Source organism: Pagrus pagrus (genome assembly GCF_965226575.1).
Source record: "Pagrus pagrus genome assembly, chromosome: 17".
NCBI classification, from domain to species: Eukaryota; Metazoa; Chordata; class Actinopteri; order Spariformes; family Sparidae; genus Pagrus; species Pagrus pagrus.
Genome location: NC_140201.1, coordinates 11,411,295 through 11,555,473, shown reverse-complemented (window position 1 = coordinate 11,555,473; position 144,179 = coordinate 11,411,295). Strand labels below are relative to the sequence as shown.

Below are 144,179 nucleotides of genomic sequence, written 5' to 3'. Positions count from 1 at the left end.
ACAAGTAATTTATTACAATCAACATAAGAAACTAATCAATACACTGCAAAATGAGGTGTGTGTGGAGAGAGCAAAATAATAGTTAATCAAAACCAAAAATGTGCAGGCGCTGGTGAGGCCGATGAGAGAAAAGCAAGAGAGCCAGCCCAGTTAGAGGCCGGACTTTTATATCCTCCAGGGCTCAGGGCCCAGGTGCTCCAGATCAGGCTGTTACTGCAATCAGCTTCCTTTTTGGTGACCTCAGAGAGAGACAGGTAGAGGGTGTCAATAACCAGCCTGCACAAACACTCAACCAGCAGCAGGGGCCGTCACACTTCCAATACCAAACCCTAACATAAAGATGTTCACCTGAAAGTTGGGACAAAAACAGTCAGAGTTAGTAAAGTTTCTACTTCTTCAAGAGCAAAGACAAAGGACAGAAGTAAAGCGTGGATCGATGCTAACGATGTCCACGTTTCCACACACGCTTCCTCTCTACCTTCTTCACTCTGTCTTCCCCTCAAACACACGTATAGACCCTCGTGCCATACCATAACTCTTTCTCCATTTCATGTAGAAAGCAGCAACAGGAATTCAATTTAGTATCCTGATTGGCAAGACAGAGAGAGAGAGAGAGAAGGAAAGAAACAGAATTGAGGAAAAGAGAGCGAGAGAGAGGGAGAGAGACAATAAAGTCAGCATGGCGTGAAAGAATGAAGGAGGAATCTGGACTGGGAAGAGTTGGGGAAGAGAGGGAAAATAAGGAGGGTAGAGAGGAGACGAGGGATGAGGGGATGAAGGAAAGGTGCAAGGGAGAGAGAGAAGAAATGATGCAGAGAAGGAGTGACGGGCCGAGGGAGCGAGGGATGGAGGGATTGAGGGAATACACGGAGAGTGAAAGGAAGGAGGAGAGAGAGACAGAGAGGCATTGTACTGTGTGGCAGCCCCCAGTCGCAAGAGAGAGGGCTGATAAGTTAACCAGATGGTTAGAGACTGAGAGAAGGAGCAGTGTGTGTGTGTGTGTGTGTGTGTGGCCATGCAGAGCTCTTTCAGTGTCATCTTGGCCCTGTTTGAATCCCTGGTGATGATGGGTGACGGCTGTTTGAACTGCTTATTAGTGTTTTAATTTCTTCACATTGTTCCAGCAAAGCCAGAGAACAGGTGAGAGACTCTTCAACTTTTCTTTGTGATTCATCTTTTCTTTTTCTTTTTTTTTCCGCTGTTTTTTTCTTCCTCCGCATCACCTTTTCGAAGTCCTTTTCCCATTGCTTATTTATGTGAGATGTGTGGCCAGTGCCAAGGCGTGTGTGTGTGTGTGTGTGTTCCAGCGAGTGCAGGTCGTTGTCAAGGCCAACTAGAAAGAGAATTTTATCAGTTTAATTTAAAAGTGAGGGAAAGTGCGTCAGTGCCTGCGTGTGTGTGTGTGTGTGTGTGTGTGTGTGTGTGTGTGTGTGTGTGTGTGTGTGTGTGTGTGTGCGCGCGTGTGTGTGCGTGCGTGCGTGTGTGTGTGTGTGTGTGTGTGTGTGTGTGTGAAGGAGGACCAAGAGAGATGAAAGAAGAAACTTTTTTTTTTCCTTTTATGAAGATTAATTTTTACAACTGAAGGCCTAAAGCAGAGGGAGAGGAAAGGAGGAGGAGGAGAGAGGCAGGGCGAAGGGGAGGAATGAAGGAGGTGAGGGAGGAAAAAGGAGGGAAGGCAAATGAGGAAAGGTGAAAAAAAAAACAGGATACGGTTTCAAAACTGGTTTGTGGCTTTATCTCAACAAAATAAAAACACAGTTGTATATTTTTACCTTTGACAAGTGAGAATCTGGTTCATGCCGCTGCCATCTTTGCAGTTTCTTGACTCCACCTATCACCCAGCTGATCCAAGGCAGAGAGGTGGAGCATCGCTGGAGCGTCTCCTGTATTTGAGCATTTTAACCCGGGGTCGTATGGTGACAGGGCTTACTGAAGGACACTTGGCACTTGTACTTGGGCTTTATCTGTCAGCTGATTGGTTTGGTCACAGGTTTTAACAAGCGTAATAGTTCATGGGTGGGAAGTCAGACAGGGATCACGTCCTGCAGCCGCAGCTCCTCCTGGTTGGTTGAGGCACCCTTTCACCTGCCTCGTGGTGCATTTCCACAGGGGTTGTTGGACACAAGGGCATGTAAAGCTTGCCAGCATTGGACGCATGACCAAAACAGGAAACTTTCTCTTATAATATAAAAAAAAGCTCAGCAAAATGTGTTTCTGAAGACATTTTAGGTGAAAATAAGCTAGCCAGTTGCTGGAGCTAGCGAGACAACCAGTTGCAGAGCATGGTGCTTCTGGAGGAATAAACACCCTGACTTGATGAGTTTGTTTTTTAAAACTCAACAAGGTATTCTGTCGGTTTGGGGCAAATAAACATGCAATCAGATTCAAGGGAGTAACTTGAAAAAACACAAACAATCCTGCGATCATACTCACGTGAATATTCATGAGAAAATCGCTTCTCTTTCACAGATAGCTTGTTAGCCTTAGCTAGCTTGGTAGCTCCCAGTTAGGTGGACTTATTTAACTAACTAGGCTCACTTCAGCTCCACCCACGCTTCACCTCTTTGACCATTTTTGATTAGCCGGGGCTAATAAAAGGCCATTACCAGCCACTTCCACTTCCAGCCACAGTCACGGCTCTGTCCTCTATTTTTACAGTCCTTGGTTAAAACATGAACGCACTATAGAGAAATTTCAGGTCTGAAGGTTCAGGTTCTTTACCCTTGTTGTGCGTTGAGTGACGTTCAACACTCGACACTCCCAAAGGTCACAAGCTATCACAAACCTTCCCGTGCATGCATATGCATCATTACATAGATGTGACGCACACAGACAGACACACAGTCATACTTTCCCCAAAGGTGGTTAGGCAGTATGAATATGTATTATGAGTTTGAAAGATGAATAAATAAAGAAAATAAATAGGAAAAACAGGTCACCAGTGCTTCCATTTATCTGGTGTACGTGTATGTGCGAGCGTGTTTCTAATTCTGTCCGTCTCCGGTCTTTGAGGTGTGCCACCCCGATGCCAGTCTGGCTGGCAGTGCCACGGACACACACACGGACACACACGTGCACCAGACACAGAAGTTACTTAACAGCAGTTGCTTTTTACGCCAGTGATCAAACACACGCAGATAAACATACATGAAGGATTGCAGAAATATGAGTATTTGTATAAAGAGACACACGTTCACACACACACACTCTGAGGTGTGCTGGTGTTTTGCCAGCAGACATTCGGTGAAAGACAACTTTGTCTGCAGCGAGGAGGAAGGGAGGATGGGAGAAAAGAGAGGAGCTGGATGATAAGTAGGGCTAAAAGTGGACGTAGAAGTGAGGTTGATCAAATATGGAGATTACAAGCACTTAAGGAGAGAGAAATCAAAACAAATTGTGAATGTGGCTCCTTCAAGCAAGAAAGCAAGAAAGACAGAAGAAGAGATGTAGGAATATGACGACTTCTGGCAAAAAGATAGCTGGCAGATACGTGTAAATAAAGAAAGAGAGAAGTAAAATGAGTGGAGAGATAAAGGGGGGAGAGAAAACGGGGGAGCTGCAGAGAAACAGAGAGTGTGTTGACAGTATGGCAGCAGTAGCAGTAACATTCCTGGCTGAACAGATCAGCTGGCCTGAGGAGAAAGACAAACACAGGAGAGGAAACCACGTCTAGACTGCTGCAAGACACACGCACACACATTAGAGAGACACACACTCGCGCAATCCCGTGCACGCGCGCACACACCGAGCGGAGACGCAGAAAATACACACCGAACAGACACACATCAACCTGCTAGTTAGACAAGGTGGGCGACTGCCAAGCACTGCCAAGAACCTGGTGGGGGGCGGGGGGACGGAGGAGGAGGAGGAGGAGGAGGAGGAGGTGGAAAAAAGGGTGGAATAGAGATAGGAGGAAAAGAAGGAGCCAGGAAGAGATGGAGGGAGAGGTGGGAGAAATGGGCAGAGGGTGTTAGAGTGAGACACCAGTTTAGCCTCAAGTTTTTAGAAGCTTTGCTTTTTGGAAATCCGAGTTTCTGCAGGACAAAAAACTTGGAATACGTGGAAAAGTACTGAGGGAGGATAAAGAGGAGAAGAAAGGAGGCAGCTGAAAAACAAATGTGCTGAGCATCATCGTTTCATCATCGGCTCTCTTTCTCCTGATGTCATTCTTGAATTATTGCTGCGGTTGTTTGTTACTTCAGTGCACTAAAAATTTTAACAATCCAATCACTCCTGCATTATAAATACTCTGTTAGTAGTCACGCTTTGAAGATGCTCCATGACTGTTTAAACTTCAATACACGATGACTGGGAGACATTGAGCTGATCATAATGACACAAAGAAAGATGGCACGTAGGGATACTTTTCTTCAGCAACCAGGCTATATGAAGACAGTGAGATGAGACCTTTCAGCTTATATTATCCCGTATTGCCCCTAAAGGTCAAGAATAAAAATCCATGCACAGACATCCAAATCAGCCTGATGCTCTCAGATTTTTATAGATATGTGAGCAGGTGGAGCCCAGTGGAAAATCTGTAAAAACTTTATTAGCATTACAATTTTAGTCTGGATTCTCAGGATGAATTTCAACATACTGTCCAATATATTTTGTGTTCAAATGGTTCTGCTGGTTGGCATTTGTAAAGGATGGAAAATACAATATTTCATTGGGGAGTTTGCTGGAAAGTACGCAATCTTCTACGAAATTACTTATTAACATGAATAATAGAGAATTTAGGTTAACATGCCAATTTACAGCTACGTTCCGGTCCAGTAGGTGGCGGTAACGTACCTATAAGTTGGTAAAACTCAAGGAAGACAACTTGATGTGCTATTACTATAAACTTCAGCTCGATGTTTAACGCTTCATGTGCTCTGTCCTGCTGAGTGTTTAGCTCTGTTAGCTGTTAGCGCCGTTTGCCAAACACACAGCAGGACCGTCATGCTGCCGGTGCTCTCCTCCTGCTGACTTTCAACACGGGTTTGTTGTTTACAATGTCAAATTATAGGTTGCTTCCCCCATGGTAAGAGTTTACTGCATCTTTTCAGATTTTATCACGCCATATTTTTCACTCTCGCGCTGTGTAGCCAGCCAGCAGATGTAAGTAGTGCAGACACAGCACTGGGGAGAGAGTGATAGCTGTAGCTACAGCATGAGAAGGCGTCCTCCGTTGTAGTCAGCACCTCGGTAGAGTTTGTCATTTGTTAAGTGATAGTCATACCTTACCGTACACATACACAAACCTCTCTCATCCCAGAGACATGTCCCTTGTCCCTGGGTTGACGGGATGGCGTCAGTCTCAAGCTCTGGCACACCCTATTTGTGATTAAGAGCTCATAAATAGCCAAATATGATGCTCGAATGCAGAGACTGTGATTATTAATGCATTGGGTCACACCTGAACTAGCTGTGCCTTCTCTGCCACCACCACAAACTCACTTTGCCCTCATTCTCCGCAAAATGTGACAACCGAAGAGTGAATGAGGCGGTTTTCGCTGTGTAATAAGAAGCCAAGACAAGCAGTTTGACATTTGAGCAAAGAGTCGGCTTTACTGATAAGACTCTGGGGCAGTGGGAGGAAAGAGGAGTAACTGAAATGAAATGTTTCATGGCCTAGGGTATTCCTCAGTCAACTGAAGACTCAAAAGATATCAAATCTTTACAAAAATATAGAAAGAGCAAAGAAAAGGCTGAGCCAGAGCCTTATCAGGTCAGGTGTTAGCGGGGAGCTTTCTCCGGAGGTGAGAGGGTCGTGGAAGGATGCGTGCTCGCTGTCATTAAAAGCAACCGACCTATGAACTAACAGTGTAGGACAGATTGTGTGTCCAGTCCATCTTTCCAGAGCTCGTCCAGGCCTCGGGGGAGAGTGGCAGGTCAAACAGGCTGTGCACTGATTGTTAATTGGTCACAGGTAACTCCAAAGTCCAATCAGCTGCAGCACCTGGAGTGGAAAATAGACTTCCTGTGACACTTCAACAAGTTTCACCGAGCGGTGTCCTTGGAGCTGACCTTCCTGATACTGGTGTTTAGTGTTTGTTGCCTCCTGGGATGGTGTGTTATCACTCTCAGTCCAGTCATTCTTTGGACAGATGACAATAGTGAGCATGAAAATGAATGTACGTCTTGAAATATATGAAAAGGGGACTGTAAAATGTATTTTGCTTCGAACAAGCTGATATTGATGTGCATCGGGGTGGTTGATATGATAATATATCATTATTATACCAGTATTAATTTGTCCTTGGACAGAGATTTTCTCCATGTATACCATGCTAGCTGTGCAATACTGTGAATCAATGATTTTATGACAATGATGATTTTTGCATTAATGTGATAGAGTACTTTAATTTGTCAGGCATTTGATTTGCTGGATTAGCCAGAAAACAAACAACCGTGTCAAACTATCTTATCCATTAACAGTCTCTCTATCGATTTTTTAGAAAACAATAAAAACAGTGTCAATATTGTACTGTAAAATGAATATAACAAGAAAACAAGTCTTAAAGGAGTCTTATAACGCTTGTTTACCTGTACAGTGTATGTGCATGTAAAAGATCTTGAAAGTTAAAACGGGTCGACGGACGCTCCTCTTGTCTGCTTTCTGGGTACCAAACTTTTGGTGTTGGTGCAAAGGAGACACATGAAAGAAGTAAAGTCTGAGTTGACACTGAATGTAATTAAATTTTCACTGATGCAATATCATAACCAGGTTGTAATAAGAAAAACCAGGCACAAACGTTATCTGATGCATATATTTTACTGCCATCAGGACAGACATCAGGTATTCAGCTATTCATCTGTCATTCTAATATTAACATATGACATCTATTGTGTACAAGTCACTGTTATATACAGTAAATGATCCAAAGTCTCATTATAAAACGTCCGAAATACTCGAAATATACAAGCCTCGTGATTATTGTCTTTGCCGAGTGTTGTTGCTAAATGACGGAGTGACACATGCAGCTTATTCATCGCCCACAGCAGCTCAGAGAGACTTTGTCTCTAGAGACGAGCTGTTGCAGATGGATAGCTTATTGATAAATGTAGCCCTTCCCATATTTTGATGTGCTCGGTTTATGGAAATCCATTTAAATGTCACTACAGCATACCAGACAATCTATAAAGACATGGCTGAAGACTCCTCTCACCGACCCAACAGGAGGAGAGCAGTTGGTTCAGAGTGTTGGGTTCATATCAGCCCGGCTGCTCTTCATCTATCTGACCTCTGCCTGTCACCTTTGATGAGTTACAGGTTGTTTACAGGTAATTTATTCTAACTTATCCTTGACGCTGCCGTGTATGAAAGTTGTTTTCTGCAAAGTTTCTAACTTGTAGGTTAGTTTGTAGTTTGTTGTTTTATATCATGTTCACATTGCATGTTTATGTCCACACTTTCCTTACGAGAGGTGGAGGGGATGGTGGTGGAGTTACAGGAAAGAAGGCTGCCAAGCCAGAGACTGCAGTTCAAGGTGTGACACGACTGGATATGTTTAGAGATATCTGCCGTGTTTGTGGCAACAAAAGAGGTATTTTAAGCCAAATAATGATGTTTTGCAAGTGCTAAACCTTACAGAACATAAGCAGAGCGTTGTCATAACATGAAATAAAACAATTGAGCCAAAAGAAACGTAAAGTTGCCAACATTTATTCCTGTTAGACAGTGTTCTTTCCATAGCTGATGTGTGTTTGTCTTGTGCATTCACTTTGCATTTTGTGGTGTTGCCTATACCCTTTTTTATCTTTAGTGCATGTGAAAGATGAAATGCTTATATTTAATGTAAAATGTGTGTACATCTTCCACAATTAGTACTTTCCACACCCAACTCAAGCAACATTTCAAGCTTTGGGTTTTCTCAGAAATCAGCTTGGCACACCTGAGTTCGGGGCATTTCCTTTGTTCCCTTTGCATATTTGCTTAGACGCCTTTCTATCTGATGGGGACCACCTGAACAATTATCTTCAAGTTATTCCACTTGGCTGGGCCACTCAAGGACTTTTTATAATTTTGGTCTGAACTCACTCCAGATTTAATTTTGTGCTATGCTTGGGATCACTGGAAAATCTTGGAAAAAACATCATCGCCACGATCCAAGATGTTTGGCAATCTTAGGCAGGCTCCTTTGAAGGATATCCCTGCTATTTGGCTCCACTCATTGTTTTATCTTTGCCTTTCAAGTCTTCCAATAACTGACGGAGAAAAGCCCCCGAAGTGTGAATCTACCACAAGTGTGTTCAAGGTAAAGATGTTACATGGGTGATAACCTTTGTCTGGTACCTGCCAGATTAAACACCCTTCAGGAGAGCATAAGTTCAGTTGCAGCTTTATAAAAGCACTCAAGATTTAGCCTGCTTTTTGGCAAAGTCAAGGCTACTTTCATGTGTCTTTATTTTTTCAGGAGTTGGACACTTTGGGCTGGCAGCTCAGGTGGGATCCCAACCCAAACCATCAGTATTTGACATCCTGGGGATGTGACTCAATAATTAACTCTCTCTCCCCTCTCTACAGGAAGTTACATTGTGTTGCTTTGACTATTCAAACCATCTCCTCTCCTTTAACCTAATCTGTCTCTGCTCTGCTGTAGGTGAAGTAAAGTGACACATCTGTGATTTGAACATCTTCCTTGTCTCATAAAACACTTATGCGGTTCATGTTAACACTGCATTTTTTTTCTCCTGCATTTAGTATTGCTCTCAGGTCTACCCATTTTTTGTTTTCCTTGTTCATTTCCTTCGAAAGGATTGCCACAAATTATGCATGTCATCTGAATCCATTGTCACAATTAACACCAATAAACGAGCGACGACAAAATAAAGGAATCATCAGCATCTGTGTTTGTGAAACCTGCCGAGGCCGTGTTGACACAGCCTTTGAGTCAATCACACAATTATTTTTCAATTAACGCCGATCTGCGCCAAACATGACATTATCATAGATGATGTTATATGAAAGTGATCTGATGCATGATTAGCAACATAAAATTAACAATGATAAGCATAAAAATGCAGTGAGTGTGTATTGATAAGTCACGGCTCTCCATAATCTTGTTTTCTCAATCATTAATCATCAATAAATAACTTTCTTCAGTCCATCCCACGCGTGACAAATAGATTGTCTCTCTGAAGGGCAGGATTGTGCAGAAGTTGTACTGTATCTGACTCTATAACTCACTCCATCTGGGAGATATCAGAGAGTTTGAATCAAATTATCAGCGCAGGCAGTTTATGGGTTTCTCCACCAATTCTGCAGTTTGCATTCAAGTCACTGCACTCATATAAGTTATATGGCCTTAACAGCTTTTTTCCTCCTTGATCAAATAATTTTTATCGGCCACAGAAATTACTTTTTTATTACTTTGTCTATTGATTGAAACACTTTTGTAGCAAGAGGGGTTTATTTCACAAGAGGGCCACTTCAGAATTTAAGACAATTATGCTTATGGACTGTTCCACCAAAAAAATATATGCTGCTAGATTTACAGTGTTTTTAATGCAAATTGAGCATATTAACTATGTGGGGAAGGTTTGACTAATGTATTGAATTGTATTTAAGTATGGGCCACATCCGGGGAGTTTTACGAACAGTTTGTCGAACATTTTCGGCTTCATGTGCCACTGAGGAGCTTAAGAAATGAACGGAGATCGGCCTCCGATTCTGTATCAGATTTCTCTGATTATATCCGTGGTAGAATAAGGATTTTGAAAATGCTGAAAAAGTCGCCCAACGGCAGCCGTCTACATCCAGTGAGCTTGTTAGCAGTAAGCACAAAGTACAGCTAAGACCGTTGGAACTATCGTCAATGTATTGAACAACTTAAAGCTAGATTAACAACTTTCAGGACATTTCACTCCAAAAGCGAGAGGTCAACATCATGGTGGAAGATCATCAAAGTCATTGGCCTTTGTTCGTGAGTGTCTGCACATTGCAATTCATCCAATAGTTGGTGTCCAAGCCGTGGACCAACTGATTGACCGACAGTCGAGCACTGCCATCCCTAGCTTTGCCACTGACATGGCTAAGACATTATAAGACATAGTACAGCCTCTCTTTTTGCTATAGTTATAAAACTACACAATACCGCCTCACTTAACTAGAAAGCACATATTGTACACAACTGCAGTGTGTGTTACCTCCGCGTTCAGCACTACCAAGGCTAGTTTTCTGACTGCTAAACTTTTGTGTGGTCTCTCCAGACAGATCCTGCCGCCCACTCCCCTGACACCTGGGTGAGATATGAAGAGAGACAGAGTGCTGCGGAGGAAATATCTGAGTGTTGAAACGCTGAAACACACACTGTCTTCTCCCTTTTCCCTTTTCCTTTCCCCCGCACAGTCTCAGTCTGTCTCTCTACCATCTGCTCCCCCACCCCTTTGCTATACCTCTCTCTGAGGGAGAGACCTTTTACCATGTGAAAATAGATAGTATTTCATCTTTATCTGAATGTATATGTGCAGCAGGTAAGTGCATATTATGAGAACTGAAGTAGTTTTAGCCTAGCAGGACTTCAGCAATATTAGGCAACCCAGAAATCCTTTGAATCTTCTGAAATATAGTAGCTGAGTGTTTACATAGATATTCTCAGTGCGATTAAATGTTAAATTCTGGCAATCAGCCTGGTTTGAATCGACTAGAAGAACTTGTATTTCGCACTTTGCTGATGATTCAAGGTCATTTAATCTCCGAGTAAACTGTGTGATCTCTGTGCAGGAGTTGACATTGAAACCCTCCGTACAGTGAGCATGACGAATGTTCTGTTTTGAGGCCTTGGCTGTATAATAAGTAAGGCTTTGCACTGGGCTCAGGTACAAGGTGTGGGGAGGAGAGTAGTCTGGCTCCTGAAGAGGTGGAGGAGAGACTATTGATTTGGTTCTCAGCTTGAAACGCTGAAGTAAAACCCTGACTTGCAGTATTGCAGATGGCCAAACAGCAGGTTCTGTGACTGTTATTGTTGACATATTGAAAACTGAAGAAGAAAGTTTTTCAGGGTCTTGAGAGGTTTCAGACCTTTATAAACATAAAGCCCATCCATAATTTATGCAGTTTATGGTTATAATTAGAGCATGACAGATACTGGACTCGTGGCAGCCTAGTCCCCAGGACCTAATATTAGCGGTTAATGTTTCTGGAAACCACAGATACATCCGAGGTTGACATTGGTCTCTAAATGTGGCGTATCACCTTCATGTTATATGCTTATTAGCAACCTTTTACATCAGAAGGTGGAGAGGATGGTGGTGGTGTTATTGCAGCCAAAAAGGCAGCCAAACGGACGACCGCAGTTCGAGAAACACCACAGGATATTTTTAAGGACAGAGTAGAATATAAAGAAGCTTATAACTGAACTACCCATATAAGTCGAGTACTAAAGTAAATGTACTTCTGTCTTTCTTCTACCTGTTGTGTACTCAGTACTGAACAGATACAACTTGAACCCAGTCATATCTGTCAGAACATTTTGTTTGGTGCCGGCTGGTTTTAATACCTGTCCTTTAAACAGGATTTTACAGGATGTGTGACAGTTAGGAGCACTTCCTGAGGGAGCGCTGTCAGCAGCAGCAGTATTGGCTACTGTCGGTGTGAGGAGACAACCTGCAACTTCTGTTAAATCGGATGTGATGGCTGAACTGCCGTTTTTGTGTCCTGCAAAACGAGCAGTCAGTCGGACTGTCTTCGCCTCCTGCTTCACTCATGCGGAGCAAACTGTTTCCTGCTCGATTAGAAAGTTTGAGCGCGCTCATGAGTTTGTGATGTACTCGTTTGCTGTTATTGACCCGTTGCGATATAACGTTTCTTGGCAAGCGTCTTAGTGTTTTAACTGTCGGCTCCGCAGGAAAGCAGATTTGTTTTGCTGTTGCGTTTCAGGGGTGTGAGCCTGGCACTCCTCACCGGCTCACTGACGATGATGAGCAGAGGTCAAACTTGAGATTTAGGTGATGAATCACGACCTGTCTGCAAATCATGATTAAAAGTTTTACTTAACTTATAACTGACTGTCATTGGGGTGTCCTCTCCAGTTATGTAGACTCAGTTGCCAGTTAAGTACCTTGCTAAATCTTAATGAAAGCCTCAATGTTCTTATATAGTGGCATTTATCAACTTCATGACCATTTTGAAGGCTATAGTTTGCACAAGGGCCGCAATTATGATTGATGATGATAATTAATTACCTGAACGAAATACCTCACTAGTTCGTCGTAACATACATCTCGCTGTGGGGTGAAATGAAATCGCAGCAGCGACAATAATTTTATTATGAATTACTTTAGCTGAGTTAAACAAGTCTAATTAGTGAAACATCTCCTGATTTCTCGTTTTATCCAACCAGAAGTCCAAAACGCAAGAAGAATTGCATTTACTGTGACGTAAAGGAGCAAAACGGGAATGAATCCTCATATTTTAGAAGCTAGAACCAGCAGCTGGCAGGCATTTTTTGCTCGATATATGACTCATTAATTAATGAATGATCAAAATGTTTGTGGGAAGGTGTGGCTGAACACACAATGGAGTAGACGCATTGTTAGATTGCTGCACGGATAACCGATTTAAAACTCAATTAAAACACTTAACTCCCAAACCTATAACCGAGAAAACCTAGAAAACCATGTGGAAGATACATCAATCTTGTGTTTGAACGAAGAAAAGCTTGGTGAGCTTGCTAAAACCCGTGAGGTGAACCCATTCATTTTTCTGCATGTTCTCTGAAAGCTTGCAGATATGGACCAACGACGCGGTACCTCTGGTAGTCATGGGAGGCCGTGTGGCAGGTAGCAACTAGTTCAAGTGAGAAACGACCTCAGGACAAGAGGAAGAAGTTTAAAAAGTGGCGCAACTTTTTGAGGAGAGGTTATGTTTTAAACATCTGTATGATGTTACGTAAAGTAAAGTAAAGTAAAGTAAGTAAAGTAAAACGTAAAACAAAGGATATATGTCACTTTGCAGCCTTCATATCTAACCTATATGATGTGTTCCTGATATTGCTCAACACATCTTGGCGGTTGGAAGAAGAGAGGATGCCTACCGCAGTCTTTGGTGTCAAAATCTGACACTTAACGTCCTCAGAACAACAAACCCACCATTTCTCTGAGAGGTTCTGGGAATCTACAACAACATGATACCCCTTTCTTTGCTCCTGAGAGGGGACGGTCATTAGCGGGCCGGTCCCCTAGAGGTGACTTGACAGTAAACACAGGTCACTTTAAGTGTTTGAACAACAGCCATTGCTGTTACTTTTCTGGTGAGTACAGTGTGTGTGTCCGTGTGTGTGTGTGTGTGTGTGTGTGTTTTGATAACGGAGTCGAGATGATCATTGGATGAAGTGCATTCCGTGACACAGCGAAGATTTCGAAGAGTTCGCAATTGATTTCGGCTCTTTTCTGGGCGGCGGGATCCTCTAAAGAAGAGGTTTTGGTGACCAGGCAGACAACACTTTAAACCCCCGCAGTCAGAATAAACTTCGGAAGAATGACTGAGGGATAATCCACTCTCCTGAAGTGCTCTTCAGCAAAGCACTTCAGGAAAAATAAAAACTATTCCACTGCAGTAACATGCAGCCTGTAGGTGTGAGTGAATCTGACTGATGCAAGCGTACGAATGTGCGGCAGCCTGTCTGTCTCCACTGCAGCAGCTCATGATTACATGCTACAACGTTTTTGTAATTTGATGAATCACACAATACTGCATGCCTACTGTAAATCTTTTTGATTTTCCAACGCTCGGCTGCTGTAACAATGGGTTTTAGTATTATGGGGTGCCTGTTTTAGTAATAACGATACATTACCCTGGATGAATAGACAGAGTAATGCAAGTGTGTGTGTGTGTGTGTGTGTGTGTGTGTGTGTGTAAACGGGGAAAGAGAGAGGGTATGTATGAGTGTCAGATAGAGAGAGAGACAGACAGAAAGCGTCTCTCCATCTCTTGAGCCTTAGGTAGCGTTGTGTTTGCCAATCTGTGCTTGTTTGTGTGTGTGCGTGTGTGTCCGTGTGCATGAAGTGAGATATGGCAACAGTGCCACCTAGTGCACGTTCTTATTTGGGGGGGGATCACTTCATAGTTGGGTGCACTGTGTTGAGACAAACAGACGGGATCACATGTGATAAACATCGTGAGCCACATACATACTCCTGGACTTCCTGAGTACAGTTTGTCGGCTTCATTTTACAGATTGTGTCTCTCTTCGACGAGCCAAAAAGAGCTCCAAGACGTCCATTACTGTGTGCTATGCAGATGAATCTGTAGATACTGGAAACTTAAGATGGGTAATCCATCACAGCGACATTTAATCAGCCTTATTTTTTATCAAAGTTACATTATCATTGCATGGCACTGCAGCTGTGAGCAGAGACTGTTTATCAACTGCCCTTCTTGGTGCGTTCAAGGATGCTCAGACACGTGACGCTTCACAGCCAGCTGTCTTGACTGCAACACTTATTAGCACCAGACTGATGAATCTCAACATCGATGATGCGCTTTGATGATATCCATCACATACAGTATGTAAGCACTGAATTAACATACTTTATTTACCTTTAATTTGTTCTCTGTGTACGGCCCTCTTATGTGCCATCGCTCATCGGAAGACTCGAGGGATCTGACTGTCAGGCAATGTGTCAACCAAGCCTGTCTGGAAACGCAGATGTTACTCGAGGAAGGCAGGTGTGAAGGAAACGGTATGCAAAGAGAGAGGAAGTAAATGAGAGGAAGAATAAGACGGTGAATACGGGGTTGCAACTGTCAGTGTCAATTCATTTACTGATTACTTCCTGATACATGGACTGATGGTTTGCTCTATGACATATCGGTCGATAGTGCCGAATGATTATTATTTTGACAAAGATTGCGATTGCAATTCGAGTCACAATTTTAGTGGGAATGTCAAATTTTTTTGCATTTCACAATAAAATAGAAACGATGATGTGATTTTTGCTGCGACCTGTACCAAACAGGCCCGTTCCCTTATGTCTGGTGGAACATGATTTGTAGGACATCTCTGCAGCGCCACAATGCTTCATTTTTAATGGTCTGTTGTGACATGTTGTGACAGGTATCTGACACATTTTACTGTATAATTGCGGCTCCAGTGATTTGGATTTTCCACTTTCACTATATTGCAATTCCAAAAATATTTGTGATTAATGCACAACAGTGAAAAAAGCCTATTACAATGCCCATAATGGGGCAGTTTTTCGCATTGCTTACAGTCCAAAACACAGTTTGGGATGCATCAATGCAACCTTTTCTCTCCTCATACAATTCCTGTCACCTCAGCTCAGGGTGTATTCATATACAGATGAAATACCACTGTTCCCTTTTCCCCAATTTCTAAATCTATAAACCTTACTGTAAAGACCTCATTTGGATCATTTCTAAGTAAGATAACATAGAGATGACTGTGGCACTGAAACCTCTGCAGCCCGGCGTGACTGAATGTATTTAACTGATAGCGGGAGCACTGCATATAATGATTTAATTTTAAAATGACATTGAAAAAAAGAAATTGTATTAATGTGGAACGGTCGCGTCATGGCCACTAACAGATTAGTTTCATGAGCACAGTGTCTCTGTTCATCACTACTGTGTAGTAAGCGAAATAAACAGCAGATATTTACATCTGAGCAAGCTGAAAAGGAAACATCTGAGTGCGTTTTACTTGAGAAATTACAAAAACAATCCTCTTCAACTAATCCTCAACACTTCACTATAAAAAGGAGTTTTTCTTACACTTTAAGGGCCTACAACTTTCATTTGTGTTGTAGAATTACAAATATATGAAACTTGAACCTTAAAGTAATTTAAAAGGCTGCATAGAAATCCCGCTTTCATCACTGACTGTATTCATGTTTGCAGAGAAGGAGTATGAACACTTAACTAGACTAATTAAAGCCTGCACTGTATCTATACAATATATGAACAGTCTATATGCTCACTTACTGAAAACATTATTTTTCTCAGTGAGTGAGCCGTGTCAGAGGTTTACTGTGACTCTGCGCTTGGAGCTACCCAGTGTAATCATGCTCTTTTAGCTGCTGAGCAACTGGAGCACTTGAAGGTCAAGTGCCTGGCTCAGAGGCACTTCAGCAGGAGTTGGGAGGGCAAAGAGTGTCGCTCGCTCGCTCGCATTCTCCGCTAAATTCACATTCAAGTCCAAAAGTTTTTCGTCGATGTGGATTTCCCCTGCCCGTCAGGCTACTGAAGCCAAACTAACAAGTCAAACGCGGGGGTCACACTTTATTGGAATGGGCTGATTGTAACACAGCTAAAAGGAAACTATAGTCAGAGAGGAAATCAGTTGAAGAATTTTGAATAGAAAAGTCTGTAAGAGATGGTGGTTGTATAACACATATCCCGCCCCTTCCCAGCAAATACCAATCGAAACATTTCAGCCAGTCCTGTTGATCCACTGATGGCAGGCAGAGTTGAAATTGAAAAATTGAAGTCGAACGGTTTCAACCGATTTGGCGCGGCTGCAGACGGACTCCAAAAAGGCATGGAAGAGGAGGATATCACACTATCGCACAGGATCAATAGGCAAGGTGAGGTATTTCAAACATCAGACATTAAACTCTTAAACACTTGCTCAAGTACTGGGGATGACCTGGATTGAGCCGTAAAGTAGTTGGTGTCGTGGATCCATGCGCATGTGTAGTAGAGGTTAAAGAGTGACCTCTGGGGTGGAGAAAACTTGATAAAGAGCCCTCAAAGGTTAGATGTATCACAACTTTCTGTACGTTGGTGCCCCACCACATACAGCTGGTGCCCTTTTTATTTTTTTCACCCCTGCCCCTCAAACATCTTTAATCCACCACTGGGGCCTGGTCTTCTTGTTTATCTGAAATAACTGCCTTTCTGACTGAAGGCTGAAGTCTGCAGTAAATTGCCTGATAACAGTGGAGTATGTGGATAAAGTGTTATACTGATTTCTTACAGTCTTGTCATAGGACAAACCTTTATATATCTGCCACAGAGTTACAAAACAAGATGTATGGATTTGGTTTGCTGACAGTCTGAAAATGTGGCTTAGACAGGAATCTGGGAGCAGCGTGTATCTAAGTGTGTATCCTGTTGTTGTGTGTGGCCTCATCCTCCTCATAGAGATCTATTTCACTGCCTTCACTGACAAAAAAAGCAATGTTTTGCGCTACGGTTATTGCTGCTTTTGAAATATCAACTTATAAATATGCTGATAGCTTTTCCTCTTCAAAATGGATTTAAATCATCTGCTGCGTGTGTGTCTGTGTGTGTATGTGATGAGGAGAGGGTCATCAGCAGTGCTTATGTTTGCCATCCTCCTCCCTAAAGACACACACAGATAGACTGGCTTACACACACACACACACACACACACACACACACATAAACACACTTTGTCTGCGTGGCCTTTTCCCTTCACAACACTGGTTGCCAGCAGCAACATGCCCCGAGCTGATAAACTTTATCAACCGACACACACCTGTGCTTGTGCACAACCACACACACACACACACACACACACACATAGGCACACTTCTTGCTTTGCTCTCTCGACAAGGTAGACACCTGCAACTGCATGTGTGTGTGTGTGTGTTTGTGTGTGTGTGTGCACATGTGTGGAAACCGTATAAATGATGTTCGAGGGACTGAGGAGACAACAATACACTCCTGGCCTGAGTACACGATACACATCGTTGCACATTCACAAACCCACAACCACAAACACACAAAAACATGAACACACATACAGGCACACACACATAAAATGGCAAACTCACATAACATTTACACGGCTGTCATTATCGCTGCATTTCCACCGTGCATAAATGAATTTCTGTGTCTGTGTCGCTCTGTGCGTGTGTGTGTGTGTGTGTGTGTGTGTGTGTGTGTGTGTGTGTGTGTGTGTGTGTGTGTGTGTGTGTGTGTGTGTGTGTGTGTCTGCATATGCTGGTCAGAGCTGACTGTTGAACCTCAATACTTCTGAGTGCTTGCCTGGGCAGCCTTAAACATCACCTGATCTAAATCAAGAACTTCTTTCTACAAACATTTCATGCAGGCAAACTTTTTTATGTAACACGTTGATGCATTGAGCACTTGTCTTTATCGCTGAATGGAAAAAGGTTTAAAACAGGTTTATCACCTTAAAATAAGGTATCAATTAAAGGTATTTCTTTGTAATTACAGTCATTGTATTAGAGCTGATCTTGATTTGATTTTCAGGCTGTATAAGTAACAATTGTACCCTCAGTACAGAGTTACAAGTGTTAGCGGTTGAAGTCTCCCCCAATGAATTGGGACCACCCTTCAAGTCCCGCATACGTCATCCGTTGTCGTTGATAGCAGCCAGACAGCTATGGTGATTTCTCTTGTGTTACTGTGGTAATCCTGGTACCACCACAATGCCCTTTGCCATTTATGTGATGGAGATAAAAAAAACATTGGTCGATCGCAATTCATTGACAACTTCATGCTATCAGTCAAGCCACCAAATAAAAAAAAAGACTTATTACTCATTACCCTAACGTTAGCAACCCGTGCTCCTACCCTGCCAGTCTGCACTATGCTTGTTGCAAAGAAAAGGACTATAATACATTGAAACGACAGAGAGTTTGAAGTGCGCCTCCAAAAAAGGGGGGCCATGCAGCTCTAACGCTTTGCCCCTCCCCTCTATCCCAATGACTAACTGCTCATAAGCATGTGAATCATTAATATAATACATGCTTGGGCGTTTTTCTTTCACACTTTTACATTTTTGCATGAACTGAAGCAAAAAATAAAAATAAAAATGCGTCATCAGTGCATTCACGAAACAGTGAACACCTACTACTGTTTAAAGTATCTACAAATTAAACTCTCCCATATAAAAACTACAATAAAAGGAACATTTCATTAATCCCCTCTCTGAAATCGCAGTGAAATGCTTCATGTTATTTATAAACAACATGTTGTCCGTATCTGCATACCCAAAGGTGCCCAACTCTGCTGTGATCACAGTGTGTGCGGACGATCCATCTGTCAGTCTACCACTGTGTGATGAACACAGGGGGAAGCAGATGCTGGTTAGAAAATAGCTCATCGTTTGTTTGTTTAAAAAAAAAAGAATAGTTTTGTTTAATTTGGGAGCGAGGCATTCTGTTAATGCGCCACAGTACTGAGGGAGAGAAAGAGGAAAGTGTAGTGCGTGTGTTCGTATTCACAAATCAGCCGTAACTGTATGTATGTGAAAACAAACTCGTGTTTTGCTTATTGTTAACAGGCTCGGTACATAATCCAATACTTAAAAATGAATCTACTGCACATGAAAAGATATTTGTTCCTTTGCTGCTGCTCGTTTTGTTAATGTGCTTAAAGTTTAATTCAGTTTGTAGTTTTTAGTTCAGGCAACGTGGAGACAAGGTCAGGAGGGTAACTTTCTAATGTTGCTTAATTTACAAGGTTTTTATTCACCATCAACACACTTGGGAGCATACACACTGCAGTTCAAACGTTGAAAAATAACAAAACAAATCATGTCTCTTCTCTTAATTTGTTTAGGTGGGGGCAGTTAACAAAAACCTCATCACCCCCTGATTCCCAGCAAGGTTTTGTATCAGTCAGAAACGCTGCGATGATGAACGCCAGTCACTCTGCTTTTGTCACTCTGTCAACCTTTCTGTCAGTCACTCTGTCAATGTCAACCAACTAGCCAGCTCTGCACGGAGGGAAAACCGGCATCAATCAGGCTCTGTCAGCAGCGGGGCCCATTACTTTAGAGGGATTATGATATCGGAGATCGTAGGCCTGTGGACCGGGAGACGAATAAATGTTGAACTTTTGAAAAGTGCCTCCATTAACGCCTCATCCAGCTCATCTAACCGTGCAAATATTTGCAGTCATAAAGCCTGTTGTTTCTGCATCTAAAGTACTTGCACGCATCGAGAACATCGGGGACCTTGATGGTTTTTATCTACACACAAACACACACGCGGGCAGGCAGACGGAGGTGTGGCCTTCAGGAAGGCATTAAGGCGGTGTGAGAGTGTATTATGAATTCAAACATAATTGAATTTGAATGTATAAAGGAAGAGGATACCGGCAGAATGCTATTAATTCACGGTGGATGGTGTTAATTTCAAATTATATTTGTTCCATCCTGACGCTAGTTTGCCGTCTAGCAGCGTCATGGAAACTTACACACATATACACACAAACACACACACATGTTAATAGCCTTCCACACACACACCCCTCTTCCAACCAAGTCATTCACTCCCCCCCTTCTTTGCTCTTTTCGTCACAGTGCCACAGTGACCCTGACTGGTAGAAAAGTGGTACTGCAGCGCCAAGATGTGTGACTGGCACAGTGTGGGTGTGTGTGTGTGCACGCACTTGCATGCATGTGTGTGTACTGTAATTACAAGAGAAGATAAATCTTGTTAATGAAACAGACGGAAAGAAGAGGACTCTAGAGAGCGAAAGGAGGAGCGAGGAGAAGAGAGATGAGGGGAGGAAGAGGGAGGAGGAGGGGGAGACAGACAACAGAGAAGGCAAATGGAGAAGGAGAGGACGAGAAAGAGGTAGAGAATTAAAGAATGTGAAAAAGAGGGAAGAAACGGAGTGGGGAGAGACGGGTCTGACGGGAATAGAGTAAGGGGGAAAAAGTTGACTGTCACATTTTGTTTCATTGCATCATATATCAGTATAGAGAGAGTGACGCAGAGGAACAGAGGAGGAAGACGAGGATGGCAGGGTAAGAAAAAGATGGAGGAAGACAGACAGACGAGCAGGTGCAGACACAGACAGAAGTGGAGGAGACGGATGAGGAAAGAAAGCCCGAGAAGCTGCACTGCCTTAAGAAAATGTGCGTGAGCGTGCTCGGTGGAGTACAACCGGCCGTGCATATTAACACAAAAACAATGTGTTAGATGTCTGTTGGAAGGACACTGAATAAGTGTATGAAGCCTGCAACACACACAAGGTATAACAACCTTTGAGGAGCAGACACGTGGATGTGGAAGTGTTTTTTTGAATTTGGAGGATGAAAGGAGCATGAAGCAGGCAGCAGAGGAAGACCGTGAGAAAGGAGAAGAAGGCATCATCATCTCACAGTGCAAACTTTGCAACTTGGGGACAGACCAGGAGATAAAAACAGACCCAGAGCTGCCCAAATACTTCCTGTCCCTGGTACTCTGATCGACCTAACAATATATATATATATTTAATGTCAGTTAAAAACAAGCAGTAGTGAGAAACAGGTTCATAACATTTTATTCTATCAGTGAAATAACGAGTCACACATATTAGGCACACTAAATCTAAATCTGAATCTGATCTGAAATACTGACACGTGGGGCGGCAACCATCACGACTTACCATCCCAGTGTCAGTATTTGACGAGTTGGGAATAAGACTCAAAAATCTACTTTTCTTACAATTAGGATCTTTAAGCATGCGACTCTTGCTACATAACAGAATGCATTACTCGTTCTCCGGATGAAAAGCCGAGTTTATGACCACCTCGAAGAAGTGATGCTACAGGGGTAACTACAGCGTTAAATCTGGAAGCATAGGGCCACTGATAAGGCGGCGCTGGGAGTGAGACCAGGCTATATCAGCAGGGGTGGGGTGTGAGGAAATACTGTGAGGAAACCAAGTGAGAAAGCTCCTGAAATAAAACACATTTAGTCCACATTTCAATGTAAGTTGTACTCTCACAGTGCTCACTGACGATTTATGAAGGTCCAAGTGCTCCCCTCTCACTAACATTTTGTGAAAAACACTGAGAATAAAGTCTAACATTTTTATGAATTTGTTTCTTACCTGTTAACTGTTTTTAAAGCCTTCTACTTTTATTCTGTTGATGTTCAACGGCATGTCTGAAATAAACCTGAAATATTCAGCAAAAAACTTTGTCTCAAAAGCCTGAAGTTATTTAGTCATATTTTTCGAGTCTTGCATAGCAAATGTTTCTGTTGTACTCAATGATGATCTGAAGATATGATTATGAAACACACTTGAGCGTTTTAAATCTGTGTGCTCCAGTCTAGTCGGGGCTTATATGAATTCAGGGTGTCTTGTACTGTACTTTGCAGCTGTTGGGCGCCACACTGATGACAGATTTATCTTCTAATCAAAATGAAACAACGAACAAACCTCTGTACATGGCCTTTCCCCACATTTTAAACCATCTTCTTGACATAAAAACTTCTTGACACTGCATTATGAAGCTTCTCACGTACTCAGATACGAGTACAGACCAGTGGTGGAATAGAACCACACAACACACAGTAACAGATTATATTTACAAGGTGCACATCAAAACATCAACTAACAGACTTCTGCACAGGCTGCAAAACAACACCGATCGCACACTAGAACGCCTCGCAGGCTCTGTCCATGGTGCTGAGTGTCTCTGTGGACCTCACCGAGTGATCGAAGGCCATATAACCACCTCAACGTTGTGTAGTAGCGTTGTATATGTTCACACAGACAGCCACGGTGGCTCATTTTAGCACCAGGAAAGCGAGAAGAGAATTGGAGTGTGATTGTATCAGCTGACTTGCACCCTTCACAGGATGTTTGAGGGGCAGGGGCAAAGAAAAAGAAGAAAAAGCTTGATAACCTACTTCTGATTCTGTTTACAGCTGAAATTATTAGTTTACAAATCCACAGAAAATTGTTCTGCAACCACTCTGATAAGCTATTATTCATTTTAGTCTGTTTTCAAGCAAAAATGTCAACTGTTCGCTGGTTCCAGCATCTCATAACAATTGTTGCTTTTCTCAATGTCAGTTTAATATATTTTAGTTGTAGTTTAGTAAAAGGAAGGTCACTGGCTCGATTTCCTGGATTCCTTCTGCTGCATGTCGAAGTATCCTTGAGCAAGATACTCAACCCCAAATTGCTCCTGATGAGCAGGTTGGCGCCATGTAGCCTCTGCCATCAGTGTATGGATGTGAATAGGTGACTGTGACAAGTGTTATAAAGTGCTATGAGCGGTCAGTAGACTGGAAAAAGTCCATTTACCAAAATGAGCAGTGACCTGGGCTCTGGGATATTGCCATTTTTCACACCTTTCTGACATTTTGTATACAAAGTGATTAATCTAATACTGTAATTGAGAAAGTAATTGACAGATTAATGATGAAAATAATTGATAGTTGCAGCCCTAATTCAGTTAGATTCCCAGTGGGGTCCTGTGAATGTCATGTGCTATATTATTTTGGTCCAAGACTGGATAAAGTGATCGATCACATGATTCATGGCAACGTCAGGCCATGGAAAGTTAGAACTGCTTCCACTGAAACTTTCTTATATATTGTGTTTTGTTGGTTACCTGAGAGCTGCTCTTCATAAAGAGTCTTCTTTTATAAAGTGTCTTTTATTGCATGAGCAGCTCCACTGGTTGAAGTATCTTCAGCGGGGACTGAGGACGGGAATTAAGGCAAAGTTCGTGGCTGTATTGTAAAGCTGGTTTTGTTCATAAAATCTGGAAAGTTTGAAAGTCAAATCTGCCTTTCTAAGAATAATCATACGAGGGCAATTTGAAATTTGACTTATCCAACTTGTTCAAGCGGAAGTACGCCATCTAGACACATAAAGGCTCACTTACAGCATGTACACGCTTTGAAAAGTACGAAGAAGAGTGTGTGTGTGTGTGTGTGTGTGTGTGTGTGTGTGTGTGTGTGTGTGTCCTGGTAAAATTGAACTGTCATGGCCAGAATGGGCACTTTGATCATTTTGTGTTCACAGGAGAGGAGTGGAAAAGAGTGTAGAACACTTGAGGAGAGAAAAGGGAAAGCAGAGGAGAAAAGAGATAAGGAAACAAACGAAAGGACAGATGAGGACACAGGACGGGGAAAGAAAAAGAAAGAAGGTGAGACAGTTACCAATATAATGATAAGAGGGAAGTCTAAGAGAGAGGAGGGGTGAAAAGAAGGGAGCAAAAGAAAAGAAAGGAGAGAGGAAAATGTAGAGGAAATGAAAAAAATGGAGAGGAAGGAGTTTAGGGGCGAAACGGAAATGAAATGAAGAGAAAGAAGAGGAGAGTAAAGAGGAAAAAAGGAAAGGAAAATAAAAGAAAGATTAAAAAGAAAGAAAGAAAGAAAGAAAGAAAGAAAATGGAAAAAGGGAAAGAGATGAGAGAAAAAAAGACAGAAGATGGAATGAAAAGAAAAAATTAAATTGGAAGGGAGACAAGAGAAGGAAATGGGACATGAAAAGGGAATAGGAAGGGAAATAGAAGGGTAGAGAAAAAGGTATTGAGTTGAAATGAAAAAAGAAGAAGCAGAAATGTAAGGAAATGAAAGAAAAGTGTGAGGAAGGAAGAGTTTAACAGATAAGATGAAAGGAAATGAAAGGGGGAAAGGAGGAGTGGTTGAGAAAAGAAAAGACAGAAGATGGGAAGTAATGAAAAGAGAAGATAGGAGAAAAGAGGAAAGGAATTAGGGAGGAGGAAGAACGAGAGGGGGAAGGCAAAGAGAGAAAGAAATGAAAGAAGCAGAAGGGAAAGGAAGGGAGAAGAAGGGGTGAGGAAACATATTGAGAAGTTGAGTGGAAAGCAAAGCAAAATAGAGATGAGACACAGTTAAAGGAAAGAGGAAAGGAAAAGAGGAGAGGAGAGGAGAGGAGTGGAGAGGAGAAAAACTTAGAACAGTTCAGTTGAAAGGAGAGCAAAGGGAGCGAGACGAGAGGAGGGGAAACTGAATAAAAGGGAGAGAAGGAAATAGGTATGAAAATGAGGTGAAGAAATGAGCAGGGGAAAGAAAAGACAAGAAAAAAATGCAACAATAGAAGAAAGAAGAAAGTGAAGATGAGGGAGAGAAGAAAGAAACGAGGGCGAGGGCGAGGAGAGGAGACAGAAAGAGGGGATATTGATAGAAGGAACGGATAAGGGATGAAAGCCTTCTTTCACTGAGTGATGAGGATGTACTCACATCACACGCCACTTACCCAGGATTCATAGCGTGAGATGAGTTCCCAGCATCCCTTTCATCTCCACAACACCCAGTAGTGGTCTATCAGAAAAAAGCCTGGGGAGACACTCAGCCGCAGACAGTCACACATGTGGACACACGCGAAACACAAACACACACAGAGACACACACTAACAGACAACGGGAAAAAGACACACACAGGCACGGGTCATTGTTCTTGTGCTTCCTACACACTCACGCAGGGGAAAAAAAACAATCATTCTCACCTGTAATATTTCCTTCTGATTTCTGTTCTTGGTGATCACACACAAACACACACACACAGAAACGCACACTGAAAAAAAATATGCAAACGGCCACTACAAAGTGGTCAGCTGTCCCACCGTATCCACAGTGATCACAGAGGCCACTTGGTGCCACGGCGTTTGATTTCTCGGTTGGCAGGGTTGCCTCAGCAGTGTGTCACAGTCTTACACGAACAGAATACAAGTGTGTGTGTGTGTGTGTGTGTATATATATATATATAAAAAGAATCAACACTTGGGGAAATACGCTCATTCCCTCTCTGGTGGAGAGGTAGATGAGACGATCGATACCAGTCTAGTCTGTATGCTAAGTATGAGGCTACAGCCAGCAGCTTACCTAGCTCTGTCCAACGGTGACATCATTCACCTGAGACCACCTCTAAAGCTCAATCATAACGAGGCGTATCTCATTTATTTAATCTGCACAGTTGCCAGGCAACCAACAGAGTCTCCAGGAAGTTACCAATCACCATGCGGATGAAGTGCAACCAGGGTCCAAAATTAGCACCCGCCACTAAAATAAATGACATAATTAAGGTCAGCTGTCATTGGCTGGTTTGCTGAAATTGGCCTCCTTCAATACAAACTCTCTATTTGTTTCACATCGACTTATTCTTTGATTGACCCGTCATCACTCTGGTTATATGTACTTTATCTAACTAGCTATTGAAAAAGCCTGCTATCCTTAAAACAAAAGCCGTTTTCCCAGAGGGCCCCGTTGTTTTTTTGGCCTTAATAACTGTGTCTCAATCCGAGTGCTGCATTTGAAGACCAAACAACAAGGCTCCTTCAAATGCGTCCAAGAAATGAAGGCCATCGTTTCCTGTGTCCTGGAGGATACAACGCTTGCATCCTTCGTGGCCCACTCTATCCCAAGACTCAAATGCGTGCTGGTGACTGTTGGATTTGTTTTTGTAAAAGACAAATATGTTGGACACACAGCAAAGTAGCAGCTGAATACACTTTTAAATATAAATATGGGGTTTTAAAGTCACTCAAATAGCTAATGATACAATTATTTAAAAAAACAACAACAAGGTTGCTAAGTTCCAAGACGCGGCACTTCGTGATGCAAGGGTAAAGTTGGGGGAGCCGGTGACGTATCCACGGGCCGGGCCGTCTTTTAACAACACTCAGTTCAGCCCTCGTGGTCTGGGAAGACTGTGCGCTTCGAAGGATGCAGTTAGCTATGGTATAAGTTTGTGTGTATATGATTAACAGGCTATATGACAAAAAGGCTTTTTATACAGTGTTTTTTTTTTTTAACAATTGGGGTTACGGATTAATGGGCTTTTGGAACAACGGCAAAGCATCACAAGTGGTGCCACTGAGGAGAATTCTGGGCCAACTGCAAAGAGAGTCATGGGTCAAGTTTGGTTGCGGCTGTACGTTGCTGGAGAAGATCAAGTGAAGAGGACGGTGGGAATATGGTTTAAAGAGAAGTGGCACTTTACAGATACGTTTTTAAATATATCTCATCTTCTTCAATCGCTGTTTTGTGGCCACTTGAAATATATTTTTGCCAGTACATTTTTTTAAATGGGGAATTGTCATTTGTACAATTCAGACAACTGGATCATTTCAACATCAGGACAAATACGTGGGTTTATTTTATCATTATTAAGTCTATACTGTAATAGAAAGGGATCGCCAGTTAACTTTCCTTTTCCCAGGTGACTGGAACCAATGTAACGCTGATGGTTTCATCATTCTACGGTTATACGTTGAAGCAGAAAACTAGCCAACAAGACATAACATGTTAATTAGTGAGCTTTAGAGGTGCTCTGTGGTTGGATTTTGTTACCTTTGGATGAGCCTGACTAGCCGTTCCCCCCTAAGCTAACCATCTGTTCCTTTAGCTTCATATTTAATGAACAGGTATGAAAGTCATATCAAAGTTCTCACTTAACTCTCCGTTTTCCTTTTTAAGCCTTAAAGTTTGTTTACTTTTTCTGTCTTGCTCACTCTTGTTGTAGCTAAATAAATTACACATACCATTTATATATCATTTATCAGGAGATATACTGTCACATTTGCACAGAAAGCAGAAACCAATTTCCTGTTGTGTTAATTTTCTCTGTTTGAGAGGGCACAGATTTCCCCTGTGTTCATTTCCCAACTGTGCGTGTGTGTGTGTGTATGTGTGTGTGTGGGTGTGTTTACAGATTGTAACTACACTCATGGCTGCCCCAGCGAGAGAACATCAGATGTCTCTCCATCTCTCCGCCGCTATCTCTCGCTTGGTGCATCTGTCCCTTCGGCCCTCCATCGCGCCTTCCCTCCATGAGCCACCCGTCTCTGCACCGCCACGGCGACAAGAGCCACTCCATCCAAATTGACACACATGTCGAGGATGAAGAGATTGGGAACCGAGGGAGAGGGGAGACAGGGCAAGAGACGAAAGGGGAAAAAAGAAGAGGAGGGAGAAGAAGTAGGGTGGGTTGTGGAAACAAGGTGGCAGAGGAGAGGCACGGCTGAGGGTGAGAGAGGAGAAGGGGAGATCGAGAGTCCAACGGTCTGTGAAAGTGTCAAAGTCACATCTGAGTGAAGCCTCAGTGGAGCGAAGGAGCAGAGGCTTCGAAAACAAAGGGAAAGATAGAAAGAGGGTAAAGGAGAGTGCAAATGAGTCTCCATCTGCCTGTTGGTTTTTTTAATGCACATTTTGAATGTGCACCCACACCTACGCTTGAAAAAAAATACCTTGAGTTTGCAAAAAAGGTTTTGTGAAGGAGACCACGTTTCATTTCTTCCTCTTTTATTTCTGACAGTGAATGTGCGGCGTTGATGTTTGGCTGCCACCTGCTGTTACGTGCCTTCACTCTGCTTTAAGCCGGAGAAAAATGCACCTTTTCATTTCTAATAAAGGTAGAAAAAGTCAGACATTTTCTCATGAGGAGGAGAAACTAACAGTTTGATAGTGTTTACGTACATCTTGGGCTCATTTATTTAACGATAGCTAACGTGTGCTAACGTTAGCTATTGTCTAAAGGTGGCTATAAGAGACAGAGAGAGGAAGAAACTTTAGGAAGTTTTAAGGGTATTTTGAAAATTATTACATGTTTTTGTTATAGTATATAGATTAACCTACATTATCAGGAAGTGATAACATTAAAACTCACAGCACGCTTCACCCACTTATCGCATATTAAACCACCGACTTAACCTGCGAGTGCGTGTGGACAAAATAGATGGAGAAGGAGAGCAAAAGGAAAGTGAGTTGACTGGTGCTTTGAAGAGTTCCTGCTGTTGTGCCTGGAGGTGACATTGCCTTGTGCATGTGTGTGTGTGTGTGTGTGTGTGTGTGTGTGTGTGTGTGTGTGTGTGTGTGTTGGGGGGGAGTGTTTGGTCTCTCAGATCACTACTGGAATAGATGGCTGACAAGTCAAATGAGGCTATGTCCATCCTCTGATCTTCTCTCCTTTTCTACTTTCCTTTTTCTCTCTGTCTCACTCTCTCTCTGTCTCTGTCTCTGTCTCTCTCTGTATCTCTCTCGCTCCCTCTCAGCTCGCCCTCTCAACTGTGCGACAGATAATTGACATATTATCAGCCAATGACCTTGTGTCGCAGGCGAATCCCCACCAATTAAAAATTGGGCCATTTCCTTGTCAACCCTGCATAATGGAAATTCATACGGTCCACAATCTAAATGAGCCAGCCACACATACTCACACTCATGCACGCACACACACACATATTCATGCAAACATGCAAACTCACACCTGCACACTCACACACTTAAAGGTAATTGTGTGGTAATAAATGTCCCCCATACATTAAGCCGAGCATGTCAAATACCAGCACGAGTGGAAAGACCCATAAGAGCCAATGAAATGATGCACACAGAGAGGTCAGTGTGTGTGCCTGCATGTGTGTGTCTGTGGTTAACCTTGGAGGACAGTAGAAGGGTATCCAACTAACTTCTCAACTCACTCAATCACAAAGAGACAGAGCGAGGGTGGCTGCGGAGCGACACACAGAAAGAGAAAGATGGAGCGAGACAGACGGAGAGTGACAGAGAGAGAGACACTGTGACAGAGACGGAGGATGACGCAGGAAGACAGATTGAAAGAGGTTAAAGATTCAGATAGACGGTGAGAGAGCGGGGCAAAGAGGGAGAGATGGGACAAATTAAAAGGGTGAGTGTGGGAGAGTGACAGCGTCAGAATCAAGAGAGTAGGCGAGAAAGGAGAAAGGACGGGAGAGGGCAGTCAAGCACGAAGGAAGGAAGGGTTTGTACAGGGATCTTTGGGCAGAAAAGAAGGGAGGAAGGGGAGATGAAAGGAAGGCAGGCAGGTAAGAAGGAAGGAGGGGAAGGAAACATGACCAACTATTCATGTTTACTCAACCTAACCAGGTAGTTTAGTTCCCTAAACCTAAATAAGTATTCCAGTTCCCTAAACCTAACCTCATATATTTAATCTTTAAACCTAACCAAATACTTTGGTTCTTAAACCTAACCAAGTATTTTGGTTCCCTTCCCCTAACCACGTATTTTGGTTCCCTACACCTAACCAAGTATTTTAGTTCCCTTGACCTAACTAAGTATTTTAGTTCCCTAAACCTAACCAAGTATTTTGGTTCCCTAAACCTAACCAAGAATATGTGTTCTTTATACCTAACCAAATATATTAGTTCCCTAAACCTAACCAACTATTTTTGTTGCCTACACCTAACCAAACGCAGAAAATTGAGAAGAAAAGGAAAGAAATAAGTGAACTTTGTGTAAAAATAATGAGTGAACAGTAAAATTATGTTCCATAAATGATATGAATGCTGGTCTGCTGAGTGAGAGTCCTGTACACAACATACTCAGCCACAGCAGTTGTAGCCCAGACAGGATTTTCAACTACCTGGGGACGAGACTCAACAATCAACTATCTTTCTCCAGGAAGTTACATTTTGTTGCTTTAAAATTGTGGTTTGGAATCAGAATATAGCTGTTACACCTTTCATCCATGCTGTTTTCCAATAGTCTTGCACCGTCATGTGATGTGTGTATATAATAATGCTCCTTGTCAATTGCAAAGAAGCTATTTCTCCCCGACATCATGGTTGAAAAAAAACATGTGGACTGCCAGAATACAGCCTGCCTATAGAAGCCACGGGTTACTGTCACCACTGACAGAGAGGGTGTGATTGAAAAAAGAAGCTTCAGTAATGATTTTCAGTCATGGCAGTAGTGCGGACCACTGCTTCCTGTGTATTTATGCAGCACTGCTGGGACACAAAAGATGCATGAAGAAATAAAAGATTTTTATGGGGAAACGTGGTCGGGAATCTGTCTTTGTTTCTGATCTATGAGCCCTCACACAATATATTCCATATTCTGCCAACCTGTTGCCTTTGTACTGAATCTTCAGCTGAAGACAAATTAGCATTTAAATGAGGCAAGTTATTTTCCTTTTTTTTTCAAAGCCCGCTCTAAATTACTAACGCAATAGCTTTGATTGAGATGAGAGGAGGGAGACTGGTGGCTTTTTTAGTGTTATTGACCCAGAAAAGGTTGAGTGAACACGCTCAGATTCGGCAACAGCCCTGCATCAAACTCACAGTTACACTCGCTCACAGCTGAGAGCTGCTGCTCAGTAGCCTAAAACCAGAACCTCCGAAGTTCAGCACCGAACAGCTTGACTGATGCAAGCTGTCTTGCCTAAAGGATGACTCCAATGATTTTCAGCCTTATCTCTAAGGTGTGCGTGTCACAGAGAGATTCTTTAATGCACCTGTACACTTGGCAGGACTTCTACCTCCCCAAATACTACACAGGATGATGCAGTCCTGGGCTAATAAGCAGCAAGAAAGCAGCCCATTCCTCAAAGTTTAAATGTTCAGAATGTGAAACCAAGAATGTGAAACCAAGTACTTTTAAAAATTATATTTAAGAACACTCCAAGTTCAGGTTGGATTGTATTTCTGCTTGAATTATTTGGAGCCTGTGAGAGACCAGAAACACTGTTCTGCCTTGATATAAGAGCATCATGATTATTCTAAATCCTAATGATATGACATTTGTGAGGGTCTCTACTAAACACACGTTTTTAACACGTTTAGACATTTGTAAACCATTACATCTCTGCAGCACTACAGTACTTCATTATAATGCTGTTTCGTCACACATTTACCTTTATCAAAAGATTGCAGCTGCTGACATTTGGATAATGCACCTGGCAATACTGTGATTTTGATCATATCTGGAGAAATTGTGCAGCCCTTCAACACTTACTGTTCTCCAGCTGTGAACGAAGCCAGAAATGTTACATAGCACATTATTGAAAAATATATATATAAGACAGACAAGTGACTCATTAAGTCATTACTTGTCACAGTCAAACAATGTCAAATCAGTCTGGTCACCTAACTCATGAAAAACACATGCAAAGTGTTTTTCTATCATGAATGTTCGACACACAATATATGATGTTGGTGCTTAGTCTTGTGCAGCACATCAAACAGTAAGCTTTTCATTACTGCACCTGTGATACAGGTCGACTTATCAGCTGTCATGCTAGAGAAAACTCCACAGGGTCCGCAGGTTCGGTGCTCCCCTGCTAGTGTGACTAACCTCTGCTCCGCCTCCACCTCAGCTTTAATCAAAGTGCTGGAGCAGTCAGGCACATATGGGGTCTTTGTAGTTGAGTGCCACATACATGTACAGACTTATAACCTCCCAGCAGCTGTGTGGAGCACTGCTGATTCTCAACCTGTCTTTAGTCGTGTCTGTGGGACCTTTAATTCCTTTGTTATGTAATCTTTTGGTGGGAAATTACATTAACTCGTCTCATAAATTCATATCTAAATAGTTTTTTTGTTTTGTTATTTCATTTGTTGCATATTGCAGCTTTAATTCTAAGCAGATGGAGGGAATTATTTCATTCTAAGCACAATAACACCTGCCTCCTTACATGTTCGTGCACCTATTGATGTCCGTGTATCTGGGTGAAATAACTAAACATTGCTCAGTATCTGGCTCTGAAAGAATGATGATACGTCTCTGGAGCTATACATTTGTGAAAAGGCAATTTATTTAAATAAAGTGAGCATTTCAGCAGGGTGCTCCCGTCCGGAGAGGAGAGCAAAAGGTGTCTTGTTAAAACCCCAAGACTGGCAATTGAAAATGTGTGGACGGGGACGCATTCTTTCTATCTGGGAGGTCATTTGGAAATAGAGTGCTGAGTAGCCTTCTCTGTGCCCCTGACTAGAAGGCTGTCTTTTTTCTCTCTCTCGATTTCTCTCCTCGGCGCCCCTGACTGCGAAACTCCATAAAGAGTGATGGATGTTGATGGAGACACACAGAGTGGTGATTATGGATCATCGCAGAGTATTGAGGAAGGACAGGGACAGACAGACGGAAACCAAGAAAGAGAGACGATTGCAGGCTCAGAATGGTTAATGACAGAATCCATCAGGTTTTTTGTAGATGGAGCTGTTGCGCCACTGAGTGGTGAAATGTTTAACTACCGCCACCAAATATGTGAAACTGTTCAAACTATATCTACCAAAACCAAAATGAGTAAGACATGAAAGACATTGCTACACTCGACTGAGATCAATTCATATTAGATTTTTTTGGTGTCTCTAATTATTGTGGCAATCTGAAGTCAAATATTTTGTCATACGCCATACTGTGAGTGATGTCACAATACAATAAGATACAACATAACACCCACCTTTAAATAAAACAACAAAAAAAAGCAGCTCAGGCAAAGTAATATATAAGGCATTACATAAACATTACAAAATATGCTATTAAAGCAGTGGTGGGAAAAGTACTCGAGTAGAAGTACAAAATATATCAGTTAAACTAGAACAGTCCCTGTCAGAGTTATGTTATAATACAACATAACAATCTATTATGGGATAATTATTACTAATGTATGTAAGAAGTTTTTATGCTTTAATGCTCAAAAGCACATCCGTTTTCTCATACTGTCCAGTTTTGCAGCACAGTATTTACTTTCTGTCTGACCCACTCTGTTTTAGCTCCTGTTTCTTTAAGACCCTCTTCCTGAATACCCAGTCTGCTCTGATTGGTCAGCTCACACATGCCTGAGCCAGCAACAGAGCAGCTGTGCTAAATCAGATCATATGAGCAGAACTAGCCACCAGGTATAAACTATTCCAAAGTGTGACATGGTGACGTAGTGTGATGTCAATTAAAGGCGAGACTACTGATGAGGCGTTTTAGGAGCAGTGTTTTCTGCGGGAGAGAGGAGCTTCTGTTGGTGCGGACTTTGACCTTCTTAACTTTCAAGATCTTTTACATGCACAAGAACCTACATCACTGAAGGAAAGGATAAAAACAAAAAAGTTTAATAGGTTTCCTTTAAACGCACAACACGCACATATGTTACGTCCCCTGGGAGGTCTCGGGACTGTGGGGATTAACACATTACAAAATAAAACAACTCCCAAATCAAGCTTAAGGTTTTATTACCACGAAAAAAGATTTGCTCTACAAGCACACCGAAATGATAACACAAACTGAAAGCTAACTTCCCTTTTAAAAAACTGGGAAGCTGATTGCAACACACAGCAAGTTTCTACTAACAGAAAAACACAGGAAAAGATTCAGTCTGCTCTCGACGCTTCATAACACACACAGCATGGACACCAATGGATGACCCACTGGTACCAGCCACAACTCCAGCCCCAGTGTATATCTTGCCCTGATTAGTGGAGACAGCCATGCACAATCACCTGCTCCAGTGGGGGAAGGCAGCACCTGGAGGACACAGAAGCACAGAAGAGAGCAGCCACACCCACACACAACCACTGACGGCTCTCAGGCCGTAACACACAGATTGTGATTTGTGCATCCAGGCTGACAGTCGTGTGACCTGTGATCATATAATGTAAGCTGATCACGTGTTTTGTATGTAAAATCTTAATTTGAAAAGTTTCTACAGCTGTCAAACAAATCAAGATGATTAAAAAGTACAATATTTGCCTCTGAAGTGTAGTATAAGAAAGCAGAAAATGGTAATACTCCACCATTCTATTAAAGAAATACATTAACACTAGCAATAAAGCAAAAAAGAGGCCTTAACAGATTAGCTTTTTATGAATAAAGTAAGAGGGGAAGTGATTTAATAGACAGTGAAGCTGCTGGCGTAACATTCCCTGACTGGGTGTTTGAGACTCGAGAGGCAAAAAGTCCGGTCACCTTTAGTCTCAAACTGAGTCTGAGGAGCAGTTAGAGAAAGCTGCCTGAGGATCTCCGGCTCACAGGGGACCAAAAATTTCTGCAATTTAGCTAATGTATGTGACTCAGATTTCCTGAGGGAAGGGAACAAGTTCATCACTGGTATGGGATGGGCTGAAGCCTTTTAATCACATCTGACAAGTAAATGGGCGTGGAATGCATCAGGGGAAAGTTCTGCCCTTCTCTTGGTCGTATATTTAAAACGCTGCCATTTTTTCTTTGCATTTCTGCTCTTGACATACTGTTCTGCCCAAAGGCTCAGAAACACATGACTACTTCTCTTTGGGAAGTTTTATCTTAATGCAGATCCTCATGTAGGCCAACTCTTTTTTGTTAAATACAATAATGGATTATATCTTCAAAATAAAAGCTAAAAACTTGTCGAATACCAAATATTAGACTGCATGACACACCTGTATGTTACATAGGATCACGTTGATAATATCCGGTGGTGGTAGAGTATTTAGATCCTTTACATAAGTAATAGCGTCAATACAGACAACAATGAAATAATACTCAGAAGTGAAAATCCTGCATTCAAAAGTCCACCAGTATTATCAAAAGACTTAAACTTTCATGCTGACACTCAGTGAGAGAAGCAACCGTTAATGTCAAATTATCAATGGCAGCTCCTAAAGAGGTTATCATACTATCATCATGCTATAGCATCAGTTACATCAAAACTGGAGAGGCTTTCTATCTATTGAAAAGATGTTTTCGCTTGTCTCCTGACTGGCCTCGGCAAGAGTGGCTCCACTGGTGGTAGCACTATCCTGTTGTTGATCTGAGTGGTTGAAGTATGCCTGTGATAGACTGTGACAGAGAGATGGGTCGTCCAATCACCTGCCAAGTATTTTTTTGAAAGTGCCTGCCCTTGTCCAAGCAGTTTTCTCGAGGATGACTTTCCAGATAGTTAGATAGATAGCGACATACCATCTGGCTACGGAAGCCCATTTCTGCCAGTAGGAAAAAAAAAATGGATAAAAATTAAAAATGAGATAAATTGAGATGACATTCAAAACTATGAGATAAAAATGTAAATTATGATAGAAAAGGTCATAATATTGAGATCTTATTTGAAAAGTCAAAATGATCATAGAGAAAGTAAAAGTTATGGGTCATAACTATGAGATAAAAAGTAATAATATTGAGATTAAACATCGAAAATTATCAAAAGAAAGTCCAATAATGTGATAAAAAGTCATAATTATGAAATAGAAAGTCAAAAAAGTCAAAATTAGGAGATAATAATTCATAATATTGAGATAAAAAAAAGTCATAATTGTGAGATACAAGTCTTATGATATTTTTTGTATCTCATTTTTATGACTTTTTAACTGTTAATTATGTTTTACCATGGGAATAGTTTTCACTTCTTCTACTTTTCTTTTTTTTCTTCTCTTTAATTGGCAGAAATGTGCTTCCACTGCAGATCACGGCATAAGACGGTCCTTTTCATCTGGATCATCAGGCCCAAAAGGGTCGGCGGCTATCTGACGGACAGGAAGTAAGAGGTGCAGTCATCGGCGCACAGGGAGTAGTGTAGGGGATGGAGCAACACATCTCTCTCAGTGATACAGCAAAGACAGGTGGGGTCACTGTAAAGGTAGTCTAATAATATCCAGCAGCAGATTTATGAAGTGATGTTCAGCTGGGAAATTTGCCCACAGAGCACTCCCAGGATGATGGCGCTGAATGTACAGCTACTGTATATTCCAAACGCAATATCCTGAGAGCACTGTCGTTCTTGGACAAATTATAAGACCGTGTCGACGCGGCAGAGAAACATCACCCTCTTGGTTCGGCTGCAGGGGGTCAAGTAGTGAGGCTGTAATACATGCAAGATAAGAAAACACTGAGAGATGAGGACTTCATTAAGACTGAGGTCAGTGCCACGAGCCAGAACTCAGATGAAGGTGAACTTGACCTTCTTTAGCACACAGATGATTAAAGTAGATGTCATTTAAGGACAAACACCGGCTGGTTAAATGTCACTGATTAAATGTCACACTGACTGTTTAAAATTTGAAAGATACAGGTGAGTGGATGAATATTTCACAGGTAGAGAACAGGCATAAAAAAAATCAGTGATGTACTCTTATGTTTTCCTGCCCCGAGGTTATGCAGGAGAAATTGGTATGAGCTGTTAAATCATTGCGCCCGGGGGCAACTAGCCGGTATTGACGAGATTATTGTTGTGGTTCAATGTCTGTCCTATATAACAGTGTTTAATATTAATATAACTCAGAAACAGATTCACGACACCGCTCGGAGGGAAATATGTTATTTCTGCAAGATAATAAGCCCAAAGTCCCATAATAAACAGGACGCAGCTCTGTTTCTGTCTGGATGATTGGGCTGGTTGGGTAAATGTGGGCTGAAGTGAGGGTTGGTGTTACCTGAGGAACAACAACAGTGTGGGAAGCTGGAAAAAAAATCAGCTTATCTCCTTGTTTGGGTGTAGGAGCAGTCGAGATAGAAAGGTCTTATGCAACCAAAGCTGGATGAGATTAAAAGTATAATACTGTGAATGAGTCATATACACTTTTATACAGATGCTTTCAACAGCACTCAGTTTTTCATAACTTAAAACATCAAACACTGAAACAAATATCACTCGCTCTTAGCAGACGCTAGGATTTTAGGACATTGCGTAACACACTAATTATCCAAATGTAGGTTTGAAGGGGCAACATGTACTTCTGGTGAAGAAATTCAAACTCAGAATGTTAATCTTTACAATATTAATGAGGTTATAATACAAATTTATAATTATAATACAATTTTTTGTTCTCAGAGGAAAATAAGGTTCCCAGAACACTGCTTGAAGCTAGAAAGGTGGCAGGGTCCGCCAAATATAAACAAAGTAAAACAGTATGAAATTGTACAACAAAATCAGTCTTTCTGTTCTGATAAAAAATGTATTCCCCAAAACTACAACGTGCACCTTTAATTGACCAGTAGACAGAAAAGTTTATCAAATTATTTATAGTAAGTAAAGTTAGTAGACTATTAAATATCCAACACAATAAAACTCAAAGGTAAAAATAAAACTCAAAATAACCACTTATTGTCAGGTTGCTTGCTTAAGTCTGTCTATAAAACCATCTGTCGCTTATTGTCTATGATTCATTGTTATTGCTGATGATCCGGGGAACTGCTGAAAAACTAAATAAATGCTACAAATGTATATTTTATTGTTTAATGACTTGATTTACTGAAATGAGTATCAATAGGAATTATAGCTAGACATTGTAGCTCGTCAGCGCTGAGGACTTGGTTTTGTCTGTTTGTGCTGTCTTTTGCTTAAAGAAAGTTAGTCAGACTGATAAACAGCCTCCAGGCTACTTTTTATACTCTAATTTTTGGGCTTTTAGCTTTGTACCAAGTTTCTTGATTAATTTGCATCATAGAGCAGCTTCCCAGCCGTGATCGTATAGTGGTTAGTACTCTGCGTTGTGGCCGCAGCAACCCCGGTTCGAATCCGGGTCACGGCAGTCAGTTTTGACAGGGAGGAACAACCAGAAAGAAATCCTCTGCAAAAGAGGAAGATGATAAGAAGTGTGACACCTTGGTGACACATACAGACAATCCGCTTTATCGATGGTACAGCTTCATAAGGAAAAGTAAGCAGCTCCTTCTGTGACCTTGTCACCTCTATAGATCCCTTTCACAATGAAGTAGTGAACAGAAATTAGGAATTCTTTATTATAATAAACTTTATTTATATTGCATCTTTAAAAACAGAGTTTACAAAGTGCTTTGACTATCTAGCAAAAGCAGGAAACTCAGGAAGACAATATTACAGAATAAACACTGCAGTCAAGACAAACACAAGAAAGCCTCGTCTGTGGTGAAGGGGAGACCAGAAGGTAGAACAGAATGTAAAAAACACAAAAAGTCAATATGATTAACTGCAAGTAAAAGGAATAAAAGCCATAAAACAGGCAAAATCACAGAAAAAGAAAGAGACGGGGGAGGGAAAGTAATGCAAGAACAGGAATAAATAAAATACAATAATAGACAATAAATAGATTATTCCCATCTTTATATGTATTTGTCATTGCAGACGTTCAGTATTACAAGATTCAAGTATCAAAGGTGACATTTCTGATTACACAAAAAAGTTAAACATATATGTGCAAATATAAGAATAAGAATTTATCAAGAAAAAACAGGACAGCAAACTCAGTGATAAAGGTAAGACAGTAAAAATCACCCGTAAGATAGTAGCCTATTTGAGTAAAAGTCTTCAGGTATATGATATTAAATATAAAAATATAAGCCTAAATACAAATAACATCTAAAGTATTTCTAATTTATAGGAAATACAACAGAGTGAGGTAATATTTCTGCTGGCAAGTTGATGATTTTTGACATTAGAACAAATGTTTAACTAACAACGGAAATAGTGGGTGACAACATGTACCCTGTCTGCTGTGTGACGTCTCCACGACAGATGGCCAGCCGTGATCGTATAGTGGTTAGTACTCTGCGTTGTGGCCGCAGCAACCCCGGTTCGAATCCGGGTCACGGCAGTCAGTTTTGGGGGTTACACACAACCTTCCAGCCTATATGTGGTTCATATTGTCGTTTAACAGAGTAGAATTAGAAACACTCGGTCTGATAAGTGGATGTTGGTGTTTGCCTAGCAATTAAACAAGCAAGTGAAACCTAATATAGTATCTTAAAAATGTACCTTTGCTGAAAAGTCGTAATATCTAATAAATCTCAATACTTGTGTATATTTGAGCTAAATAAATGCATGTTTCTTTTTTTGCTTTTATTAAACAAGATAGGTACAAATAACAAGGCACTTCAATAATGGTTAATAATTATAAATAATAATAATTAATGTGTATGTATAATGCACATTTCAGCAGTTTTTCATTTCATATACTTCAGGGACTTACAATACAGTCTACATTAATTGTAAAAAGCATTGAAAATGAGTGGGGTTCTTTCATAATGTAATATTTTGCCATTATAAGAGTTGTATTAATAAGCAGATTTTCACTTTTCCCTGTCATTACCAGTCCATATATTACATCCACATGTGATTTTGACTCAACAGATACATTCAAAATACTTTCAAAATTAAATTTTAATCTAAAAAAAAAAATCGGATTAAATAAATTAAAATAAATTGATCATTAATTGATTTTAAAATGAATTTCTTTAGCTTTGGGCTAAATAACTTTGTTCTTCTTCTGTGTCTCGCTGACGTGAAGTCTCGCGTTATCACTTCCCAAATCTCGTCCAGGAAACCAACCAGGAAGCGAACGGCGGAAATCTAAGTCCACCTCACGCTTTCAGTTTGCAATTTCTGTCCGGACGTGTTATTGCCTGAATGGAGAGGACAGCCGAGTAGAAAGCAGATGTCTTCGGCTGAAAACGGCGGTGGACGGTTTTAAAGAAACGATGTCGTCGCGTCTAACCACCCGGCGGGCTCGGTAAAAGTGGACGTACGGATAGCCAGCCAATGATCCAGCTGAGAGTGTCCTGTCACTGACAGCCTGCCACATTAAACATCGGTACGTTCATCGTTTCACCTCTGAATTCCACTTGTATTGTATGATATAAAACATGAGCGGAAAAACACATATAAAACCTTCAGCTATGGCAACACCGAGGCTCTGATAGACGAGTCAAAGACAGCAGCTTTCAAGAAACATTAGAAAACAAATCGTGACGAGCAAAAAACCAGGGAGAAGCAGCCATATGGACAAGTTGGCAGCAAGTGTCGGTGAGTTTAAGTCAGTTAAAGGGCTTTAGAGTGCCTCTAGCCTAGCTACAGTCATTTATATGACGGAAAACAGGTGGGTTTTTACTGTAACCTCATGCAAATAATACATCTGTGTCAGTAACTGGCCAGAGTGGTCACAATAACTCTTATCATCTAACGTTAGAGATGTGACTCCCTGATTTCATTTCATCTTTTGTTGCAGTTGAGTGGTACAAAACTGGACGAGCACGCTCTGGCACATGTCTTTAACCAGCCTGTGTCCTATGCTTGTTGAAAGACTTGTTTCATGCATGAAATCACGTTCCTGCACATCTTATCACAAACACAGCGTGGCTATAGGTGTGTGGACAACCTCTGTCCACTGAAATCAACATTTGGGGGGAATCTCGTATATCCGACAGTCAGCACAGATTTAAGCCTGTATTATTGTAACTATTACCACCGTACTACACACTAACCCTCCATCTACGATCTCTCCATCTGCAGACATATGGCCCTGCTCCTCAGCTAGCCGAAGGAGACGACGCAACGACACAACGTGAGCAGCAGCATCATGTTCCTGAAAACATCGTTCACCACCCTGGTCGTGGGTGTCTTTGTGGTGTACGTGCTCCACACCTGCTGGGTGATGTACGGGATAGTGTACACTAAACCCTGCGACAGCCCTAAAGGTGAAAACTGTATCACACCCTTCCTGGCAGGGAACCCGAAACTACAGGTCAGTACCTTAGGGAGGGAGTGTTTTCTGTTCAACGGTCTCTGTGTGTGGTTATGCCAGCAGTATTGTGTTTTCATGTAATAATATGTGTAAAATCTGTCTGTGTGTATCCAGTTAAGTATCTACACTGCAGTGCGGCGCAACGCAGAGGGAGGACATACCCTGATCCACAGAGAGGACGAATTTGACGTCAACAGCAAGTTTGAGAGGTTTGTGGTACTCTCACTATGTGACATAAGATAGAGTTATAATAAGCCTGAGACATGAAGTGTCTCTGTCCTCAGATCTGATCTTTTTAAAGTATTTTCCAAAGAAACCAGTGTTACACATCTATAACCATTCATAACCCATATCATACAGTAATTAAAACAAATCTATCATCCTTCCTTTCATAAACTTCCCTCCTTCTCTCTTTTCCCTCCAGAATAGTAAACGTCTCCCTCCCTAAGAAGACACGTAACAATGGAACCTTATATGCGCTCGTATTTGTCCATCAAGCCGGTGTCACCCCGTGGGAGGATCCTCGACAGGTCCACCTGGTGGCTCAGCTCACCACGTACATGATCCCTAAACCGCCTGAGATCTCCCTGATATCCGGGGAGGATCAAACACAGGTACTGAGTCGTGTCAAAGTTTTCTGAAAAAACGCTTGTCCATTATATTTATCATTTCTTTTATTTCAAATACTCTGAGAATTTGTTTTGTTTGATGTTATTTTGAGTAATAGCAGGTATTTTCTTTTGTAATGTTGGTATTAATATATGTAACATCTCTCTGTCCTGTAGCTGACCACTTACATTTTTGTAACAACAAGTTAGCTTAACTGCAGATCATTTATAATCTGTGTCTTATCAATATACTGTAGATCCAGAAGAGTTTGGCCATTTGATTTAAGAGGAAAATCTTTGTCTATGTGATCAACACAGAGTCAGAAAGAAGAAGCCCAGCAAAAGAAACGGCGCAATGGTAACCCCGCAGCAGGGGGTCCCACTTCCACGTCGGATCACCCCTCTTCCCACTGGCGCTCCCGCCTGACGCTCAACATTGTCGGCGACCACTTCCTGTTCGACAGGGAATACCTCCCCGGTGATGTCCACAGATACCTCCGAGTGTAAGATAACACACCCAGGCTGTGCAATTCTCAGCAAAACTTTAAATTAGGATCCAGAAGCATCAGAGGATGTTTTGCTTTTCTGTGTTTCAGATTCCAAAATGGTAAGAAGATGGTTTATCTACCTCTGCTGTTTGTTGATGAGCTCAGCAACCGGGTCAAGGACCTTGTGGTAAGCCTTTTGTTTGAAATAAGTATTACATAATACGCTGTGATTAACCAAACCCATCAGATTTTCAAATGCACTGTTTGTTCTGTTATCCATTGCCTTACTGAACTTGTTTAGAGGTAAAATTAAACATTTACCCTATTACCCAATGATTTAAGCTCCTTGTTGGTGTGTTTTCATTGACCCCAGACATAAACTACAGTCTGACTCAGAATAAAGTTTGTCTCAACTAAATGTCACAGAGACAAAAAAGTATTTATAACAATAGTTTACAGCCGTTTTGAGCCATTACTCATCTAAAAAAGTATGTTGATCTGTCGTTTCACAACCAAACTTTAAAGAGAATGAGAGCAGATCATCGATCTTGAATGTAGTAGCTGAATTTTGAAAATAATGTGTGTGTATCTGTAGGAGATCAACAGTACCTCAATGGAGCTCCCTCTGACCATCTCCTACGACTCCATCTCTCTGGGGAGGCTACGATTCTGGATCCACATGCAAGACGCTGTTTACTCTCTGCAGCAGTTTGGTACGTTAATCACTCTCTCTCTTTCTCACAGACACACACACACACACACACACACACACACACACACACACACAGAGTCTACAAGGCTTACACTTTAATGCGCTATACATTTCTCCCTCTGCTGTCTCCCTGCTGTGCGTGTTGCAGGTTTCACAGAAAAGGATGCAGATGAGATTAAAGGAATCTTTGTGGATACCAACCTGTACTTCCTGGCTCTGACCTTCTTTGTGGCTGCCTTCCATGTAAGCACTGAGATGTACTGATTATAAACAGTTCACGCAAAACTGTGGTTTAACAGATTTAAGTGTTTCATATGTTTTATTTGCTTCTTTTTTTTAGCTCCTTTTTGACTTCCTGGCTTTCAAGAATGACATCAGCTTCTGGAAGCAGAAGAAAAGCATGGTGGGAATGTCCAGCAAAGCAGGTAGGTAACTTTGTTCTCATGAAAAACACAGAAAGGGAAAAAAGCAAAACAGATGACAAAGTTGTAAAGGTCTGCAGATTCAGCTGCACACTTTACATCTGTTTTTGACTGGTTCAACAGAGCATGTACAGCAGAGTATGTAACTGTCAGTCCTTTCAGAAAAATGTGTAAAACAAGTGAATCCACAACAAACCAGGCATCAGCGATGTGTTGTTGTGTAATCTGACTCAGTGAGTCAGGACTGCTGGGTGGCCAGATGTTGTGTTCTGCTTCCTTCTGCTCTGTAACAGAAGAAGAGATGCTCTTACATGCTTTCTGGCTGGTAATGGTAAGATCTAACCATCTGCAGAATGCTGCTGAGCAATATTTAGCCCGGAGCTGTGTAAGAAACAGGCCTACACTGCTACAGCTTAATGATTCTGAATAGTTTTCTAATTGTTCAGCCAGCTTTAGCACAGTGAGACGACATGACTCATGGATTTTTAGAGCAGATGGTGCAATAACATCTGTGTGGACAGAATATGATATGATGCTTCGAAACTGCGGAAAAGTCTATCATGTGCTGGATTACAGGATTAAAACCTTGACCGACAGTAACCGAGGCAAAGCCGTCGCAGCACGACATTTAACGTTTGCATGTTTTGTTTTGTTTCCCAGTGCTCTGGCGATGTTTCAGCACCATAGTGATTTTCCTCTATCTGTTTGACGAGCAGACCAGCCTGCTTGTCCTCATACCTGCTGGCATCGGCTCCATGATTGAAGTGAGTACACAAAGATGAAGAGCACAGACACACCTAATATGAGGGCTTGCACTTTGCAGCTCCATTCACATTGTTTTATTTTCTTTGCAGGTGTGGAAAGTGAAGAAGGCCTTCAAGATTCAGGTGTTCTGGAGAGGAGGCAAACCAGAATTCCAGGTGTGTGTGTGTGTGTGTGTGTGTGTGTGTGTGTGTTACTGGTTGATCATTTTTCTGTCATCTCTCATTTATTTTTACAGCTCATTATAAAGCAACTCTTTCCTATGTAGGTTGCTCTACACTGTTTTACTGCTTGTTGACAGTAAATCCATCAGCGCCGTTTCCTCTAACTCCTGTGCACAGATAATTCATTTCATTTTCCCTCCCCGCTCTGCTGCTGTATTAAAGCTCTCTGCTAAATTACTGTGGGCTGAAAGAGAAAGCACAGAGCAGGTGCTGGAGTGCCACATTTTACAGCCATGATAAAGAAAAATGTTTTTATGCAGTAGTGTCGGCAGGATTACACATCTGTAATAGATAAAATGATTGGCCTTGTTGGCTTGATTGCAGCATTTTCCAATATTTCAGAGCCACTAACATCTTCTGTGTGTGTGTGTGTGTGTGTGTGTGTGTGTGTGTGTGTGTGTGTGTGTGTGTGTGTGTGTGTGTGTGTGTGTGTGTGTGTGTGTGTGTGTGTGTGTGTGTGTGTGTGTGTGTGTGTTCTTTTCTGTGGAACAGTTCGGGAAATTGGATGAATCAGAGAGGAGGACAGAAGAGTACGACACACTGGTAAGACCCGATAGACTCACACAGTCATACGTGCATAGACGATACGATACAAAATAAAAACCATACGTGTTGAGACAGGAAGTCATCATTAAAGCATTTTAAAGTAAATTCTTTGAAGGGTCAGTTCAACCAAATCACAAAAGATATCATTTATCTACAGCCTTAGAGGTATCGGCATTGTCATCGTGAATCATTTTGTTACTAGACAGTATATATTATGTTGTAACTGGACTTCTCGTGTGTGTTGTGTTTCTCTGTAGGCCATGAAGTATCTCTCATACCTCCTCTACCCCTTGTGTATCGGAGGGGCTGTGTACGCTCTAATATTCCTCCGATATAAGAGGTGAGAGTCTTTACATTCATATACTGTGATGACTACTCAAGTGGTACTGATGTCACAAGATTTCCTTCATCTGTTCCTCTGTGTCTCTTTTAGTTGGTACTCGTGGTTGATCAACAGTTTGGTTAATGGTAAGATTTTATAAAAATCACCCTTTGGATCAGAACAACTTTTTAAAAACAAATAAACCAGTCGTAGAATTACAAGTTGATTACCTGCTGTGCCGTTGATTTCCATTATTTGACGGTTCACCATGTTCTCCACCATTCCAGGTGTATACGCCTTTGGCTTCCTCTTCATGCTTCCTCAACTGTTTGTCAACTATAAGGTCAGTTCATGATTGTAAACGTGAGTGTGGGCACGGTCTTACTTTTAAGAAAAATGCACAATGTGGTAACAGACGAAACGGTTTGTACGGTCAATATATCCCCTAAATTCGACAAACTGCACCTTTAACTGCTCCAGATCTTCTAGGAAAGTTAGCCTGCTAAAACATGAAATTGTTCCGATATTGCCTCGCATTTTATTTGATTTGATTTGATTGACTGTTTCTGTCTTTCAAGCATCCCACTGATTTATTGTGCTTAATCCAACAGCTGAAATCTGTGGCCCACCTCCCCTGGAAAGCCTTCATGTACAAGGTGAGAACACAACTGTGATTTTCAAAAATGTGAAATGAAGTCGCCTTCGCTGAATATCCTTTCTAGTGATTGGTGCATTTTCAAAAATGTATAATTATTATTATTGATATCTCTTGTTTGTTGTCAGGCGTTCAATACCTTTATCGACGATGTGTTTGCCTTCATCATCACCATGCCAACGTCCCACAGACTGGCCTGTTTCAGAGACGATGTGGTGTTTCTCATTTACCTCTACCAGAGATGGTACACACACACACACACACACACACACACACACACACACACACACACACACACACACACACACACAGATTCTTAGGTAACCAACAAAATATACAGTTTCCAAACCTTAAAGTCTCTCTCTTCCTCCACAGGCTCTACCCAGTGGACAAAACAAGAGTGAATGAATATGGAGTTTCTTATGATGAAAAACCCAAAGGAAAGACTCACAAGGACTAGAGAGGAGAGACGGGTTATTGGCTTCCATGGTCTGGTGTCTGCGAGTTTTGTCTTCGCTCCAGTGGTATGAGCTGAGCTGGTTTAACAGTCCAGAGACACCTGGACAAAGATTTTTCTGTTTATGGTCAGTTAGGTGTATCGACATCCTCGTGGTGTTTGTCTTCTTCACCTCGCCCCGTAGTGCAACATGTGAAGAGGTTTACATCTGCTTATCACTCTTTTGCCGTCTGGAGGGGTAATTTTTTTTGTTTTGCAGTGTGCGACGGGAGAGAATCTCTGGCCCATTTCAAACTAACGCAACAACCTGGGAAAAAATGTGTTTTGATTGGTGCGAGTGGCTGACAACCTGCCATAGGTCAGACAGGTAGATATTGGTGGCAGCTCCCAGCCCTCTCAGCCATAAATTCAGCTCTTCCTTTTTTTCCCCAAACATCATGTCAAGGCATTCCTTGTCTATTAAAACATCCTTCCATCCAGTTTTTTTGTGGGGGGGGGGGGGGGGGGGGATTGTACTTTGGTTTTTCCAATTAGGTTGTGCTCAACAGCAAGAGAAAAATCAGATTTATTACACTGGGTTGGTTCCCATTTTAAGCCGAAGTTTCCTCTTGAGAACCAATGTAGATATTTTATTTTCAGAAATGTTATTGCATTGTCAAAAAGGATCATCATTTCTAAACATGTTGATGTTTACAAAATTCCAGTTAACTGAAAGAGTTAATTTTGAGGAGACAGCTTCAAGGAACAAACATCTAAATTTATTACTTTTCCATATTTTTATTCAATGCAATTCCATGAGTGCAAAGCCTGATACGACAGAGTTTTCCCCGTGTCCCCATCGTAATCGTAGCTTGGATGCTGGAAACTGGTTGTCACGGTAACTGTGATGATATTGAGCTGCATTAAGTAAAGGTCGACAGTGCTGACATGTGGGCAACAACTGGATAAATCGTTAACTCAGTTACTGTAAATATTGCTAATGCAGAATGTGAGTGCTTTAATTATATAAAAATTAATGCTGATTTTAAAGCATCAATATGTAAATATTCCAACATTTCTATCCTGAATTCTCATGCAGACAAAGCTAACATACTCGTTGACAAATTCCGGATATGTCAGACAAGTGAGAACACATACAGAATATAGGCTTAAAAACGAGAAGAAGACAAGAGTGAAAGAAAAAGGCAATTGTCAGCATTTCAAATACATACATTTTAACTTTAAGATGTTACTAACGTACCCTCCACATGTGCTCATATGATGGCCGCAATGGAAGCAACGTAGAAGATTCCAATTTGTTGCCATGGTGAATTGGATCAATTGCCGGAACATTCCAGAATCTCGAGCTGCAGTAGAAACAGATAGACTATTATTATTTGTTGCCACGGGAGACCGGGATGAACATTCTGGAATGTAACGCTTGAGCGTTACGGAGCCTGTTGAGGTGAACCGTCTGCTCTGTCCGCTTGTTAAATGATGCTGACTTTTATTACACTGTAACACAGGAGGGTGCCACTGAACGCCACACTGTCCTCTCCACCCAATCTAGTTTTTGTAGTTTTACCTGCTCGAGTATTTTTTACATATCAGGGCCAAGAAAATACGTCAGTGCCAAATGTGAGAATGATTCTCGTGGGCTTTGTATGTTCACTGTATATGGTCCATCTGATGTTTTTAAACTGATGCTGACATTGTGGGGGGAAACAGTGAATGGTAAGACTTGAGAAAAGTATTACTACATCTGGACTTTTTATTTTTATTTTTTGCCATACTTCTATTTTTTTGTTTATTTTTTTAAATAGAAAGACTACTCTGAATGAGCTGAGTCCATTTTCACATATCAGGATAAATTAGGTTTATGTGCAAAGATCCAGCGCAAGTTTTCTGTTCCTGTGTACAAACAGCCTGGAGAGATTTGTCTTGAAAGGGTTTTACTTATTGTAATGTTGTTGTTTTTGATTGAGATGAAATAAAATTGACTGACTGAACACATCATTTGCATTGGATTTAAAACATCTGGATATATTACTTCTGTATGTATTTCACAATTTGGTTTAAAGTGATAAGCGCGATAGGAACTGAACAAAGCATGCATATTGACTTGCACAGTGCCAAATTTCTAAACATCATTTAACCTCCACCCGGAGGTTTGATACAGTGCACTCTATGTACATATTCAGATCTTAATAGTGCGTAATACTAACAAGTATTCAACTTAAAACTCATCTGTTTAGATTAATTTAAAGTTACATGTGAAAAATATGAATATAAAGACGAAGCAATGTATTTATTTATATATTTATATATTTCTTTAAGCAAATATATTTTAAAAAAGATTTTATTTTGTGAAACACAGACAATCATTCATATTAAAAGAGAAAACAGTTTGAATTTGAAAGTTTGGGGGAAAAAAGGTCGACTTTAACGTAGACTACGTCTGTCGTCACTTTATCTGCGTCTTGACGTCAGAGCACGCAGGCTTGACGCACCGTATATGTGCCAAGCTCCCGCCCTCCCTCTTTCCTTTTCCGCTCTACGACGTTAACGTGCCTAAGGTGCTCGGTTCTTCACCCGAAGCTAAGGCCCTCAATCCGGCGACTAGCACCGTCAAATTTAGGCATCCGACGTGAGAAATATAAAATCCAACATCTATAATGGCCTCCGTGTCCGAGCTCGCCTGCATTTACTCTGCTCTGATCCTCCACGACGATGAAGTCGCCGTCACCGTAAGTGTACCGGCAAATCCCTGACAGCTCAGCCGATACCTCTTTACTGGAGCCTCGGTAGTGCTGTGAAAGCCTTCAGTAATAAAGCCGAGAGAGTAGGGACTCTACTAACAAACGGGGATAGTGATATGTCTGTTAAAATATGTTTAAGGACTTTTGTGTACAAACTGTCACATATTCCGGTTAAAAATGGCGGCATGCTTTTAGCTAGCTAGCTAACGGCAGGCCACGTTTCTGTTACAGGACGACCCCTGGATTGATTGCGACATTCATGAGTAATATTTACAACCAGTGAGTGTAGTTGTTGTTTCCTGCAACATGTCGTAAACTTTTGTAAACACTGGAGTCCTTAAAAAGTCATTCCCCCAGTGACAGGTGCTAACTAACGCTAAGCTAGTGAATCTCCACAGCAGCACACTATGCTTTACTCTCAGAAGGTCTATCACCTATTAAAACTGTGGTTATTATCCACTATGAGTTATCATTTTCTAGTGTGTGGCTGCCTTGTTTCATTCATGATTCTGTAGTTGGTTGGTCAGTGTTATCATCACAGGTTTGACACACGTGGATGCTGCACAGCATCAGTGTGATGCAAACTTTGGCCATAGATCAGATCCTAGCATGGTAGCATTAAACTGTGCATAATCTGTGGTAGGGTTGCAATGAATATATGCAAGTAGTCGTCAGTGTAGTCTGAGTTCAAAGTGATGTCTTAAACTTTTTTAACTTAACACAAGTCAACTTCATTGTTGATATGAAACAGCAGCTAAAGGCATACATTTGAGAAATGGGAACCAGGAGATTTTTAAGGACTTAAAGTTGGGATAGATTGATTATCGTGGCCAGTATTCATCCAATTTTTCATATCTTTGATTTTTCTGTCAGATTGTTGGTAAAATATATACTAATTGATAAATGTGCTACTTTGGCTCTGATGCCACATCCCCTCACAACAATATCTGATTGGTAACATGAAACAATTAAAAGACTGAAGACAGAATAATCTCAATTTACAAGAAATCAAGTTTATATAATAAATGCAATGGAGAGGTGTAAAGTAGCAGAAACTTGTACTGAACAACCTATCTGCTCCAGACGTTTGTTTTCACTCTCCTTGATTTCTAATTATCTGTAACTGTTTTGTGTCTATAGGAGGACAAGCTGAATGCCCTGATCAAGGCTGCAGGAGTCACCGTGGAGCCCTTCTGGCCAAGTTTGTTTGCCAAGGTGAGAGAACACACATGTTGTCAAGGCATCATACATAAACTGCTGTTGAACCCTGATGTGTAGATTGCTGTGAATAACATTTGATGAAGAAGTGGCGCACATGCAGTGTCGTCAGTAGGATGGGTTAGTGTCTAACATAAAACCTTGGGTGCCTGTGAAGAGTTCATAAGATTACCTTGGAGTCTGTGGCTTCCTTTTAGAGCTAATTCCATAGGTCTGTGCATCACTCAGCAGAACCAGCCCTGGACACGTAAATGAACTGACTCTGACCTGTGAATGTTGTCGTTTCTTAGGCTCTCACCAGCGTTGACATCGGCAGCCTGATCTGCAACGTTGGAGCCGGAGGTGCAGCTCCCGCTGGAGCCGCCGCCACTGGAGCTGCCGCTGCTGCTGCTGGTGACGCCCCAGGTAACTGATCAGATGGGCTGCATAATCAAATACTCCAGAAACTTCAACACTAAAATATGATGTATTGAGTGATGATCCGACTTGTATGACTATAGTCTAATGCGTTAGGCTCTAAAAGGCGGGACTCAACTGAGCCAGCCTTGTATAGCTCAACTTGAATATAGATTTAAGGGAAAAGATGCGGCTGACTTGCGAGCAGGATCGTGGCCAGTTTTTTGAGGTGCAGCCTAGTAACTTAAGTGGTGTAGTAATGTCCACACCAAATCTTTCTCAATTTGGATGGAAAACTTATTATTTTTAAGTTCTCACTGTAAAGAAGTCACACTTAACCCTCATCTTTTAAAGCCATTGTGAAAAGTCAGTCTTTTGTCCTGGTGTTTGAAGTCTCCCAGAACATGACAGCAAAGGCTAGTTTGTGCACCCTTCATCTTTGTTGTTGTTAACATAACCCTCTCTCATTTGTCCCTACAGCCAAGGAGGAGGAGAAGAAAGAGGAGAAGAAGGAAGAGTCTGAGGAGTCCGACGATGACATGGGCTTCGGTCTCTTTGATTAAAACGGATGTTTTTCTAAGAAAACACAATAAAACAACAAAAATGACTCCTGCCTTGTCTGACTTTTTGTTCTCCCTAATTATATCCTCTGGTACTAACGCAAATATCACATGCTACACTAGATAGAACTGTCTCCAATTGATTTGTCTTTATAAAAGTGATGCAGTCCCTGATCTTAAGTGGACGTATAATTTTTGTGGTGTTAAATGCAGCAGCAAAGACGGTAACGGTTGGTGATTTTGGTCGGGATTTCTTCATTTTGTGAGCCTGTATGATTGATATGTATCTGTTAGATTAGATGGAAAGGTTTCAAACTCTGTTAAGTATAGTCCACTCACTTTGGATGTTAATGATGGTGCAGCTGCTGGACTGTCAATTACTGGCTATATTTGCCAACACTTTTATTTTTTTTCCTTTTTCTATATGCAGCACACAGATCATTGCTTTGTTTCTGTTAATATTTATATCAACAGCATCAGTTTATTGTTGCACTATTGGATTTTTTTTTATTACTTTAATCTGCAATACATGCACTGTTGAACCCCCATAAATGTTAACATTTAAACTACCTCGGTTTACAGATACTGTTGCTTGACAGTAGTTCTGGTGGCTAGACACTGGAGTGAAATGCTGTCAGTAGTAGTAGTAAGGTGGTCTGTCAGATAATAGGACTGGAGAATAAAGGAGATCATGACAGATTATTCAACATATTGTAAACCTTTTCTCAGAAAAAACACAAATGTATATTAGTGTTTTATTTTGCATACAAATAGTCACATTACAGACAACATCCTCCTCCTGTAATCTATATAATCCCTTCAAGTGTAAATGACCATGATGCTGCCTCCACCACTGATGTTAAATGAAGCTGTTTGGACGACCGCGGCCACTAGATGTCGCTGTAGGACGCGAATAGGTCAGATTAACAGGGAACAAGACGGCATTAGCTAATCTTTATACGTTAACATTCACAGAAAAAGAAGAGTTTAAAGCATGAATATACAGTAGTTTAGTATTATTTATTCGTATTATTACACTGTTCAGCAACCTCAACCAGTGGGATGTGGAGCGGAAGAGTGACTTCTGTAACAGAGAAGAAGATTGAACTGTTTCCCTCGCTGGCTGTAGCTTCTGGAGGCTAACTCTGAAGCTAACATTTCGCTGATGAGTGAACAAACAACAAACAAAACCCGATGGGACGCCGTCTGACCAATGAATCAATCGACAGGTCGTGTATTAATTGCGTCTTCAAAATACCTACTGACCGCGTATTTTAAGCATGAGTTTCCGTAGTGTAGTGGTTATCACGTTCGCCTCACACGCGAAAGGTCCCCGGTTCGAAACCGGGCGGAAACACATTTTCATTTTTTAAAAATCTTACTTTCAAACACAACAGATTAAAATACATATATCTATACACACCAGGAATAACATTATGATCACCTGCCTGATATTGTTACGGTTCCCCTTGTGCAGCCAAAACAGCTCTGACCTGTCAAGTCATGGACTTCCTCTGAGGGTGTCCTGTGGTGTCTGGCACCAGGGCATTTTATAGTGGATCCTCTGGGTCCTGTATGTTGATCAGATTGGGATCTGCACATGGTTCCCCTCATGCTCATGTATGGCTACATGCACCACTCAAAATTAGGGATATTGGGACATGGGTGCATATATGCATGGGATTTAGGGACCAAAAATACTCACAAAAAACAAAATAGAAATTCAGATATGTCAGAATAAACAATCAAGTGGAACAGTAAAATATCCCAATAACCCTAACTAATTTTGAGTAGTTTAAAGGCATTAATGGCTAAAAAAAACAGGTGACAAAGAGACAAAATGTCAAATGTGAAACAGAATACTCTGAGAAAGAAGAAATGCGTCATAGCAGCATCCTCTCTAGTAGACTTACGTTTGTGTTTTACGTTAGCGGCCTGCCACCAAATAGAAGCCAGTTATGTTTGTTCCTGAATACAAAATTATCCAGTGAATTAAGACAATGAACAGCATTTCTTTCCTCAACAAGATGGCGTTTGCTTAGTTTAGTAAGTCAAACGATCCAGAAAAGTCCTACTTAAGATTTTTTTAAACTGGGCTACTGTTTCGAACTCGGTATTAACTTCTACGCTCGTCTCAGACGTTGTTGGTCTACCATAAAATGTGTCGATAAAATATTGTTTTCTTCCATTAATAAACTGGCATCCCAAGTTAAGTAAATCTAAATAATGTGTCCTGCATTTAAATAATAAACTTACAGTTTTACAGTCCAATGTAAAACTATGCTATGTATTAATAATAACAAAATCATTTGACTCCAATCCAACCACATTAAGTGTAACACATAAAATACACACATCCAGAGAGGATATCTTGCTGAAAAGAGAGTGTAAGATTAGTGAGAAACACGCTGAAAGAAGCAGACTCATAAATGATTTCTTTAAATGATAACAGTGTTTTATTTGCTTGGTTTAGCAACTGTACATGTGACTCCTTCCTGAGAATACTGCTCACCTCAGGGGAGAGGGAACAGTGGAATGGAGAGAGAATCAGAGAGGGAGGAGAGGAAGCTGAAGGGAGTGGGGGGTGACGCAAGGGAGAGAGAGGAGAAGTGTGGGGGTGACGGGGCGAAGGAGGAGAAGAGAGGGAATAAATAACTCCAGTGAGGGAGGTAGAAAGGCAGGGAAGGAAAACAGGAGGACTGATAGAGAGCAAATTATGATGCAGATGAACAGTTTAAATTACAACGGGAATTTGTGACGTTTTTGTTGAAATAGTGCAGAAATATCCGGTGAGATGCTGCTAAAAAATGTTCTTTAAATCATCGAGTAAACCAAAATCAGAGCATTTTGAGCGAAATGTTCCTTTTCAGTCAATTGCAGGTCATTTGGCACAGGTTCACCCTCCCTCCACCTCTAACCCCTCTCTCCCTTTACTCCCCCCTCCCGTACATCCCTCTCCCTTATTCACTAACAATTCATGCCTCACAAACGTGTTAAAAATATAGCTTCTTTGTATATTCACTATGTAAGTTAACTTAAAAAAAGTGGCCTGTGACATTTAGTTTGTTCTTCAAAAATTCAGCTATCATATTTCATTTTTCATGCCATTTCTTGATGCCTGAGATAAAGAGATCTAGAGAGAAGAAGAAGAAGAAGAAGAAGATAAAAATATGACATTTATGATGAGCTGTAAAATCAATAATTTGTGTCCGTACAAGTTGCAAGAGGAAGACTGAAAAACTGAGACATACTGTAAGAGTCAAGGCTGGAAATTGTAGTAATAATAATAATTAATAATGATATAAAAGCATGTTTAAACAACAACATATCTTCATGATCCTCCTCATCCTGGCTCTTCAGTTCCAGTTGTTACGTCCTGTGTATGTGGAGAGTGTTGGTTGTGTTTATGTGGCAGATTCTGACGCTTCCATTCACAGATATATGTCTGCAGTCCTTCAACGAGCCTCTTAAACCTTTGTTTGATTCACTTTAAAGATTAAAAAGAAGTCATGGATACTTCGAGGGTAAGTGATGAGGGTGAAGAGGAGAGTTTCTCTGGATACAAAAGCAAATAATGCGACAAAAGTACAAAACACGATATTGACCAGAACATGACCGTCGCCAGAGAGAAAATAAGGAAATGAATGTTTGAGGGAGAAGAGGGAGCTGATTGTTTCAGTCATGTCTGCTGTCCATCAGTTGATTTTTTAAAATCCGTCCATCCGTCACTGATATCCATCCAAATGTTCATTCTCTTTGTGACTGGCTAAGAGCTACTGCACTTTAACCCCCTCTGACTCGATTAAATCCTGATCATCTTGAGCCGTGATTGGTCGATGACATCCAGCAGGTTCTTGGCGTCGACTGCGAGGGCGTGAGCTGCCATTAGCATGTGTTTCTTGTAGTCCTTTTGTAAACTGCGCAGAACACAGACAACAATTAATGTCACCATAGTTACGTTATAAACCATCATAATAAGTGGAGCATGTGCAGGGTGTTTTCTCCCTACCTTGTCATGACGTACTGTTGAGCCAGTTTCATCTTCGATATTAACTCAGCCAGATCCGAGTTCAGCAACTTCTGGGCCATCTCAATCTGTGGTGACACAAACAACGGGTCGGTATTAGGCCGAAATTTTAACCTAAAGCGTCGGTATTTGACAACCTGGGAAAGAGAGTCATCCCCATCAGGATGTTTCCCAGTGGTTTTACTAAATAGGAACCTATTTTGTGTACGTGTTTACCTCTCTGTGTGTGCTGGCTGGTAGCACAGGAAGTGTCTCATCCACTGTTGCCAGCAGAGTCCTCAGCGCCAGACCAACCTCCTACAAAGACACACGCATGTTTTTTGCTTTTAAAAAACTGTTGATGATGATGGATCTTTAACTTCACCGAAGCTAAAATGACAGTTGAGATCACATTAATTTGTTCTTATTCAGAGACTGAATACTGATCCCACCTTGACCATGGGGACATACTCCTCTGGGGCTGCAGGCTGAATCCTATTGGACATCTCAATCACAGCTTTAACCAATCCGGTCACATTCTCGTACACTTTGTCGTTAGAACGGTCCAAGTTGGCGGTGGGCGGGGGGCTGATCTCCTGAGGCTGCAACTGGACCGAGGAAAAGTAAAACGAGTTATGATGAGACACCTGTGTATTTCTACTGTGTGCTCTGTATTTCTGCTGTATATTTCTGTATGATGTGTATTTCTAATGTGTATTTCTACTGTGTGCTGTGTATTTCTACACAGTAGAAATACAAGTTTTATAATTTTTTTTAAGGAATGTAAAAAATTTATATCTTTTAGTGATCGTATTACAAGATCAATTTAAAAGCTCTTTCTGCTACCGGGTTGACATATGTGACTGTAGTTAGACACACACAACACTGGGAGGCAGTATCTGGCTAGATTTACACACTTACCCTCTCTAACTCTCTCTCTCTCTCTCTCTCTCTCTCTCACACACACACACACACACACACACACACACACACACACACACACACACCTTGTTAATTCTGTCTACATGCATTTCTACATACTCGTCTGACTTTTTCACTATGACAGCGGAGTGTGTAGGGTTGTGTTTGTACAGTGTGATCGGAGGACAGACGGGGTCAGTTGTCTAGTGACGGACTCAGAGTTCAACCTGTATCAAGCAATAGTTTTAATACTACTGTCAAATCAAATGATTTGGTATCATTTCAAAAGGTTTCTCTGAAGCTCTGCATTCCTGCTGTCTGTCTATGATTTGTTTTAGTTTTTTCTGGCCTCCACTGCTAAAATAAATCTCCTTACTGCATGTCCACAAAACTTATTTAAATGATGTGGGGACATAATTAAGGAAGAGAATGGCTGAAGTGATGTGTCGGCCATCCCTTTAATGAGACAGAGCATTACATATTTGTTTGTAAATCCATAAAAGTAAGAGGAAACACGCTCAAGTTTCTGTATAATGTTAAAGATGGAAATCGAATTTGTGTGGACGTCCCTCTAAATTTCATTAAATGTAACATCTAAAGATGCAATGACAGACATACAGTGATCATCTATTGATCTATTTATGGTGACTTTTACATTTTTTATTTATTTTTATTTACCAGAGATATTTTTTACACTTTGTATACAGTATTTGAAAGCCCCAGTAATTACTGAGATTATTTTGCCTTAAATGCTCCAAGATCAAGAATTAACCTTCCACGCTACAACGTTTTGTTTTTCACATGCCAACAGTGATAATTGTCTCTGGTAAAGAAAAATAACTACAATTCAGAGAGCTTCAGAAAGCTCCTCTGCACATGATAGTAATGGCAGCTATTAGCTAACTAATTCTACGATGATGACAGACACACAAAGATCAGCTTACCCTCCACGGCTATGGGGAGGTTGAGGGAGGTGTGGTTGGGTTGATGGGGGTTTGACAGGGAAGAGGATTGAGGTGTGCAGGTCGTGAAGGGAGGGGAGAGGGTTTGAAAGATTGATTGATGGATAGGTGGATGCAGAATCAGGTCAGAAATGCAAGACAAAGAGTAGCAAGATGTCGGGATGTTAAAGGGAAACAAAGAGAATGAATACATGGGTGTTAATGGCAGAGGGGGAGAAAGAAGTAAAAGGGGAGAGAAGAGGGACAGCACATTAGTCCAAAGCCAACCACAGGCAGCACAGCATGCAACCCATCAATGCCAAACTGTTGAAGTCAAACAGAATGGAGTGTCCAAACAAAGCGTGCAAGAGAAATACAATAAAATACAGAACAGCCAGACTTTCATTCGTGAAAGAGGCCGAATAAGAGCACAGTGATGTGAACAAAAATTTTTAATCAGCTACATCGTTTTAACTGGAGAATCATTGTTTATAACCCTGATTTTTTCTTGAGTTTGTGCATGAATGTGTGATATATACAGTATATGTACTCATATATGTATGTACCTTGACCCCCTCGTTGTAGCTGTCCACAGGGCCAAGACTAGCCAGGTTGCCTAGGTGACAAGGAGCTCCAGGGCGGGGGGGTTTCTTGGGAGGAGCCACATGTTCTGAAAACAGAGGAGTGTTTTAGTTTCATATTTAGTATGCTAGCCTCTCATTAGTATGTAGCACCTTAGCATGCTAAGTAATGCAAGTATCATTGTAATAGACTATGCTAAAATGCTAAGTAATGCTAGGACTGTGTCATCGGATGTCAGCGTGCTCAGTAATGCTAGTCACACTGGAATAAACTATACTCTCCTGCTACGTAGTGCTAGTGTCATCATTATGGAGTCGTTAGCATGCTAAGTAATGCTAGTGTCATTGGAACGGACTATGCTAGAATGCTAAATAATGCTAGTATCTGTGGTATAGAGTATGGACTAAGTAGGATGCATGCTCACAGGTACACAGTATGTGACTACATAGATACAAGAACTTCATTTAATTATAATTTTAAGGTACTTGTATCTAGAGTTTTTCCAATTAATGCTACTTTACACTTCTGTGAAATATTGTACTTTTACAGCTTTACTGGTTATGATTTATCATAGAAAACATGTGATCAGTATATCAGTATGCCCGCTCTCTCACCTGGTTTTCCTATAGGCTGGTAGATATGTTGGCTTCCTCCCTGTGCAGAGACAAAAATACACACACAACAAATTAACGATAGACAAACTTTCATCTTATTCACAAAAGAATCAAAAAGAAGAGACGAACCCTCTGAGGACAAAGAGGGTATGTTAATGTTATTGATTTCTACTTTCCCACCAGTTAAATGTGACTTCTCGGCTACATTTACGGCTGACACAGTGTGGAGAAGTTAATGCTGAGAATTTGCCTTTAGGACATTATAGCCACATGTACAGTCAGATGGGACTGTGCAGTGCCTCTGGGTTTCCCATGAGCCCTCTGTGGTCATGTGGTTGGTGTGTAGGCTGTACCCTCCCTGGCACACAGACAGAAATACTTTCTTTCTCGCAGCCTCTGCATTGCCTCACTGTCTCTGTCTGTCTGCCTGTCTGTTGGACTGAATACTTTCCCTCTGCCTCCCTCTTGCACTTTCATTCTTCATCTTTCTCTTCTTTGCTACAATCCGCCACTTTTCTCCTCCTTCCCAGTTCTTTATCACAAATATCTTATGTGAGCATCAACAAACACACAAACACAGTGACTGACCGGTGCTTGTAGTGTGCAGTCCTCTCTGTCGATGCTTCCTCTGCTGTTTCTGGACTCTGTTTTCTGCAGGAAAGAGACAAAAAGACTTAATTTAATGGAGTTTTTATATATATAAAAATAAATAAACAAGAAACATAACTTAGCATGTGTTTTGGAGCAGTTCCATTACTGTGAGATTATATGCAAGCTGTTCCAGGAAGTTTTAATTTAGTGATAAAATAAGTAAAACTAAATAAGCAACACATTGTGACCATGTTTCATATAATACTCAATTAAAAAAAGCAAAGAAAAAAAATAAGAAAACACAATCTATAAACAGTTTGACACCTGCAGGTTTCAGAATAAAGCCTATGCAAAGCAGCTACAATTGTTCTTATCGAACCAAACACCACATTTTTGGTGCAAACTTTCGGTTCCACCAATACAACCAGAAGCAGATTTCCACTTTTCCATCTACACTGTCTCAAAAAGTGAACATCATCACCATCAGCATCAAATCAGTGAGGAAGAAGAGCAGCAGATAAGCACAATCCTGCTCAAACAGTTAACTTAATGACAACAAAGCTCGTTATTCTACAGAAAACAGCAACCCTCCAAAAACCCTGTCCGAATTTGAACCACTAAAGCACGAGTCCCACTCCCTCTTTCCTTCTGTTTCAGTACCGTTTTGGTGGTGAAGCACGCCTTGAAGAGATGCATCCTGGGAGAAAAGAGGCCGATGAAGACGGGAGGAGGAAAGCAGAGAGAGGAGGCCATCGAAAGAAGGGCGGAGACAGGGCCAGAAAGTATGAGGGAAAGAGAGACGGGAGCGAAGACGAAGGACTTAAGACATAGAGAAAGACTGATGAAGAGACGGACAGAGAGAGCAGAAACTAAGAACGTGGAAGGTGGTGCAGAGACGGAGAGAAATGAACCGAGGAAGACAGAAAAACTGAGTCAGAGAAGAATGAAGGGGGAGGAAGAGTGAGACAGAGAAAGAACGTTTTTTCCAGAGGAGGAAAAGCTCCACTGAGCCACAGAGACAAAATCCTGGAGAGAAAAGATCCAAACGCCTCACTCTCCTCTCCGTTTCTCTCCCTCAGTCTGTTTCTCCCTCCCACTTTTTCCATCTCTCTGCATCTCCCTCTGTTTCTCTCTCTCTGTTTCCCTCGCTCTCTCCGACTCCTTGTTCGTTCCACCCTCTCCACGGCTCTTGCCAATCCCACTTCCTTTCTCCCTCCTTCTGTCCTGCACTCTCGTTCCTCCTCAAAAACTTCCATCTCCTTCTTTTAGGCCTTTTCGCTCATCACTTTCTGCTTCCATTCTTTTGTATTAGTAACAAAGTTTACTTACATATTTCATCGATACAACTCACTTCTGCAGTACTTTCTAGTGGTAGAAGTACTGAGGTCTTCTACCTTGGTTACAGTATTACTACCTAAATTTAAAAATACTACAGTATTTTATATTGCAGCCTGTTGAAGTGATGCTAAATTTAACAACTCTAACTACGGTTGAGTAGTTTATAAAAATGTCCCTTTCATAATGTACAAAATGAACTTTATATGAAGCATTTTATAAAAACAATCTTGTCAAAGTTGCTGGTAACAACAGCTCCATGCACTAATATAGGCTACCAAATGAGATAGAGAAATAGAAGAAAAAAAGTAACATATACTATAAATACTCAAGAATTCTCACTTTACATTAAACTGAAGTTGAGTACTTGAGTAAGGCTAATCAGTTATTTTTCACCACTGGTATTTCAACACACGTTCTGTGTTTTTGGCGTGACTTAATTTCTCTGAGTGCTAAAAATCCTTACATGCTACTGTGCCAGACATAATGAATGGGAACGATCGAGTACAAACAAATACTTTTTGCCTGGATTCTCATGATTTTTCTCTTTTAAGACTCACAAAGTATAAAAAACTAAGATTCAGTACTGTCTTAGACCTCAACTTGGAGCTCATGTTAGAAGTAACTTGATAAATACACCGTTACCTTGAGTAAACTTGAGTAAAATTTGGATAATGTAAGTACACAACTCAACAAAATATATCACAAAGGTCTAGTAGTTTTCAAATATTTAATGCAGAATTCTTCCATGTTATATTTTTAAAAGTTATGAAAGAGTTGTTTCTGTGCCATTAGCCCATTACAGATGCATTAAAGAGATACTTTCTCAGATACGGAGTCGAGGATGTTATGATACTCCATACTTGTGTCCTCAGCGCACAATACAATGATAGAGGCCTTAGTCAACAGAAATTCCTTCCAACAAGTGATGACGCAGTCGGCTACAGCTGCACAGAGTTCATAAACCACACTGCCTTACATAATAATCCTCTATCAACTTGTCTTCGTGGTAAAATAAGTTTCCTAACTGATTGTCGTATTTTGCTCTGTTTTCAGCTACTAAACTGTGACATTATCAGATTAGAACAGATGAACTCACCACACTGACGTTCTTGTTTGTATGAACTGATTGTGGTTTTCTAATGGAAAAAAGTCCCTGGGCAGTAGTTGCAAATTAGTTCCTCTGAGATGTATCAAGTGTCAAGAATGTGGCTGTCTTTCTACTGAGGGAAAAAGTCATCAAATAGGATGATATTTTCTTATTCATCCCTGTAAAGGAAGCTTCCTTAGACTTGTACATTTCCATGAGGGACCAGGGTCAGGGCCATAAAACTGCTGGGGATTTAGTGAACCATTTAGAGATGAGTGCTACTTTGTGTGCCCAGTCAAATGTTTGTGAAGGTAAGTGAACACTCAAGCCAGAGAAAAAAGAAAACTACGTCTAAGGGTTACCAAATAACAAATAAGATTAGAAACTCAGTCTGTCCTGAGAGATTTCCTCTTCTGTGAGGCAGTAAATGAGCCATTCAAATATGGCAAGCAAACTCAATATATCAGTATGAACACGGATACATAAATCTCTGTCATCTTCTCTCAATTTCTGTCTCAGCGCTCCTACACCTGGCTCTGCCTATCAGGGAAAGAGACCAGAAGAGAGAAGAAAAACAGACTTGTTTTGCTAAAGTAGTGATTTGGCTCCTTTCGGGGGACATTTCAATGTCTGATGAGATAAATCAAGCACAACTGAGCTGGTTTAAAGATCTGAGAAAGATATCCTGCAGCTCCTCTGGCAACAACAAGACACATAAAGATGTTTTATTAAGTGGAAAAAGTGCTGTCTTCATATTTTATCTGTCCATCTAAATATTTGTTTTGGTTGTTCCTTCATGTTAGCCATAGCAACTATGGTTTATGACACTTCTATAGCATCCAGTGGTTTAGATTACTAGTATCTTTGGTTTCCTTTGTTTGTATTTTGTGTGAGTTATTGTTTTTGCGATGCATTTTCAAGTGATGTTTGCTTTTTTTGTCCATGCTTTTAGGTTTGTGTTTTACCATGAAGCTCTCCTCCTGCTCCAGCCACCGCTGGTCGTCCTCCATCTGTTGTTGCTGCATCATCAGCCTCTCCTCCATCATAGCGTGGCCACTTTCCTGTAGGAAACATGCTTGAATGTGATTTTTTTTTTCTTTTAACATTTAGTCACACTAAATATTTAAATTAAAAACTTGTTTATTCTGACTTTTGTGAAAAAGTGGAAACTGTATCAAGGCAGAAACATGATCACCTCGGCCATTTTTATTTGCTGACATGGATTGACTGACACTCCTTTAATGTCACCTGCTATGTTTAATCAAAATGGAGAGTTGAGACCTGAGACCAGGGATTATTATTAATAATAATTATCATTATTATTCGACTGTTGAGTTATATTACTTAAAAGTCATCCTTATACTGTATTCAGGTATGATTTTTATGTGTATGTGGGTGTGTTTACCTCCATGTTTGGGCTCCATAGTGCGGTGTGTTCAGGTCTGTGTTGATTCCAAGTATCATTAGGAGGGTAACTGCCTCCTACACCACCATGGGCTGATGGCTGGAGGTGGACACAAGGAGAGAGACAGAAAGAGAGAGGATGAGGGATGGCTGATAATGGTAAGAAAAAAAATGACTAATAAAGGAATCACTCAATCAATCAATCTATCAATAATAAGAAGCCCTGGTTTGGTACAAAACCACAAAGAATCATGGGAGTTCTTGCACAACAGCTCTCTCTTAGTCTGCTGTGTAATAATGCTACCAAAATATATAGATGTTATTCTTACTTGCGATATGAAGTTTGACTTAAATAGCCGTTAAAATTATACACTCCTTATAAGGACGAGAGAGAGAGCTACTTATTGACATAAGAGCTGGAGAGTGGCTTTGATTTGTGTGTGTGTGTGTGTCTGTGTGTGTGTGTGTGTGTCTTTCAGAACTACAGGAAATGCCTGCTGTCTGCTCGGTTTATGAGGAGAGGAATAACTGCACTGAAAGGCTCTCTCATTTTCTCCGCCTTCACATTTCTCTTCTGACTCTGACACGCGTCTGCTGACAGTCTGTATGCTGAGACTCGGCACAGAGTTTGACCTTCATCGTGACGACAGCGCTTGATAACTAAACGGATGATTCATGCAATCTGACAGGATATGATTTCAATATTGTAGTGAGAAGATTTTCTGCTACATTTTTAAGATTTGTTATTAATGCATCTTTCTTGCAAAGAACAAAGTTTTGATTCAGCACTTTGTCTAAACCTTTGCTTCTTCAAAACATTTAAGGAGTTTTGTGCTGATTGCCAAGCTGACCAGCCTCCATCACTGATCTTAGCATTAAACATAGTAGAAAAGTGGAAAGGGCAGGTCTCAATACAACATTTGTACTTTGACTTTTGTTTAACATTACAGCCTCTAGGTGTCTCTCTTCTCAGCTGTCAGCTGATATCATGCAATATGTTTGTGGAAAAGAGGGAAAAAATAGCTTTGTGCAGAGCTTGCACTGCACAGCTAGAGGGCAACTCACAAAAACAAAAGTGTTCATGAATCTGAACACATGCAACCTATAAAAATACTTGATCAACATATATTTTTCTCAAGTAATAGTTTGCTATTTATTCCTGATACTGTAGAACAGCTACAGACTGTTTGTTCTTTAAGATTCCCGTAAGAATTTACTAATATTAAGAGTAACAATAAGATTGTAGCAGTCCAGTTGTTTGATTTGCTATTTTTCTTTGTTTGGGCTGATTTTCCCTCATGACTAATCACAGGGGATTCAGAGCACCTGTGCACAGGTGGGGAGACTGACCCCTGATTTGTGGAGGCAGCTTGAGGTATTGACCCTCCCAGCCAATCAGGGTGTGATGACACCCTGTTTGAAAGGCTTAAGAGAGGTGGGAAATGGCTCTCAGCGATGGCTCTCACCCTCATACTGAATCTTTATCTACAGCTGCAGAGAGTTGCTGCTGCCACCACCTCAAACCTCTGCTGCTGTAGCCACGGCGGATGAAAAAGGAACAGAGGAGCACAGTTTTCTCACTATGGCAGTTGTTTGTTTGTGGGGTTTTTTTGTGTATGTGTGTGTTTGCTGTACCGAGAAGTGGTTGAGTTGCGGGCTGGAGAAGAAGCCTTCACTGGAACGAGGACTGGGGTAACCTGGTCTACTGGGCTACAGGCAGAAAGAAAACAGGTTGTTTCTTTTTTATCAGCCGTAACAAACACACACAAAATAATCAAAGAGAAGTGTCTTAATAAGACAGACAGACGGTGTAATCTTACTTTAGGCGGTGCTTCATCAGACCCTCCAGAGTCCCAGGACACGGTGACTTGTCTCCTCATCTCCATTCGAAGTCTCTCCTCTTGTTGCATCTTCTCTTCCTCCAGTATGGTGCTACACAAGTTACACACAAAGGACTCTTTTCAACAAGTGGTTTACGTCTTCATATTAGTAGGAAGAAGAAATCTGTCAATGTAGATTCATCAAACTATAACAAAGTATTGGAAGAAGTGCTCCTCCTTGTCGTATATTAGGCAACAAAAACTTTTCTTACCTGAGCTGTGTTTTGAGCTCGGTGAATCGCGGCCGCTTGCTGGGGTCATACGACCAACACTTGGTCATCAAACTGTAGAGGGTGGGCGGGCACTGAGGAGGCATAGCCAATCGCTCACCGTTCTCTATCCTGCCGATCACGTCGTTGTTCTTGACGCCCTGGAAAGGCTTGATGCCGTACATCAAGATCTCCCACATACACACACCTGCAGAGAGACAAGAAACACAAATGTCAGACACGGACACTCTCAATAAGAGAGCGTGTTGATGATGGAGCAAATTGTCTTAACTCACCAAACATCCAGACATCACTGGCAGAGGTGAATCTTCTGAAGTTGATCGATTCAGGAGCCATCCATTTGATAGGAAGTTTACCTTTAGAAGCTGATACAAAGACAAACATTAAAATGACCTGTAAATTAAACATTAAATTTGTAACTCTGCAATTTGAAAAAGACTCAGAGGGTCATAGAATGGAAGAAGACACTGTTTTCATAACAAGCAAACTTGTGCAAGAAAAACTGCAGTACCTGATGCAACCTTGTGATGGTGGTAAAGTACTAACAACCAGAAGAGGTGGACACACACTCTTAACTAGAAATGTTACTGGGACAACAAACTGGTCTCAGGTGATTGAAAACTGTCTCAGATGCACTTTAAATATTAGTGAATCCATGTTCTGTGTCATAGCCTACTACGAAGCTGCGTGTGTGTTTCTATATTGGTTTTTTGTATCATTACCTTTGTAGTATGAGCTGTCCTCCATGTATCGTGACAGACCAAAGTCTCCAAGCATCACACAGTCGACGGAAGAGACCAACACATTGCGAGCTGCGATGTCCCTGTAAAAAAAAAAAAAAAAAAAAAAAAAAAAGGTTGTCATTAAGCCTGAATCACAGGTGTTATTAGTCATTTCTCAGATGCAAAACATCTGTCAAAGAGCTTGAGAGATGCACTGTGAAACACAACACAGCGCATCTTTTCCTAAAAAGCAACATGACATTACCCTCCTTATTTATTTTCATTTAACATTAGAAATACAAACTATTTAAACCACCCTGGTTAATAAGTTTTAATAATAATGTGAATACAGTACATGCGATCTTACAGAATACCCACAATTATTCTCCAGTCAATCGCTGTAATCTCTCATGTGTTTGTGTACCTGTGTACAAAGCGTTTACTCTCCAGATAAGCCAGTGCTGTGCTGAGCTGGTAGGCGAACAGGATGAGTGTGGCCAAATCCAAACTGTACTTCCTCACCTGAAGGAACGAACGCAACTGTAGACAGAGAAAGATGGTCAGAAGGACAAGGATAAGACCAAACAGAGAAACATTTTGCCGTCATGACCTACACTCAACGGTTTTGTTTGTATACTAACAAGAAGTGACACACACTCAAACCCCGCAGCCTCACTCCTACCTCTCCGAGAGTACACAGATCCATGATGATCCACACTGGGTTTTCTGTGATCACTCCGATCAGCTTAACGATGTGAGGGTGGTCGAACTGACGCATCGTCACTGCGAGGGATACAAACACACACTCGTCAACACACTCGTCATGTGAGTCACGGTTTGCTAATATGTCAAGTTAACAGACACAAAACAAGACGGTGTGGTCTTACATGCTTCTTGTAGGAACTTTTCTCTGACGCTGTCTGACGTACAGTTCTTGCAGGTCTTAATGGCGACATGTAGCGCTGGTTTGTCCTGCAGAACACACAGCACGTCAAGTTAGCAGATATTAGAGTCACTTTAGTTTTCTGTGACTTAAAAGTGACCATCTTGTATCCCATTTCTTTAAAAACTTATGCAATGCTGTGTGTGTATTTTGACATACCGGGCTGTTGTAGACTCCTTGGTGTACATCTCCAAACTGGCCCTCTCCTATGCAGCGGCCCAACTCTATCCGGTCCCTCTGGATCTCATAATCCCGCGCTGAGAGAGAGGAAGAGAAACGAAAAGACAGAAACAAGTGGAAAGAGTGAGATATGCACATTTACCTGCTGTGCTTCATACACTGGAAAGACTGGACCCCATCACATTTGACATGCCTCGGACCAAATTGGACAGGGCTTACCAGGACAAGACAATTTAGATGGTATCGGGTGATTGCTTTAATCACAGAAAAGCACATAAAAGATACTTTTAAGACACTTGGAAATTAGTTTTAACTTTTCAGGCAGTCGAACTATCGTCCTTTTGGTAAACCGCACCCATTGGCAACATTCAAAAATACAATTTAAGCCAGGTTCGTACATACATATTATATCATATCACCTTCCCCCTGACACCTCTACTTTAAACATGCGCACACACACACACATATATACAAGACACCAACATACGACAAACACATCTGACAGCAAAATGTAAGGACCATAAAACTCTGTTTACATGCACACCACAGTCTATTATCATTTCTGGTTATTCCTGACACAAAGGGGGATACAGGGAAACATATAAACGAGCTGCTCTGATTAAGGTCACTAATTGAGATAAAACCCTGGAGTGCTCTGTGCGTGTAAACATCAAGAGCCTATTTGATAAAAAACTTGTTTTAAGAAGAATCACTGTGTACTCACAGTAATCTCTCATATTCAGTGAGCAGTTGTTTCTGCAACTGACAACCACATGCTTTGACATTTTACACTGACATTTACGTGTTATCAATATTTCCGCCTCGTTGAAAAGGTCATTTCCTCAGAAGTGCATTAATGTCAGCTGCCAACCAACTGCAGTAAAAAATGGACTAAATGCTGAGTTCAAGAGATTTATGTAGGACACTGACCATCAGGAACTAATCCTGTAAAGGTTTACTTTTCTGCTGGGCTGAACACAGATCGAATGTTTGACTCAACCAACAGATAAACAGTAAAATCACAAATCTGACAGCGTAACCAAAACACATTCCACTACAAGGAAATTTACTGCATTTAATCCACGCAGCAGGAAACTAATAATTGCTTCAAAACAAAAGGAGACCACAAATGAAATACGACCATGATAATACATCATGATTAAGAAGTAAAAATCTCATAACCGACATGATGGTGAAATGAGAACCGAGCCAATAAACAACGCAAACACTGTTAGATTGTTTAGCTGCAGAGGATTCTGATTCAATTGTTAATGAAGAAACATGTTGCATTGTTTATGGATTGGCCCTCCCTTTCATTTCCAACAACAGACCCGAATAAACTGCATTCTACAAAACACCAACAACCACAAGTCAACAACAATCTGGATATAAGGCACTTTGTATTTTTCTTTGCCAGCTACGAATGGTGAAGATATCTGGGCCTCATTACAGAAACTTTCTAGTCTGAAATCCTATCTTAACTCAATTTAGGAGCACATTTTGGATTTTTGGTATTATAAAAACATGGTTCAAAACTTTATTTAGGCGATCATTCTTCCCTCTCTTAGGATAGGAATTTAGACTTTTGGAGAAACTAACACTGACGTTAGCCTGTTGAAGATGCTAATATTGACTTCAGCCAATTGGAGGAGCTAACACTGATGTTAGCATGTTGGAGAAGATAATATTGATGTTAGCATATTAGAGAAACTTATATTGACGTTAGCCTGTTGGAGAAGCTAACATCAATGTTAGCCTGTTGGAGAAGATAATATTGATGTTAGCATATTGGAGAAGCTTATATTGACTTCAGCCTGTTGGAGTAGCTAACACTGATGTTAGCTTGTTGGAGAAGCTAATATTTATATTAGCATATTAGAGAAGCTAACGCTGATGTTAGCCTGTTGTCATGTTACAGGCAGTCTTGTGTACATTCTTAACCCAAAGACAGGCATGACGGGACGAGTGCCGATTGACAAATGAGTTTTCAGTCCTCCAGTTTTTCATATCTTTGAAACTTATGTTGCCTATGATAGAACATTTTTCTGTTATGAGGCCCCTGTGTTCCCTAATTTTTCAAAAAAGCCACAAAATTGATCGTGTTGTTAATGTAACTCAATGTTAGCTTTTAATCAACAAAGTAACGTGTAGGATCTTTCCCTGCAACCATGCCCGGCAAAGAAAAATATCAACAAAAATGTATAATCTTTGGGGGAACAGAAGAAGAGAGAGAGAGACAGGGAGATTTACCTTCAACTACTCCATAGCTCACTGTGTTGGCGATGGGAGAAAGAGGAAGAATGAGAGATGAAGAGAGGGAGAGAGCCAGAGAGCTGCTTTAAGATTGAAAATAGCTCAGATAACACACTAACAAACAAACACACACACACACACACACACACACACACACAGACCCATTTCACTCTGAAGCTTCGTTAACAAGCAAGTTACTGAATAAAAAAACTAAGCTTGCTCTGCCACTGGTTAAAAATGTAGGGTTTGCTTTAAAGCCATTACCGTTATACAGCTTCATTTTAAACAGAGTAGACAGTTATGACACGAACACGCACACAAACTCAGACTTGGAAAATATGTCTGTTGAGAGGAAGTCGCAGAAAGAAGAAGACCAAAAAAGCTAAGTGAAAGAGACAAACAAATAAAGCCAGACAGGGAAAGATAGAAAAAGACTGTGGGAGGAAAAGGAGAACACAGTCCAGTTTCAAACTTGACCACGTAATCAAATACATGAGTACTTTGTACTGACCGTAACATCCACATCAAATGTATTGGTACAGAGCAGCACATTCAGTTTTTTTTTTCTTCTTACTAACATATGAATGAATTTGACAGATGTAATGTGAGTCCGACCAGCCGGAGTCACACAGTATGAGCTATAGCCTCTCTGGCCTTCAGCTGTTTGTACAAAACCGGCCTGAATTTGATTAGCCGCTACCTAAACCAAATGCGGTTTAATGCAGCTTCTCTGATGTTCCTTGTGCGAGTGTGTTTCTTGGAGAAGATTCACACCACACTCAGCTACTGAGAAGGTCAGGCTTTGACAGAAGAATAACACTGAAACAGTTGTTACATGGTTCTCTTGCTGCGGTGCAACAGAAGCTACTGTAAGTTTGCAGATGTTATTGGCAAAAGAGAAGAATGAATGATTGAAAAGTTACTTACTGGAGGGCATGGTGTATGTGTCCTCTTCATCAACTATCTCGGCATAGTCATCAGTCTCTGTAACATTAGAAACACACAAAAGGTGAGGAGAGAGAATGAGAGAGTAAAAAGAAAACACACACACACAGGAACCAAAGTCTAAAATTACACACAAAGGGAAAATCAAGCACAAGTTCACCGTGCGTCCACTGATACCAACAAAACACGTGTGCAGAAAAGAAACAAAGCTGCACCAAAAGAAATAAAGCGTGAAGCTAAACTCTGAGTTTCGACAACTCCTGCGCAAAGCAACACCCACGTAGCTCCTCTCTCCCTCTCTCTCTGCACACACACACACACACACACACACACACACACACACACACACACTTGGCGTAGAGTGTCAGCTGAGCATGTGTTGTGCATATCTGTCTGTGTGAGAGCAGCTGGCTGCGGGGAGTTACTGTTGTGGTGGTGGAGGAGAAGAAGGAAAGAAAAAGAGAAGAGGAGAGAGTTCAAGTGAGACGAGTAGAAAATAAAAGGTAGAACAGGAAAGAGTCGGAAGGGATGCAGGAATAAGAGAGTGGGAGAGGAAGAGAGAGAGAAATAGTGGCTGTCATGTAAGCAGATGGTAGCGTTTAGGATCAAGTCTGTGCAGAATCACACAGATAGGCAAGCGAGAGACGGGGAGAGGAGAGAGCCAGCGGGGGAAAAGAAAAGGAAAAGATGGACCAAGTCTGTCCCAACCAGATGGCGGTGTTTAAAATAAAATCAGCGTGCAGACTCAGCTGTTGGAAACAAGAGTCAAACATCTGCTGTCCTGAACGCTACCCTCGCAGCTCTGCTCAGGATTTATCAGGCTCTGTGGGAACGTGTCCCTAAACTTATCAGAAATCCTTTTTTCTCGAGCCTGTGGTGGATTTTCCCAAGGAAGTCAGCCATGTATAATAAGCTGGAGAAAACACTACTGGTTAGCCATTTAGTTGTTAATAAAAAGCAGGCTAAAATAAAAGCTAAATGATGCTGGGTGGTTATTAAGGAGAAGTAAAAGTGTTTTTAATGCTGAGAGAAATAGTTTTGGGAACTACATTTGCTTTCTTACCAAGTGTTAAATAAATTTATATTTGCAAGTCGCACATGTGCTCCTGGTTTTAAAATGTAGTCGCACTGTCGCCAAAACTGGTTGCAAAATGCTACTAAATGGTCACAGTCTGGAGGCCTGGTAGCACTTCTGAAGTTCACTAACTAACATGGTATATATAGTTTGTTTATTCTTCAGACAGAGCCATGTCAGCCGAATCCCCGTTTCCAGTCTTTATGCTAAGTTAAGCTAACCAGCTTCTGGCTCCAGCTACATGTTTTAATGGACAGACATGCGAGAGGTATTACAAGGAAGCAAATAAGTGTCAAACTATTCCCTTTAAAAGGTCCAGTGTGTAGGATTTAGTGGTGTCTAGCGGTGAGGTTGAAGATTACAACCAACTAAATACCCCTCCATTCACTCTTCACTTTCAAAAGATAAAGGAGAAACAACAGCGGCTGCTAAAAACACGACAAACGCGAAAGACAGTCTCTAGAGCCAGTGTTTGGTTTGTCCATTCAGGGCTACTGTAGAAAAATGGCAGTGCAACTATAGGGAGCTTCTCCCCTCTGTAGATATGAAAGGCTCATTGTACGGTAACAAAAACACAGCTTCAGGTGATATTACACTAAAGAAAACATGGCAGTAGATCCACATGAATCCTACACACTCAAGGACAGGATGAATGAAACACTAAAGGCTTTGTACTTATACTTGTATTACTACCATTCCTTTAGCAGTACAACAGCGCAGGAGAAGAGGTCGGAAAATGTTTCAGGTTTTAATCAAACAGGCATGACTTTTGCTTTTGCTATGCCATCGCTGTGCATGATTTATGTTCCGCATGAGAGGAAAGGAAAGACTTTAATGTGCCTCTAAAAATATCTCCATATGAGCTGGAATAAGGGCAACAGCTCTGCTTACGCTGCTGCTAAATGTGTTTTATTAGATAAACTCATCATAAAATAACATTGCATTTCAGCAAAACGGTGGTTTTGTCATGGTTTATACAATAAAACACAAAAACCACTTTACTCCTTTTCTTTTAGTTCTATCCAGCCTGGTTAATCAGCGTTCCCACACGTGATTTTTTAATACACATTTGTAAATTTGCTCTGTGAAGTCGATTGTTTTTATGTGCTGCATATTCGCTCCCATGTGGTTTGTTTCTAAGTTTGACTGGTATAACTCTTTCTGCTTTCAGTGGAGGGATAATGTGTGTGTTTGAATGTGTGTGTGTGATCTAGTTAGCCCATTATAGCCAGGAATGCACCCGCTCTTGAATCCAGCAAACCTCTCCCAACTTCACTCAGAGTGTTCGCAGTGTTCGTGTGTGCATGAGTGTATGCGAGTACACGTGTGCATGATGTTGTGTGTGTGTGTGTGGAGAGAGAGAGAGAGAAGTTTGGAGTAGTTCCCTTAAAGAGAAATACCACTTAATTTCCAAATTCTGTGTTTTTTTGTGCTGTTTTTGTGGTTAAAAGCAGACATATTTCAAAATTCAGTGGAAAGGCACAAACACACGAACATCTTCAAACCAAAAATGAGACTAAAATAATAAAACCGCTCCGGCTACTGTTGATCTATTCATGTTTCCAATCACTGAAACATGAGAAACAATCACCAAAAGAAACAGCATATGCACACGATACAGCACATAAACACACAGCGCCATTTTTAAAGACGTAGGAATGCACACATAAACATCGACCCACACACCAACACACACGCTACCCTTTCCCAGGAGGCTGCAGTGTGTTGGTGGAGTGAGGAACTACAAAGACAGAACAACAGAGAGATTGATAAACAACAGCAAAAACTTTACCATCCCCGCTAAGATCTTCTGCAGGGTCCAGGAGAGCATGCAGGAAACGGGACGGCAGAGGAGAAGGGAGAGAGAGAGAGAAAGCAGCGAGGAGAGAGAGAAAAGCGGGAGGCAGAGTGGAGAAAAAGAGGGAGAGAGAAGAAAGCGGTTAGAGCATGAAAAGCCTTGAAACAACATGGGAGATGTAGCAGGATCTGCAAAGCCAAACGCTTGTGGTTAAAGTTAGTTAAGATCAAAAATATCTCCAGTAGAAAAGGCAGAGTGAACAACTTTTAATAATGCAAGAAACGCCAGCATGGTTTCAATGAAGTATGATGTCTGTGTCAAGCTGTAAAAACTTGAGTTGGACAGTTAATGTATGGTTAGCAGGCTGAGGAGTTTAACATGTGGGTGTAATGTAAACAGTGAGCAGGGTGAACACTCGTTGCCTGATGAAAGTTTCACCCAAATCTAGAAAAAAGCTGATTTTATTCTCTGAGGCAGTTGAACTATAGACTGGATTACTGTGATGGTCTCTGAAGAATGTTAACCCAAACACGTAGGAAAAAACCTCATCCCTCCAGTTTAAAAAGGAAAAGTTGAAGGATATACACTTATTCGCTTTCTTACCAAGACTAAGATGAGAAGGTCAACATCACTTTCATGCTGTATAGTAAATATACAGCATGCAGCCAGTTGAAATGGTGACAAACAGTTAGCCTAGCTTCATCCGCAGGGAACAAAGTCTGCCAACCAGCACCTCTACTGAGCTAAGCTGAACTCCTTCCTGGATGTAGTTTTATACTTATTGTTAAAGTTTTCTTATTTTAATCCATTAGCACTTTGTTATCTTTGTGTTTTAGAAAGGCTTTACAAATAAATCTATTATTACGGGCTCAACTGTCACCCAGGAGCTCACAGTAAAGCGTCCAAAAGAAGCATGTCCACCCTGCTTGCGTGTCATGTTTGGAGCCTCCAGCAGAAAACGTTTGAATCATTTGTTAAAGTTTGAACAAACCAGCTGCCGTCCAGATCCATGACCTTCTCTGAGCAGTCCTGTGAGCTACTCAGGAGAGCTGCCAAAGCCACTGATGAAGACGCAAGGACATGTTCTGAACAATCACCTCCACCAGGACACATTTGTACAGTAGATTAAGATTCTTTCATTTTCAATAAGATTTCAATAAAGGAGCTGATTTTTCCCAGCTACAGGACTAAACCCCTGAGCTGGTACTCTTCTTCTTTGACAGGGCAGATAGTTGGTGGTTGATCTCAGATCTTAAAAAAATTGAAAAAACGATCTTTCTAACCACTTGGCCGCCCTGCTACTAATTAAGCTCTGCCCCTTTGAATTAACTACCATAAAACCCTGAAAATGACGATTAAAAATAACCAAACTGTGACCTCAACAGTAAAGCATGCGCTTAGCTGAGACTCAAGAGAGCCGTTTCACTCTGTATTTTAGCACCGACTCCTTCCAGTCAAGTTTTGTTGAATGAAAGTTAGATTCTCATGGTACTCTCATAATTAGAAACTGAAAAGAACAAACTATAAACACACAGAAGCCTTAGGTTTTATGGAGATATCTCTCAGTCAGAATGTGCTGCACAATTCAGTCTTTTCCATTTGGTTCCCAGTCTTATTTAAAGAGCACTGGCTTTGGTTATAAGCAGCCACACACAAGCAGTTACTGAGGTTGAAGTGTGTGTGTCTGTGTGTGTGTGTGTAACACTGAATTAGTCAAAGCAACCAGGCAAAGACAGTATAGTAGAAGAGGGCCTCTTAAAATTAGACAAATTGTGATGCAGCAAATAAAAGTGATTAATCCATAAAATCATTTCAATCAATGTTACAAAAAAAAGGGAACAATCGAAAAATTTGTTGACAAAACTTTGAACTTTAACCTTTTTTGGACCAAATTACAGCCATCACTCAGTAGTAAAACCCTGAAATAATACTTTTAACATTGTGCAATATTATTTCAGATTTCATCAGTAAGTTACTGAGCCATTTTGTTCACCCTCTGTGATAATCAAGTCGAGCATTTTGTTTCCGCCACATCACAATTTTGCGGACACGCTCCTCCACTAACTGTCCAACGAGAGCCGAGGATACCATTGGGCGGCGAATCTGAACAGAAGACAAAGGGGAGGAGGAAACGCCGTGCCTTGGTTGGCTTAGGAGGCATCGATGTCACTAGGTCTGCAGCCAATCAGGCAGGAAAAGAGGACCAGAGAATGTGAGAGGAAAAACAAAAAACAAAACCCAGAGTGAATAGATGTGAGTACAGAGGGAGAGATGCGAGGGAGAGGAGGAAGTAAACATATGAAAGCAGGAACAGAGAGGACGGGATGAGAGAGAGAGGGAGCGGTAGTCCCGACAGAGAGGAAAACAATGAGAAAGAAAAAACAGATGTTGGAGGGAATGGAAAGACTGACAGAAAGACAGCGAATGGAGCAAAGAGAGACATCACTCATAAACCAGTCGATTTGCGAGTGAGTGCATGATTTCTATCTTACCTGAGACGGAGATCGCTCTTACTCCACTCCTGACTGCTTCTAGCTTTTTCTCATTATTAGACACTCTAGAGTAGAGGAGAAAAAAAAAATTAGCAGCAATGACACAACAGTGTGGTTAACACTCAGATATGACAAAACAAACATACCTGGGTTAAATCTGAACACTCACAATAGTGAATTTTTAAAGTCAGGTCTCATTGAAAGAGTAGCTTGTTGTAACTGCGTCTGTAAACTAAGCCTCGCTACATTTGCTGTGGTTGCTCTGTCTGTGTCATCTGAGCTCTACTACGATCTTTACATCAGAGACCACAACCGGCAGAGATAAAGAGAGAGAGAGAGAGACAGTGAGCAATGAGAAACTTTTAGAGTGAGAGACCGAGAGAAAGAGGAGGGGACTACCCGAGTGTTTAAAAACCCTAAGTGGAAAATATTTGGCTCCTAAACTTATCTCCTTATTTGACCAGGGACAGAGGGAGGGAGGAGAAAAAAGAGGGAGATATTTGAGTTGAAATGACCAAAAGTAAGCAAAATGGTGGTGTTTGAATTTTGATTTGATTGAACTGCTCCAGGCTTCTTACGGTCACAGATAAACAAACGCAATGAACTCCACGTTGCAAAAATAAAATAAAAGGTTTCCGCTAAGGATCTTTTTTAAAGGCCCTGCAGAGAGCCCTTTAAAAGACAGAAAAGGGATTTGTATTAGGATGTCCTAGTTTTTCTATTTTTCTTCTAAGAGAAAAAGATGCAGGTTGAATTATGGGTAAAAAGTTGAAAACCGTTTTGAGGCAGTTTATCTATGGACACATTGAACTACCATCTCAATGTAAGACAACTGGACTACAAATGATGATCTTTAGTTTTTAAAACGTCAGAAAAAGACGTCAAAATGCCTTAAACTGTGAAACAGGAACTAAAGGTCACTGGCACTGATAGATAATATTGTATAAACAAGAAATTCTCTAAAAGCTGATCATGTCTAAACATCGTTAAAATTGATGCTGCTCTGAAAGTCCCTGTGACTTATTTACTGCCCCTTTTATTTTCAGGACAACATGGGAGTAAAGCATTTCAAGGTACTGAGGAGAAGCACATATGACCATATGAGCAGAATTATTAGTCCGGCAGCATGGCAACCTTTAACTGTTATGAGTGAGAGAGGGATTACAGATGTACTGACTAACAGTTCATAAACTTCAGAAGTGTTAATTCTACTGTAACAAATACAAAGAATGAAACAGGTACTTACTTTGGGATGGAAGGCAGCGCTCTCTCTCCCTCTAGAGGACAATAACACACATCATCAGGAAGAGTAATGTGAAGCACAAAACATGTATAAGAAACGGTGGGTTGTATGGTTTCATACCTTTCTGAACTCTGACGATGAAGGAATGAGTTTCCATGGAGACGAGCCGACAGTAACCGTCAATCAAGTCGGCCAAGTTCTCCGCCATGGTCAGTGATGCTGTTGTAACTGTGAGAGGCTGCGCGTACACATACACACACATGCACGATCAGAAACACAGTAGTAGCAGGCATGTTACAAAGAGCCATTATCTCTAAAGACACACACACACACACACATTTCGGCACAGTGGGGGTTTCCAGCTTCTCCTTATGTCAGGGGGAAACTCCTCTGTCTCACAGTATTGTGTGTGTGTGGTGTTTGTGATGTGTGTGCGTGCGTGCGTGCGTGCGTGCGTGCATGCGTGTGGTGTGTGTGTGTAAGTAAATCCAATACTATAAAAGCCTATAAAACAGAGAGACTCCACGGCAGTGGGTGTTACGAAACCCTTTCTGCTGTGAGTAGAACCATTATGTGAAATCTATACATGGAAAGCCATTAGATAATCTCTGTATCCGTCTCAGTCGCGCGCGCGCACACACACACACACACACACGCACACACACACATACACACACACACACACAGGTCTATGCACCATGATAGGCAATCAAACGGCCTTTAGAGAGTGACAAAACTTGATGGACCTCAAATTTTTTCCTCCACAACCATAAGCTAAGTAGAGATCAACATTAGCATAAAAAGAAGAGAGTCCAATGCAGACAGCTTCAATCGTCACAGAATTGTCTGTGAGACTGAACACAAGTTTTTATATTAACCTATCGCCCACTTCCATGATATTGTTCTCTCCGTACAGTCAGTTGCTTTAGAGTGGAAAAACACAACTGAACTAAATGTGTTTTTATACATAAACATCACACAAGGCCCTCTTTCTCTTGTTGAAATTATTCTTGGGAAAGATAGAAATTGCTGCCTGAATCTGAGACAGGTTAAGGGAAAGTGTGTATACCATAAAAGGTAGCTTTTATGTGTTTTTACCATAATACCAAACAGTAATGCAACTACATATAAATGGAAATCAGGTATCTATAGTATGCTTTAAAACAAAATGTACCTGCTGAGAAAATTACTACATCTAGACAAAGAGACAAACTGGGTCGTAGTACCTCAGGAGCTCCGGCTACGTTGAGCTGTAGCATCCCTTTCCTGTCCTTCTCCTCCATAGCCGAGTACTGGATGGACCCAACTTGGTTAAAGTTAGCTAGATGGGTTGGCTAGAGACAGAAAGAGAAACAAAGAAACAGGAATAAGATTTTCTTGGGAACAGAACAATATAAGCAGAGGCCATTAATAAAGTCTTTTAAAACATGGCTTCATTAAAAGGATGTGGTGTTGGTAGAAGCTCACCGTGGATCCCTTGTCAGTGAGGTAGCTGATCCCTTCCTCTGGCCCGATAGCTAACTCGACCTGGATCACCCAGCTGGACTGTTCGAGAGAAGAGTAGAGACACATTTTAAAGGAGGAAGCGGGTTGGAGCATACATGCAGGACCTGGTGTGACCAAAAGGGGTCAACATAACACAACAAACACAAGAGTGCATTGGGACACAGTGGAGTGGAGGCATGAAACGTACCCCGAGGGCACATTTGAAGCACTCTTTGTCGTAGCGGTAGATTGGTGCGAGTGTCTCCAAGAACTTCAGGATGCACTGCTCGTCGTTGAGATTGGCGACCTGCTTAAACGTCTGCTGAATCAACTTACGAAGAGTTTTAGCCTGGAGATAGGAGGGGCAAAAGGAAGGAATTACAATTCAAATCTGACTTTATTGAAAATATTATGTAACTGCTGGAGAGAAGGTGGAGGAGGCGTGATGGGATGTGTGTGTGTGACAGAGACACTGATTGACTAATAGGCCACTCTGGTTCCAATCAAATTGACCTCAGCACTTCATTCATGGGGCACTCTTAGTTCAGATCAATATCTTAACAAAGACCCATTGATGCTGTTAGTTACCACTCAATTAAACATCACAGTCTGCTTCTCATTCATCGTTAGTGTAACTTAGATCACAGTATGTGTAATCTAGACAACATTTTTAGCATGCCAGTTTTTTCCGCCGTGCGACCCGATTTCTTTTTGGTCCGTTATGTCACCAGAGAGTAGACAGATGGGGAGCATCTATCAAGTAATATTATTCTGTCATTTACAATCCTCTCTATACTTCATCACTCTAGACATAAAGCTGTACAACACACTGGCATACAATGCCACACATAATCCTCTTCATCTGATGTATATCTTAAAACATCTCGACTTATTCACCCCTGACAAAATGACCTTTTTAACCCCTTTCCTCCCTCATACGACACCATCTAAATGTATATAGATGGAAGTATTATCCGAACACATTCACATGAACACATGTACAGTATAGTGCAGGCAATCCCAAGCTATAAATAGCTCTACACATATAGATTAAGATCAAGATTAGAGGAGATTTAGTGCACTACAGACCAGGCTTAAAAAAGCTGGATTTACAGTAGATTGGTTCATCACATTAAGGTCATTCAGCATGGAAATAAATGAACAGTTTAACCACCAAGGGTTAGTGAAGAAGCAATCAGTTGCATCGATGTATTGGCTTTAGATGTAGGTCAGTTGATTGGTCTCAGGTGAGTCTATTAAGGCCCAAATATCATATTATCAGAGTGCAGTGTGTGCTATACCTTTCACACTTTTGAGGGCAGAATCATTCTTTTAATCATTAATAACTTTTCATATCTATTTTTTAATCTTTCATTTGTGAATAAAAGCATTAATATCTATTCTTCATTCCAGCATTTCTATCGCCAGCTGTCTATTCGTTAAGCCTGAAGGAATTAAGAAACACAGACATCTACAATGTTCCTGTGTGCTCAGCTGTGTGTGTGTATGTATGTCAATTCAACAGATGTCATAACCCGCGTGTGATTATTGCAGAATATATCTATGTGCGTATGTGTGTCCTTCGGGCTCTTGATAGGATCAGTGTGTTAATTCCTAGAATTCCATGACACACACGTACACGCACACACAGACAGATAGAGAGAGGGATATTGTCAGTCCAAAGTGTCCACCCTTCCTGAGAGGAAATACTGTGAGTGGCTATCACCCTCCCCATCACCGTGCTGACCATGTAGCAACAGTGCTGACCAGTCGCAGTCACCACTTACTCTGTATAATCTTACATTTTTGTGTTGCTTTGATGCCTCCACTGCAGACTAGTTTATTGACAGATTTCATTTTGTTTGAAAGTAATACTGATTGACTCAAGCATTCATTAGAAATGTATAAATTAAGGTGGTTATGTACAAACCTTCTTGGTGTCTTTTCAAAGCTTTTAAACAAATATTCATTGTGCCAATCATACAAAATCAGATAACAGTATTCAAATAATACGTTTTAGCCTTTATTCAAGAGTTACCTAGTTTATAGACCTCAATATTAAATAATGAGTTAATAATTGGATCACCTCCACATCCGCACAGCATCTTCGGTTTTCTTTAGACATTTCATTGATGATTGTGCTGTGTTGCAATTATTTGTTCCGATACATTTCTCGTCAAATGTAGCAATAAATCTCACTGCAGTTTCCCCAGATTGTTTCGTGCTAATCCCTGTTTCATAAAGTTGAGGGTACTTCAGTCAGTTGGTGACTTCTTGGCTCAAGCTGGGCTGTTTGTTCAAACTTTGATCTCCAACACCACCAAAGGTCAGTTCTAGTAAACCTGCTGCCCAGCCTGTCAATATGAATGAACAGACTCTGCTCTTTATAACGCTTTCACATCAGTCACTGTTTACTACCACAGCCATCTGCTCTGGTGTGTGTGTGTGTGTGAGTGTGTGTTTGTGAGTGTGTGTGTGTGTGTGTGTCGAGTAGAGTCCATTGAGGGAGAATAATCCCATTAAATGACTACCATTCTCTGTCACCAGAGTGAACTACAGAAACGTAAATGACAGCTGTGCCCTCTCTTCTCTAACCCACATCCATGCAAGTACATCCGAGCAGATGTGTCAGACACATATCACTTGTTTAACACAAACTGTTATACATATAAAATTATACAAGAATATTTAAAGACAGGCACAACCTACTCATTAATGTTGCAGGTAATGATTGACTTCATTTTCCATTTATTTCTTGAGGAATAGAGTAATCGTAATCGTTTGGTCTTTAAAATGGTAGAAAACTTAGTGGGCATCACTATTTCCTCTTCCAAAAACTCAAAGACATTCAATTTATTAGCACATTCTTACACTTGAGAAGCTGGAACCAGAAAATGTTTAATATTTTTGCTTGAAAAATAACTTGAATGAATTAATCTGTTGTCAAAATACTTGATTATTGGCTTACTGTTTCAGCTTTATACTCATGTTGTTTAATTAAAGTACCTATTCACTGTCTCTTTGTTCTTACATTCTCTTAGACATGCTGGTCTTCCTAAACTGCAGCATCTGTGCAGACATCTACAATCAAGTCAGATGTGCCAATTTCTGAATGTTTGATTGCACATGTGTGTCACTGTGTGCATCCTCATCTTCATACAAAACAGGCCAAAGCGGAGTGTGTGTTGCCATGTCGGATGACGCAGGATATGAGAGAACGAGAAGAGGAGGTAAAGTTGGTAGCTGATGAGAGGGGTGTCAGCAGGGCTTGACAGACGAGGGGGGACCCAAAAGGAGACGCACGTTGACGCCTCCCCCCTCCGTCCCCATTGTTGGAAAGAGAAAGTGGGTTTAAACATGACCTGAGGGTCACACACACACACACACACACACACACACACACACACACACACACACACACACACACACACACACACACACACACACACACACACACACACACACACACACACTCACACTCCCCTCTGCAGAGCATCTGTCTGCCCGCCTGCTGACATCAAGACCTTTTCGGGTCATTGAGCCTTTTAATGCAGACACACACACACACACACACACACCAAGACCCTCCTCATAAACGCGTGCCGTAAATGTATCACTGACACAGACACTGCTCATTATGCAAGCACACCCCGTCTTCACATACAAACCCACACAGCAAGAATCTGCTGAACAACAAATCAAAGGATTTTTCACAACACAAAAGCTTCATTTTCAGTTTAACATGTGAGTTCATCTCCTGAATAAGTTTTTTTTAAAGCAGTTAATGGAAGGTGCTGAAGAAGCAAACTTCAGTAGAAACCTTACTTAAAGGATACGTTCACCCGAAAATGATAATTCAATCATTATCTACCAACCCTCATGCTGATGGAAAGTCGGGTGAAGTTTCTGGAGCTTTGCAGCAAAACAGCATTGCAGCTTTCTCCAAAAAAACTAAAGTATATGGCAACTTGTTTTAAAATGTAAAAAAACAACCAAAATACCTTAAAATGGTTCCATATTACATATGAGCTGTCGAGATCTGTTTAAAGTTAGCCAAACTTTACATTTAAGATTGTGGACATGATGACATCTGCATGCTCATAGCATCATCCAGATCATCTGATCATCTGCCTGCAGGAGTGTCTTTATCCCATAAAATCTTAGCCACTCATTTCTAAACTGATTCAGTTACCTCAATAGTTAAGGGAAGACCAGTTTGTTTCTTGGCCGTCTGAACACTTCTCTGGATAAATTTTCTTTATCTCATCACAGGAAATGGAAATACAACTCAGACTCCCTTAATTTGATAGTGAAAACATCATTACATCATTGATCATCAGATGATTTGTTTTCCACACATGGCAGACAATGTTCAGAAACCTGGAGATGGTTCTCATGTATCAGTACCCCGGTTTCTTTCAGCGTACTCCAGCTAGCATTAGGTTTCTACATTCATCACCTGGCAAAGGTAACCATTTTACCTCTTCCTTCTCTTACTCATCTCCATTCATCTAAACTTCACTGGTTAGTCGGCCAAGGCTTTGTCTCGTTCTTGCTGAGTGTTGGACTGTTTCACACTCTGTCAGCCAGACTAGACAGAGCCTGACAACACATCAACTTACACCTTCAAAACATTGGCTAAGAGGACACTTCACTTACACTATGACGCTGCCCACAAAAACACAAGGTTTGGTTTCTTTTGGTAACTGAGCAACTCCAGATGAGCAGCTGGGGCACAGTTTGATCCTAAAGCTTCTTTTGAAAGTAAATTTAGCATAACCTGGCACGTTAAACTCTGCACACTCCACCTCTGTTTTGATCTCAAAATTCATCAATCTCACCTTGACTGAATCCAACAGGTCTTTTGGGAAAAAACGCCTTAAGCCAACATCTTTCCTGGAAAGAGAGACAGAGAGATACAGAAGCATGTTGATTATGCACTAATTACACAGAGGAATGCTAATTGACAGGCACTTTCAACTTTATCTGATCTTAGCAGACTGTTTTTTCCTTCGTCCTCAGAGAAATTACCAACAACAGCTTCAGACGGATGCATTTAGGCAGACGGGCAAGAAAACTGAAAACAGAAACAGAAAGCTATGACTAAGTGCTGACTAGAGAGCACTACTCATCTTTTCCTAAGAGACGAGACTGAAGGAAAACGGAGAGAGTGATAGAGAGAGGCAGAGGAGGAGTACAAAGAGGGAGACCACAGAGACAAAGAAAGATGTGCAGAGCTAAAACAGGAAGCTAGCTAATGACTCAAACTCCTCTGGAGAAAAAGTACAGGGGGAGAAGGAGAGAACGAGTGGAGGGAGCGTAAGTAAAGGCTTACGTCAGCCTAACTCTCCAACATAGGTCAAGTAACAGTCTCTAATCATTATTATCATAGCATTATTAGAGTGTTTGGTGTACAATATGTTTGGGATTGTAATGTCAGACTTGCCACAACTAAAAACATTCTCCTCTATCATTTCGCTGGGGGCTTTCCGTGATCATGTCACCCCTAAAACTGTCCCCTCTCACTCAAAATCAAAGCTATATTCATCACAGAAGCACAAACAGATACGGCAAATAAAGGACTGTGAAAGATGACACACCAGGCCGACCTCAAAGAACGAGCACTGAGTAACAAAGGCCCACTGATTACACGCTCTGCAGTAGCTCACAAACCACAAGGACTACAGCCAACTGCAGCCAGCTGATCTCCAACACGCACATATGTTCGGTTAATAAGAGGAACTAAGCAATGGTTTGTCCTCCTAAACCCAACAACAGATTGTATTTAAAAAAAATGAGGCAAAAATAGAGACAATGCTGAGTGAAATAACTGATTTTTTAAGCTTAACAAACTGGTTTCTCGACCAGCAAGTCAAAATGGTCGATGGCCAAAAGTGCCAGACAACAATATGAATGGGCGCTGATCCACCAGACACTCAACAGGAGCCTTGATAACCAACTGTCAGCTCGATGTATCAAAGCCCCGACAGCACTTTCCCTCTCCCTCTCTCATTGCTTTTTTCAGCCAACAGAGAGGCAGCGAGGGAGAGATAGATGAAGAAAGAAAGGAGGAACTCTGATTAAAATAGAGTTTGAGAGCACAGAGAAGCGAGACAGACGGACGGAAAGGGACGGAGAGGATGAAGAGGAGAGACAAAGAGATAACGGTGGAGAGACAGAGGGCATTCTTCTCGGTTAATTGGAGAGCTCGTTAGGCAGACGGACAGAAAGAAAGACTTCACTGGAAAAGGGCGGCTCATTAGAATCAGACAGCATTAGAGCCAAGCCTCGTTATGGTCAGTGTTTGTTAATGTTCTTCATCGACATCCATATACGCAGACAGATCAGATGATCCCACATAAATCTACAAAGATGAACTGAAGTATTAAACATAGAGCAGGTGATCGGGAGACCGACTAAACACAGACTGCAAAAAAATTAAACAACAGTATCGATTTTTAAACGATCCCAGACTTTTGCTCCCAAACTCCTACTCAAATCCTTTCAATTGTTTTCCACCTAATCACATTCCTAGGAACTGCAATTGGAGTCCTGCACCAAAAGACTGAGATATTGGATTGTTTTTCTGTTGTTTCTTCTGGGTTACAAAACATATTTCCAGGCAGAGGAAGGACGTGAAGTACCAGAAATGTTGTGAGTTGGACTGAAAGTAAAGAAAATTCATGAAGAAAATACTTACTCCAGTAGTTCATAGTTGGATTTCTTGTCCAGGGCGTTTCCTCTCATCTCTTTGAAGAACCTCCTAGAATTGAAACCAGAAAGAGAACAAGGTCAGATCCGTTCACTGCAGACACACGCACGTTAAAGGGACAACTTGGTAAATATGTACCAAACACAATTCAGGTTTTAAGGGCATTTTTTACACTTTACACTCTTTTTCTCTGGTCCAAATCAGTACTTGTCAACTTGGGCTGAGACCATCTTCTGTCAAGGGTCTTGGTACGGTTGTTCCTACCTGATTTCTAGACAGCCCAGTTTGAGAGCTATATCTTGTTCCACCTGATCTCCGTTCTCCGTCATGTAGTCATTCTTCACCTGGAGGACACAAGTACACAGCACAAAATGGTAAATGACTTATCCAAAAGGCTTCAGAAGTAACCACTCATTCACCCACACACTCATTCACTGATGGTAGCTACTGGCCCTGACCATCGGGAGCAACTTGGTGTTCAGTGTCTTGCCCTATGACACTTCAATATGTAGACTGGAGGTGGGAATCAAACCACCAACCCTGTGATCAGAGGAAGACCCGCTCTACCTTCTGTGCCAACAGCCGCCCCATCAAAATATGCTTATTAAAACATTTATCTCTTCAAATTAAAAATGGCATGGCATCCATTTCACACACGGATACACACACAGCACTTCTGACCTACATTACCAAAAGGCATACACACTAACACGTACACACACACACAGTCTTCTAGCAGTGCCATATGTCTTGGTGCTGGCATGCTGCTGGCAGAATACAAAATATGTTTTTGAGTCTGGGTCCCTCTTGAGTATTTGTGCATGATTCATGTGTGTACCTGGTGGTAGAAGTAGTTGAGTGTAGGTTTGTCTTCTGTAAACTGCTGCACAAAGCCCTTTGGAAGATACCGGATCCTTAACTCATACCTGCAGAGGACAAGAGGAAAGCAGTAAGAGAGTGAGTGTGTTATGCAACAATACAATTATAGCAAAAACAAGTATCGACCTTCGTATTGTACAACAGCTTGCAGCTTTTATATCTACTGGAAAGAAACATTGGAATAAAATGAGATGTTTGAGTTGTCATCTATGTAGTAAAAACATCAGAATACTCTGGTTTAGGATATTACACCAAGAGGAGAAGAAAGGAAAGGTCATGAATAAATTAAGCTTGGTGAGGTGAAGACAGCTCGAGAAAGCAACAGAAGGATTCAAGGAAAAAAATTGATATGCAAGAGCTCAAATGAGAAGACCGATTGCAAGATGAGTGGAGGAGAGACAGACAGAGAGAGTTGTTGACTTAGTCAGACAAAGCAGACATCTGGTTCTCTCTCTCTTTATGTCCTCAGTGCAAAAGGTCTCCACCTCACAATAGCATTAGCTAGACTGCCACAGTAAACGTAATATACCAGGGCATTAACATCCAAACTGCCAGACCAACACAACCACACAGTGGCACACACACATGGCCTCACAGTGCCACACAGCAGACGGGAGTTTTTCATGGCGCTGTTTGCAATAAATCACTCCTGCTACTTTTGGTGTACAATAAGGCCGACTGCAGAAGCTAGCTGTTTGAGGAGACAGTGACTTCAACTGATTTAAATGGACAAATAATGTCAGGAAACTGGTTTTAAAGTGGTACGTAAAGGATCTGCACACACCTGCCACAGAATCTGAAGGTTAGTCGACTACATTTGGTCCTGGATATCTCTACTACTCTGCTTGGTAACTTGAAATGATAACATTTTTACCTCGAGTCAAATAAGATTTCGCTCTCAAATCATTTCTGTGAGGAAGAGGAAGAGGCGTGTTCCAGTCTGATTCAACTTTGACACACCAGGCTCACCAGTGTCCACCAGTTTGAGAGAAAAGGGGAGACTGCCCTCTTGTTCAGGAAATATCCATTGTTTAAATCCTCATTTGTACAACTACTTCACAAAATAATACAAGCAGAGGAAGGACTGCTTGGCTGATACAAAGCTTTATAGTTTACAACTTTGTGGACTGCTGTTGTTTGCCGTTGGCCACACTAATGCTTTTATGGTCACAACCCTTCCCACGCTGTTTCCTGTCCACCTTAGCAAATCAAATCACTGAAAAACAGCAGCTCTGTGTCGGACATGTCACTGGGGAAAAAAAAGCAACTTCAACAACGTGAAAATTGGCTGAAAACTATTGTTTATATACATACATACATACATACATACATATATATATATATATATATATATCTTACTGAAATGTTACGTTCTAAGTTAGAAAGAAATTTGAGAAAATAGACATTTATACAAACATGCTTTGATATGTTACATAAGCACAATGAAAACTCATCACACACTGTCCAGTAGATGCAGCAGATGACCAACACACTCTGCTCCTCTCACCTCCACTCCTCGTTCGGTCGTGCCTGTTCATATTTCTCTCTGACGTGGGAAACGCCCATATCTGGATGGAGCCAGTGCACCTGGTCTCTGGATAGGCTGTTGCTGAGACGCAGACCAAAACAAGACGTCCAGCGCACTTTGTGGATGTCCAGAATCTTCTGGATGATTCCCTAGACACAAAAAGTCAACATTTTTATAAAAACACACGTACCCTGCACAGTTTTTTTAGACTCTGCACTAGTATTATTGAAGGGTAAGGTATAAAGTCTGCAGATATTACTTTTTTCTTTATTTGTTAGGCAAAATAGGGCTTAAGTACAGATAGATTTTCCCTTAATCTACAGTGGTAGTGTCCTAGTTGTACTGGCCCAACACATATATATATGTACATAAGTGTGATGAGTGCTAAATAAATCAAAGATGCCCTGTAGTCAAAAACAGTTTGCCAGTCTTTAAAGAAGTCACTCTGCCATACCTCAATGTGCCAATTCTGCCAATGTTTATGTCTGGCATTTTGCATCAGGTCAATGAGGACAAGAGTCTATCCATGCGCATGTGTGTGTAGGTGACTTGAAGCAATTTAACGTGACATTCCCACCCAAACAAGCCGACAGCCGTCATACACACACACGCACTATAATGCTCACAGCACCATGTGTGTTGCCATGTAAAATGCTAGGGGCTCTGACCTAGATACTAAAGGGGAGAGTGAAGAGCGAGGAGGAGAGGGAAGGAGGAGGAGAGGATATAAGCAGTGACATATCCTGTATGACCACTAAAGTTTGAGCAGTGCTAAGTAGTTTCTGCGTCATGGGAGTGGATCTAAAAGCTTACTGCCAAATAAACCTACACTGGTACACAGAGAGAGAGAGAGAGAGTGCCCTGAGGTTATGTATTTTGCAAGCTTAATATTCTCACTGTGCTGAGTGGTTTTCTTTTTGTTTGTATTTTTTTTTTTTTTTTTTAAATCAGAGCAGGCAGCCAGGACCTTGAGATGAGGACAAGCAGCTTACATCCACCTTTAAATTTACTGGTGGGGGTAAACTATAGGAACATATAAAAAAAATGGCAGTGTCATGAACTCCAAATATTACTACTGTAAAAGTTATAATATTCAGTTTTTAGTGGGGATATGGGGATATGATTTATTTTCCTAGTTGACAACTATTTATTTTGTCACAACACATTCAGCACATGGTGTCTCATCTTACCCTGACATCGGTTGCATCTCCATATCTGATATTGGAGGACCAGCAGCTGCTTTCAGTGTTGGTCTCAAAGTGATGGAAGACTTTCAGAACCCTGTCCACCGAGCCGGCCATGGTTCGGTCCGACCCCCCCGCGCTCAGCCGTGACTTGGCGCCTCCCAGGAGGGCATGGTTCAGGTTGGGGTCCAGGTAGGCCGTCGCCATGTTTTTCCCTGCTGACACTGCTGCTGCTAGGTGTCTGTCATATTCTGGGAATGAGATAAGAGGGCAAATTAGACATCAGTGAAATGAGAAAGAATAAAGAGAAGAGAGAACATCTTTTTGATTTGATCCCTATTTTGAAACCTGGCAATTATAGTCAATTTAATGTACAACAAATGAAAAGATGACCACCATCAGATTTTGAGAAGGTGAGACAACATCTTCAGAGGGTAGTGACAAACTTTTCATTCCTATTACGGATGTATTTGCCGATTTTTACTTTTTTTACTTTTACTTTTACTGCCCAAAAATATTCAATTCCCTATCATTTCAGACAAAGAAAGGCATCAACTGTTCATCATTTCTGCTAAAAAAAAAATGGGTAAACAAGTAATTTGTTGTAATAAAAGTTACTAATTATTGATTAAATTGTCTTATTGTTTCACTTCTAGTCTGTAAAATGTAATAATGGACCGACGCCACATGATTTCTCCATCTATACCAGACTGATGCACGTGTGATGTTGTGAACTTGGATCCTGCTTTCATCTTACTTGGAATTAACCTTGTACAGTCTGTGATATGACGCTCTTGGGCACAATCAAAAACAAGATGGAAAACAGTCAACAATGAGACACCAGAGAGTGAATTAGGTGCAGTCCGGATCACGGCTCACTGTGTAAGCACCTGTGTGTCTTTAACACAAAGAAGACAATGCACCTCGGGCTGACGTTCTTCCTGAGTAAGAAGTCACGACATTGACACACTTCCTGGAATTTCATGGCAACTTGATCGGGGAATGCCTGACAAAAGCTACCTCCTTTATGTCTGCGTGGAAGATGTGTTTTTTATGTGTGTGTGTGTGCTGTTGTAATCACGATAGTATGTGGAAAAAATATACTGGGATCTCTTTCACTCTCTCTTTTCCTGCCTTCTCTTCCATTAAAAGGGGAATTTGATATGTTCTAGCAGGTAATTACACCTGAGAGAGAGACAGAGAGAGCGGATGCGCACACACACACACACACACACACACACACACACACTCACTCACACACACACACACACACACACACACTCACTCACATACACTTAACTCAGAGGAGAGACTAAAGCTGTTGAGGGATATATCATAGTAAGATAAAAACTTACTCCCATGTTACTTTGCCAGTTTCAAACAGTAATGACTCTTATATCGACAAATCACTCTACAATTAACATGCCTCTCTTTCTCGATCAAACACACACCACACACACACACATTTCTGGAGAGCAACGGTAGCTTTGGCTGCACACCAAGTCAGTTCCCATGGAGTCAGATGTCACACTGTGGAGGGGCTTCATGCTACTTGTTTCGGTGTGTGTGTGCAAAAGTGATTTCATTCATACCTCTGTCCCAACACATGGGGAAGGGGCTACAGCCGCTCATCGCCATGGAAACACATGTCTGTCCCTCCCTGTGTCTGCCTTCGCCGAGGACAGATAGACAGCTAGCCGTCTCGCAACCACGCATCACACACACACTGTAGTACTCGTTTGCAGAAGTCACAAACACACACAAACAACAAGGTCCTGACACTGGTGCAAGGACGCTAAGGCACACACAACACACTCAGTCTCTGAGGCAGAAATCTTTGTCTCCAACTTTTGTCAACAGCTTCGTTAGCCAACAGTTACTTCCAGAAGGGTGACAGCAGTAATCCTCAAAAAGGCCAATTTTCTGGTCTGTTGATCCTTTGTTTACAGTGTGAAGACGCTAAAGAAAACACATCAGCAGGGAAAATGCAAAAAAGTCCCATCCTTCTGAGTTTTCTTCTTCGTTAAGTCTTTTCTTCGAAATCTTCTCTGTTATCCACAAGTCACGAAGCGATCCCCAGAGAAGCAAAGTTAGTTTCAACTTCTTTTCACTTCTCAGCAACCTCTCTCTGCTGACAACACACTGTTTTTTGCCCAATTTCTGCCCCATGCCTGCACTCCATAGTTACACAGTTGCCGTGGAAGAGTCAAGCGACCGTCGCTCAGGAGAGGATTTCACTCAGGAGTCCCAGTGAAGGCAAAAGTTCACAGCCAAAATCCAACTTTTACAGTGCTGATCCAGTGGAGGTTCAGTCAGTTAGCGGTCACAGAGAAGGAGAGACAATTACTGTGTTCAGTGCTACACAAACAGAAAGTTATCTTCTTCTCTTGGAGAATAAAGAAAGTGAGAGAAAAGAGTGAGCCAGAAAAACAAAGGAAACAGAGACAGAGAGAGAGAGAGAGAGAGAGAAACAGAGAGAGAAGTGCAGCGATTGTTTCGGGATGAATGAGAGGAAAAAGAGGACAGAGCAGCACAAACTGAAAGAAAGTTGAGTGGGGAATGAGAGAGATCAAGAGAGTGAGAGAGGGCTGCTGGAGAAGCAGGAGGAGCTACAAACTATTAATATGCTAATCTGGCTAGTCTCTTGTGTTCAATGAAGGAAAAAAAACCCTCCCACTTCTGTTTATGAAGCTGACCTCAGAGCAGCCATTAAGTTGTACCAAATAATGCTACCAAATGGAACGGAAAGAAGGTGAAAAGCAGAGAAAAGCCTTAATTCAACCACTCAAAGAAACTACAAAAAACAACAAGGTATTTCAATCACTGTTTTGTGTTTCTAATTACTGATCAGAAGCACAAAACCATTTTAGTACCTATCATTTCCAACTGTATAGAGCTGCGACGATTAGTCATAAGTCCATTTGTCAATTCAAAGAAAATTAATTGCCAACTGTTTTGATAATCGTTTGATCGTTTCAGTAATTTTTCAAGAAAAAAAGTCAAACATTTGCTAGTTAAAAGTTCTTAAATATAAGGATTTCCTGCTTTCCTTTGTTATTTCTGATAGTAAATGAAGAGTCTTTGGTTTTGGACTGTTGGTTGGACACAAAAAGTGGGCAAGGAGTTGGAAAGCCTTTAATATCTCATGGCTACTGAATCCTAACAACAGCAAGAGCATGCTTAAAAGGTACTTGCCTTGATTAAGGACTGAATGGTTAAAATGAGTAGGCATGTTTTTCCTGTTGTTGACTCAATTGCCATGAGATATTCAGGCTTTTTAACTCATTACCCTCTTGAGACTTCTTCAACAATTCCGAACGAGTAGGATCCCGAAACCGAACAGCTCCAGGGGGAGATTACATTCAGATCAGCTTAATCAATAATGAAAAGAATTAAAATAATAATAAAAAATTTCAATACTGTCCACTATTTCAATAAGATTAAATGCCACCATCCCCTTAACTCTTTCTGGCTGCCCAAAAATGGCCAACTTAGTCAACCCAGACAGGGAAGCTAGTAGAACAAGCACATGTTTTCATCAAATATAAACAAAACAAATCAAATTTTAACCATCTCCCAAACCCGAACACAATGAGAAGAGCATTTTTGCTGACGCAGACGTTGCCCAGACCGTGCCCAGCATGTAAACTAGCAGCTGTTCGTAGCGTGCCAACCAATCCACTTCCAAACCTCAAGGTCTCAATCAATCTCACTTCATCATGAACATTCAAAGTCACTCAGCCTGTACTTTGAGGGTCAAACACTCTCGATCTTTCAGAGTGCTGAGTGCAGCAAGGGTTCTGCCCTGGAGGCACATCTCCAAGGTAACCTGCCTACGATATCCTGCCAGCGAGTGGCACCTATCTCTGCGAGTGTCACTGCTGACCAGATGCCAGCCTCCATTAATCAAACGGACATTTATATGGCTGAACACAACCTCGACTGAAGAACTGAACAGACCACTGAACACAAACACAAATGCACCCACAGTAAAGTCACAGATACTTGAAATCTTAATGGCACCATGTGTGCGTCTGTATGTGTGTGCGTGTGTGCACATGTGGGCTTCCTATAATTTGTGCTCTAATTCAGGCATTGCCCATTGTTATGAAAATCTGGTGGGAGCAGGGGTTTGAGGAGGGTGTGTGTGCGTGTGCGTGTGTGTGTGTGTGTGTGTGTGTAATACTGAAAGCCTTTTGTCAGAGGGCCGGATGTTGCCATGAATGGGAAGCGCTCTTTTGGGACTGTGCCAAAGTCTCTCCCTCTCTCTCGCTGTTTGTGTTTGCATGTGTGTGTGTGTGTGTGTGTGTTTGTGAACACATAATTACTTTAGCAGGGGAGGGAAACAACACCCACTATCTGCTAAATGCAAAATTCAAAGATGCAGGTAAAGCTCAGAACTGTACTAGCTATTTTGATGTAACCTTGCTTATGTTTGATCAGCGAACAATCAGTATGTTCACATCCATGCCTTGAGGTTTAAATTCAAAGACTATTTTAATTAGAAACATATTTTACCTCATAAAGGCAAACAGTCCAACGGTAAAGCTGAATACCAGTGTCATTTGTAGTCACAGCCCATTCACTAGAGCTACAGTGATAATCGGATTAATCGATTAGGTCTGTGTTTATCAGTCCTGGTCATGTCCTGCATGTTCTAGATGTTTCCCTGCTCCAACACCACTGATTTAAATTATCAGCTCATCATCAAACTCTGCTGAAGCCTGATAACTACCAATGCATTTGAATCAGGTGTGTTTGGGCAGAGAAACATCTAAAGCATGCAGGACGGGGGGCCCCCAGGATCAGGTTTGAAAAACGCTAAGTTAGGTAATCAAGAGAAAATTGCCAACAATTTTGGTAATCATTTAATCGTTACAGTTATTTTTCGAGCAAGAATGTTAAACAAATTTCCTGGTTAAAGCTGCTTAAAAGGAAAGGATTTGCCGCTTGTCTTTGTCATTTATGACAGTAAATGAAGAGTCTTTGGGTTTTGGACTGTTGGTTGGACAAAAGAAGCAATCTGAAGATGTCCCTTTAAGCTCTGGGAAATTGGGATGAACATAAAATAATAGCTTTTAAAAATGATAGGTGTTAAGTTGTGGATATGTTGTTAATGTATTTGGCGACATTATTAATAGTTTTCTAACTACAGCATCTTGTTTTAGGTCAAAGGATGGATGGAAATTGCTGGACACTAGCAACTTAATTCATCTGATATAACTGGCCAGCAAGGCTTTATTTCAGGGCACGATGCCATGATATATAAATATGCTCGGCTGCTTATTCTTTCCAGTGATTCAAAGGAAACAAAAACACCCTCAGGTTGCTGGAAGTTAAGCTTAGTCTCCAAGGAACACATTGTGTTTCTGGTGTCTACAGTGTGAAGATTACAATTAGTCACACACTCCAACTAGAGCAATGTTCACGCTCTCCCTCACCCCGTCTGTACTAATAACACCAACACACTCACACACAAATAAATAACCCCACTCTGTATGTTTTCTCTCCCGTTTAATTGTCTCACACAAACACAAGTGTGACTCACATAAATATGTGCAATTAGTCTATCTTCTCATTGGCGCCAACACAGATTATTAGCACTTTGAGTTCCTGAGAAAAACAATTTGGTTGTTTACAAAGTCTTTCAGTACCACATGGGTTTTAATAGTTTGGATAGACTACATGATTACAGACGAGCTTCATCTACATGCAGCTAAACTGCTGTTGTGAAATCATAATCCGGGGTGGAAAATCGAAAACGTGAGGTGCGCTTTTGGGCGACTTCATAAAACATACTGCTGCTGAAGACAGTCAACAGAGCAGCCACGTACAGGGAGAGAAACAGAAAGGCAGGGCAAGCCAGTGCCTGTGCAATAAGGTGGAACACTATGTAGGAAAGCTTTTAGAGCAATCCGGACAGCGATAGTTGATATGCGAGTCTCATTCTCAGGTCGTCAAATACTGATGACAATGTGGCTGAAAGCTCCAGAATCAGAAAAAGATAGTGTTTCATGAGATAAGAGCGTTTTATCAAAGAATCCCCAATGTCATGAATGGAGGTTCACACACTTATACTCCTCATCTATTCCCTATTAGGGACCCCTTTACTGTGACCCTAGCTGCTACAAACTGTGTATGAGTGAGTGAAGCAGCTGAATGATCATCAGTGCTGCAGAGGGTTCAGCTCACTCACCTGTGTAGTAGGCAATCCTGGAAATATCTGAAAGACAAACATAGAAAAGACAGAGTTAGCTGGTTTGTCTGATGAAAACAGTCCCACGGCAGGTGTTCACAGCTCAGTTAATGAGGGTGAATTGGTGTGCCTGCTGCCCAATATTTGTCAAACCTAATAGCTTCAATCAATATCCTGTCGACTTTTCAACAGGACATTGATTGATTTTTTTCGAATCAATATCCCATTGTTAGATCATTAAGCACCCACCGCAGACATGTTAAATATTTACTGGTTAAAAGAGCTGACTAGGAAATGCAGAGGAACAGGTTTATAGTCACGTCAGTCAACCTTCTTGTCTTTGTTTGGTGGGTAAACTGCAACATGACATGTGGCAGTACTCTTAAAGACTGCAGAGTTGACATGCTTCTAGTTTTGGAACACAACTATATAAAATCCATTGTTTCGAGGGTGGCTAAAAGTGACAGTCTTACTCTATAATCGAGTGGCTAAGTACACTAAACTGCATCGATACTGCAGCTCCCAAAGCCCCACAGGAAGCCCAGGAGAAGCTTTACGAAAACTTGACACCCGGTTAGAGCAGTGATATGACTGTGTGCTGGAGGAAGGTCAGGAGGACAAGTGCCTGAGTGCTTTAAACACCCTGATGCACACACACACAGGGGGTGAAATGACAGCAGGGGTTGTCAACAAAAATGATGTAAGGGTAAGAAGAAAACCCACAAACCAAGAGGAAATACCGGTAAGGTGACTCATGGTGTGTGTATCATTGAAACCCTTTGTAATACAAAACCTGGAACCTACAGTTAGTGTGTGCGTGTGCATGTGTGTGTGTGTGAGGTAGTAACAAGGTTAAAATGAGACATCATTATAGTAAACTTCATAATTTCCCTCTCTGTAAACGAAATGTCAATATTTAGGTCAACTTCAACATTAAATGTATCCACCTAAATGCACCACCAGCAGAAAAGTTTTTATGACAAGCTCGAGTCATTATGTCAAATGGTGCAATGATTAAATACGATATATTTAGGCACAACAGTTTCCTCTCATCTCATGTTGCCACAGATTATCCAGTCGATGATTAAGCCACAAACAACAATTATAATAATCGACTAAACCATATCCTGCTGCTTCAGTCTCAAAGTGTTGATACAGACATTTACAGCAGACAGATTTGAACCCTACACACACACCATCTGTCCTGCGGATGCTCACCCTGAAGAGACATTTTGTCTTTCACTGTCTCCTTTGTGAGAGTTCAGTCTAAGTTAAGTGCTATGTAGTGGGGCATCAGCAGCCACACTGGCGTTGTTACAGTCTAGACTGAAAACCAGAGGAGACTGTGGCCTTTTCATGTCTGAGAAACATGATTAGACAGCACCTAAAGAGCTGGAAAAAAAACAAATCGCTGTCTTTAGACAAATAATTAGTTAAAACACTTTTCATAGAGCTCTCAGCTCTTTCATATAGGGAACTTTTCCTGATTCATGTTGTGCAATTTATTGAGTTACATTGTTAGCAATGCCATGTTGAAAAGTGTTAATAGCTCACTATGTGATTTTTTTTTCTCTTTAGAGGAGAGCTAGCGTGGTGCTAATTACATACCAGTCTTTTTAACAGCCTCCATTGCACATATATCAAAGAGGGGTCTGGGACACATGAGCACACACTTGCATGCAGACTGGCAGGCGGCCCAAAACACCTGCTCCTCAAGCTGTCCGCAAAAATCAGACACACGGGATAGGAGAGGAGAGGAGCAGGGACTCATATCTACTGTTGTCAAGTAAATGTTGTCAAATTTCGTCTTGGTTGCTCAAAGCCAACCATTTTCCTACTGAGAGATTGTGAAACATACAAGCTATGTGGAGGAGTGAAAGCAAAATAAATAGAAGAGTTCATGCAGTCTTATGCCAAAAACACAAGCACTTGCTCTCTGAGTTACAGCTCTGTTAGCTGAAAAAATGATTTAAAGTCAACACAACCTGATTTTGTTCACATGTTGCTGCTCCCCTTCACACTTCTGTCGAGAGCCTGCGTTAGTTAAGCTAAGTATGTCGGTACCAAAACACAAACAGAAAACACACCTTTACAGACAGATATATCAACACACACACAATGTGGACAGTCTCCACGTCTGCAAGCTGTGTGTGCATAATTGCGTGCTAACCACAGTTTCTCTGCTAACAGTAATTAGACAGAACAATCAAGACAGAGTCTGCCAGGCAATGATGTCTAAACTACTGATCTCAGATTCACCTTTTTTGAGGAAAGTCAAAGAGTAAGGCAGCTTTCTTTGCCAGGGTAAGTGTTGAAAACAAATTAAAGACAAAACCCTCTTAAACTGAGTTTAAAGTTCATTTTTGTTTTGCATTTGACGTAATGATATTCAGAACAAAAGAAGAATAAGTTTCCTGCTCTGTTGAAGAGCAAATTCCCATCATCAAAATCAAATGACTGTTATTATCAGAGCAAAATATTGTGTTTAACATTACAACCAGATGTTTTTAATCAATTATTTTCATGTTTAGCTTCCATTAAAAGTTATTGTTTTTGTATGTCCAGACCTTAGACATTTTGTTTCTCTAAAATTATATGTACATGTAAATAGAAAGACTGAAGCAGCAGATGACTACAAACAACAGCTGTTGTGTACGTAGATGGAAGTAAAAGTTAGAGAAATTTAACAAAACTGTGTGCAGCAGCTCAACACAACAGTCACAGATCAGACTGGCTGCGGAGGAGGAGAGGCAGATGTTCTTTTACCCATAAAAAATAAAACACCTAAGAATCAAATGAATTAACCTGATGAGAGCAGTCAGCTGTTCTGCATCACTGCTCTGTGTCTAATGGTTAAACTTCAAGCTGAGCAGGCGCATGTGTGTGTGTGTGTGTGTGTGTGTGTGTGTGTGTGTGTGTGTGTGTGTGTGTGTGTGTGTGTGTGTCCCTCTGGACAATGGGGTGTTACTGGAGCGTGCGGCCTTACGATGCAACAACATAACCCCTGAGGCACCAATCACACCTGCCAGCCACACTACCATAATGCATACAATCACACACTTGCAATGTGTTTGTCCTTGAAAACATATTTAGCAGGGAAAGGTTTTTAGCGCAGGTTTGACTTTGAAAATGATACATAATTTGTTTCACATCAAAGCAGAGACAAATTGTATTCAATAGAGGACAAGTTGGCGGTTTCAACACTCAATTTAGAGTGAAAAACATACAAAACACTGCCATTGTGAGCTGTATGTGTTCGAACAGAAACACAAAACGCACTTGCTCATTATTCACAATCAGATAAACATCCACAGTTACTCAGCCACACACCACCACACGGATGATGCATACTCCAGATAAGTCGTACACGCGTGCAACATAATAAGGTCACATAAACGCATGACTGCTCATAGACATTTATCTGCAAAAGCGCACACACTGTGACACACACATTCACTCAAGTGTGTATAGTTCAGGTGCTGTGATGAAGCTAACTGGCTTACTGGAGCGGCACGCATGTTAATGTATCACACTCGGACCAGATACGATGTATAATTCATCACAGCAGATTTAGGACGAGTGAACCGGTTAAATGGCTTGAGCTTTAAATGTGTTTTTAAACGATACCAGGTTTTTAAATAAATCAAAATACATCTGACATCAATGACCAATTAAATTACAGGACCAGTTGTGGGTCAAAGCATGCATTTATACTTGCCGTCCCTATGAAAACATGATTTTTGAGTAAGAAGGAAATCAAATGTGACGTTAAATATTTAATTCTTCGTTGACTTTTTATGAGGGAAATCACTAGGGAACAAGTTAACAAGGCTAAAAATGAATAATCAATTCTGATTGGCCGGTGAAAACAAATTCTTAGTAGCTCCGCTCTATGCTCAGTTAGATTTGAGTTGTACTGGACCATACTAATGGATGTATGTATAATTAACTATGTTGAAACAGGTTAACAACACAATTCTTCATATGGTCAAGCCCTTGAATGTAACAGAAGGTAAAGGTGCAGTGCCCTGTGTGTTTGTTTGTGTGTGTGCTTCGTGTTAAGCAAATTTTCATCAATTATGAAACAAGATCAATATATTAAAACATACTAAAATATAGATGATATAACCTAGAAACAAAACGCCGCTGGGGGATTTGCTACTTCATGCCTACGTTGACAACACACACACACATGCACGCACACACATGCACAAATGTACACAAAAATACACACTTACACCTACACAAAAAGCCATGTGGGCAACACTCTACATAAGGATGCACACTTGTGTTCAAACACAGCCCACTGATTTGACACACATATCATCTCACACATACTGCCTTCCTCCCACACACACACACACACACACACACACACACACACACACACACACACACACACACACACACACACACACACACACACACACACACACACACACACACACACACACACACACACACACACACACACACAGGAGACTCTAACCCCCTTCATGTTGAAGCCTCCTACATACAGTACAGGCAACCAAACACTTGCATGTCCTTTTTTCACATACAGTACACACAAATACATGATCCTTCATCATGAGGATGGCAGATGGAAAACAAAACTGAGTGGTAGTGAATAGAAATTAGGCTGAAAGAAGCCGACTTTCATTGACAATTTATCTGTCATTTACATTCTCAATTAATGGGTTATCATCTACAGAATGTCAGTAAAGAGTAAAGAAAATCCCCTTTATGACTTCAAAGAGCCCAAGTTAACACCTCCAAATATATTTTCTTGAAATATGTTTAATTTACATTGATATAAAACAAAGAGAAGGAAGAACAAAGATTATCACATTCTAGGATCTGAAACCAAAAAATGTTTTTGCTTAAGAAATTACTTAAAACAATTAATCACTTATTAAAATTGTCAGTTTCAGCTCAAGTTGCACAGTTGCACGTGTGTCTATGTACTCCTCCTCATCGAGATCAGCACACTTATAACTAGGATGGCACTCTGCCAACAGTCCCCTCAATAGCCCTGAATTAACCTAACTCTTAAACAACCCATAACGGCTTATCCATAATTTAAGCTCACCAGATCTTGGATCCACATCAAAATGTCCTTACTCATAGATACGAGCCACCTAAATACGACGGATTTGTTTAATCAAGATCCATGCATTCATCCCTGAGATATTACCAAAAATTTCCAAAAACACCTTATCTCACAATGTTAAGAAAGATAGAGTCTTTAGAAAGATAGTCCCTTTATCCGGATCTAGACCAAAAGTTAATGGGGTCTAATCTGGGCCGAGAGCCATCTTTCATCCAAGTTTGGTGGAAATCCGTTCAGTGATTTTTGTGTAATCCTGCTGCCAAACAAACCAAGCAACTTCTGAAAAGCTGCATTAATCAACAGTCCTTAATAACATAACTTTAAACTAGAACCGACCAATTTTTGTGACCGATCACGATATTAGGGAGTAAAAACCCTCCGCTACTGATATATCGGCATGACATCAGTGCAGTGAAACAGCAAACTTCACTGGAAATTAACAACTTCACATAACCCTATGCCATCTTTTTCTGCAGTATGGTCTGTAAAAAATGAAAAGCTTCCATATCGGCACATATTGGACAACATATACGCCAATACTGATCTGTGATGGGCTAATATCAGTTGGGCTCCATCTTATACCTCTTCCTTCATCTTCTACTTATCTTTCTTAAAATTACCACAAAACTGCAATTAACATTATATTTACTACTTAAGCCAAAACATCAACAACTACACTCGAACTAAATCTTCCTGATACATTCAGTATGTTCAGATATAGAAGCATATAAATCTATAGACCACACACAAACGCAGAAACACTTATTTTGAGTTTAGAGGCTGCAGAATGAATGTACATTCAAACACACACTGAACACAATTTTGCACATGCATAAACTTAAATGCACACATAACATAATTTCACACACATGCACCCACCCACTCAGCCACTCACACACACTTACACACTACTGTATGTTGAATTCCTTACCATGGTATAGCCCTTCCATTCAAAGTCCCAAAAAGAAGAGTAGAGAAGAGAGTGTAATCTCCCCCCTGACAGGCAGCTTAATTGGGAAAAGCCAAAATCCCAGTCGTCTTTGGGTTGGCGCTGAGATGTGCTAGCCAGCTAACTCAGTAATGATGGCTAATGTCGGCTTAAGCTTACAAACCCAGCCTCCTCCTCCTCACTCTACTACTACAACTGACACACAAATACACAGCAGCACGAGTGGGAGTAGAGCAGGGGAGGGGAGAGGGAAGGAGGGAGAGGAGAGGAGGAGTAGGCGGGGGAGGGTGACGGAAGAGAGAAAAGGAGGAAGGAATAAGGGGGGAGAGGAGGGGAGGGGGCGTCTTTGTGTCCCAGGAGGAGGATGGAGGGGGAGAGAGGGAGCCAGATGTACAGGAGACACGAGGGAAAGACGAGAGGAAAGATGGAGAGAAATGATGGAACAATTTGATGACAAGAAAGTGAGGAAAGGAGGCGCAAATGCAGAGACATCAATGGAAGAATGTGGTAAAAAGAAGAGAAAGTGAGAAGAAAATTAATACAGCAGAGCTCAGAGTGACATAACAAGGGAGGGAGAGGAGTATCGGTTATTTAAACATTGTGTGTCTGTGTGTGTTGCCTTTGGCTATTCTGCCTCTTGGACACAAACGCACCCCCGAGGAGCTACTCAATTAGTCATAACCCAGCGTTCTCAACTCAACATTGTCCGACAGAAATCATCGATCTTCAGAACAAAAAGAAGACAGAAAATGGGAGACACATGGAGTAACCGTCAATTGTTCCACTGACTTTGCTTTGTAAGGGGTGCACATTTAATCCACTTATACCCTAATCAAATCAAATCACATGCAGCCGGGGATAGAGAGGGAAGTACACCCACCCTGAACTAATTTGAGATTATTTTGAGAGAAAATAGTTTACTCAACCTATTGGCTTAACTCACTATAACTTCATTACTTCATAGTTAGATATACTGGAAATTAGCAATAGGAATATAATGTTTTAATGTTACAAATTTAAATAATAAGGAGCTGTTACAATATTCATTTATGTTTTCATGGTTGATTGTTGCCATCTCTTGAAACACCCAATACAGTCCGAAGTTACCTCTCTTTAGTGTTGTGTGCCACTGTATACTGCAGACATTTGTCGGAGTGTATGCAGACCCCTGCCTTGACATGGGCAGATGACTAAATTTATGTCACACAGACCCACGCAGCGTCACAGATGAAGTATAAGTTCTGCTTTGGTTTCTGCAATAAATAATAGCAGAATTCAACCTTGATCTTCAGAAATGTTTCACTTGATCTGGTGCCAGATAGGGAGGAGAAAATGATGTACCTCAAATTGCCAGGGCTAATAATAATGAATACCGTATGTAGCTGGCTGGTAGTGGCTTTCATTTACCCATTTAGCATGGTTTCTCCTTATTTTTCAACTCTGCCTCTTCACCGATGGCATTTGCAACTTTTTAAATCATATTCTCAATAAGATGCAGCTATATTAGCGAGAGTGGTGTCAAAAAACGCAGCTTTATCATAACAATTTGAATATCCGCAGAGAGGCATTTCCTCTCACACAGGTAGTTGGCTGTCGGCTGTAGTCTCTTCAGGCGACATGAGACAACGCAACAGCCTTCGTTGTCACTAGTGCTTTGATGTTGATTTGGTGTGTCTGGGCCCATAAAATGGATTTTAACATTGGGAGACAATGTTCTTTGATAAAACAAATGTGTATTAGAGATGTCATCTGATGTGCCAGCAAGACTCAAAAGAAGTCAGCGTCTGAAGGCATGAACATCCGTGCCCAAAAGGCAGAAATCCGGAACTTTCCATTCTCTTTTCCACAATTTGTGTCACAAGAAGTGCCATAAAATCCCATGGCTGTAACTGAGTCTTGATATCATATCCAGGAGGTCACACTAAATTCTCATCACACTGACACTGAAGACAAAGCCTATGAATGAGCCATGGCAGAGGCAAGCTTACTCTCTCTCACACACACAAGTAAGCAAACAGACAGACAGACAAGATGAGAGTTGCTCAGGAGTAAAGCAGATTAATGGGCCACTGGATTAGTAGGCCAAGATGTCACACACACAAACATACGCACACTCACACACAAATACATATACACACACATGATCACAGCCCCTAGTATACTCCAACTCTCATTTAGAGGGTGGATCTAAGCTCTGTCGCTCTATCTCTGCCTCCCTCACTCCTGTAAATCTTTGCTTGAGTTGGTGTATTAGCATCGCCCTCTAGTGGTCAATTATGTGTCAAATAGTCTTTGAACAACCCTGCTGCTGTTATTTTGCATGGTTTGTCCTTAAATATTCAATTAACGCTGGGTCTGCAACGGTAAATAAGTGAGTCTCCACTTCACCCGTACATCCAAATGATTCAAAATGAGATTTCAGAAAATGGCAGAACCTCCCATTCCATACATATGTTACACTTTGAGAAAGGTGTAACAGGCTTTCTAGTGTTTATTTTTATAAACATATATGTTAAAACAGAAGAAAACACTTACATTAAAAGACAGAGGGGGAAGACAGACAGGGGGGTAGCCTCGAGACAATTCTTCAATGAACCTTTGTTACACGAGTGTGACGGCTGGTGACTAATCACACAGACAGACACATATACATTGACACACAGCCAGACACACACTGCGGCATTATACCCACATCTGACCTCAGCAACACTAGTTTATGGTAGCACACCAGTCTGTGAATATGTGTGATGTCATACCTATGGCTCGTATCCAGGTGTTTTACTGCTGATCTCTGGGTGTGTGTTAATGTGCGTGTGTGTTCCGCTGTGATCTATTATGACTGTGTGTTTTTTGTGTTCTTGTGGGTGCGTGGTTGTGCATGAGAGAAGGGATGAGGTCATATGATTGGCCAAGCAGACACTGATGTCTGCCTTGGTCTCATTCTCGCTCTCAGTGAAGTACTTGGCTTGATTTAACTTAGAAACCAGTCACTCTATACGTGATTACACAAGCAATGATAGATTCATATCTCTTCATTGTCTTGTTATTTAATAGTTTAAAGTCATGTTAACCAATGCTTATACGTTGTGTTCACTGTTTGCCGACAGTCAAACTTCACGTCAGAGACATGGGAAAATCTTTGAAAATGAAAAGGTATGTAGGCCAATATATCAATGTAGGATTTTTTTACTCCCTAATGCCGGTTTTCAATCAAAATTAGCAGGTCTAAACGGGTCAACCCGCTAAAAATCACCTATTGACCCCATTCCCACTTCCAACAGGTAAGGCAACCCATCTGCGATTTTTATCTGAATCGTTACAATGCACGTCACTGACGTCACGTTACACATCACGAATGCGCCAGAAACAGGGAACAACACGAGTTAAAGTAAACACAAACAAGCAGTAGGCAGCATGAAGGCAGATGCTGTAACAGAAGAGGAAACAACAATAGACCGCATCCCAAAATTCCTTCCTTATTTGCGCGCCACCACTGGATGTTGCTAACACATCATCACTTTGCACGGTGGGAAATACGTCAGAATTTAGCGTATTCACCCGGATATGTGGGCTTTTAGGTTCTGATAGGTGGATTTTGTAACCTCTGGACTGAGGCAGGCTAGCTGTTTTGTCCTGTTCCAGACTCTATGCTAAGCTAAGCTAACTAGCTTCCGGCAGGAGCTTCATAGAAGCTTCATAGTTAGAGTACAGACATGAGAGTTTCATAAATCTTCTCATCTAACTCTCTGCAAGAAAGCAAGTAATTGTATTTCCAAAATGGTGAAGTGTTCCATTAACTACAGCTTCACCAAATAGCTCAAACTATATATTGTTACTGGTTGAACAAAGCGCATTTGTTGTCTGAAAGTACAGGCAAAAGAAACCTTCCACCAAGCAAGGCTGCCTGTGAAGCTTGTGTCCAGGAGGTATTGACATGTTTTTATATACACAAAATGTGGGAATACAGTAGTACATCTCCTTCACCCCTCCAGTCTTCTTCCCTCATCTTTTTCTATTTCTGTTTTCTCTCTCTTTTCTCAACCCAGGCTTCTCCTCCTCCCACCTCTTTTCTCTCTGTCTCTATATGACAAAGCTCAACAATTACTTCTTTCTCTCTCTCCCTCTGACTCACTGCGATGTAATTACACTGACTGTCCGCTCAAACCCGACAGGCACGCACACACTCAGAGGGAGAGGGGGCGACTTATTTACAATATCTGTGGTTGTAATTGTTCTTCTCTAGACTGCAGTTCAGTCACTGCTTCGCTTTGAGGGAAAAAGAGAGTGGTCATTAGATTGTGGAGTCATGTCAGTTGAGTCCAGGAGTCAGTCTTATTCATGCACGCACACACACGCACGCACACACACACACACACACACACACACACACACACACACACACACACACACACACACACACACACACACACACACACATAAATATATACCAGAGGGAATCTCTGTGCTCCAGTTTCATTCATCACAAGCTGACATGCTGCACCAGTGACCTGCATGACTGAAGGTAGCTAGCTCTAACTGTGTGTGTGTGTGTGTGTGTGTGTGTGTGTGTGTGTGTGTGTGTGTGTGTGTGTGTGTGTGTGTGTGTGTGTGTGTGTGTGTGTGCCCCAAGGAGGGACAAGCCATTAACTACGCTGTCATTTCCTGCCATTGTAGCAAATTTCAGTACACACAGTAAGAATGCTACGCTACACAGCGGGTCATCTATTCACATACGCACACTAGAAGAACTGTATTAGGAAAAGCCTGAAAAACCTGCTAATATAATGTCTTCCATTAAACTCATGTATGTTTATAAACACGACTGCAGAAATATGCAATACTGTACACTATCCAACTACACACACTCAATAACAATCGTTAAGTGACATTTTCTGGGGGATTCAAACACTACAGAGGTTAAGTAAAGATAATAAAAACATAAATAATAAAAAATAATTAGGGAACACAGAACACAGACCTTTCACCTTTGAAATAGCTGGCCCATGTATGCACAAGCAAGAAAGTACTCCTTTCAAAATGTTTTGGAAAATCCCACTGTGGGGAGTTTGACAGCTGACATACAGACTCTCAAAAGCATGTTGTAACTCATTACTTCCTAATACTATGATGTCTATTGTTTTAAAGTAGCACAATGGGGATTTTTTACCGTTGGCCCAACACAATCACTCTATAGGAAATGGATCAGGCCTTCCATCACAACAGGCCTACAATGACTGATACCTCAACTCAACTCATTCTATGTGATATACTAACATTGAGCATTAATCCCATACCAGTGTCGTCTCTTTCCCAATTTTGAAATCTATGCATCTTACCGTGTGGAAGTCATTCTTATAGATTACTGTGTGACTACAAACTGAGTCCGTGGGCTCAGAGCAGGCCACCCATAAAGGAGCACAGAGCCAGATCTTCTGAAGTCGCATCGACTTCTGCTCTCATCAGTAGACGAGCTCATAGATTAATTTTAACTTTTGGGATAAAAAGATGTGGATTTATACTCACTCCTGTTTATCAACCTGACTGCAGTAGTGATTAAGTTTAGTCTCATTTGCAAACTCCTTCTTCGGACTCTTTCCCAGAAGTTTAAGCAACAGGCGACCGAATGAAACGCACTTTACTTTTTCGAGTAAACTTGTGGTTTTAACATTTGGATAATGAAAGTACACAACTCAAAAACATAGCACAAGTCTGGTCATTTTCAGATGTTTTAAAGCTTTCTACTATTACTACTAAACTACTTATCTTACATATTATATATTTCTCTTGGTGTGTTGGTCACATCATGGCCATTTGCTGATCTGCTTAACAAGGTCAGTATCAGTGCTAGTGCGGATCCTGCGATGCATCCCTGCTCTGCATATCATTTCTTTTAATGATTTATTCATCACCAACATGGCTGACTTTCTTCTAATTAGCATCCTTAATTAAATCAATACATTCAATGTTGGAGTTGGAGGGAAAATGATCCGAGGGAATGTGACTGACAATGTGAGCGTCTCTCTGAGTGCTTTCAGCAGCCCGACAGCAGATACGCTGCATGGTGCGCTCTGATTTCACAACTGAACTACGATCAGGAAGAACATATGTACTTTCTCTGACCGCGTGGAAATCTGCCGTTTTCACATGACAGAAAAGATGACATAGATAAAAGCATTAAGGCATTAAAATGTGGATCTTGCGGGTGTAACATGAGACTAATGTAGGATATATATATATATATATATATATATATATATATAGACACTCTCCTGCTGTAAACAACAATTACACACGTTGTCCAGGGTATTACTGTCTTACTGTAAAATTCCTCCTCAATTAGAAAACACACAAATGCAACCACTGGAAGGCCCACACATATCACGAAACTAAAGTAATGATGAGTACAAAAGTATTTCCGACTGACAAAGCCAAGTCTACGTTTACTTGTGTTATCTTGAGTAAACACAGTCATTATCACAGTGCAGCAACACACAAGCATGCACACACACAGGTACACACAAACTTACCAACACATACATAAACACTCGGAGAGATCTGAGCAGCGTTGAGAGGAAGAAGGCGTTTTCCTTTCGGCTCCTGAGGGACGCAGCATGCTTTAGGATGTACAGTAAGTGCTCTGTGAGTGTGTGTGTGTGTGTGTGTGTGTGTGTGTGTGTGTGTGTGTGTGTCTGTGTGCATGGAGGGGTGTGGGGGCTCCTTCCTGAATGCAACCAATCCAGAAGCAAAGGCAAAGGACCTCCATTCAGCCTCCGAAAACACAGACACACACACACACGTTTCTTTTCCTTCGCAGCTGAAACCACATGCAGGAGGATGCAGGGGAATTAGTCCCCAGGAAGATAGAGGCCAAATTTATAGAACCAGGACGCATACGATCACATACATGCCAGCACTTGCACGCGCACACACACTCACACACACAAAATTAGTCATACTTCCCGATGAAGTTACTGGTGCAAAACAAAGAGAAGCATTTGCTTAGTTTAACTGTTCATTCATGTCTTTTTTCCTTCCTGAGGTGAGTTTGCAAATAGCACTCATTCATTTGGGCGAAATGTAAGAAAACAGCTTTGACCTCCACACAGCTGCAAGTATTTACACAGTAGGGATGAAGTGGCCAATCACTGGGGGGGAAAATGCCACCATGTTTGCTAGGTCAACAGCAAACAACTTTAATAAAAAAAAAAGCAAAATAGAGTCGTTCTTTTTCCCCTCCAAGACAAATTACTTCATTTGGCGTCATGAATTCCGCATGACACACATATTAAGGACACACATACTCTTATTCAGGACCTCAACATACCTCCACACACACAATATGTCTCTGCAATGATTGCTATCACATTGTTAGAGTCATTATGAGTCACACCACATACTGCAATCGACTGACACTACAGACTGCAGGCTTTGTTACCCCCTTGTCTTTCTCCACAGTTTCTCTTTCTGCCCATCCGTCTAGAATAGAACAGACTTGAGTAGAATATATAGTAGATTACTGCAAATAATCAAAAAGTTAAACAAAGAGCAAAACCTTTCAGGGAAGAAAACGTTAAAACAGAATACAAACTGTAGGGTTCTCTGCAATGTGGTGAACTGCTCCTGTAAGATCTCTAAGTGTAGTCAAGTGTTTCTATAAATATAGGCCTCCTGCACTGCTCTGCAATTTACACACACACGGAAACACTACCGCGCGCGCACGCACGCACACACACACACACACACACTCACACACTCACCACTGCCACGCCTGTATTAGCCTGCTGTAGACCAGCCACAGGAACAATCCTGTCAGAAAAGGTGTAGCTATTACCTCTACTCTCTGTGAATCTATCACAAAAGCCTAAATTCCAATAGTAAAGAAAAAATTAAAAAAATAAACAAACAGCCAAACAGTGTTGTCTTCTGCTTGTTTCACACGCTGAAGGTAATGACATGTTTCCACTGCAATCATTTCGATCCTATGATGGCAAATTAGCAGACCGAAGCTGTATTTTATGACATGGTTCAAACAAACAGGGATGGGACTAACTTAAATGTAATAAAATCAGAGTTACTTGATTCGAATTGGCAAAAGAGCCACAGTAAGTTGTCGTTGTCCGTACAAATTCCCCACTTGGTCACGGTAAGTGGCACTAAATACAAGCTAATCAAGTGGATAAACTAATTAGCAGCCTTGTTCGCTAATTCAGAAATACCACCTCAAGCCTGTAAAAGGCTTTGTGAATGTCATTTCCAATCAATTACACTTAAATTCAAAGCTGGGTGAGGGGATTTAGTTTTACATCTGACAGCGTTTAAGGTTGTTTTGAGCAAGAAACATATGAGAGAAAACCATTAAAACACTGGCTTCATCATCCTCACACAGATTTTCATCTCACCACTACAGCCATTATTCAGATGACAAGAATTTCTCAGAGTTTAGTGTCACACCATCACAACCACCGAATTCTGCTTGTTCCAATAAACAGCAGCCCGTTTGGTTCAGAATATCTACATACAATGTACCAAACTGTGACTGTGATAAACAGCTGTATCCAAAACCAAACAATGACCTTAAAGAAACTTTCCTTTCCCCACACTTTCAGTCACGGATCACATCCATACACAAAGGTTTAGCTTGTCCACAGAAGTGCAAATATAAGGGTGCAGAGCGGCACTCCTATTAGTATACTGTGGGTCGGAAGCCTCAGTGGCCTCAGGATACTGCAATTCATTAGCATTTTCTTGCATCTGGAATATGAAGTAGAAGCAAATCAAGCTCCAGCTACCTTTCACACAGAACACAGGGCAGCGTGTTGATGAGCCTTTTCACTTGGATTTAGTCAGTTCAATATAACAATTTTGTTATCTTAAAAATTAAGGGAAACGTGTTGTAAAAGCAGTGCTATTTAGGTGTTTCAACCTGCAAGGAAATAGAAATGAACTGCAAATTTTTTACCATTTAAAATGTGATGAATGATATCACAGGTTCTGAGAGTCTGGGTGATGTATTTAATTAACACAATGGTATTCAACTTAAAATAAAATAAAACTGCAAAAAAAAAAAAAAAAAAAGAGCAGCACATGTTCACATTTGAAAGGGTTGAACCAGTGACTATTTGGCATTAACCATTAACCATTCGAGCAGTTGTTTCAGCTCTAATTTGCAAGATTAAAGGAGAAAGTTCACCCAAAACTTTTCACGGTCATGCCAACGGAAAGTCAGGTGAAGTTTTGTAGTCCACAAAACATTACTGGAGCTTCACAGCAAAACAGCGTTGCAGCATTCTCCTAAACAACTGAAGTAGACGGGAAAAAAAATATCTCCATACTGACGTAATCCATGTCTCCAGAAGCAGAGAGATCCCACATTTATTTGAAAGGATGTTATTTACAGCCAAGAGCTCGACCGTGTATCAAGGGCGTAAATAACATCTTTTAAAATCAATTTTGGATCCTTGGGCTTCCATAGACTTGGATTACACTAGTTAAAGCTGTATGATGCCATTTTATGTTTTTTATTAAGGTTGTTTTGTGTGTTTTGTGTGGCCTGCCCTCTTCCAGGTCACCACGGTGGAGAGGAGGTCATGTGGCTCGGGCACCTCAGTCCTCTCCTGGATCCACACACTTTATATATAATTTGTATCGGATATTCTGTCAATGCAATTTGTAAATTGTGATTTTGTTGTTCTGTTCTGTACATGCGACATCTATTGCATGTCTGTCCGTCCCAGGAGAGATATCCCTCCTCTGTGGCTCTTCCTGAGGTTTCTTCCATCCCCCTCCCCCTGTTAAAAGGGTTTTTTTCTCAATATGGCAAGTTTTTCCTCACTCGAATCGAGGGTCCGAGGACAGAGGATGTCATTGACTGTTCAGTTTGTAAAGCACACTGAGGCAATGTGATTGTGATTTTGGGCTATATAAATCAAAATTGGTTGTAAAGGAGATTGCTGCAACGCTGTCTTGCTGTGAAGCTCCAGAAATGTTTTGTGTGGACTAGGAAACCTCACCCGACTTTCTATCGGCATGGGGTTGAGTAGATAATGACTGAATAGCTGTAAATTGCTTAAATGCAGTTGATCAACTATATTAGGCTATTAGTGACAGCAGAATGAGAGGGAGCCTGGGCAGGCACATGATATCACACATCATAAACTAATCAAATACAGTATGTTATAATTGCCAATAAACCTACATTTCTAGGCCAATTTGTTAGGTTTAAGACAACTGAAAAATGAAACTGGCCCATTGAGACAGACAGGAAGAGTTCAGTTTGATCCAGGGGCACATCAAGGTAACCACACAGCCTTGAGTCCATGATAGAGGAAACAAAAAATACTCCGGTCAGAGATTAGGAGCTCGCTTAATGTAGGTTAATCCCGTGCTTTTTATTTACCGTTTGAGTTAACGTTACTCCACATTCACTCCATGTGACTGTGGCGACGAGCTCGGTGGCAGTGTGTCACTCTTCCTTCCAACTGCTCCAACTTACTAACCCGTAAGAAAAGGAAAAAAGAAAAGTACGACCTAGTTGTGAGGCGGTTTGAAGCTAAACTAACGTACCACTCATTCCCAAGTCACAACCAAAAGAATAATTATTAAAAAAGTGGTTGAAAAACTGGGAGAGGAAACCAGCTAACGGCGGCCAGGACGAACGTTTTTGAACCAACCGCATCCCATACTTTCTTTTTTAGCTGTTGAAATAATCCCACAAACACAACATCACTCACGTCGACTTGTTCCAGGGGACGTCCGGCAGGTTCGTGTTGACTTTTCCGCCAGGAGAAGCTGTTAAGAGTCGGTAAATAATCCGTTATTTCAGCTGTAGAGCCAGGAGTAGTTACTGTTTTTTTTTTTCTCTCGCTCCTGCCTGTCTCCCCCCTCTCCCTTTCTCGTCGCCTGTTCCTGCTTCCCCTCTCCACATCCAGCATTCCAATATGGCTGCTGCAGGGAGCGAGGGAGGGAGGGAGAGAGAGGTAGAGAGACACAGGAGAGAGAGAGAGAGAGCTACTCCCTGTGAGGGAAGCATAGCCTCAGGCTCAGCAAACAGCAACCCATGAATGAATCAATGTGTACATACTTTGTGTATTATCAGGCATTTATATGAGTAGTAGTAGTAGTAGTAGTAGTAGTAGTAGTGTCAAAAAGTCCTAAAGGAGTTTCAGCTTTTTACAATAAAGTTCTTCTCATAAGTTTCTAAAATGCAAATGGGAATTCTCAGTGAAAAGGTTTTGTTTCTTTTAGGATTTTTTTTCCAATGGGTCTCAATAAAAGCTCTTAGGATTCCTATAATTGTCTAAAAAAAATCACATAGGAATTGTAGATGAAGAGGTTTAGGATCTTTCTGGATCTCCACAGGCCTACTGGAAAATGTTTGGTTCTGTTTTGACAGGCCCTTCACAGACATATTGCTTTGTTTCCCCACGATTGAATCTCTTGGAAGACTATTCATTTTTCCAAGAATGACAAATTACCAAGGATTTTCAACTTTTCTAATGGGATACTTTAGGATTCCCATAAATTTCTAAAAAAGCTTTCAGGATTCTCAGAGTCCTATTGGAAATCTGTTTTCTTCTACGGGTTCCAATCAAAACACTGATTCCCACATGTGTCTGAAAATCCTACAGGAAGTCTTCTCTTAAGATTTCCACATTCCCATTTGGAAATCTTTTTACTGTTATTGATTCAGATAAAACAGCTTAAGATTTCTGTGAGTTTCCTTGCACTGCGCCACAAATAGCTTCTTGAAAATGCCCTAGAAAACTTTATGCATGTCCCAGCAGTTTCAGCGTCATCTTCTGCGGTTGCCCCCTCATGTTTTCTGTTATCCAATGAGAAATCGTCACCTTAGAGGGATATTGTTTGTGTCCTATTTTGTCGTGCCAGCTCTGGTTATGTTGCTCCTATAGAATAAGGTCCTGCTGAGAAGCCTGTCAATTCACCCCCATGGATCAATAGAGTCTTATCTGGATATGACAGTTGGTTATATTTTGTATCAACAATCTGACTCTGCAAAGTTGTAAGTAAACAAGGCAGTCAAATAAATGCAGCACGACATTTGCCTCAGATGTGGGAAATAAAAGTACGAGGTGGTAGTTAATAGAAAGGCCTACCTTTTTTATACGGGGCTCCTTCTAGACTGGGGACACAAGATTATGATCTGTCTTAGATGAAATTGTACTTTAGTGTTGGAAATTCCTTGACAAATTTGCATTTAATCAATTGACTTTCAACCAGTTGATCTGGAGTTAGCCTGGGGGATGTCTTTTCATGTCAATGCCAAGTATCCATGGCAAGGATGTGCTTCGCCTCTGTGCACAAGATCAAAAACGACATCTGGTGGCCTCCTTTTGTTATTGCACCATTTTGGGGTTTACATATTGGCCTAAGAGTGTGGATTTCCATATGGACATTTTTTTTTTTTCATTTTCATTTTCACTGGTGGGACAAATCCTAATGTTAGTGATCCGTCTATCTTTCCATAGGGCCAAAGATCATCAATAGGCCTACATTTGTTTTTTGTTTTGGATTTTCATGGTGTGCAAAGCCACATCAGTAACACTTTCCAATAACTGTCATTATTAAATGGTAAAATTATATCTGATTAAACTTTTGGTAATAGTTATTTCACAACTTTATAATGGCCAAACAAATACTGTGTATAGATGAACACAGTTATTAACGATTATATGCATCAGTTGCAACTTCACACTGAACACTTGCTTTATAAATGTTTTTTTTAAAGCATTTCATTGTTTTTTTAACAGTGATATACTTACTAACTAAAGTTTTGTTTAGTTAATAAAAAGATGGTTATTATAAAGTGTTTCCAATCAAATATATATATGAAAAGCTTTATGCCATGATTACACTGGAAGGGACAGATAGGATAATGACTTCTATTTAACTTGACAGTGACAATTCTGGCCTTAAAAATATTAAAGACCACCTCTCTTTTAAACGTGGGTCCCCTCAACGATGAGGGGCTGCCGTGACCCGGATTCGAACCGGGGTTGCTGCGGCCACAACGCAGAGTACTAACCACTATACGATCACGGCTGGTCCATTGTACAAAACAAAATTAAACAGCAGCACAAACCTAAGACACGACTTTGCATTTGAATCAATCTGTCTCTCCCTAAAAGACAGACCATTCAAAGCATCATGTATGTAATGGATGCACATTTTGAAGTGGTCGCTATAAGCGAAGCCTTTCAATTACAAGTTTCGTGATGACAGAGAGCACAGAGGCTTTTTTCAGAAAAGCTGCCGTGACCCGGATTCGAACCGGGGTTGCTGCGGCCACAACGCAGAGTACTAACCACTATACGATCACGGCTGACGAACAGGCCTCACATATACATCAAACAATGTCTAAAGCTCAAAATAGTTGTATAAATAATAAATATACAAACCTACAAATCGCCACTTTAAATTACTATATAGTTCTTTATAGTCGAGAATATATTATCTACATAGTTTTATTGTACATTTCTGTTCTGTATTATAGATCACTTATTGCAGGTATTTTCTATTTAATACATGTTGACTATTACGCATCAAACACCATTATCTTTGTTAATGCCTGCTTGGCAATGGAACAGTTCCCTATTAGGATCACATTTTTCTTAATTCAAATACACAATAGACTCTCTTGCATGTCATTTAAGCCATCAAACCAATCTCAATTAAGAGTAACTCTCATTTTGTCTATGAGACGGTCTCAAAACAGACCGAGGACAGTCTGCCGTGACCCGGATTCGAACCGGGGTTGCTGCGGCCACAACGCAGAGTACTAACCACTATACGATCACGGCTTGCTACCCAGTCTTGTGACGCGCTCACCCAGAGAGTCAGGGTGCTCGATATTTGTATATGCACAGATAGCTATGTACTGGAAACAGAATATATAAATGGTTAAATATTGCATGGGTGCCATTTAGTGGTGTTCAGATAAGTACCAAGCAAACATTATTAATTAATTCCTCCAAAAATAGGCTGCTGTTTCATTCATTCAGCAAATAAGTCATGTCCTTCTCTGCGAGGCAAACATGACAAAACACAACTTCAAAATGCAAGATCTTCATTTTGAGTGATAAGGTTGATCCACTGAGTCACTTTGTCATAGTAACAATAGAGAGTAGAACAACACTGTTCTAACGGGTGAAAGTGAAATACTACTAACTACAAAATAAGCACACTACTGGAACAAAATGATTACGTAGCTAAATATTTATGGATTTGCCCCAAATTAAGTGGAATTTGGTTGGATTAGAAGTGATTACAGTGTTTGTGTAATTCCACATAATCCCACTGAGAGAGCCCAGCAGGTGCAGAACATCAGACAACATAAGCATATCAGACAGAGGCCACCTTAATATATTTAGCCTCCATAAAACAATGCAACATGTTGTATAAGTTACATAAAGACTGGATTCAAATCATGAAAAATCTCTGTCTGTTGCCTCTGACTCTGTAGTCTACTTTAATCTGCATCCAGCCACAGTTTCATAATCTCTTTTTCTAATCTACAGGTGGATTCACATTTCTCTCTATGTGTGCGTTTGTGTGTTTTATATCTGTATTCATGTGTGTACATGAGAAGGCCATTGTAATGTGCAGGTCAGCATGCAATATGTATTTTAATCTGTAGGCCCATATGTTCCTGGGACAGTGTTATGTACACGGTTATGTATACGTTTGGGTGTTCATGTGTGTCAATGGCATATTGAGTTGCACTTCAGGGTTACATGTTTTTGATTCAGATTATCATTTCTTTTAAAAACAAAACAGTGAAATGAGCAGTGTTGTAAAAAAGTAATCAAAGTCATACTTAAAAGTAAAGATATCATGTTAAAATTTTACTTTGTAAAAGTGAAAGTCACCTTTACAAATAGTACTCCAGTATCAAAAGTCATTTTCTGGCAATACATTTACTTAAGTATTAAAGTAAAAGTAAATTATACATATATTTAATTTTAGGAACTATGCAGCCCACTATAGGTTGACTGATTATTGGCCTGTTTGTTCAGTTACTGGACCTGATATTCAGCATTTTCCTAATAATTGGAATCACCGTTTTGTTGTTGTTGTTGTTGTTGTTGTTGTTTTTGTTGTTGTTGTTGTTTTAATCTGATTGCCAATAAAATCAATGCAATACTTTGGCACTATTGTGTATTTTATCTTTGCTTTATCCTCTTCTCTTTAAACAGCAGTACACCAAACACACAGCAGATGGCGCCATTGTTATCTTTACGCGGCTTCCGGAACTGAGAGAGAGAGAAGGGCTTTTATTTTGAAATGTGCTATACAGGAAGTGTAACTGACCGTGGCGCTGCGCCGAGTTTGACGGACCAGCGGTAAACCAACACAATGTGTGAGTCTCAGTGTGTGTGTGTCAGACACCATTGAATCACTGCTTACTGTAAAAGTTAACAGACAGCATTGAAGTGACTACCTGAGCTGTTAATCACATACATGGCAGCGAGCTGGAGCTAGCTAACTGCTCTTCAGTGTCACTTAACCGTCGACTGGTGGAAATGATCGAGTGATTTCAGGTCAGTCTTTGATTTTTTTTATAGTCTTGCTGAGTCAAGAAACTTGCTCGACTGGTCTTAAGAAGTCAGTCTCATGTCCTGTTACTAACTTTACGATAATACCACCGGTCACTGTTTAAGCTCTTCAGCGTTAACTTACATGTTGGGGACATTTTATACATGTAGGGTTAACATGACATAACAGTTTTCTTCATGATGCATCTGAGGTATGTGTGTCGTTGCTCACTTTTATAGTATTTACACATGAAGAAAGGTAAGGTTAAAGGTTGTGTGAGCATTACATGTCAAATGGCAGTTTTAAATCCAATGAAGAAAGAGTAAAAAATAGTAAAAAATAGTCTTCATAAAATAGCCCCACTGCTGCACTGCTATCCATTTCTTCATGTTGTCTCCTGGTTCGGATCATGGATGATTAGTTCAAGTCTTCTCACAAAACCTAGTAAATGAAAAGGAGCATGCCACCCATTTTAAGAGTTGACACTCTTCCTGTGTCCCAGAAGAGCTCATTAAACACTTGTAAACCCTGTGTGTGATTTAATTTCCAATGAAAATGCAGATTGTGCAGCTCCAAAAATACTGTAAAGTACATTATCTCCAGTTTGAAGTTAAAAATCTAGCATCTCAACCAAACATTTGAAACCTCATTAGTACAAAATAGAAATACAACGGGGGAGATATTGTGTCAACAAAGTCAGTGACCCCTTCACTGACCTCTGGACTGTGCCAGTTTACAAAGTTAAAACTTAATGTGATTTCTAAATTTAGCAAAGGTCGACACTGGCAAGAACTGTCTGGGGGCACAGAAATCACACGTGCGAATTCCCACAAATTACTTTCATTACTCTAAATGTGTGTAAGTACTTCTCTTCACCACTTCCATACACCTTTTCAGTTCTATAAAACACCTGCTTTCCAGCTACTGCTGGATGAAATCGTTGTCGGCGACATCAGAGCTGCTTCCTGTCTGACATATATGAAGACAAACTTGTTTGTTAAAGCTCCTGGACAGCCTCTCAGTGTCTGCACGGAGGAGGCTGCCTCCCCAAAGCTAAACTCCCAGCTGCAGTAGTCTTTGTATTGTACGTGGAATAAAGAAATGAAGGACTCAGAGAGGCACTCAAAATGAACTTCCACATGGATTGTCTTTGTTTTTCTCAGTCTCGCACAGTGTCTTCATTTTATCAAGCGTTTGAGTCTGTGTGTCTGTGCTCAAGAGACTATCCTGCCACTTCATTTGTGTCAGATCGTTATAAAACCCCCCATGATTCAGGACACTGGTTGAGTTTATGAGAAGTGTAAACACACACTCTTACATGCATGGGGTTTCCAAAATTGGGGGTTTGTAAGGGAGTAAATTACTTAAACTTGTGCGTGTGTGTTTTCCGTGACACAGCAGGGTAGTTAGTCAGAGGCCGGAATGGCCTAAAGAAAGAAAGAGAAAGAAAGACAGCATGTTGGAGGGGAAGAAAGGGGAGAAAATGGCAAAACAGAGAAGAGGACAAAAAGAGGGAACAAATATGGGATGAAGGAGGTGAAAAGTAGATAAAATGGGGGAAGCAAGGAGGTGAAATGAAAGAGGAGGTGAGTTTAAAGAGAGGGTTGAGGAAAAAGAGGACGATTTAAGAGAATGCAGTTCCCTGAGCCTGTAGCTGCAACTAATGCAAGTCAGATGTTTGTTCTGGGATCTGCTTTACCAAGACCAGACAGATAGACTAAAGACAAAGTTTTTCCTCCTTGTTGGCTTTCAGGTAGGGCTGGGCAATATAAAGATTTTATATCGTTATCAAGGTATTAGACTGTATATTGACTTAAGCATAAGGCATAAATGGTGTTTTTCCTGGTTTTAAAGGCTGCGTGACAGTAAAGTGCTGTACTTTTCTGAACTTACAGTCCGTTCTACTTTCTCTCATTGCCTTTACCCACTTAGCCATTATATCCACATTACTGACAATTATTTATCAACAATCTCATTGTGTCAATATTTTGTGAAAGAATGTGTGTCATCCCTGCAATATGGTCCCATCAGAGAGGGTATTTGGTCAAAAAATATTGTAATGTAATTGTAATATCGAGATGTATATATTGTGTATCGGGATAGAGCCTAAAAAATACAGTGATATAATTTTCAGGCCATATCGCCCAGCCTTACTTTCAGGTTCAGTTATGGTAACCAGGATTTCCCATCTGGGATTCTGATGATTCACTATTTTACCACGCCAGTGACCTAACCCAACATCTGCTTAGTGTGTGTGACTTAGACGTTTATATGTGTCTGTGTGTGCCCTCCTCAGTGAGTGTGTGTGTCCTCCTCAGTGAGTGTGTGTCCTCCTCAGTGAGTGTGCGTGTGTGTGGGGACACATCTGGAGGAGGTTGCGGGGAAAAGAGATTTGTCTGTGTGTGTGGGTGTGTAACGCTTGAAGTCAGACCCGAGGTTCTGCTGGTTTGTATTTAGCTCATGCTATATTTTACAAATTAGGTTGCACAAGCTCTAGCTTGTCATTTGTTAAACAAACTCAGATGAGATCACATCTGGTTTGGGAATCTTTTGTGAGTCATGGTCAAAATATAAAATTGTCGAACCATCACCGCAGCCCACTCTGCCATTGTCATCATCAATATTGCCAAATTTTACCAGTGGTTCTCCCTGATTATAGTAAGTGGATGTGATATATTTAAAGTTTTTTTTTATCGATAATTTTCCATAATAATCCACTGAATTGAATATGTAAATAAACAAGGAACCGAGATTTACATCTTAGATTTGTAACATTTCCTGCATTTACATATAACCAGAGTTATTTACAGGGATAGCTTCCTCAGTAGCTAAGAAATCTTACTGTCAAGAAGGCAAATTTATATCGTGATCTCATCTAACTGCACCTTCTCTCTCTGCTTGTCTGTTCCTGGCAGTGTGTGTGATGGCAGAGCTCCCGTCTGGACTGCTGGAGGCATGTGTAGTGCTTGGAGCCCCGAGTGATAAGCTTCGAGACATATACCAGGTAGAGTATATACAGAACATACTATATCCTATACAGGACAAAATCAAAATCTTGTGCGCAGAAACAGGAGCGTTTACACCTTGCATGAGTCCTGTGTCAACACACTGTTTACTTAAGGATTATCGGATTTCTTTCACCTCTTCTGTGACTCAGTCAAAAGGGAAATCTGGTATTTTTAAACCTGGGCCCTTAATTTACATGTTTTGGTGTGTGAACGATTCATACTTAGCAAAAGTTATGGAATCGGTCTAGTAGATTGCCGCGACACGGCTGCAACGTAATACTTCGGGCGAGACTTGAGTATCTGGTTAATAAAAAGGACCTTCTTATTTAACAAAGGTCTCCAGAGGAATCGTTTCTGTCATGTTAACAGACACTTACAGGAGCAACCTCAGCCTCTCGGTGGCAAATACAAACACGTTTAGATGATTTCACTTTGACAGTCAGAGTTGCCCTAAATGGTTACATCGCAGCCATGTTACGGCTGCTAGTTGAGGCAAGCTACTGGACCGATTCCCAAACTTTTGGTAAGTATGAATCATCTTGAATCACACACCAAATCATGCAGATTTATTGCCCAGGTTTGAAAATACTGGAATCTCCCTTTAATACTATGAAGAGCAAGAGCGTGTTAAACACATGCTGTACATGGTATCTAACAGATGAGACACATTCTTTGAAATGGCTTATAGTATACCATGAATACACGTGAGAATAGATTTTTCATTGGGTATTAGTGTCTTCACTGACTGCTAGCTTGCCAAACCTATAGCCCTAAATATTTCCAAACTGTGTCACAGCTTCATCAGCAGAGTAAATTAAACGAATTCCCGTTGCTGGAAGCTGAGGTACTGCAGGTCCATGCCCCGCCCTTTGTTTGCAAGGAGACCAACTCCAGCCAGTCGATTGGTCCAGCTTTCAGTCGTGTCCAGAGGAGGAAGAGCTTCATCAAGAAGGTAAACAAAAACAATTATTTGAAACTATAAATACAAATTCATTCATTCATGGTCAGTGTTAAACAGTTTTTGTTTTTTCTGTCTATGTGACACCTTCAATGTGGATAATGGATCGGGCATTTCATATCACCTTTAGCAGGCAACTTTGTTGATCATTTTCAGAAAATGAAATCCATATTTGTTGTTTCTCTCTTTGTTTGCAGAAGAGGCGAGATCGTGCTGCAGAGGTGCCGAATGGAGACAACGCCAGTCGTACAGAAGTGTCGTCGGCGACAGAGGACATCAGTGTTCCAAAGGATCTGGACCTCATCGCCCTGCCACAGCTCTGTTTCCCTGGTATAGTGCCTTTGCTCTGTGTTGAACATATCATGTTTAGAATTTATTAATACACGTATTCATCTAATTAGGTGTGTAATGTTGTGTTTGTGTCATATGGATGGGAGAGATAGGGATGGTGCCGAGTCAAGTGTGAGTTCAAAGTTAATTTAACAAAAAAAATACTGTACATTGACAAAACAGCACTATTTTTCGTACTTGGTTCACGTGGGGCATGTTCTGGCACCTCTGTTTTATTATGCTTGGATATACATAGTATTGGAGCTTTCAGAAAATGTTTAATTTCCCAGTCATTGCAACGTCTTTGATGCCATTGTGAAAATAACTCCTCTGTGACATGAATGTGGCGTAGACCTCAACTCTGGATTGTGGCATATCTTGAGACTTCTTGATTTCCATTGGTTAGGTGGTCTCCAGTTGGCCAATGAGCAGAGGGAAGACAGCTATCACTTCCTGGTTTTCACTGACCTTTTTGGGAACCGAACCCATGGAGTTGTTGTGCAGCACTACAGGGCAGTACAGGTACAAACACACACACACACACATATTCCCGCACAAACATGAAAAAAACATGTTGAATCCAACGGTTGTTTCTAATTGGCTGTCTAACCTCTCAGTCCTATCAGGAAGGTGCTTTCCAGAACGGGCACAGGTGGAACTCCTCAAAGTCCCGTCTCTTTACGCCCTTTGCTGTGTGTGTCATCTCCAAGTTCCCCTACTACAACGCTCTGAGAGACTGCTTGTCATGGTAATAATTATACATTAATCTGATGCCTGACCTTAGTGACAGTGATTTAATGACATGTTAAACACTCTCTCTGTACTTCTCATCCCCGTCTCCACCTTCTCAGTCTCCTGGTCCAGTTGCGGCCTGCAAGACAATCTGACTTTGAGGAGACAATAAAGGAGTTTTCAGCCAAGCTGTCGCTGGTCCCTTTACCTCCTCCTGGACAGCTACATGTGGTCAGAAAACACCTTCCTCCTGTTGACACATCTCTCTTCGCTCACGCTCACTGCTTCTGTTTTTGTCTTTCTGTTGCTCCATTTCAACCAATATGAAACCAGTTCCGTTACGATTTGGGCAACATTTAGACCAAAAATGTATGAAGCAACTGTAAAGGTTTAGAAACATCAGTTGAAACTTTACAATAAACAGATGCTTAATAAATGGTTTATAAACTGTGTTTTTACCATTTATTAATGATGGTTATTATAAATGGTTACAAAAGGAGCTTGTTTCAATTGCTGGATCTTTACAGTAACATGATACTGTGTGTGTATATGTGTGTGTGTTAGTGCTTCAGCCTCCGTCCTCTCCACGTGGTTCTTCCATCAAGGGAGGATCAGGACAGCCCCATTATCGACATCGACCTGCATCTACCTTTCCTCTGTTTCACTCACACAACACTGCTCCAGGTAATGCACAACAATGAGACGAGTCATAAAGAGATTTGAAGTATTTTTTTTTTATGCTGCATTCACGTGGAAGGGTAGATGGCAGATGGACAGCACCTTCTGGACGGCACGGTCGAAACAGTCAGAAGCAGTGGCACTACGGCAAAAAGAAACAAAGAATGGAAAATATATAAAAATTATTTACTTTTATTTTATGTAATTATTCTCGTAAACGCTTCTCTAGGTGCTGTCCTGCCTTCTCCAGGAGCAGAGGCTGGTGTTTTTCTCTGCTGACTGGGCCAAACTCACTCTGGTCGCAGAGTGTTTACTGCTGTACCTGCAGGTCAGTAGAGGAGGAATATTGTGTTTTTGATTTTCTACTTAACTTAAAAAATATTCCCAAACTTCCTGCAGCATTCCTTCATCCATCCTTTCATTTGTTCTCTGTTCATCTCTTCCAGCCTCTGTCCTGGCAGCAGCCATATGTCCCTGTCTTGTCTGGAGGGATGCTGGACTTTCTCATGGCTCCCACAGCCTTCCTGATGGGCTGCCACATCAGTCATTTTGAAGAGGTCGCAGCAGTGAGTACGATTATTTGCTGTCTCTGTTCAGGCAGCATCAAGGATTAAAGTCTTGTTTGCTCTCAGCAAATCGGACTTTTCTTGACCAAGATGATGGGAGCCACGTGGGATATTTTGAGATTTCGGCTCAAGTTCATATCCAATCTTCTATTCCTCCATACCCAAGGGAGGACATATTATGATTATGACAGAGTATTGTGTTGTGTATTGAACAGAAATGCATGTTTTATGCTTAAAATCTGAACAATTATTGCGTCAACTCCTCCTCATAATGTCTCGGCCGTTTCCCAGAGAGCATAAAGCTCTCAGCCTAACATCAGGTTTATCTCAAGCGTTGTTTAAAATTGTGAGTGTGTGTAATTCAAATGACCAGTCGTTTTGTAATCGTCTTGATTGACATGCTCACGTACAGTTTGTAACAATAGCTGTTTATTCTCCACTGCATTCATCTTTATTCAGTGTGTTACAGACGCTCGGTTCACATATTTAACAGTAGCTGTCTGTTAGTCTAACAGAGCAGGGCACAGTGTAATGAATTGTACCCATTGTATCTACAATGTGTGTGTTCATGTTTATTTGTTTGTGTATAGGAGACAGAGGAGCATATCCTGGTTAACATTGATGATGGCATCATTCAGCCGTCATGGTCTGAAAACCTTGACCTGCCAGCTATCCCTCTGGCTGCAGCTGAGAGCTTTGTTTCAAGGTAACACACACACAAACAGTAGGATGCCGTCAAGCAAACCAGAGGGTGTAGCATGCCTCTGAAGAATGGAGTAGTACTTCTCCTTAGTTAGGGTGGAGTCAGTTCTGTCCAGAGGAGGCAAAACAACCCCAGACTTGAATATTCCCTCCAACATGTTTCACTGCAGGTTTGAAACACTGCGGTATCATTGTCTCTGCTGCCTGTCTCCTTACACACACCCTTCTGTTACTGCCATAAATCTAAGTTGGATGCATCAGTAAACAGGACTTTTTTCAGTCATCCACTGTGAAACCACAAGTGTTTGGCCTTGTTGCATCTCATGAGAAGTCCCCTGAGACCACTACAAGACAGCCTTCTTTTGACAGGACTTGTGCTGATTGGAGTCTTGTGTTCTTTATTTAGCTAAGTCTACATCTTTGATGGAGTTTCTTAAGCTTGATGTATTGCTTGGACTGTATTCTTTGGATGGCGTGGTCGCTATTGGTCTTTCTAATCATGCAGCCGGAGCTTAGCCATGATTTGACGCAGAGAAAACCATTTGGATTAACAATTTGACTTCTTTGAAGCTTGAAAATGTATCTTTAAATGCTTAAAGAGTGCTTTAATCTACCCCCTAAGTACCTGCCAAATCAAATTTAGAAAGGGAACGCAGTTTAAATGACTGAATTAGATCAAAGTCCCGTATGGCTTGTCTCTGTGTGCAGGGCAGAGTGTCTCCAGCTTCACCATGACTTGGAGATGTGTCATCTTGGAGCGGGCACTGATGCCAATGCCCTGCGAGGCCAACGCAGAGACTGGCAGACGCGCCTCAACACACAGATACAAAACATCGCCCTGGAACTGGTGGTCAACATCTTCAGGTAACACTCTGCTCAAAGCTGTGTAATTCAGGGAAGTGAAGTGGTCAGTTGATTTAAATTTAAAACCTGTTTAAGATTTACTAAACCAATTCTAAATTAAACTTCTATTTCTGTCGTTTTCATCACTCTGTCAGAGGCGTCCAGGACTTTCTTAACTACGAACACAGAGTTTTTAACAGTGAGGAGTTCCTGAGAACCAGAGAGCCCGCAGACCAGTCCTTCTACAAGAAGGTGCACTCACATATTTACATACACAGATATGCACACTAGTAAACACACACGACACTCTGACAATGTGTGCTGCATGTTTCTCCTTTGTCGTTCTTCTCAGGCATTAGACACGCATATCTTCCACTCGTTTCTGCGAGACAGGCTGAACAGGAAACGGGACACCTTCAGTCGCATGGAGCAGAACACTCGTAACCACGCCCACAGGTACGATGTCATAACTGAGGGACAGAGGTGAAACAGGCAACTCTGAGGGGATCAAAGTGCAAGCAAAGAAAAAATGGGGAATGAATGAATGGAGCCTGGGTCTGAATTCTCTCTGTAGCTCACTTTTTTTCGCTCGTTACACAAACATTTCTGTCAGTGTTAGCGTGAACAACCATGTGCGACGGAACACAGCTAACTTTTTAATCCACCTGCCAGTGTGGCTCGAAACTACAAACACTTTTGATGATTTACTCCAACAATTCTTCTATTTTAGCACAACCCAGCCCTTTGCCAGCCACCAATTCGAGGGCGGCCCCAAACCTGTTATAGCCTACTTGTTAAACCTGGTGAACCAGAAACTAATACTTGATCATCAGGAAATTAATTTGCACTTTTTTAAATGATTCAAATGTGAGGTTTTCCTGTTTTTGCTTGCCCTCTGTAATATCTTTTGGTTTTAAGCTGTTGGACAAAACAAGCAATTCGAAGACATCACCTTTAAGAAGAAGAAGAAGAAGAAGACACACTGTCCCTTAGGCAAATTCACTGAGAAATTAATCAATTGTTCGAGAAAATGATGATGATGGCAGATTAATGTTTGATGAGAATAAGCATTAGTTGCAGCTCTAAAACCAGAAAAAAGGGTGTCCCGGTAGCTCAGTTGGTAGAGCCGCCTTATCTGTGCAGAGGCTGTGTCCTCGCTGTAGCCGCCCAGGGTTTGAGTCCGAACTGCAGCCCATTGCTGCAAATCAAATAAAAAGAAGGCCAAGAAAAACACAGCTTTTAGGTTTTTTTTGTTCTTTTTTTTTACGTTTCTGCCTGTAATGTTGAGAGAGGGAAATTGAGAAAGAAACTCAAGGTGCTTATCAGGAAGGAAGAGACTTTCCAGTGATAAAGAAACTCATGTAGTGAATAACTGGAATGGAGGATATCCCCACAGCTATAAACAGGAATCATCTGGGTTTATTGTGCAAAGACCCCAATAAATAAATACAAATGAGATTATCTGGAATAAAATATATATTGACAAAGATAAAGGAAAATACTGTAACTTTCATCTCCTCCTTTTCAACCTCAATCTCTGCTGCCTCTTCCTACTCTTCTTTCTCCAGGAATGCGATGACAGAGTCTCCTCGACGTCCTCTCATGTCTGATTTGTCCAAAACGGGCTACAGAAGCTACACCAGCCCCAGCGACAGACTGAGCAAGAGGCTGGGAGCCAGCCTGCCGAACCTGGAGCACGCTGCCAATGACACTGTGACCGCTATCAGCTCCAACAGACCGGCCTCTCTCAGGAAGATGACTCCGGACACAGGTCAGCACTGGTGGAGGAAACAAATTAAAATGATTGAGAGTTGAACTGTTTCTTATTTCCTTTCTCACGTTTCAGGGTTAAAGCTTCCGAAGAAAGCAGTGAAAGTTTTCCGCCTCCCAGAGTTCCCCCCTCCGCTGGCCTATCATTACGTCCAGAACTATTATTCTGACATGGTTTCTTCCCTGGGGAAGGCTATTAGCGTTACACCACCTGAAGAGTCTGCTCTGCTCGCCAGGTACTGTGAGGAGAAGAAAGTGATAGACAGTGGAGAAAATGTTTATGTGCAAGCTAGAAAGATCTGATCATTTAATTGTGTTGCTGGAACAACATTAAATATCTGAATGATCTTTTTCTACAGTTCTTTGGGTTTTTGGACTTGATAAATTGTGAGAATAATCAGCAGAGTAATCAATAATGAAAATAATAATTATTTGCAGCCCTAGTGTCCTATAAATCTTGGACAACACAGTAAAAATCCAGCTTTTCTGTCAGATTTACTTCTGAGTCACTTTTTGGGAAATACCAAACTAGAAAAACAGGTTATTTTTCATGAGTTGTGACATTTACAAATCTACTAATACTCTCATGAGAAGTGCCCCGGGCTAATCTCACAACGTTTCTGGAATAAGTTACTGACTCAGATTGAAGCCTCTAGTTGAATATAACTAAAGTTCCACACAGATTAGGTGCATTTCATGTAAACCATCAAACATGTAGACAACTAGGTGACCCAGACATGTCAATGTCTCTCTCTAGGTATCACTACCTGCGTGGTTTGGTGAACACTGTGTCCAACAAGCGTCTGGATGCTCTGGAGGACTTCCAGAGTCTTTATAAGACCGACTCCGATATCTTCCCTTCTCAGATGGTTAAGTCACTGGTTGACTCTCTGCCAGAAGCTGAGCGCTCACAGGTCAGTACAGGCCAAGATGAATAAAGACAGTGTGTTTTACTCTGCTAGTTATCGAGATTCCCTTCTGTTAATTGTATTTATTTAACTATATTTTATTGAGTGCATTAAATATCATCTAGCAAAGAAACCTTAACTGACATAGTGATTAAGAATCATTGACAATATCTCTCCACAGGCGGACAAACGGCAAGAGCTCAAACGGCTCATCAGCCGGGTGAAGAGGGACCAGGAGAGGGAACGCTCGCGCCATGACAACGGGCATGAGGACGGCGCCGTGAAGCGCTTCCAGCTGCCAAAAAAATACATGCAGCTGGAGGAGTTTGTGAAATGTATCCAGGAGTCTGGCATCGTAAAAGACCAAGGAACTATACATAGACTCTTCGACGCTCTAACTGTAGGTAAGTAGCGTAGTATACTGCACATACATACATTTATACAGTCAGATCTGTGTTATTTACCGTAAATGCACAATTGTCAGAGCTGTAGAAGTTTTCTCACAAACTCCACCACGTTTGACCAGCCTCAGCGTACACACACACACGTGCATTCACATAAAAATATTCCACTACACCCCTCCCCCTCCTCGTCCCTTTTTCCAGGCAAACATTTATTGCCCGGGTTAATCATTACCTCACCTCTTCTTGAAGAAGGAGAGTTTGTCACAGAGCTGTTTGGTGTTGTAACCAGGGCTCCAGTGGACATTTAGCTGGAGGCTAATGGCTAATAATAGCTACATAAGTCACTATTAATCCCTTTGGTAGCCATTCTTTAACCTAGTATTAAATTCATTTACGTTGAAGATGCTGCTCTCTGTCTCAGAGCAGAATCAAACACCACAGTAAACATGTACTGTACAAGCTGTCAGTAACAAGTGATTCAGCCATTGTGTGAACTGCAGTGACCGAAAACATTCCTATGCTCTCAGATTGAGAGGGAAGGCAAGGAAAAGATATTTGAGTCATAAGAGCCGTGTGTCAGGATATTTGTGTTGAACTTAAGATAAGACCTCAGGGAGGAAGGGAGGAGCTGAGGTGCTTTTTCAGAAGCTGAAGTTTTGACTGAATTTGCTAGAAATCGTTCCTCAGGAAGAAAGTTTGGACTCAGAGCTTATCTTTACCCTCCACGTTATCGGAAGAAGGCATTTACATCCTGCAGTTTTTCCTTTCCTATTCTGACACACGCTGGAGAAACAGATACAGAGAGTTCAGAGTTTTGGTTGTCAAAACTAGAATTATCAGAAACATCCAAAAACTATTGTGGTGGAATATTGTTTGAGGAAGACAGAGCTAAACTGACATTTCCTGACAAAGTGGAGGCGCGTATGTATGTGGTTATCTGAGGACAGAATGAAACTGAATTTCGCTTCTGTAATTCATTTGACTTGTATTACCTGTTGAACAAAGAGGTCGATCTGTGACATGGGGACTCGTCATTCTTGAATTCTTGGATGTTTTATGTATGCCTGCAACACAATGAGAATATACGAATATATAATATATCTAAGTTGTTTATCAGGTTTTGCAAGAACATATACATTTATCATCAAAGCATTTATGAAAAGTGAAAGATACAGTATATTTCCTTTATGAAAAGACATAAAAGTGAAAATTCACATATTGCTAAACGCCAAAGCAGCTGAGAAAGACAGAAAAAGAAAATAACCTGGCTATTCAGAAACATATGAAAAAAAAGAAAGGCTTTTGTGACTTCACTGTGTCACGGTGGCCACTGGCAGATGAGTGTTGCTGTATGGGATGTTGTTTGGCTGGAGGGAGCACACAGCCTCTACTGTATGTAGTCATTGTTGTAATACAGTAACGATGACAACCCCCAACTGCAGGCATGCTGGCAGATTAGACTGAGAAAAATCAGTTGGCCCAGTCAGATACCAGATGTTTCTACGTGTGTGAAAGAGTCAGTTCTCAGTTTTTTTTAATCGGAGTCACAAGTCAGAAATGCTGTAAATCATCCTCACTGTGAAAGCGTTTTATTTGTTGCAGGTCATCAGAAGCAGGTCGGTCCAGATTTGTTCAGAGTCTTCTACACCATCTGGAAGGAGACTGAGGCCGAGGCACAGGAGGTCTGTATGTTTGCTTTGCTTGTAACACACAACTGAGAGGCCCAAGTCTTGAATATACAATAGTGGTACATTCACATCCACAACATTCAGGGGTGGTGTGACATATAGAGGGAAAATCAACATTTTGCGTTTGTCAGCTGATCATGATTGAAATTCTAAGCTTATTTTACCCCTGCTCCTTACAGACACACAAACAGCATCAGTGTCAGCATTAGACCTTGTATTAGTTTGTTTATTTATAAATGTAAAGTCTGTGAAACAGGAAGATTGTGTTGCAGAAGGAAGCTTTCCCGCTGCAAAGTTGCAAATTATTTAAATTTCTGGTGTTTCATGCATGAAGTACTGCGTCTGAGAGGGTAATCTGGCTGGTGCACACACTTACAAATACAAATACGTGTTAAATATATTTATATTGGGGAAAAAAAGAAAATCTAAATCAGTCAAAGCAGACCTGAGTGTTTGATCTGACTACAAGATGTAGAGAGTCTGGAAATAGTCAGGATAAAAAGAGAATAACTTGATTTATAATAACTTTTCAGGGTGTTAAATATGCATTTCTGTGCATTTTTAGTAAACATTACACAAATCGTGTTATTGTAGTAATGCAGATTTTTTTAGTGTCTTTGAGTTAAAACCCTTAAACCCAGAAACTCATCTGAAATCTGAGCTGAACGTGGTTAGCAAGCACTTCAACAATAGTCTAAATCAAGGATAATAAAAAAACATATTCTGTGAAATCAGCTGATTTGTTCCTGTGTGATTTTCAGGTGTGCTTGCCGGCGTCTGTCCTGGAGCACATTGAGCCCAGTGAGTGCGTCTTCAAGGTGTCCTCCTCAGTGAAGACGAGCCGCGGCGTGGGGAAGATCGCCATGACGCAGCGACGGCTCTTCCTGCTGACCGACGGACGACCGGGATACGTGGAGGTGGCACAGTACCGAGATTTAGAGGTAAAACAAAATGAGACTGAAGTGAGTTTAAGTGAGCAGAAGAAAGGTTATGAGGAGAGAGATATGGGGCTTGCAATCAGGACTTGAAGTTTGTTGATCCCGTAGGAGGTGAAGGTGTCCTCCGCTCCCTTCCTGCTGCTGCGAATCCCCAGCCTGAAGCTGCGAGTTCAGGGGCGAAAGGAGGCGTTTGAAGCCAATTTGAAAACAGAGACGGAGCTGTGGAACCTGATGGTCAAAGAGATGTGGGCCGGCCGCAACATGGCCGACCAACACAAGGTAAAGATGTCACTGAGGGTGTTGTTTGTGTGTGTGAGGACAGAGAGAATCATAAAAGAGAGGAATAAATGCATGAGATTTGGTGTCTAACCATGTGACTTTATTACTCATAATATTTCTTTATCTCTGTATCAGCTATCAGCTATCAGTGTGTGTGTGTGTGTGTGTGCAAGTCATTGTGAACTCATGTGACCTTTGTAGGTGTGGTTGAAATTCCATGAGGCGTTCATGAACCTAAATAGACCCGCTTGAACAAAGACAGAGGGTTTCCTTTGTGAAACCAGATGATCAAACTGTAACATCCCTGTCTGTCACCCCTCTCCTTTCTCTCTCATTCTTACTCTCATTTCTCTCTTTTGGCGTGGCAATGTAGGCCCCCCAAAAAAAACAAATGCACAAAAGGAAAAAAGTCCCACTGATCACTCGAGAAAATGTTCTCCCCATTTCTTTTTAAACGTTGTGCCGAAATCAACACTAGGCATACACAAGATGCAATATGCACATGAATGGTAGCAGCAGTGTAGCACCAGTATGGGGATGTGACAGGGGTCAAAAGTCAGCAGCAGTACTGACAACAGTGCGACAACAAACTCACGTGTGCCATCCAGTGGTATCTTCTGTTTACGGGTGTAATATATAAGTATGTGACAACTGCATTCAGCACACAGCTGCTTGTCTACGCAAGCGTGTGGCTCAACCTCAAGTATATCTCCGGCCTCCGGGTTTTAAAGATTATTTGAAAGATTTTTAAAGCTTTAATCTCCTCGACTATAAATGCATCTGCAGTTTTCTTATTTTTTGTGAGACCTCCTTTTTCTCCAATTTTTTGTGAAGCACCTGCTCTGTCTACTTCTTTACAACATAAGTTAAGTTTAAATGTAATCCTAAAAGGCTCTTTTGTCTCTAGGACCCCCAGTACATGCAGCAGGCTCTGACCAACGCCTTGTTGATGGACGCCGTTGTGGGCAGCCTTCAGAACAGCAAGGCCATCTACGCCGCTTCGAAGCTGGCTCACTTCGACCGCATCAAGATGGAAGGTAGACGAGGACGGTGATGATGATGATGATTATTGTTGCCGAGTTTGGTTCCTTTTGCTTTTACAACCAGCTCACACTATGAATTCAGTTAGCTTTGATTCATTGCCTCTGAATTGCTGTGGAGATTAATGACTTGGTTTCCGCTCATATTTGCATATGACAGACACTCAGTTGAGATAGGTCTGAGAACATCTGGAAACTGTGTGTTCCTCGGCACATAATGATTCATCAGAGGGGTTTATTACTGTTCATGGGGTTTTCGCTGCTCGTCACCACCTGTGAGAGGTTAGTTATCCCTTTTTAACAGCGGTGTGTGTGTGTGTCTCTAGTGCCGATGATGGTTCCCAAGACAACCGCAGAGACGCTGAAGCATAAAATTAACCCGTCACTGGAGCTGGCTGCACCTCAGGCTGTAGACGTACTTCTGTACACACCAGGTAAACAAACACACACACACACACACACACACACACACACACACACACACATTGCTCCTGTGTGAGTCCCGTATCCAAGCAGTCCCTTCAGTGTTCAGATTATTGCTGCGATGACAAAGTATCAGGTTTCTCTCTCAGAGCAGTTTCACAATCCAGAGTTTCAATTGTGACACCGACACACACACACACAAACTGACAAATACACACACATGAACTTTGCTTTGTCATCACCCCTCTCTCTCTCTCTCACTCTCTCTCACTCTCTGACTCGCTCTGTGTCCCTCCAACGTAAAAAAGACGGTCATAAAGCCGCAGACTGTATACAACACTTCCTCCTGGTCGCCTTTACAGGAAAAAGGCTTGTTTGACGGCACAGTTTCTTAATATGGACTGTGTGCATTTCTTTGTGGACCGAGCATTTCACAGTATTTATATAGCACCTAGACGACCTAGACCTGTTTTGTAATAAAAAGAAAAAAAAGCTTTCTCGCTTTCTACAATATGGGACCTTTTGATTTGTAAAATATGGCCAAAATTCGAAGGTAGCTCCAAAAATATAGGGGAAAGCACATCACCAGAGTAACCGACAGCAGCTGATCTTTGCTAGCTATCCTTGGCTGTAGCCATTATCTAATTTCCTCATGACTTAGTTAGCCACGGAGCTGTCAGCCCTATAGTTAACCAGGACCCAGTAGCCAGGCCGGTACTGAGCAGCCTCAGAGACCAACAAAGATCATGAAAAAAAGGTTTTTATCCCTCTGGTAGGTACTAGAGACTGGAGGAAAAGTTCACAGAGGATTCTGGCAGCTTGTGGTGGCCCAAAACTTTATCAGACACTGTATTTGTTTGTCTTTTACTGTGTCACCCATCGGGACATCCCAGTCATCAGATTTAATCTTAAAAACACAAGACTTGTTTCCTGCTGTTTAACCCTTCTATACAGAGTTTATTGAGGGGGGCAGCCCGACATTTCCATGACATGGCAGGAAGACTGAGAGGGAGCAGCTTAAAAAGAACTATAAAGCCGTGGCCTTCAGTGGACCGGACATCTGGAGCCACTTAGATGCCCGGCTGGTGGCAGACTGACCCCCAGCACTAACACACTCACGCATACTCATACTCAGTGATGCCCACATTATTCCCACACTGCTCTGTTCTTCCACAGCAGTCAGCTCTGTTGGTGAAAAGAACAAATCTGTCCATTCAGATCCTCTCTGCCTCTCTCTGACTCTCTGGTTTGAATATAGGTCACTGAATTGAATTCCTGGCGTGTGTCCAGTTCACTCCCACCCCTCTCTCCCCTCTCCACTCCCTTCTCTCTCTCTGTTTTCCCTCACTTTTTACACCCAGCTCTCTCCTTCCCCTCTGTGTCCCACTGTCCCTCTCCCTCTCCCCTCCAATGAAGCACAGGATGTTACTTTCTGTTTCTCTCCGTCAGCAGTGCTTTTAAATAGCAACAAATACGTTAGAGGAAATCTGACCGTTAGGTGAAGCCGGGGTGGAGTCAGGCAGCAGAAAAATAGATTTGAATTGAAGTGTTTCCATTTAAGCTGTTGGTTGGTATTCACATTTTTTACGTAGCCCCTGAGAGAGTAAACACTGGCAGCTGTAAGCCGCAAGACTGTGATAAGCTATTGAGAAGTAACTGATAAATATTTCATGTGCATGTGTGTGTCTTTCAGGTCAGTTGTGGGTGTCTGTGGGCGGAGGGAAGGTGATGGTGTTTGACGCCTCCAGCTGGTCCCTTACGCACACGTGTCACGTTGGGAATGCAAGACTGGTAAAGAAAACACACGGCAGACACACCGACATGACAGCTCCTTAAAAAGTCTCACAAGGTCTTGGAATAAAATCAAATAAATTAGGGAAATAAATTTACTCTTCTAACAAAGAGAAGCAAATTACACCTCACATTATTTGCACGAGTGTGATCGCTGTTGATTTCAGCACCTCCTCGGTCAGGTAGAGAAACGAGATGAATCCACTTTTTGATCCCAAAAGTTTGAAAAACAAACTCTGCTCTGTCCTCGGCTCCGGGCGTTTATTCCTCCAGAAGCTCCGGGCTTCTGGACCAAAAAAAGTTTGTTTATTTCTGCGGTCGACTCGCTTTTGTAGCCAACTGCAATTGTTGGTACTTCAGCTACTTCGTTGGCTGCATTTCTCCGGCCCCGGAGGTTGTGTTTGATCCACCAAGTATGATCCACAGTCTCTCCAGCAAGAGTCTTTGCTCCAAGTTCTGTCAAGGAGTCATAACAAAACTATTTCCTTTTCTCCAAGTCTGTGAAATAAACTGTATTTCTCTCACTTCCTCATTTATTTCAATTTGTATCTTTTCCACAATTTTCTACTTGATTCAGACAAAGCCTCTTGCGTCAAGACGACAACATGAATCATGGATGCATTTGACAACTTTGACGTCATTTAGATGAAAAACCATTTGTAAACAAAACATGTTTATGTTGCTCACACTAAGATACCGAAAAAGAGTCGTGCTCGCTAATTATAATGCTATAGTGAACCTGGTGTTTGGTCGTCAGTAGATGTCTGACTGCCTCACATCAGTGGACAGAATCAGCAGATAAACCGCTCATTCATGCCACCGACATCAGATACAGATAAAACTGTTTTCCTCAGCTTGATTTTTTTTTCTCATGTTGCTTCACTTCAAACAGTGTCGGTATTATCTTCAGACTAGCACGCACATGTTTGAGGGAGTGTACATTGTGTTATGAATAGGTTGAAGACCAGCACATTTGCTTTCATAACAAAATAAAAAAGTAGAAACGCCTCAAAGCTTTTGTGGAGACTGTTCATGGTTAATGAGGTTAAGGCACCTCTCAGGACTGGTTCTTATCACTGACCTCAGCTCAAGGCATTCAGGTCACAGTCACATGAAATATGTTAACCGGTGTGTATGTGTGTGAGAGACGGTGTGTGTGTTTTCTCTAGACTCAACCATAATATTTGCACACAGTTCACCAGCAGGTCTCATGTGAAACACCTGGATCGTGGCCTTACTTCTGCAGTAAAGTGACTTTAAGCTTGACAGATGATTGAAATATCAGTCGACAACGTTCTGCGGTGGCTAAGTTTGAATCTATAAAATAGACCATGATATTAGATGCACTGATGTTGAGAGGAGGCTGTAAGACAATGCTACCACCTGGTGGAGAAATTCAGTACTGCTCAATGAATTTCCTCCCACAATAAACTCTCAGCATTTCGCATTTCTCAGCATCTACTTACTTTTACACAAACCTGCTACACTTAAAGGAAAAGTTCACCCAAAAATGAAAAATTCATGTCGATGGAAAATCGGGGGAGGTTTCGAAGTCCACTAAACCTTTCTGGAGCTTAGCAGCAAAACAGCCTTGCAGCATTTATTTTATTTCTATTTCATAATATTTGTTATTTACACCCTTTTTAAAGCTGAAATATTCACTGTAACTAGCTGCACAGCAAAAAGCATTAAGAGCACACCCTGTAAACTTCACTGGACTTCCCTTTGGCATGGGAGTGAGATAATAAGATAATGACTTGAGTTTTCATTTGTGGGTGAACTTTTCCTTTAACCGTTTAACCGACGTCCTTCTACTACAGCTGCAATGAATGATTATTTTCACTGTATATCAGTCTGCTGATACTTTTCTTGATTAATCAGTGAATTGTTTGGTCCATAAAATGACAAAAATAAAACATAAAGAGAAAAGAACGGCAGCCAAGAGAGAATAACTCATTGTAACACACTGACATGTACAGTATGTTCTTTCTCACTGCCACTGTAGAAAAATGCAAAGCTTTTGTCTGAACAGCAGTCCAAAAATAATCAGTTTACGATCACACAAGGCAAAGAATTTCCAAGCCAGAACCAGCAAATGTTTTGTTATTAAATAGTTGGTTTAGTTTTCCGCCAATTGACTGATTTTCTTATTTAAATATTGTTTCGGATCTGCTTTTTATTTCCCTTCAAAGAGAAATCCAGCTGAACGCAGCTTTGTGCAAATAAGTAGTGATTTGATTTATTGCCCCTGCTAACCACTTCCCCTCTTCTGGAGGAAGCTGGTGTCACTGATGTAAAATATATGCAGCGGAAAATACCAGAACAAGTATGAGGATTATATTAAATTGCCTCCTTATGTTTCATATCATTTAAAACTTCAGATTTATTTGTAGAAACCTGGTTGTAATGTTATCAGCTGTAGTGTGACTCCTACTCCGGTCTCTGTTTGCAGAACTGCATGCTGGGAGTTGATAAGGACCAGGTCTGGATGGGCTCTGAGGACTCGGTTATCTACATCATCAGCATGGTGGCCATGGTCTGTAACAGACAGCTGACTGAACACAGGGCCGAGGTCACCGGACTGGCGCTCGACGCAGAGAAATACAGGTAACGAGTAAAAAGTAGCTCTGATGAGTGTTTAAAGGTTTGAAATAAGTGGGAAATGTTTTTTAGATCACATAATTTGGGATTATACCTGCTACCGTACAGTAATAAGTGAAATACAATGAATAATCGCAAATAATTCCTAATTCAACCTAATTTATTTTTAATTTAAGCAGACCGGAAAACATTAAGGCCAAAGATCTAGAACAACATTACTAATATAAGTGTAAATTTACTTGTGGAGTGTTTGGCTACTTGAAACAAGTTAGTTTAAAAAAAAGATGATATTTAGCTTCACTTTATCTAAAGTAGCTTGTTTTAGTGACTCATTTCCCAACTTTAAGACTTTCCTGATTACTTGACATATGAATTCAAAGATAGATAACTAGTAAGTAACTTTCAAAACTAAATAAAAAATCTCATGTTTTCAAATTTAAGATTGGAAGTCCTGGCAAGCACAGAAAGTTTTGCAGTGTTTAAATCAATTTTCGATCAAAGTGACATGTTATTGCTCAGATGTACATAAAAATAAAAATAAAACTCACTTACTATTTGACTTTGTCCTTCAGTCAGAAGGTGGCGTACTCCTGCAGTGCGGAGGGGAGCGTCATGGTGTGGGACATCTCGACACTACAGGTCAGTTTCAAAACAACACTTTGGGATGTGTAGACTGTGTTTAATTGGTTTTCTGTTTTGAATTACAACAAAAAAATCTTGAATTAATAGTTTAGAGGTTTTAGAACTTTTCAATTTTAGTTCAAGGATTAAAATTTGTAAGATAAACGTACTGGTCAGATTTCTTAATTGTTTGTATCAAACAGGTGAAGAGGTACTTTCGTCTCTCCTGCGACCGTCTGCAGTCGATCTCCAGCTGTAACGCAACACTTTGGTGCTGTAAGTTTCACACTGTATGGAGCATGAAAATAAGAAACTCGATGATGGAAATGAAGTAATCTCTCTGTCTTTCTCTCCAGGCTCCAGGGACAACATCATGGAGGTGTGGAGGAACGGCTTAGTGAAACATCGCCTGAATCTGCCAGAGCAACAAAAAGACTCCACAGTTATATTCAGCTCTGTGCTGCTGTTACCCGAGGTACCACACACACACAGTTTGAGTATATGTGTCCGGTGTCCTGTTTTTTCTTGTATTTGACCCTTTGTGTTTGTGTGTGTCAGAGGGAGGAGCTGTGGAGTGTGTGTGTGGACTCTGGTGAAGTGAGTATCTGGCACATTAAGGATACTAGCAAACCGTTTCACCGCGTGGTTCTGCAGGACTGCACCGGATGTTACTGCATGATCAAAGTTAAAAACCAGGTTAATATACAGCACTCACGCACACACTTCAATCTCTAAATCTCACTTAAAGCTTTAGAACCCTGGCAGTGACCCCCTCCTCTTTCTCTCCAGGTGTGGGTCGGCGGTGTCGGCCGCAGCTCTACCAAAGGGAAGATTTACGTCCTGGACGCAGAACGCCACCAGGTCCTGAAGGAGCTGCACGGCCACAACGACAAGGTGATGGCGCTCTGCTCTGCTGAGGACCGCTACGTCCTCAGTGGAGCTGGGAAACACGACGGAAAGATCGCCATCTGGAAGGTGGAGTAGATGGACAATGGACAAATGTGAAAGTTGGACCCCAGGTTGAGAATCAGAGTGAAGATCGACTTCTGCACCTCCAAGATTTAAAGGAATCGTCATGGCGGTCACGCGAAGCAACGAGTTTACATTTAACAACACCAACTGAGCAGCTTCTCCAGCCTGCTATGAAGTGGTGGTCTGCAGTTAGAAATACTTAGAGCACTAACATGTTGTTTTATCAGGAATATGGAGGACAAATGAAGACGTAAAGTTCTGCTGCATGGGTTTTTGTTTTTCTTTTAATCCAAAGTGCTTCGCTTTAATAAAGGTTTCTACATTTTATAGTATTTAATGTTTGATCACACTAGTATTATGTGGAAACAGTGTGTGACTGAGCCTCGCTTCAAACTGTGTTTCTTCCAGCTCACAGGAGTCAAACTACCCCTCGCTGTGAGAAAAGCCTTGAAAAAAACCCTTATTTTGATAGTTTAATGGACAATGTACAGTGGAGCGGCGGGAAAGATGATAATTGGAATCTTGATAAAAACATAAAATGAGGACTCACCCCTCAGTGCTTCACACTTATTGTTTTTCTTTACCAGATACTTACCTCATTGTTAGACAAAGTTTCTACAGTTTTCTGTATTTATTTGCCTACAAGATCAGTTTCATCCGTGTTTTTGGTTTTAACAAGTAAATGCAAAATGTTTTTTTATACGTAGACTGACAAAACATGTGAAAAATGCCTTATGCATATTAAAATGTTTATAATTTTAAGCCTTTAAATTGCCTCCCATATGTTAGAATGTATTTATCATCTGCAGACACTTACGTCCTGTTTGTTTTGGAAGGATTTCTAACTAGTTGTTATCACAATGGTGTTATTAGAGTGAAACAGGACAGACTGAAGTTTTCTTCACTTCTTCACAGCCCTTTAATTTCTCCATAAAAGTTCTCTTTCTGGGATGACAAAATGTTGTTTGACAAAAAGCAGTAAAAGCGGGATGATTCTGGTTCATTCAAAGGTTCAACTTATCTTTTATTAATGTATTTAAACACTGTATATAGCTGGAGGACATGGATATAATTTTGTGTTTTGTTTTATGAATATTGTTGTCATTCCCTTTTTTTTTTTTTTCTTTTTTTTTTACAAGACTTCACATGAAAGTGTGAAATATCTCCTGTTAACTGTTTACAATATTTTCTAATGTTTAACCAAACAGTGAACAAAGCAAATACACATTTTTAAAGGAAGTTTTCTGTTTGTCTGTATTTTTTACGAGAGCAAGGTTGCATCGGTGGTTCCCCACCTGGAGGTCACACAGAAGATTTTCTCAATTTATATGGAAGAATTACTGGAAAATGATTTAAGCTAAATAAAACTGTAAAAATATATATACTGTAGTAGACCTGCTCCAAACTTGTATACATAATGCAACTGGTGATGATCAGTCATGAGTAGATGTAGCTTCAGTTTAAGGGATAACAAACCAAAATAATTGCATATCACAGCTTTATGCAACATCTTACAGTCTAACAACCTCATTTATTTTGATTTTATTGAACGTTTTCTGGAACACGATGTAAATCCTCCACACCAGACTCTACGACTCAAAACAAACAAACCTTACAACAACAACAAAAAGGAAAATGCCACAATATATACTCCTAGCTCATACTTATACATTTAAAAGTGGATGACAGGCTATGCAGTATTTTCATATATTGCGTGAACAAGCTTATAGACCACAGTCAGGTCTCCTCTCTGTCGTCTGTATACTAGAGTTTGTAATTGTAGTCTTCTTGAAGATTCAGTTGCCATTAAAGGTCCCATTTGTAAGAAAAAAATATTTTTGAGTCTCCCTCCCGACTTGTCAAAAACTGAGGCTTTTGGACGGCGGCCGACCCAACTTTTCTTACAAATAGGTCCTTTAATTATTCCAAATATATTTGTGTCTTCTGCTGAAAGATAGGCATCAGATGGTATCACACTTGGCAAATCGTTTATGTAGACAACAAGGAGAAGAGGGCCCAGAACAAATCCCTGTGGAGCTCCAGAGGTCAGCGGTTTCCAGTCTGAAGGGGCACTATTATCACCACCTGCTTGTTCTCATTACATAAAAAGTCCTCTGCCCAATCTGTACCTTGTTGTCTATGCGATAAGATTTTAATTTTAACAGCTGTATTTTTTATGACGGACTGTACCAAAGGCTTTTGGGAAGTCCATATATATGCAACTGTCTGTCCTCAATCCCAAGCTGATGACCACTTATCAAGAACAGTGAGAAACTAGAGTGTAGTTGATCTTCCAGATAGATGTCAGATTTACTGGCCTATAATTTCCATTTATGACATTGCATAAATCCCACTACATGCTGTATGCAAATGACATTCTCTAGTTGAGTTAGAATTGAACTCCAGCCCCATTTGTCTGCACTTCCTAGACTTTACCAGAAGAGGGTGCTGTTTTATACCATGAGAAGTTAAAGTGGGAGCAGGTTTGCTACTGAGAGTTGATGAAAGGTCAGTTTCACATCTTCTGTATCTGTTTATTTACCAGTAACTTTCTTGGCTAAGTGATTAACAGCTTTGTCTATAAATGTAAGAAAACACCGAAACATTACTATTGTTATAAACCCAGGGTGGTATCTTCAAAGTCCTTTTTTCATCTGACTATCAGTCTTACACGCCAAAATATTTAGTTTTTATTCGTACATGTCAAAGAAAATCAGCAATTCATCGTATTTTAGAAGATGAAGCAAGAAATTGTTTGGCAAAACATGGAAGCTGTTTGACTCTTCTGCTTCTTCTGCCTGGGTAGCAGGGTGTTGAGGATATAACATAAAGCTAAAACACACTGGCTCCACCCTCATCAGGTGTTCAAACACTGAGCCAAACACTCAGTCCCTGCTGGGCTGGTGCTGTTGTTTTTAATACAAAGCTGCACTGAAACTCCCTTCGGGTCCTTTAGGTGATGTGTGTGTGTATGATGTGCAAAGTTTTCACGTTGGAGAAGGAGCAGGAAGAATACATTAAATTCTCCCCCTTCTCCACTACCACACTGAATTGTTTACTATCTGTATATCAAATCAAATCAAATTTTATTTGTATAGCCCAAATTCACAAATCACAGTTTGCCTCAGAGGGCTTTACAATCTGTACAGAGACGACACCCTCTGTCCTTCGACCCTCGATTCGAGTGAGGAAAAACTTGCCCCAAAAAAAGGCCCTTTTAACAGGGAAAAAAAATGCGGAAGAAACCTCAGGGAGAGCCACAGAGGAGGGATCCCTCTCCCAGGACGGACAGACGTGCAATAGATGTCGCATGTACAGAGCAGATCAACAAGATCACAATGTATTCAATTATAAGCGATGGTTGACAGGAGTGAAAGTACATAAAGATGTATTACAGCAATAATAATGAAATGCAAATATATAGTTACTTAAGTTATAAAATAAATGTATTGAGTGAAAGGTATGCTATATTTTTTGCCTCCAAAATGTTGTGGAGAGGAAATTTAAAGTAGCAGAAAATGAAAATACTCAGGTAACGTAGGCTACATGTGCCTGAAAACTGTAATTAAGTGAAGTACTTGAGTAGATGTACTTACTTACATTCTATCACTGTGGAGTAGATGTATAAAGTAGCAGAAAATGGAAATACTCAGGTAAAGTACATGTATTTTCTGTAACAGCATGTTTTTGACGGTATTTCCCTTTAAATTCAGCCCCTCCCCTTCATTGTATACCACCGCCGCGGCCCCGCCCCTTTATGCAAATGACGTGACGTCATCATTAGGCCTTCTTTTCTACATTTGCCTTTGATCATAATAATCAAAGGCAAATGTTCTTTCATTTTCCTTTGATCATGATGACATCACCGGACATCAAAGGCACGGATGACGTCACTCTTGATACATTTAACATTTATTTGAACTGGTCAAATTTGTTAAGCTGCCATTTAAAGGATTTTGAGAAAGCAGTTACGAAATCACAGGTAAGGATTATTTTAAATCTTCACTGAATTTACATACATACTTTTCTTGTTTGAGAGGCTGTTAACAGCTGAATTACTGAGTATGTTTCAAGACACCTCTGCTGCTCGGCCCCATTCGTGGTCATCAGTGGAATCGCGGCGCTTGTGTGTGTCAGAGACTGAAGATGTACATGAATCAGAGGAGTCTCGAGGAGTTCCTGGGCTGGAGATGTCACTCAAATCACAAGTTAGGGTGCTTCAGTTGGAGTTAATAGATACAAAGGCAGTTAAGAAAAAAACACATGAGTGGAACCAGAGACTTACTGCTGAGCTGGACCAACTTAAATCTCTGAAGGAGCAGAAACAAGAAGAGATTGAAAGACTGAGGGTGGCATTGCAGAGTCTTCAGAGCAAAGAGAAGTTTCTGAACAAGCAGGTCAGCGATCTCAATGCTAAGATGGATGAACTTGAAGGTCTAATTGAGAGAAACCAGGCAGAGAATAAACAGCTGATGGCCACAGTGCGTGATCTCAATAAAAATGAAGACTTTTTTAGGCAGCAGCATGACAGCATGGCCAATGAGCTGTCTCAAAATAAGTCTCTGACAAAGAGCCACATCGAAAAGAACAAAAACCTGAAAACGGTTGTGCAAGAGCTTCAGGGCAAACTGAATGCGGCTGAGCAACAAATCTTTGATAAAGATGAGCTCATAGAAAAGCAAGACCGTCACATTGAGTACAATCAGCAACTGGTAGAGGAGCTTGTCATCGAAAGAACCGATAGGGAACAATCACTCCGTGAACTTAAACACCAGTTAGAGAAAAGGCAGGACGAGGTGTTGGCTGGTGTTGAGAATTTCAGTCAGGAATGTAGGCTTTTGGGTGAAAATACAGAAAACCCTGGCTCATCTGAGGAGCTGAGAGATGATGACCTCCTGGAGAGTCCAGCTGCAGAACCCCAAGCTGCTGAGGTTCAGACCAGTAGTTTGTGGCGCAGATGTGCTAAAGGTCTACTGGTTATAGGTTTGAAAGTTGTCATCAGCACTGCAAGTTCAGTTATCGCTTCCTTTATCCTTGCCAAATTCAGCGTGTACCCTCTGCAACCCTACTACAACCTACTGCATGTACAACCTCCTACCTTTTAGACAGGACTAACTGCATAACCAGGACAATTTTCAACCGAGGAAACAGAAGAAGTGAAAGAAGTAGGCCAACTTCAAATCAGAACAACTCAGGCTGTCACATATGCCATCATACATCAACACCAAAGACCTCTCTACTGCGGACAGCCAGTAAATACCATGACAAACCAACCATGCATTTTGGCTTGTCATGGTATTTACACCAAATATTTATGTTGTGAGGGTGGGCATGGTGGTGGAGGGGGGATCATTGAGTGACATCGTTCCCTGGATGTCTCATACTGGTTTTCGCCGGGTGCTCCGGTTCACCAATTGGCATTCGCCTTTTAAAAAAACACAAAAGATAATGAAAATCTGGAAAACCAAAGACCTCTCTACTGCGGACAGCCAGTAAATACCATGACATACCAACCATGCATTTTGGCTTGTCATGGTATTTACACCAAATATTTATGTTGTGAGGGTGGGCATGGTGGTGGAGGGGGGATCATTGAGTGACATCGTTCCCTGGATGTCTCATACTGGTTTTCGCCGGGTGCTCCGGTTCACCAATTGGCATTCGCCTTTTAAAAAAACACAAAAGATAATGAAAATCTGGAAAACTAGCAGTAAAACTGGTGAGGGAAAAAGAAATTGCTGTGACTTGTCTTTGTAGAGTCAAAAATTATGGAAATTAACGTTGAGTCTTATGTCATAGCCATAATGTTGTACAGAATAATAAAAATAATAATAAATCAGAATCAGAATCAGAATCAGAAATACTTTGATCCCGAGGGGAAATTGCTTGCGTTACAGCTGCTCCCATTCAAAGTCCCAGAAATATGCGGAAAAATACAAACTATGTATAAGCAACAACAAAAACAGAACAAAAAATACAAGAAATGTACATTCGACTAGAATAAATCCATATATACAGTGTAATAAATAATGCTACAGTTGAAATATGGGTTGTTGCACATTGTTTGTCTTAATTATGGCACATTAGAGAGAAACAAAGCGTCCAGAGTCCTCCTGTTGACTCAGAGTGTCTGACACTCTGTTGAACAGTTTGATGGCCACAAGCAGGAATGATTTTCTGTGGCACTCAGTGGTAATAATAACAACAACAACAACAACAACAACAACAATAATAATAATAATAATAATAGGACAATTTTCAACTGAAGAAACAGAAGAAGTGGAACAAGTAGGTCAGCTTCAAAACCAGAACACAGGCTGTCACATATGCCATCATACATCAGCACCAAGGACCTCTCTACTGCGGACAGCCAGTAAATACCATGACAAACCAACCATGCATTTTGGCTTGTCATGTCATGTAAAACCTATTATTTCTACTTACAAGCAATTAAGAAATGTCTCATTGTTACCTCATGGAGATATTTTTTTTGTGGAACGCCAACTGCTTCTCCTTTTTATTTATTTCTGCCTACAACACTCTTTCTGGCCTGGAAACCAGTCAGTAAAAGTGGGTTGAAGTCCATATATATGCAACTCTCTGTCCTCAATCCCAAGCTGATGACCACTTATCAAGAACAGTGAGAAACTGGAGTGTAGTTGATCTTCCAGATAGATGTCAGATTTACTGGCCTATAATTTCCATTTATGACATTGCATAAAATTGCATTTATGACTGTTTCCATCCCACTACATGCTGTATGCAAATGACTTTCTCTAGTTGAGTTAGAATTGAATTCCAGCCCCATTTGTCTGCACTTCCTAGACTTTACCAGAAGAGGGTGCTGTTTTATACCATGAGAAGTTAAAGTGGGAGCAGGTTTGCTGCTGAGAGTTGATGAAAGGTCAGTTTCACATCTTCTTTATCTGTTTATCTACCAATTACTTTCTTGGCTAAGTGATTAACAGCTTTGTCTATAAAATGTAAGAAAATAGCAAAACATTATAATTGTTATAAACCCAAGGTTGTATCTTCAGGGTCCTTTTTCCATCTGACTATCAGTCTTACATGCCAAAATATTTAGTTTTTATTCGTACATGTCAAAGAAAATCAGCGATTCATC

The 144,179-nt window shown here is 41.1% G+C and overlaps 4 protein-coding genes across 11 annotated transcripts; 3 read left to right on the top strand and 1 right to left on the bottom strand.

Moving 5' to 3' along the window:
* Nucleotides 1-39,663: 39,663 nt before the first annotated feature.
* On the top strand, nucleotides 39,664-46,549 carry clptm1l (CLPTM1 like). The gene is made up of 18 exons (XM_084379513.1): nucleotides 39,664-39,926; nucleotides 40,625-40,856; nucleotides 40,971-41,065; nucleotides 41,281-41,470; nucleotides 41,783-41,967; nucleotides 42,061-42,139; nucleotides 42,548-42,665; nucleotides 42,813-42,907; nucleotides 43,005-43,089; nucleotides 43,747-43,850; nucleotides 43,941-44,006; nucleotides 44,565-44,615; nucleotides 44,876-44,958; nucleotides 45,052-45,086; nucleotides 45,228-45,283; nucleotides 45,552-45,596; nucleotides 45,724-45,839; nucleotides 45,971-46,549. The coding sequence occupies exons 2-18, from the start codon at nucleotides 40,692-40,694 to the stop codon at nucleotides 46,053-46,055; spliced, it is 1,653 nt and encodes a 550-aa protein (XP_084235639.1). The 5' UTR covers nucleotides 39,664-39,926; nucleotides 40,625-40,691; the 3' UTR covers nucleotides 46,056-46,549.
* Nucleotides 46,550-48,564: 2,015 nt separating this feature from the next.
* Nucleotides 48,565-51,011, top strand: rplp1 (ribosomal protein lateral stalk subunit P1). Its single transcript, XM_084378682.1, has 4 exons — nucleotides 48,565-48,778; nucleotides 49,931-50,005; nucleotides 50,299-50,413; nucleotides 50,885-51,011. The coding sequence occupies exons 1-4, from the start codon at nucleotides 48,707-48,709 to the stop codon at nucleotides 50,965-50,967; spliced, it is 345 nt and encodes a 114-aa protein (XP_084234808.1). The 5' UTR covers nucleotides 48,565-48,706; the 3' UTR covers nucleotides 50,968-51,011.
* Nucleotides 51,012-53,394: 2,383 nt separating this feature from the next.
* LOC311272931 (focal adhesion kinase 1-like) lies at nucleotides 53,395-111,163 on the bottom strand. Of its 7 annotated transcripts, none has more exons than XM_084379699.1 (35): nucleotides 110,983-111,163; nucleotides 94,194-94,220; nucleotides 88,004-88,248; nucleotides 86,793-86,962; nucleotides 85,245-85,332; nucleotides 84,671-84,750; nucleotides 84,395-84,457; nucleotides 82,536-82,590; nucleotides 77,903-78,043; nucleotides 77,677-77,754; nucleotides 77,436-77,543; nucleotides 76,330-76,447; nucleotides 76,213-76,243; nucleotides 74,967-75,031; nucleotides 72,469-72,486; nucleotides 69,584-69,640; nucleotides 68,654-68,674; nucleotides 66,383-66,480; nucleotides 66,168-66,252; nucleotides 65,963-66,063; nucleotides 65,705-65,820; nucleotides 65,281-65,381; nucleotides 64,834-64,923; nucleotides 64,541-64,745; nucleotides 64,269-64,380; nucleotides 64,084-64,158; nucleotides 62,450-62,548; nucleotides 62,010-62,105; nucleotides 58,617-58,679; nucleotides 58,029-58,068; nucleotides 57,399-57,502; nucleotides 55,423-55,578; nucleotides 55,208-55,288; nucleotides 54,974-55,059; nucleotides 53,395-54,881 (listed from the first exon to the last, which is right to left on the bottom strand). In XM_084379699.1, the coding sequence occupies exons 3-35, from the start codon at nucleotides 88,202-88,204 to the stop codon at nucleotides 54,767-54,769; spliced, it is 3,117 nt and encodes a 1,038-aa protein (XP_084235825.1). In that variant the 5' UTR covers nucleotides 88,205-88,248; nucleotides 94,194-94,220; nucleotides 110,983-111,163; the 3' UTR covers nucleotides 53,395-54,766. The 7 variants fall into 7 exon arrangements, with proteins under 7 accessions (XP_084235825.1, XP_084235821.1, XP_084235823.1 ...); XM_084379695.1 differs by lacking the exon at nucleotides 110,983-111,163 and adding an exon at nucleotides 100,235-100,444; XM_084379697.1 differs by lacking the exons at nucleotides 68,654-68,674; nucleotides 110,983-111,163 and adding an exon at nucleotides 100,235-100,444.
* A 4,411-nt stretch (nucleotides 111,164-115,574) lies between these two features.
* On the top strand, nucleotides 115,575-138,295 carry dennd3a (DENN/MADD domain containing 3a). Of its 2 annotated transcripts, none has more exons than XM_084379124.1 (30): nucleotides 115,575-115,628; nucleotides 118,720-118,808; nucleotides 119,609-119,764; nucleotides 119,968-120,100; nucleotides 120,507-120,622; nucleotides 120,718-120,848; nucleotides 120,952-121,063; nucleotides 121,397-121,516; nucleotides 121,740-121,838; nucleotides 121,957-122,076; nucleotides 122,667-122,782; nucleotides 123,487-123,642; nucleotides 123,777-123,873; nucleotides 123,974-124,077; nucleotides 125,190-125,392; nucleotides 125,468-125,627; nucleotides 126,149-126,305; nucleotides 126,481-126,703; nucleotides 128,306-128,385; nucleotides 129,153-129,332; nucleotides 129,438-129,608; nucleotides 130,516-130,645; nucleotides 130,975-131,082; nucleotides 132,765-132,862; nucleotides 135,315-135,469; nucleotides 136,036-136,102; nucleotides 136,288-136,360; nucleotides 136,441-136,559; nucleotides 136,643-136,780; nucleotides 136,874-138,295. In XM_084379124.1, the coding sequence occupies exons 1-30, from the start codon at nucleotides 115,625-115,627 to the stop codon at nucleotides 137,066-137,068; spliced, it is 3,810 nt and encodes a 1,269-aa protein (XP_084235250.1). In that variant the 5' UTR covers nucleotides 115,575-115,624; the 3' UTR covers nucleotides 137,069-138,295. The 2 variants fall into 2 exon arrangements, with proteins under 2 accessions (XP_084235250.1, XP_084235251.1); XM_084379125.1 differs by having other exon boundaries at nucleotides 115,579-115,809.
* Nucleotides 138,296-144,179: the final 5,884 nt, after the last annotated feature.

Bases quoted from the DNA above. Each gene is read 5' to 3' on its own strand.
- clptm1l (XM_084379513.1), top strand. From the start codon at position 40,692: ATGTTCCTGAAAACATCGTTCACCACCCTGGTCGTGGGTGTCTTTGTG. The intron at 45,284-45,551 runs GTCAGTTCATGA...TTAATCCAACAG, and splicing joins AACTGTTTGTCAACTATAAG to CTGAAATCTGTGGCCCACCT. The intron at 45,840-45,970 runs GTACACACACAC...CTTCCTCCACAG, and splicing joins ATTTACCTCTACCAGAGATG to GCTCTACCCAGTGGACAAAA.
- rplp1 (XM_084378682.1), top strand. From the start codon at position 48,707: ATGGCCTCCGTGTCCGAGCTCGCCTGCATTTACTCTGCTCTGATCCTC. The intron at 48,779-49,930 runs GTAAGTGTACCG...TTGTGTCTATAG, and splicing joins ACGATGAAGTCGCCGTCACC to GAGGACAAGCTGAATGCCCT. The intron at 50,006-50,298 runs GTGAGAGAACAC...GTCGTTTCTTAG, and splicing joins GGCCAAGTTTGTTTGCCAAG to GCTCTCACCAGCGTTGACAT.
- LOC311272931 (XM_084379700.1), bottom strand. From the start codon at position 89,713: ATGCGTGGTTGCGAGACGGCTAGCTGTCTATCTGTCCTCGGCGAAGGC. The intron at 84,458-84,670 runs GTAGGAACAACC...TTTCAATTCTAG, and splicing joins CTGGGCTGTCTAGAAATCAG to GAGGTTCTTCAAAGAGATGA. The intron at 77,755-77,902 runs GTACGTTTCATG...TCTCTCGAACAG, and splicing joins GCTTCAAATGTGCCCTCGGG to TCCAGCTGGGTGATCCAGGT.
- dennd3a (XM_084379124.1), top strand. The intron at 120,849-120,951 runs GTAATAATTATA...CCACCTTCTCAG, and splicing joins CTGAGAGACTGCTTGTCATG to TCTCCTGGTCCAGTTGCGGC. The intron at 125,393-125,467 runs GTCAGCACTGGT...CTCACGTTTCAG, and splicing joins GAAGATGACTCCGGACACAG to GGTTAAAGCTTCCGAAGAAA.